Source organism: Nelumbo nucifera, chromosome 3, assembly GCF_055504915.1.
Source record: "Nelumbo nucifera cultivar China Antique chromosome 3, China Antique-T2T, whole genome shotgun sequence".
Taxonomy (NCBI): Eukaryota; Viridiplantae; Streptophyta; class Magnoliopsida; order Proteales; family Nelumbonaceae; genus Nelumbo; species Nelumbo nucifera.
Window position 1 is genome coordinate 101267992 of NC_142651.1, and position 127554 is coordinate 101395545.

General features: G+C 37.5%; 5 protein-coding genes, 2 non-coding genes and 2 pseudogenes across 20 annotated transcripts in view; 3 read left to right on the top strand and 6 right to left on the bottom strand.

Annotated features, from left to right (window-relative positions):
* LOC104599020 (cullin-1) overlaps positions 1–17647 on the bottom strand; it is a 25573-nt gene extending 7926 nt beyond the window's left edge. The window contains exons 1-11 of one of the 2 annotated variants that reach the window (XM_088902137.1): positions 17411–17632; positions 16760–16936; positions 16560–16659; positions 15730–16131; positions 1836–2021; positions 1593–1640; positions 1304–1507; positions 1126–1203; positions 888–977; positions 700–780; positions 545–607 (exon numbers count right to left, since the gene is read on the bottom strand). In XM_088902137.1, the coding sequence (XP_088758263.1) occupies positions 545–607; positions 700–780; positions 888–977; positions 1126–1203; positions 1304–1507; positions 1593–1640; positions 1836–1985 (714 nt within the window). In that variant the 5' untranslated portion in view covers positions 1986–2021; positions 15730–16131; positions 16560–16659; positions 16760–16936; positions 17411–17632. Of the gene's footprint in view, positions 1–544; positions 608–699; positions 781–887; positions 978–1125; positions 1204–1303; positions 1508–1592; positions 1641–1835; positions 2022–15729; positions 16132–16559; positions 16660–16759; positions 16937–17410 lie in introns of both variants that reach the window. The other variant, XM_010261385.3, reaches the window with a different exon arrangement.
* An 11835-nt stretch (positions 17648–29482) lies between these two features.
* Positions 29483–36302, bottom strand: LOC104599019 (kinetochore protein). 11 transcript variants are annotated; one of them, XR_016084741.1, is made up of 15 exons: positions 36171–36297; positions 35966–35996; positions 35798–35850; positions 35187–35226; positions 35002–35075; positions 34796–34909; positions 33615–33825; positions 32278–32609; positions 32078–32206; positions 31847–31983; positions 31645–31742; positions 31369–31460; positions 30047–30808; positions 29854–29950; positions 29483–29753 (listed from the first exon to the last, which is right to left on the bottom strand). XR_016084741.1 is itself a non-coding variant. In XM_019198008.2 (15 exons), the coding sequence occupies exons 1-14, from the start codon at positions 36192–36194 to the stop codon at positions 29881–29883; spliced, it is 1539 nt and encodes a 512-aa protein (XP_019053553.1). In that variant the 5' UTR covers positions 36195–36302; the 3' UTR covers positions 29483–29753; positions 29854–29880. The 11 variants fall into 11 exon arrangements, 6 of the variants coding, with proteins under 6 accessions (XP_019053553.1, XP_010259683.1, XP_010259682.1 ...); XR_016084742.1 differs by having other exon boundaries at positions 30672–30818; XM_019198008.2 differs by having other exon boundaries at positions 30672–30805; positions 36171–36302.
* A 4043-nt stretch (positions 36303–40345) lies between these two features.
* On the top strand, positions 40346–46587 carry LOC104599018 (uncharacterized). 2 transcript variants are annotated; one of them, XR_735457.3, is made up of 4 exons: positions 40346–40525; positions 43184–43244; positions 43918–44436; positions 45551–46587. XR_735457.3 is itself a non-coding variant. In XM_010261378.3 (3 exons), the coding sequence occupies exons 1-3, from the start codon at positions 40463–40465 to the stop codon at positions 44139–44141; spliced, it is 348 nt and encodes a 115-aa protein (XP_010259680.1). In that variant the 5' UTR covers positions 40346–40462; the 3' UTR covers positions 44142–44497. The 2 variants fall into 2 exon arrangements, 1 of the variants encoding a protein (XP_010259680.1); XM_010261378.3 differs by lacking the exon at positions 45551–46587 and having other exon boundaries at positions 43918–44497.
* Positions 46588–46772: 185 nt separating this feature from the next.
* LOC148801783 (uncharacterized) lies at positions 46773–50798 on the top strand. The gene is made up of 2 exons (XM_088902042.1): positions 46773–50138; positions 50222–50798. The coding sequence occupies exons 1-2, from the start codon at positions 49713–49715 to the stop codon at positions 50618–50620; spliced, it is 825 nt and encodes a 274-aa protein (XP_088758168.1). The 5' UTR covers positions 46773–49712; the 3' UTR covers positions 50621–50798.
* An 8420-nt stretch (positions 50799–59218) lies between these two features.
* Positions 59219–74440, top strand: LOC104599017 (cullin-1-like; annotated as a pseudogene). The gene is made up of 20 exons (XR_016083500.1): positions 59219–61129; positions 68170–68306; positions 68423–68531; positions 69646–69830; positions 69940–69986; positions 70074–70278; positions 70373–70450; positions 70533–70622; positions 70724–70803; positions 70969–71031; positions 71308–71343; positions 71602–71688; positions 71809–71961; positions 72035–72090; positions 72203–72323; positions 72458–72619; positions 72717–72860; positions 72954–73172; positions 73520–73687; positions 74111–74440. The product of XR_016083500.1 is annotated as a cullin-1-like (transcript).
* Positions 74441–83137: 8697 nt separating this feature from the next.
* On the bottom strand, positions 83138–84481 carry LOC104599016 (nuclear transcription factor Y subunit B-1 pseudogene; annotated as a pseudogene).
* Positions 84482–94072: 9591 nt separating this feature from the next.
* On the bottom strand, positions 94073–94146 carry TRNAT-AGU (transfer RNA threonine (anticodon AGU)). Its single transcript has one exon. It is a non-coding gene; the product is annotated as a tRNA-Thr (tRNA).
* A 68-nt stretch (positions 94147–94214) lies between these two features.
* Positions 94215–94296, bottom strand: TRNAS-GCU (transfer RNA serine (anticodon GCU)). Its single transcript has one exon. It is a non-coding gene; the product is annotated as a tRNA-Ser (tRNA).
* An 8063-nt stretch (positions 94297–102359) lies between these two features.
* Positions 102360–104002, bottom strand: LOC104599014 (acyltransferase GLAUCE-like). The gene is made up of 2 exons (XM_010261376.2): positions 103518–104002; positions 102360–103417 (listed from the first exon to the last, which is right to left on the bottom strand). Exons 1-2 carry the CDS (start codon positions 103968–103970, stop codon positions 102527–102529), a joined length of 1344 nt encoding a protein of 447 aa, XP_010259678.1. The 5' UTR covers positions 103971–104002; the 3' UTR covers positions 102360–102526.
* Positions 104003–127554: the final 23552 nt, after the last annotated feature.

Consider the following 127554-nt stretch of genomic DNA (forward strand, 5'->3'; position numbering starts at 1 on the left):
ATTTGCCCTAAGAGGTTCAGCAAACGGGTTAAGGAATCACACTCATACTCCCTTAGTCCCCTTCTAAAGCCTAAATTCCAGTTCACACCAGTTGGACACAGAGATCCTAACATGGATCTAGCTTTCCCCTTAAGGTTAGATAATGCAAAGAGATCAAGAAAATTATCTTTTAGTGGGGTTTCCCCTACCCACAGATCTTCCCAAAACAGAATTCTATTACCTTGTCCCACATCATACCGGATGGAATTGAGGAAAGTAGGGTAGATTTCATGAACTGCTGATTAATAAATTTCTTTCAATTATCAAAAAAAAAAAAAGAAGTAACCTTGAATGAATATTCTGATAGATCATCTAGCATGTGCCTAAGGCTCAGTTTGGAAAGAGTACAAATGCAAATATGTACAGTACAAATGTATACAAAATACAAGGCTTTGCACTCTAAATATTTGTATTTGTACTCCTTCCAAACTGAGCCTAATGAATTCTTACAATGTATATGCCAAATGTTAAATGTAAGATAAACTACAAAAGAAAACCTGAATACCTTTTTGTTACTTGCTGCATCTTCTGCTTGTTTCACCAAGGCAGTACCTTCAGCAGTAACATGCTGCAGCACAGCATAGTAAGAAAGCAAATAAACAGAAATTGATATGACACATTTAAGACTACCTCTGATTCAGAATAGCTAAATGCAAGCACCTGTTTAAAAATATTAGCAACTGGATCTAAACCACGAGGTATTCTGAAGAAGAGTCTATACATCCTTGACAGATCTTCCACCTAACACAATAAAGAAATTAAGGACAAGTATATTGAATTATAATGCATAGTCTCCAGATTACCAAAGCAATGAAGTATATGGCCAACACAATTAACCTAACAAGTACCTTATCATCCCTAAGCAAGGCATGGCATCCAGAATGTTCCTTCTCAAGTAACTGAGTTGCATATACAAATAATAACTCATGTTGCACTTTCTACAGAAAGAAAAAGTAACAAATAAGTCTCATAGGAGTTTAAATTCCCTCAAAGATGAATTTTCATCATATCCCGCAGAGATATTTATAGGTAAAACTACTAAAATAGTCCAACATTAAACCTCAGAGAAAAAACTCAGGAACAGACCTCCAACAACTTCTGTTCACTGCTAGAATGTAGGTAATGAGAAACCCGATCCTTCTCCCGTTTTAAGCATTCCTCAGCCTGAGAGTAAAACAGAAGTTCTTAAGCAAGATAAAAATTGGCGACATAAATAAATTTACATCCAATGACAAAGGGAAGACAGAAAGTCAGAAAGGATTACCTTTAGCATGTAATCTGGACAAGAATCCTCCAGAATCCAATTTGAAGCCTTACGAGAATAATAAGCAGCAGTGTCTTTAAGCATTGCTGCCTCAAAATCATTTTCATAACAATCCATTTGCCCCATTCCAATTTCAACAAAAATATCTATAATATTCTTCAACAAGGCTCGGTCAATTTGTTCTCCCTCTCGCTCTTGATCAATCTGGTACAGAAAATAATTAGTAAATCATCATATAGAAATAGAGGAAAAATATTTAATCAGTACACAACAACATAAAAACACATACCAGAGAGATTACAGCATCCCTCACTTTAACATTTATCTCCTGATACACCTGAAACAGAGATAAATGTGTATCTAAAACATTCAATATAATATACCTTTAAGTGAGGCAAGTATAAAAAACTAGCACAAAAGTGATTTGTACAATTTTTAACTCATATAGAAAAAAAATATATATCCTAAAGCAATTGAAATTAAAACAAATTGATATTAAGATTATGTGTGACAATATGAATTTGTTGCATACCAAATCACGAAAGCAAGTTAATCCAACTTCATTGAGTGGAGGAAGCGAACGCCGAGCAATGAAGTAGCGATCAAGATAGTGGAAGAAACGGGAAAGCCACCTCACCATAACTTTATGATTGGCCCACCTTTTTACAAGCTCTCTTAGCATAAACTCATCATGTTTCTCTCTCAAAGATGGCAAAACCTGGCAAAAATGTACAAAAAGCTCATAAGAATACGGATGTACATAACACAGGTAATCCCCTCTAAACTCTTAATGCTATCATTAATGAAATAAGAACAACAAATATAGATTCAAGGCAATAAAACAATTCAAGTTACAGAGAATGAGCAAGAGAAAACAATGGTACCTGCAGTAGATTAACAACACAGCATTGCAAGAGAAATACTAAAGAAAAAAATAGCCTCAAGCAATGTTAAATGCACCTATCCTTTGTCAGAATACAAGTTTAGGTTTTGACAGTAGAACATCCTTTTTTTGGAAGAAAAGAAAGGCATTGTTATATTACAAAAAGCTACCCATGCATTTCTAAAGAGATAAACTGTCTGTACAGGGAAAAACACCAATACATCCATTTTAATTTTGACAAAAATGCAAATGGTAAAGCTTTACATGAATCACAAGTTCATTTAAGTAAGATATTACATTAGTTGCAGTTGAACTTGCAAAACACTTGTAGATGTGTCACCAGATACTTAGTAGTTTAGACAAATATAAAGTTTGATCAACAAGGTAAACTGTTAAACAGTATGTGATAAATAAGGAACACATGTAATGTAAAGTGAACTTAAACAGACCCCATAAACTTCAGTATTGATGGCTCCAACTACTGGCCAAAAAATTGTTGAGTGAACTACCTAGCAATGGAAGCATGTTCTGGGTGGTGAAAAAAGGAGAATCATTGGTTCATATGTTTCAAAAAGTAATAAACTTAAAGATGCTCAACTCATAGTTTCATAACCACTAATCAACCCAGTTCCATGGCTTTGCTCAAATATTGTTTCAACCCTTTAAATGTTGATTTTCTGACTAGAAATCCCAAGCAATAATAATAGTTTCTTCACTCATTTCCTAAGCAATCAATGTTCTATTCAATTTGAATAGGACTTATCCATATTTTCCACATTGGAAATCATCATCATCATCTAAGCATATTCCCAACTATATGGGGTGCGAAACATGAATCCTGTCTTTTCCAATCCTTTCTGTTTCCTGTCATATCCAATATTAAATATGAGCACTTAAATCGTTTCTTACTACTTTGACCCATGTCCTTTTTGGTCTTCCACTAGCCCTTTAGCCCCTTTAACTTGTAACTGATTGCTTTTTCCACATTAGAAATATCATTTCTTAAAAAAAAAAACATATATTCTTCTTCTTCTTCTAATAACTAGACCACTCATTCTCAGCTTTGGTTGAGATTGCTAAAAACCTGTATTTACGGCTGCAAACAATATCCATTTGCCTGATTTCAAATCCAACCTGAATACAGCAATATGCATCTATTAACAAAGTCAGCTTGAATGCAGCTTTTATTTTTATTGTGTCCAAGATTTCCATTTCTGTCCTACTCTTATCCTTGAAGATCCCCCCGTTTCTTTCTTCCCAAATAGTCCATATCAAGACCACTCGCACAGATTTCCACATCATCTTCCCTCTTTTCTTATCCAACATTAACTTTTCTTGATCAGCACCTTGAGTTGAAATGACATCAATCCCAATGGAGTCCATCGTAACAATTTTTTTTATCTTGCGCAGGCATCAGGTTATCCTTGAAAATCCCCCCGTTTCTTTCTTCCCAAAAAGTCCATATCAAGACCACTCGCACAGATTTCCACATCATCTTCCCTCTTTTCTTATCCAACATTAACTTTTCTTGATCAGCACCTTGAGTTGAAATGGCATCAATCCCAATGGAGTCCATCGTAACAATTTTTTTTATCTTGCGCAGGCATCAGGTATTTCTCCTCCAACACTTTGAACATTTCCCTAGCAAAGTCTCCCCTCCTAACACAAGTAGACTGTAGACCTAGATCACACCCCCCTTTAAGAACACTATGAAGTTCTTATACTAAAAACAAATAAGTTGTTTTATCTCCCGCTACCATTGACCAAGTGTGATCTGATTTGCACGAATTTACATATTAAGTGTGGGAAACCAAAAAAAAAAAAAAATCAGCTGTATTATGGAAGATAAAATCTCAAATTAGATACAAATTCCCAAGAAACTTCTTATTGACAACTACAACGAAGGAATTCATCTTTTTTACCATATATCTGCAATTCATGGAAAATACTTAGATTGGGCATATCTTAAACTAAGTGGTATATTAATTCTGAGAAAGTGTAGATGAAATAAATGCAAAGATAGTATCCGTGCTACTAGAAATGTGCAAAAATACCTGAGTGTCAATAGCTTGATTTCTACAAATGATGATGAAAACGTGCATAATATGAATTCTCATGAATAGTTACATTCACTTAACTTTCTTCACCTCACAGACCATCAATCAAAGCTTAAAGTTGAGACACCAACAATGCTTTTACGAAATTTAAACCAATCGATTGCTTATGTAATGGAACTCGATTAATAGTTTAAAAGATGATAAATCATGTTATCAAAGTCAAAGTAATAATAGGGACTAAGATTGAAAATAATGTACTCATATCAAGATCATTATCTCTCCCTTTGACACTAAATTGTCATTTGTGATAAGAAAAAGACAATTTCCTTTGTGATTGGCTTTTGATATGAGCACCAATAAGAGTCGAGGACAAACATTGTAACATGTAGGTGTCTATTTGCCCAAGCCTGTATTCTCCCATAGACAACTATTTGTTGTTATATCCCACGTAACCTCTCCATCTAAATTGAAGATTTTAATTCAAAATAAAGACGGTCAACCAAATAACTTCACCCAAAACATTATTTACAATTTAAAATAATTATGAGAAATGAAGCCATCATTCTAGGATTTGAAAGAAGATTAGAGGAGACAATAACTTGCTTATTAGTTATGGAAATTTGTCTAAAAATGGGATTAAAATGGTTATTTGAATTCGTCTAAAAAAGTACCTAATGTAGCAAGATGCCATTACTTTTACTCCCCTTATTAGATAGTGTTGAAGTCATTTTTTTATTCAAATAATTTGTAATAAGTGGGCTAGCTAGTCTACTAGCCAAATCATTAAAATTATGAAAAAAAAGTATCTCATATGAGAGTCCCCCCTCTTAAGTGGGGAGTTCTCTCTCTTTAAGTGGGGAGTTCTCTCTCCTTAAGTGGGGAGTTCCCTCTCTTTAAGTGGGAAGGACAGGTGTCCTTCACCTAGGAGGAGAGGGTAGTTACATAACCACCCCACTCCCTATTTAAGCTCCTTAAGGGGAAGCTAGAAACATAGACACACAAAGAGACTCTTCGGAGAAAATTTTCACAAGAGATTCTTAGAAAGGCAAAGATAAGGAGAGAAGAAAAGAGAAGTGCTCAAGGGAAGGCAAGGAAGGAAAAGTCTCACTAATACAGGTAGAGAAAAGGAAAGTCCTCTCTGTGAATACTTCCTATTTATGTCTTCTGCTATGTATCCTTCTTTTTCTCCCTTTTGTTATTACTTTTGAGAAAGGAAAAAGAGGGAAATAAACCATCTACAATCAGGTGCCTTTACTTGGTTGATTATGGTCCCTCTTTCAAGACAAATTATGGTTCCCTTCAAATGAAAATGAAGAGTAGGGCGGAATGAACCATCTACAACCAGGTGCCTCTACTTTGTTGATTATGTTCCCTCTGTCAAGACAAAATTAGGGAGTAAACCATCTACAATCTAAATCTCAAAGGCTGATTATGGTTCCCTTCAAATGAAAATGAAGAATAGAGGGATGAAAAACGTCTACAATCAAATATTCAATTTGATTGACTACGGTTCCCTTTTTGTATGCAAAATTCCAAGGAGTAAGGCTGTCTACAATCAGAATTTCATCTGATTGACTACAACGTATTATGAAGAAAGGAGTGAGAAGGAAATTTTCTTTGTATTAAAGAAAAGAGAAATGTATTGCTCTATAGTTTCTCAATTGTAATTTATTTTTCTTTCTTCTCATTCTTGTACACCCGATGTAAAAGAAAAGCAAATGAAAAGTTCTTTTTAAGTATCCTATTGTTCTTTTCTTTTGTTCTATGCGTTCATTTCTCCAAGTCAGAATCAAAAGGTGTTCTCTACTTTCCTATGGGGATGTAATTAAGGGGAACAACACATATGATTCCCTGAATGGGCCTTATCAAAAATAATAAAAACTCAATCACTTGATTGAGTGAATTATGTTGCATGAGAATTTATTAAAATTTTCACACCAACAGAAAGATATCCAAGTATTCCAAGGCCTAGCACAATTTTTTTTTTTTGATAATTAGGCCTTGAAAATTGATAAGAAACCAGTTGACAACCATTTGACAATTGCCTTCTATCACCATCGCACTGTAGCCTGCTTCAGTCACCAACTTCAAACCTTGAGGTAGAGTCATTAGAGAATCTTCATCTTCTTATGGTCTTGCATGACTTACCACAATGTTTACCTCAAATTCTCTAAAAACTCACCTTAGACCCAATTGTCTCCAATTCTCAATTGACCCTTTGTTAAAATTTACTTTAATGCCCCTTATCATGTCCCTTGGATGATACTTGTCTCTTACGTGAGTTTATTATTATAAAGTCATGGTAAATAATGTTCCAAGTAAAGTCACAAATTGATAGCAACATATAGTTGTGCATAGAAGAATACAAACTAAGGCAAATAGATACCTACATGCTACAATGTTTGTCCTTAACTCTTATTGATGTCCATAGCAAAATCCAATCGCAAAGGAATTAAGGAATTCATCTTATAAACTATTAATTGAGTTCCACTATATAAGCCAATTGATTGATTTAAATTATTTAAAAAGCATTACTAGTGTCCCATCTTAAAAAGCATTTCTAGTGGCAGAGATACCATCTTCGGATTTATTTCATCATCTACAGTTTTCGAAGCTAATATACCACTATGTTGTAGATATGTCCAATCGAAGTATTTTTCCGTGAAATGTGGATATATATAGTACCAATAAAAAGTTCAATTCCTCCATTTGTAAGAACATAAACATCCACAAATCCAATTTAAACCACTACAAACTAAGACCAAGTCAACTTGGTTCAGTGACCAAACCTAGGTAAATAAGCCAAAACAAAGTGTAAATATCCCAAAGCATTAGGGCACAGGAGGACAACACTCCAAAATTAGGGCACTGCCTCTCCCTCTCCATCTGCCCCTCTCACCCCCTCTCCAACCTCAGATCTACCACTAGAACTATGATGGCCTGATCCCTCTCTAGGGTACATAGTGCAACCCTCCAGGGGGTCCAGCCGCTTCCCAACTTTTTTTTGAAAGTGAAAAAAAGTTGGCCTACATGTATGCAATCATGGAGAGAATATTTTCTGGTGGCAGTGTAACTAACTTTGGGAGGCTCTGAGTGTAAACAACTCTAGGAGGCTCTGCCGCGTGTCATGCTAGCCTCTCTGTCTTCTAGTGAAATGTTGTTTGGTGGTGGCCTGCTCCACTCCTATAGTTGGGTTCGGAGGGAGTGTTTGGGTCCCAACAATTCCTCCCCCCTTAGCATTGACCTTGCCCTCGAGGTCTAGGTTTGAAAACCTCTCATTCAGCCTCAGATAAGGTTCCCAAGTGGCATCATTTGGAGGAAGCCCAACCCATTCTACCTTGGCTTCTGACACAACCTGACCACCTCATCGAACCCAACAGAAATCCACAATTCTGATAGGTTTCGTGTCAATGTCCCCTTCTTCAGTGAATTGGGGTAAGTTGGGTGAGACAGGTGTATGATTTCCCACCTCCTTCTTAAGAAGTGAGATGTGAAACACTGGATGAAGCTTTGAGGTTGCAGGGAGGTCCAACCGATAAGCAACAAGGCCCACTCTCTCCAGAACCTTATAAGGCCCATAATACCTGGTGCTAGCTTGTGCCAAGCCCCTCTTACTACCGAGATCTGGTGGTAAGGTTGAAATTCTAATGGGCGGTGGTGAGTGTCATAGCAGGCCTTCATTCGTTGTTGGGCTTTTATCAAGTTGGACTTAAGCAATCTAAGAATCTCGTCTCTCGCAAGTAGATGGGTCTCTACTTCTGCCACCTTGGATGACCCATATTCATAAGGTAATATGAGAGGAGGTTCTCTGCCATATAGAGCTTTAAAGGGTGTCATTCCTGCAGCCGTCTGATAAGTCGAATTGTACCAGTATTCAGCCCACGGAAGCCAGTGAGCCCACTGTCGAGGCTTTTCCCCTATGAAACATCTAACATCTAAGGTAGGCTTTCAAGCAACGATTAAGAACTTCAGTTTGCCCATCAGTCTGCCGGTGATAACTCGTGGAGGGGTGTAGTTGGGTTCCTTGCAATCGAAAATATTCCTTCCAGAATGAACTCAGGAAGGCATGGTCCCGATCTAAGACAATGGATCTCAGGGTTCCATGCAGCTTGGCGACGTCCCAGATGAAGATGTCAGCCACCATTGCTGCGGTGTAAGGGTGAGGTAATGCAGAGAAATGGTTGTACTTGGTGAGACGGTCAAACACTACCATGATAACCTCCTTTCCTGCAGAACGAGGAAGACCCGTGATGAAGTCCATGGAAAGGTCTTCCCACACTTGATCTGGAATCTTGAGGGGTTGTAGAAGGCCAGCGGGAGACTGTGACGAGTATTTCTGCTGTTGACAAGTTTGGCATTCGAATACATAGTGCAATACATCCTTACGCATTCCTACCCAATGATAGTGGCTGTTGAGCCTCTTTAGGGTCCGTAGCACCCCTGAGTGCCCTCCCAAGGTGGAGTCATGAAACAACCTTAGCAGTTTAGCTTTGTGGGCCGAATTCTGGGCAACAACAAACCGACCCCTAAAGAAAAGATCAGGCCCCACAACTTGGTAACCAACAACTTGTGAAGGGTCTCGCCTCCACTTATCTCTAATGACCTGCAACTGCAGATCAGACCTGGCTTCTTGTCGTATAGCTTCGAACAAAGGGAAGTTGGGCTAAGAGCAGGTCAGATGGGCTAACTCTTCTACTCGTGAAAAGGCATCAGCTACTCTGTTTGCGGGCCCCGGCTTATATTCTATGAGGTAGTCAAAGCCCATCAGTTTACTAAGCCATTTTTTCTGCTCCGGGGTGTGCACCCTTTACTCTGCTATGTACTTCAAACTTCGTTGGTCTATCCTAATAACACAATGGCGTCCCAATAGGTATGTACGCCACTTTTGCACGGCCATTACCACAGCCATCATTTCTTTGACATAAGTGGACTGACTTTGGTGAGCTGCTGAGAGAGCCTTGTTGAAATAAGCAATGGGCTGCCCCTTCTGCATCAAGACGGCCCCTACTCCTACACCCAACGCATCACATTCTAATTCAAAGGGCTGAGAGAAGTTTGGAAAAGTGAGGACTGGAGGGCTAGAAACCGTTGTCTTCAAGTCTTCAAAAGCCCGTTGAGCTTTATCATTCCAACTGAAGGAATCCTTCTTTAATAGAGGCGTTAGAGGGGCGGCCATAAGCCCATACCCCTTAATGAAGCGCCTATAATACCCGGTAAGCCCAAGAAAGCCCCGCAGAGCCTTTACAATAGTGGGCTTGGGCGACTTCTGGATAACGTCTACCTTTTCTGGATCTTCCATGACCCAACCTGCTGCAACCACATGGCCTAAGTATTGAATTTGTCCTTGTCCAAAGGAACACTTTGTCATTTTGGCATGTAACTGGTGCCCCCTTAGAGTTGAGAGGGTGATTTTCAGATGTTCCATATGCGTGTCCCAATCCCTGCTGTACACCAGAATATCATCAAAAAATACCATAATAAATCACCTTAGGAATGGCCTGAAGATGTCATTCATGAGGGCCTGGAAGGTAGAGGGGGCGTTGGTAAGTCCAAAAGGCATAACCAAAAACTCATAATGGCCATCATGGGTCCTAAAGACCATCTTGTCCATCACGGTAATTTGATTCAAGGTCCGGTATTCTACACAAAACGCCAACTACCATCCTTCTTCTTCACTAAGAGTACAAGAGATGAAAAGGGGCTGGTGCTGGTCTGTATATGCCCTTTTTCCAATAGTTCTCTCACTGCCTTCTCAATTTCCAGCTTCTGAAAGTAAGGGTATCTATATGGCCTCACATTGGCTAGTTTAGAACCGGGTACGAGAGGTATCTGATGATCATGAGCCCGGGGAGGAGGTAATTGGTTCGGCTCCTTGAATACATCGCCAAACTGATCGAGTATCGATTTTAAGGCCTCGTGTTGGGTTTTTGTGGGGTGAACACAGCCCTGGTTGTCTAGAATTGGGACTGTGGGCCGAATGCCTAAGTGCATAAATATGGGTTGGCCAGCATCCTTGGAGGCCCGTATCATAGAAGCTAAAGTGTCACCTTGTGGACTAGGGGGCCGCACCCCTTGTAAATGACAAGTCTGGCCATCCTAGTGAAAATCCATTGTCATTTTGGCCCAATCACATAGAGCAGGGCCTAGGCCACGCAACCAATGAATCCCCAAAATAATATCAACCCCCGAGAAATCCAATGGGTGGAGATCCACCACAAAATTATGGCCCCGTATGAGGATTTTTTTCTTCTTACATACACCATTACACGACATCTGACTCCCATTAGCCACATGGATTGAAAAGAGAGGAGTGGATTGACTCCCATTACCTAGCTACTTAGCCAAACGGCAAGTGATGAAATTCAGGGTAGAGCCACTGTCAATCAAAATCATCACGATCCGGCCCACCAATCTTCCTTCTACGCGCATGGACTGAAGAGAGTTGAGGCCCATGAGGGCGTGTTAGGAGATCTCGGCCCCATCAGGTTCTGGTCCGTCTGGAATCAGTTCACAGTCATTTAAGTGCTCTAGGTCTGTCTCTTCCGGCTCTTCCTCTGTCTGTAGGAGAAACACCCGCTGGACCTGGCACTTATGGCCCGGTCCAAACTTATCATTGCAGTTATAACAAAGGCCTTTCTCGCGTCTGGCTTGCATCTCAGCCCATGAGAGACGTTTGAAGGGCATAGTGGGCCGGTGCAATATGGGCTTCTAATGATCCCCAACCGGTTTCATGGGTTGTTGATCAACCCATGAAGGAGTCCTCAAATTCGGGTAGGTCGGTTTGCTAGCTCTACGAAGGTTGTCGATTCTTTCTTCTTGTAGGCAGCCAATCCCACCGCAGCCATGACGGTCGTCGGACGAAGAGCCCTCACCTCCAGATGGATATCCTCTCTGAAACCTCCCACAAAACATCCTACTAAGGCCTTCTCCGGCCAGCAGTGTACCCTGGTCGCCATTCGCTCGAACTCGAGCTGGTACTCTACTACCGTTCCAGTCTGCTTTAACCGAGTGATAAGTTCGTCGTAGTCCACAAACGTCGTCGTCCCAAAGCGGATGCACAAGGCTTCAATGAACTCCGCCCAAGTTACCTGGGAATGATTATGGCGATACCATTGGAGCCATAGAATCGCATCTCCTTCTAGATGAATGGAGGTGATGGAGACATGCTGGTGTGTGGGAGTTTCGTGGTATTCGAAATATCTTTCTGCTCGAAAGATCTAGGGAATGGGATCTCCACCGAAATAGTTGGGAAAGTTGATCTTAGTGATTTTTCCGGTGGGGTAATACCCTATTCTTTGGCTACTGGAAGCAGAGGCTTCCACTCCTGCTGGGCGACTGGTCTCGCTGGACTGTTGCTGAGAGGTGAAGCTGGAGACGACCACTTTGAGTTCCTTGAATTCGTTCAACACCTGGTGGAATCCAACCTCAAGCTAGTCGACCCTATCATCCACGGTAGTGGAACGTGTCTGTGGCATCGTGAAGCCTGGGATTTGGATAGCCTAGCTCTGATTCCAATCTGATAAGTTACCGCTCACCTCGAAAGACCCTTCAAGGGTGGCTTAACCTCCTGAAACAGAAGATGGGGGGAAAAGAGAGGGGAAAGGTAGGAAGAAAATGACTCAGAGAGAGATGAAAGAGATATTCATTCACGCCACTTATTACATGATCAGGGCCTTATATAGCTGGCCTACATGTATGCAATCATGGAGAGAATATTTTCTGGTGGCAGTGTAACTAACTCTGGGAGGCTCTGTCGCATGTCATGCTAGCCTCTCTGTCTTCTAGTGAAATGTTGTTTGGTGGTGGCCTGCTCCACTCCTATAGTTGGGTTCGGAGGGAGTGTTTGGGTCCCAACAGATTTTAAATGAGTTGTTCTACCACCTAGTAACAAAAGAGCAAAAATCCTTGAGGAAGCACCGAAGCAACTGAGAGAAAAATTTTATTGTTTAGTTTTTTTTTATTAGCAACAATTTTATTGTTAGTTTTAAACCTTGCAATAATGCAATTAGAGTTTTCCACAAAAATGTTTTCCTTGTTCCACAACTACCATAGACAAAGATAAAACCACCCTTGCCCCACTATTTTTTCCAATTAACATTTTTTGCCTCAATTCCCAATTTTTAGCACTTTTTATAAATAAAAATTAAAACTGAAATAAAAAAATATAAGGTAAACATAAAATGATACATATATTAGATGTAGATTATAATTATACACTACACTCAATTTTTAAAACACTTGTTTATATATATGCATATAACCTAAAAACCAGAAAAATGAACGGATTAACTAACTGATTCGCTTTGGCACTTTACAAAAACCGAAAGGACTAGTTCAATTTCAAACATGTGCCCACAATTTGGTTAATCAAACCATGAGCACTATTATTTAGAACCAACTGGTAGCCCCAAATATGTAAACAAAAGATTACCAATTTGACATCCCAATGACCAAGGAAACTCTTTAAGAAGCTCAAATGGTTAACAACCACCGTCATTACACTATTACTGAAATTATCCTTTATACCAGAAAAAACACTTTACCTTAGAAAATGGAGATGAAAAGGAACTAACTCTCCTTCATGAATCCCCAATTTGCATGATCATAAGCCTTAAAAAGGATGAAAAAAATTCTACCAATGAGCCATTTACCAAAATCAACACGGATACTGAAAATACACAAGAAAAAAACCTAACTACTCCACCCTTTCCCAAAGCCCATCAAACCAACTACCCCTTCATGAATTGCCATTCTGCATGATCTTATAAACCTTTTCCATATCAATATTGCAATTTGCAAATCAATCCTAAAATGTTGGCTATAAGTCTTGGATCCACTAATATATTAGTAACCAAAACTCCATCCAAAATTTGTCTTCCCCCCACCAATGCCATTTAAGTTAGACCAATCACATCATGTAAAACAGTTACAGCCTTTTGGAGAGAATTTTGCAATAATATCTTAGAAACATGAGATGAAGCTGACAAAGATTCAAGTCTTTTAATTCTATGGCCCCTTCTTTTTCGAAACTAAGGTGATGAATGTAGCAGTTGTACCCATTTACAGTTCAGCATCTTTAGAAAACCTTGGATGAAACCAACATAATATCTCCTTTAACCAACCCTTCTTTCAACTATAATGTCGTAGACTTCATTTTCAATTATCAAAAAAAAAACTATAATGCCATAGACTTTGCCCCCAGCATGCTTCATCCCTATGGGTTGTCAATGACACTTCATTCGTCTTCTCCTCTCAATAGTTACCCATCTAGGAAACCTATCCTCCTATTCCAACTGCTCCAAGTATGCTAATTTCTGAAGACTCCCACCTCTTTTTTGTAAACAGAAGCATTCCCAAAATCTCTTCATTACAGCTCTTTAGGAATTCTTTGAGTACAAAGTAGAAAATGAAGGTTGTTAATAAATTTATTAAGATGCCTTAAGAACTTTCCCAAGATTTTTTTTCTTTTCTCACTAATATTCTGACAAACCAAACACAGCCTAAGGGGCTTCAATTTCTTTACCATGGAAAAATCTGCCACCAATCTCAGCCACATTGTTTCTTCCACCAATTTTTGTCATCATTAACATATTTTATTGATTTTATTTGAAAAAGGAAACATACCATTAAATTCCCAAGATAAATAAATGTAGAGACCATACTATTCAGTTCCTTTGAAAGATTACAAATTATGATGAATCCCCAACCCTGGCATGCACCAACCTCATTTTTGTCACCACAGTCAAACTATGCTATCAGCTAAAGCTTTTACCAATTTTGGGACCGACCTGAATGAGCAGTTCAGACGGATTAGATGCCATAAATATTTACTTCCCTAATCCCCAACCCTGGCATGCCCCTATCTAAATCTTTATCACCATAGTCTTGCTATACTATCAGCTGAAGCATTTACAATTTTGGGACCTACCTGAATAAGCAGTTCAGAATAGATGCCATAAACTTTTACTTCCCTAATCCCCAACCCTGGCATGCCCCTATCTAAATCTTTATCACCATAGTCTTGCTATACTATCAGCTGAAGCATTTACAATTTTGGGACCTACCTGAATAAGCAGTTCAGAATAGATGCCATAAACTTTTACTTCCCTAATCCCCAACCCTGGCATGCCCCTATCTAAATCTTTATCACCATAGTCTTGCTATACTATCAGCTGAAGCATTTACAATTTTGGGACCTACCTGAATAAGCAGTTCAGAATAGATGCCATAAACTTTTACTTTCCTTATCAGATATCCAAATGTCCAAGGGCCTTACACATTTGATAGAAACCAGCTGCCTGCCAATACACAACCACCTTCTATCACCATCCCACTCCAGCTTGCATCAATTACTAACTTCAAACCTTGATGTAGAGCCATCGGAGAATTTTCAACTCCTGATGGTCCTGCATGACTTACCACAATGTTCAACTCAAAGTCTCTAAAAACTCACCTCAGACCTAATTGTTCCCAATTGTCAATTGAACTTTTGTCAAACTTTACTTTTAGTCCCCTCCCCCCCCCCCCAGTCAGGTGCCTCACAAATTATGGATAATACATGCCTTTATGTGAGTTTATTATCAATTTAAACCAAACCAAAAGACTGTATCACCAACATAGGTGGAGCCCCCTAGTTGCTCAGAAGGCATTCAATCAAGACAAAAACAAATCTGAATTTCTTGCTTAACGTGGATCATTCTTCAATACTCTCCAGCACCTATTTTATGGCTTTTTACTGTTGCCTTAAAAATTTCCCCTCTTCTATTTTATTCATTAGAAGAAGAATACCAAAAGTGTTTTATGAAAGACTTTCAACATGCATATGTTAGAATCAAAAGTCGTATTATGCTTCCTCTCTGTTATGCTAACAACACAAATGAAACAAATTTAATCCCTTAATTTATTGAAAATCCATCGATACCATGGATCTCAAATAAAGGTATGGTGGTGTTTCACATTACCACTAGGTTTTGTTGCTTTTGTTTAGCACAAATAATCAAAAGCTTATAATAGGATATTGCTTTACATTGCAGATTACCAAGCTTTTGTTATGTTTTTTACTCTGTTTTGACGAAATAGGCCAAAAGCCTTAACTTCATTGATCGAAGATCTCTAAACAGCATGTTTACCAGATGAAATAATAATTAGATTTGGATCTTTTTTTAAGATTTATGGGGAAGGAGAATTTATACTTGGCCTAAATCATGCATTGTTTTTCCAGTATTAGTAGTAATAGAGGTAGTATCATAATAAGTTCGGTTTGTATTTAGTTCATTTAGATTTTAAACAAAGTTTTATTTAATGAACCATAGCTTATCTTAACCTTCTCAAGCATATTTTCACAATACAAATACAATAGAATACAATATGTGGTATACTGATATCCTAATATAGGATCATTGCACGAAAACTGGTAGCAATATCTAAACCATCCCCAAATGCTTTGATTTAAATATTTTACCTTTTTTCATGGATAAATATTTTACCTATTATCCATGAAGTCACCATCAATTTCCACTGACCAATGGATCTCCGGTAGAAATTTGATGCTATCCACTTTCCGGCTTTAAACAGAGAGAGATTTTCTTAGGTTTTGTTCCTTGACTTCCATATCCGCGTAATTTCTTTCCTACATTTAAAAACTCTGAAACCCGTTTGATGAAGAAGCCAGTATAATGTTACCAGCAAGCTATTGATACCTCAAGGATCTCTTGCATTCTTCCCGAATATAATGGAGACAAATAGTACAATATTTAATGAAGATAACCAACCCCCCAAGTGTACCAGAAGACCATCCAAGAAGTAAGATAACCATCCCTATATCTCTCAATTCTCTTCCAGCACTTTTGCAATGAATGAAAAAGATAACTGATGTGTTCCCTGCATCCCTGCACATCAAACCCCCATTCAAAGGATTTTGATGTCTCATCAATAAAAACCATGACATTCTGATGGTTGATCTCCAAACAACCAAAACTGATATTAACAAAAGAAAGTTCACATCTAAGGGCCACTGTTTGGTGCAATTGCTAAAATTTGTGCTAACAAGAATGAGAATCAGCAGAGTGGATTTTTTACAATGCACTCAAAAATGAGTAGGGCAGTATGTGAGAAGGTAGGCGTCTCAGAAATAAGTAGGATGAAGTTCAGAGATGATATTAAAAATTTAAGTTGAATGATAGAACAATCAATAAATACATAAGGCCAAAAGGAATAGATTGGCTCTACAAATACGACCAAATGTTATAGATCAAACTATAAAGATCAACCATGTCAGTGAAGGCTTGATTTCTGAAAATATTTGCAATTTCCTCACCGTTGAAATGATGTAGTCTTCAAAGGACTCTCGGTATTTATCATATAGCTGTTGAGAGTAATCATGAGGAGGTTTTTGAGTACACATATTGTAGATGGTTCTGTCCTTAAAGTTAAGGAAGCACAAATGCATCAAAGGAGCGCCATAGAAACCCAAAGATATAAAGCATTAAAACGAAATAAACAAAACAAAAAGGATACGTGTAGAGCATCATATAATCCTCCGAGCTAAATTGCGTTTCAGGAAGCCCTTCTAGAATGTTTTTGAGTTTTGTGATCCCCTTCTGCATGAACTCCCATCCTTGGTCTAAGTCAATAATCTTCCGCTCAGCCATTGTCATATCGCCACCCTCTAAATTTAGTTCTCCAGTTTAAATTCTGCAAAGTGTAATTGCCAAGCATCACAATTCCGAATATAATGATTAATAAAAGATCCTAACAACTAAAACCTACTACTAATCCAATTGCACAAGCAAAAAGCTAGGAAAATCCCCAAATCCAATTTCGTTTAATACTTGCCAGTTTACTAAGTTCTACCTAGAAATAATCAGAACAACACGATGCCCTGATCAAAAGCCTCTGACGATCCAGAGGAAACCCCTAATCCATCCTTAAATTAAGGGAAAAACCCAGAATATGTCACTGTATTGAAATCGCGAACGACGAATAGTAAAGCCAGGGGAATAAGAAATGATCAAAAAAAAAACACAGGAAAGAAATAAAAAAATAAAATAAAATCTATTAGAGCTGGATAAAGAAATAACGAAACGAACAGTTGCAAAATAGAAAAAGGAAGAAAGATCGAAAAAATAGATAAAAGTATTGAAAACCTGATATAGGGATTGAAAATACCTGAATTGAATCAAGCACGAACCCTAACCCTAGAAAGCAAGCCCTAGAGGGAGGGAAGGGCGGTGGAGTAGTGCGACAGAGAAGCCGCTTTGAAACGATTGAGATGGTGAGAGACCTCCGACAAAGCGCATTCAAGGAAGGGGAAGCCAAAAGTCGGTCTCTCTCTCTCTCTCTCTCTCTCTCTCTCCAATATTTTTTCTCTCTCCCCCACACCCCCTATTTTCTGTTCATATATCTGGAACAGTCATTAAAATTAATTTTGATTATTTATCGGATTCAAATAGCTCAATTTTTTTATATCTATTAATTGTTCTATAATCCAAGAAACAAGAAAATTTAATCTCGAACTAAAATTATTTTTATTAGTTCTTTTATAACTGGACCGGGTTTGACAGCCGGGTCATTTCCAAATCCAAACCGACTTGAAATCTTCTACTGTTGTTGCTGTAAAAACCCCCTTGGAAAATCAATCAAATCATGCTTCTTTTTCACCTTGAATATGCTGTAAATGATCGGGTCGAGTCTTATCCATGGATTCAGATAGGATACGGGACGGGTTGATTTTGGATAAATAAAATTTTGATTAAAATATTATAAATTATTAATAAATAAATTGAATTTGATTTTGGTATTGTATATTAGGCTACGTTTGATTGCAAAGCAAATCGAGTGCAAAATTTGTACTTGGTTCAGTTTTGCTTTCCTTTGCTTCTCCAAAAAAAATATGAAATTTTGCATCACCTCTTACCTTGGTTCTTTCTCATATAAAGTGGAACCATTATCATCTTATATCCTATCTTATTTCTGGACAAATAAATCTCGTATTAGCTCCATTCTCTTCCATTTTAAAATGCAAGTTAAGAGCTTTTTGGAGATAAAAATGTTTGACTCTAAAAGGGATAGTGGAGAAAACTATCGATAAAGCGAGAGGTTGGAAAAGAAATCTATCAAGTTAGGGGAAAGTTAGGCTCAATTTGGAAGTAGTACAAATGCAAATATCTATAGTTTAAATACATATAAAATAATACAAAATATAAGGTTTTGCACTCTATACAATAGGGGATAACCCATTCCCAAGTGCAGGATTCGATCCCAAATCTCCACTACCTTACCAACCAATCGGTTGACACCTTTAAGTGTTTTCTGGTTCTATAAAAAACTCTTTGGTTGGTAAAGGTGTCAACCGATTGGTTGGTAAGGTAGTGTTTTTTTTTGTATCAGCCTATTCAACGAGCCACAGAAAACTCCAAAAGGAAGTTTTGTTGGAGAAATGGGCTTTCTAGGTTCTGGTTCTATCAAAAGAAAGAAATCAGTTGTTACAGCTCTCTCAGCTTTCTGGTTCTATCAAAAAAACTTCATCAGCAAATTGTATGCAGAAATGGGCTTCAGAGATCTATCCATCTTCAGTGAAGCTTTGTTGGTTAAGGTAGTTTAGATATTATTGCAGAATTTGGTGATGTGGGCTAAAATCCTTAAGGTTGTGTTTGGAATCACCGATGACATTTTACACTGAACCGTGAAAGTGAATGTTGTTTTTTGAAAAATGCGATGGGTGAAGAGTGTAAAGTTTTACATCAATAATCGATGTAAAACTTTACGTTTGATAGGTTTTACATCAATTATCGATGTAAAACTCCACTCCATCCAAGCATACGCAAAACTGAACCTGAAATTTTATGTCAACCACGATTACACTCTCCTTTCAAACCCAGACAAAATCGAACTGGTGTAAACTTTTACACCGATTCCAAAAGCAGCCTAAACATAGATACTTTCTGAGATTGGATATTTCTACAAGCTCAAGTTGGCCATAATCCCTGTTGGTGTGGGAAAGTATTTTGACAAGTATGGTGCAAGGATTTAATTTGGCAAATTGGAAATGGTGAAAATATTTAATTGGTAGGATGCTTGGGTTTTGGGGCTTCCAAATGGTAAGGTTCAATGAGGTCGCCCTCAAGAAGTTTAGGAAGTGCCCGTGAGGAACCTTATTCTTGTGGACCTCAAGAGGTGGAATCATGCTTGAGTATTTTCCCTATTCTACCAAGAAGAGGCTAAAGTAATTCTGTCAATTCCCTGAGTAATTCCGATGCAAAAGATACTCCCATCATTTGGGTACTGCTTGAGTTGATCCCCTCAGTTGGAATAAGATTTGGCCGATCCAAGCATTGTTAAAGGTTCAACGTTTCATCTGGAGACTCTCCAAGTGGTGGCTACGGTTAAGGATCCTAATTTGTTCCAACCAGCTCCTTTTGAAGATATATGCTCTGTGAGGCAAGGCTTTTGATGTTTTTCTTTCAGTCATGTTGTAAGTACATGGAATTAGGCACCATAGAAACTACGTTGAAGGGCATTCGAACGCATAACCACAGCGTGCTCACATCACAACATAAGCCTAAAACCCCATAGCGCAATTGAGGCTCAGTTTGGAAGGAGTACAAATACAAATATGTATAGTACAAAACTTTGTATTTTGTATTATTTTGCATGTATTTGTATTGTATATATTTGTATTTGTACTCTTCTCAAACTAAGTCTCCATAATGCAACGACCCTTGAATCACAACAAACACTCTACAATATGCAACAATAAATCTATCATTGCAGCGCACTATATTCTAAGAGCCATTTACCATCTTTCACGTAAGCCTCATTGTTGCCTTACCTTACCTTTCCCACCAAGGTTCAAAGTATTGACACGTATCAGCCCATATTGGCCGATACGTATTAGGGGTGTCAACGATATTCGAATATCCAATTTCGAATTCAGTATTTGGCATAATCGAATTGAATTTGGATAATTCAAATATCTAATTGGTCGAATTCAGATATGACCTGATTTGATTTGATAAATATCCGAATTCAACCAATTATTTAATTCTTATATATAATATAAAATATTTTATATACTTTATATATAATAATTAAGTTATATAAATAACTTATATATTTATATACTTTACAACAATAAAATATTTATTTTATATATTTATTAATTATCTAAAATAATTAATTAATCGAATCCGAATTGAATCGAATCGAATATTCAAATATACAATCGGATTCGAATTCAGATATTAATTTTCAATTTCCACCGAATATCGAATTTTCTAATCGAATTCGAATTCGAATTCAAATATTGCCTGGTCCGATTCGAATTTAATCCATTTGAACCCCTAATACGTATAGTTCCGGAACCCCTAATATAGGGGCGTATCAGGGGTCTGACTGGTTCAAGGGGTGGAGGAACCCTAAATCGGCCCTCCTAAACTGGTTTCAGAAAAAAAAATAAAAAAATAAAACCAGTAGCAATTCACCAGATCCCACACATGTCAGTCGAATAACCAATGGTTTGACCCATGTGCTGGATTCAAAGAGCCTTGGCCCTATAATTGTTTTCACTCAAATATTGCCTGGATTCACTCATGATGGTCGAAATTTGTATCATCCTTGATTTTTGATCTTTAAATGAAGTTCAAGTTTTAAACAAAACAAAAAAAAATCATTTTACTTCTCACAAACAAGAATCCGACTTCAGTCAATGCAAGTCCCGTTCGCACACGAGAGGAGAGTAAACGACGTTTAGCTCTCACATCAACCCTTGTTCATTCTCTTCCTCTCCTACCGGCGGCCGCAAAGCACATCACTGACAATTGTTAACATTTGCGACCAACAAAAAACTATCAAGTATTGATTCTTTCCTTCTTCTTTTTTCTTTCCCAAATCACTCTCCACACACATACAAAACATTGTTCACTCTCTCCCTATCCAACCAGCAACCGATCATTGTCTCCTACCTGATATAGAATTTATACTAGCAAATACAACATTTATGTACTTCATGCCTGATGTTATATTTTCACATTTCCATCTTATGATTGAGTTAAAATTTCAAAAGCAAAAAAAAAAAAAAAAAAAACTCTTGTTGCATGAAATAAACTTCAGAATTGAAACGACTTCGGAGAAAAACAGCTCTTGAGTGTTAACAGTCGCTGGTTATGCACATCATTGCCGCTGGTAGGAGAGGGAGAGAAGGAACAGGAGTTGTTGGAAGGAAACTGGATCTGCTCCTCACACAGGGCGCCTCACACGCACACCCTACCATGTATTGGGAATATCTCCCATAATTATAAGTTATTATTCAGGGGAGATGTTCCCAATGCACGGTGGGTGTGCATGTGAGGCGCCCCTATGTGAGAAGCAGATCCTGTTCCTATTTTAAGAGCTAAATGCCTTTTACTCTCCTCTCACATGCATTGCACGCATGGAAGGACGCGTGGCACATCCTCATGATGGTGTGCAAACAAGGCTTGCACGGACTGAAGTTGGATTCGACAAACAAATAAAACAAGACTGAATTTGGAAGAAGTACAAATGCAAATATGTAGAGTGCAAAACCTTATATTTTGTATGTATATACACTACACATATTTGCATTTGTACTCTTTCCAAATTGAAGCCAAAGTCAAGTTTAGAGCAAAAGTAAAACAGAATTTATACTTAGCCCTTTTGTACTCCCATCCATTTACACCAATGAAAATGACCAGGTTCAGCCTTATGAACAAACGGAAATGAAAAATAACTTCTATGAGACTTGAATCCTTGTTTTTTTTTCTGAATTTGCAATGTTAAAACCAAATTTTTAATGTTTTATGCACATATAAGTATATCCGTTTAAAAATTATAAGATATTATAAGTATATATGTTTAAATATTATAAGATTGGATCATGTTAGATAAAAATGTACACTGTTTGCAGCCCTTGAAGCAACGGCTCCAAGTTTTATTCCACTCACAAACCCCCATGCCTAGGGTTTGTTTGATCCGATTTGAATTTGGATAATTGGATAGATTTTTCTATTTGATTCAAACCCAATTAACCATATGAATAAAGGAAGGAATTCTAGAAATCCAGAAAATGGAAATTATTACCTCAAACACATTAATATTAATCTCTCTCTCTCCATCTATCTATCTTGTATATGAGTGGTAAAAAGTGTAAAGAAAAGAAAATAAATGTAGACAAAGAAAATAAATCATATGATGTTAAGATGTAAAGCAAAGACAAGCATTAACATTATATATACAATACATACATACATATATAATAGTGGTATATCCAAATTCAATCTAATTATTGACTATTAATAGCCCTAATTGAAACCCCAACTACTTATAAACCAAGGTTTGAAATATCCAAATTCGTTTTCTTTGAGCTTTCTTTTGTTCAGCTTACACCAAGGCTGTGTTTGATTTTAAGGAAAAAGTAGGGAAAGGCAACCTTTTTCCTTCCTTTCCCTACCTTTTCCTTCAAACCAAACACAGTGACTCACTTTAAATGACACAATGTTCTATGTTGTGCTGTAAAGTATACATGAAAAAAAAACTCTTATTTTTTATAGCATTGATTATAAAAAAAAATATAAATAAAGGGATTGCAGTGAAAACATGCAAGTACAAATTTATGCTTTATTTGTGAAAAAAAAAAGAGGAGACATTTTCTTTTGGATCTGAACCAACCACATAAACGGTGAGCCTACCTAATGATTCTAGAATACGATAGTTTGGATTGATTGGATGTCTAAAAGCATCAAGGCTGTGTCCATCAATATGTGTGGTTATGTTATTCAAAGCAAAAACAATTGTCATGTCAATCAATATGTATGTATGCCTTTGGCTATTTACTTTGGCAATCAAATTGATAGAGATTTCACTTCTTTACAAATGCAAAATTCAAACTATTATAAACATGATTTTGCCCTGGCAAAAGGTTCTGATGGAAATTGCATTTAGAGGAAGTGTTATAGTGACATGAGCAACAGATGGGCAGTAATGGGGTAATGGGCAGTGGCACTATCAGTTCTCTTTAATGGAGCTTCATTTGGTTTTCAGATACAGTGTTTTTAAAACCGGACCAGAGTGGACGGTTGGACCAGGAATCGGTCACCTATCAGTTTTGTTTTACCCCAAAACCATCTATTGGCCAAAAAATGTTGATTTAGTCAATAAATCATTAATTTGTGCGGTCAAACCATCAAACTGGACAATAGTTTTTTGTCATTTTTTATTTTTTTGTCAGAATGAGTCATTCGTTCCGACCATGTTCCCTGTCCGGTCTAGTTTTAAAAACTTTGTTCAGGCAAACCAAATAAAAAAAAAAAGATTCATAAGAAAGATGAGCATGATTTCAATTGAATATATAAGGCCATTGCCCAATGTTGATTCCAACGATGTAGGGCCTTTGGGAGGGGTGGATTAGATTAGAAACTATTCATTCCTCTTTAATAGAGCTCCATTTAGTTTTCAGGTGAACCTCCTTGAATCAAACAATGAAGCTTGTAAGAAAGATTAAGCATGGTTTCAATTGAAATAAAAATGCTAAAAAAGGGCCATTACCCGATCTTTGTTCCAACTTCCAACAATATACGGTCTTTGGGAGGGGTGGATTAGATAAAAATATAATCGTTCCTCTTTAATGGAGCTCCATTTATTTATTTATTTTGGTAGAAATGGAGCTCCATTTAATTTTCAGGTGAATCTCCTTGAAATAAACAATGAAGCTTGTAAGTAGGGGTGGCTATAAGCCAAGATTCTCACGAGCTATTCGAGCTTGGCTCGGCTCAGTTTAAATCAAGTTCGAGCCTGATATATAGGCTTGTTTGCTAATCGGTATGAGCTCGAGCTTAGTGAAATCCACCTCATGAGACTCGCGAGCCTAGTATAATAAATAAATAATTTTTATTATATACATGCATATACATATAAATATATATAATAATTTTTATTATATATATAACATTTTTATTTTTTATATATAATAGTAAATAATTTTTATATTTCTTATTTTTTTGTATGTAAAAAATAAAAATATTTTTATATATAATTTTTACTTTTTAGAAAAAAACTTGACTTATAGTCAAGCTCGAGCCGAGCCGAGCCGAGTTCAAACTTCCAAGCTTTGAAACGAGCCAAGCTCAAACACAAGTTTAACACAGTTTCAGCGAGCCGAACTCAAATAACCAAATATTCAGCTTTGCTTGACTCGAATCCACCCCCTACTTGTAAGAAAGATTAAGCCGGATTTTAATTGAAATAAAAATATTAAAAAAAGGCCATTACCCAATCATTTTTCCAACAATATATGGTCTTTGGGAGGGGTGAATTAGATTAAAATCTAATCGTTCCTCATTAATGGAACTCCATTATTTATTTATTTTGGTAAAAATGGAGCAACATTTAATTTTCAGGTGATCCTCTTTGAAATAAACACTGAAGCTTGTAAGATAGATTAATCATGGCTTCAGTTGAATACAAAAATGGGTCATTAGTCATTACCCAATGTTTGTGACTTTGTTCCAACCACCTAGGGTCTTTGGGAGGGGTGGATTAGAAGAAAAATTAATCATTCCTCTTTCGTGGAGAACCATTTTTCAGGTGAACCTGAAAATAAACACCAAGCTTGAAAGAAAGATTAAGATGGTTTCAATTGAATATTGAATATAAAAAGGGCCATTACCCAATATTTGTTCCAAACCATATACGGTCTTTTGCGAGGGCCTGAGGGTGGACTAGATGAAAAACTAAGCTTATTTGTCATATTTTGCAAAAAGGAGTGTAGATCTGCTGACCACAAAACACTGCACACACCACTTTATAGCTGCACATCAGAAAGATCTCTTGTATAATTTACTATTTATTGTTGTCATTCATTGGGAGATGTTTCCGTGCAAGGCTGTGGGCGAGGCATGCACTTGCAAAAAAAAAAAAAAACAAACAAGTGTGATTAGACTATTGGAGTGCTTATGGGTTACAATAGAAGCATAAACTTGTACAAAAAAGATTTACAGAAAGATGTTATAAAAAAAAGGCAAGCTTAAAAATCCTAGGAAGATAGACCAATCTATTATATTATGCTAGTAACATAATAGATTTACACTACCACATGGTGATAAAATAAGTGATACAAATGTGAATACTAAGATGGATGAATAGAAAAACTAGAAAGGATATGAGTAGGAATGAAGGCATCTATATATTCAGTAAGTGATAAAATGAGAGAGAATAGATTAAGATGGTTTTGTTACATGTATAAAAGACCACCAACAACTCCTGTTAAAAGTGATATGTGCTAAGTAAAGAGGCTAGAAGAGCTACGGGGTAAAAGTAGTAAGAGATGGCTTAAATATTAATAATTTAACAACAAATATGACTTTAAATAGAAGATATCGGTAAAACATGATTCATGTAACAGAGTTCATATGGTTGCGATAAGACATAGATGATGATGATGACATGACATGAAACTTTATATTTCATATTACCATATGGCACGGAACCACAAGTCCAAAGGACAAATCTTTATTGGAAGCGGATTTGCTACTTACAAACAATAACAATAATAGATTTATACCATTACCATCTATCCACAGTATGACAATACTTAGCAAGATGCATGTATTCACATTAAGGTTTAAAAAAAATCTCAAATGTTGTGGACATGAGGCACAATAACTATAATACTTACTACAAACCAATGTTTACATAGTCCTAAAACATCTGACAGTCAAGGCTGGTGGAATATCAACCACCCTCAGCCAACCATGAACGTGAGTTGTATAGGTTTCCCTGTCTTTCCCTTCTTTTCCTTACCTTTTCCTTCAAACCAAACATAGCTTAGAGAAAATGAGATTTTGACAAATACTAAGGGGGTTATTTTATTAAGGATGTGACTCCATCGACCCAGTTTGAAGTGCTTCGGTTAGTGCAATGCCCGTTCCAATAGCCTTTATAGCTTTCCATTGGGAATATCTCCATATGTACGTATTTATTTTATGGAGAGATACTCCTAATGCAAGGTTGCAAGAAGCTGTTGAACGATGTGAGCATAGACTTGCACCAACTGAAGCCGGTCTCATTTCAAGTTAGGCTTCATTGTTGGACGTGCTGCTCGTAGCATTAGAGTCTAGAGACAAGGTTCATTATTCTTCTGTTGTGCAGAAGCATAGTTGGTTTTCATTCATTATCTATTGAAAGGGTGAGCCATTAAGGCCCCTTGCTTTTTGGTAAGTTATTTGTCCAGGTAAATACACTTACATAGGTAAGTATTTCCCAAGTAAATAAGACAATGACCATTTTAGCCATGAAAGTCCATTACTAAAAAGAGCAATTTTGTCCCATCCATGTGTTAACAACTTTCCTCCAAGCGGAAAATATGAAAAGGAAAAAATAAAACGGTTGTGATCTCTAATCTCAATATTTTGAACTTTTTTATCAATTAATGCAAATTATCAAGTTTTTATTTTGGCTCAATTTGGAAAGAGTACACAAATATGTAAATTACAAATACTTACAAAATACAAGGTTTGCATGTTGAAGCGAGTAGCGATATGCCCTCAATCTGAATCCTACAACCAATGGCATAGCCTACACCAATGGATAAACATGTCCATTAGGCCGTGTTTGGTTGCAGTGCAATTTTACACAAATGCATGGGAGTGCAAATGAAAAAAATGCAAATTCTCACTTAATTTTGCTTTGGGTTTTACTTTATTCTGCTTATGTCTTAATTTATTTTATTTGTATTGCAATCAAACAAAATAAGCTAAAATTTGAAACAAAAATGTCAGAATTTACACTCAAATAATTTGCACTGCCATAGTTTTGCATCAATGCATTACAACCAAATACAGCTTTAGACGGCATTCAGTAAATTTGAAGTTCAAAGTCTAAAAAGCAAAAACACCTATGAAAAAACTATGAAATATTCAGTGACAATTTTGCTTTTCCACTTTTGCAAGCATCTGAATGCAATGGAGTTTTTCGGTAATGTGAATGTTGTAATGTCTGAAAACTCTGTATTTTACAAATTTACCCCTCAAAGTTGTTATTTAAATAAAAATAAATGAATATAATTAAAATACACATTAAAAGAGTAATAAAAAGGATTCATATTATAAAACATTTAATAAATAATATTATTAAAAAATATAAAATAAAATAATATTAATAATATCATAATACTAATAAAAAATAATGTAAGATATAAAATTTGCCTTTATTATTTAAAAAGTGTAAAATATCAAAAATTTCTTTGCCAATAAATAAAAAATATTAAATATAAGGATAATTAAAATATTCAACGATTTTAATAAAATAATTAAACACCATAAAATAAATACAAAAAGTTATTAAATGGTTAACCAATAAATGAAAATGATGAAAAAATTTTAAAAAGCATCAAATTATTAATAAAAACATCATCTTAATTTTTTATAGAAAATATTAGAATTATAAAGAAAGAGAAAAAGGAGAAAAATATAAATAAAAAAGGTTAAAATGGAGTTTAAGGTTGCAACAAAAAATGGAGTTTTAACGGAGTGAAGAAGGAAAAGAGGGTTGGGGGTCAATCATTTTTTCTTAATATTTGATAGAGGCACACATAAGAGAACTTTTTCTCTCAAAAAAATCTATTGCTTTTGTTTTTGAGGGGACACATCTACTCTGCTTCGCAAGTAGCAATGGTAAGAACAGTGCCACTGCTCCTCCTTCCCTTCCCATCTCTCCATTTGTTTTACCTGATTCTCGTTCTCATTCTCATTCTCTCTCATCCTCTTGTTTTTATTTGATTATTTTTTTTTAACTTTCTCCATCCTTGTTACAAAGAACAAAGACAATCGGCAATCCTGATCCGTCACTCCACTATTCATCACAGTGAAGAAGTAGAAGAGGAGAGATGGGAGAATAAAAACAATCGACAATCCTAGTTCGGCGATCCTCCATAGGACGATCGGGATCTCTATTATGCTCTTACAGAGGATAGTTGGCAATCCTATGTCGCCGATGAATAGAGGAGGAGAAGAAGATGGAAGAACAGTTGGCGATTCCTGTTAAGTTGTTACAAAGGGCAATCGACAATCCTTGTTACAAAAGAAGACGATGGAGGGAGGAACAAAGGAGAAAGGGAGGAGGGAAGAGGAGAAAGAAAATATAAATGGGTATTTTGGAGAACAAAATATAGTCCGCTACCTCTGAGCATGTTCGGAGGTAGCAGACCCGCTGAACAATTCAAAGGAATTTTCAGATTTCAGATTATGAGTTAGGAGGTGCTGTCGAACGACCCCAAAGCATCGAAAAGTAAAAATTTTGGTGTTTGGAGGTTGATTCAATGCTACCAAACACCACCTTAGGCTAAGTTTAGAAGGAATACAAATATTAATATGTACAGTGCAAATACATACAAAATATAAGGTTTTGCACTCTACATATTTATGTTTAATGCAGTATTATTCTTATTTATTATTTATATATCTTTTTGTGTGATTTTCTTTTTTGTTACTAAACAAACTATTGCCATGTAAACCCCACTTGCTTGGCATAGTCAATAGGCTGGCTAGATGGTTGAAAATTTCTGGGCACTTAATCCTACCTAGTGGCCACTTATACTTAACACAACGGGCAGAACATCTCCAAATGATGCTAAATCCAAGCTGATCTCGTAACCGTTGGACTCCCCAACAAGAATATTTTTCTAACGTTAATGAGAGCCCACACATACAAATAGGGCCTCTCCAGACACCATGGCAAATGTTTTGCCACTTCATACTCTTTTATCTTTGTTGTATCAGGGACTATCATTGCACTCTACATATTTGTACTCTTTCCAAGCTGAGCTATGGAAAAAAAAAGTGACTAGAATAAAGGATTTTCTCTTGTCGTAAGATTGAGTGTTGTTGGAACTTGGAAGCTTGAAGATGATGTAATGAACACGTGGAGTTTTTTTTTTTTTTTAAAAGCAGGCATCTTGGAACCATTTGAATCAACAAACTGGGTCCTAGCCATCTTGGGGTTCATTGAAAATGAATGAGCCAGAACAGACTTCACCTGATGTGAACTGCTTGTGGAAACAACAGCTTCTGCCTGGCGATTTAGGTGGGCTTTGGGTATATAGAATAGTCCAGATTATTGATGGACTGCATGTAAGACCAGGCTGTTGGGACAAGGATTTGGAACAACTGAGAAGCTGCGCATCACAAAAAGTTTCCATTAACTCCTCCAGTGAAAAACTTTCAAACAAAATGAACCAACACAGTCAAAATTTTCATTACAAAAAATCAAACTCACGGACAACAATGTGAACAATCAAAATTTAAGTAGACATGCATTGAGATCCTAGAAAGGAATTTTCTTTTTCTTCTAAAAGAGCAATAGAAAGAACTGAAGTAAAAGGAGTTTCTCAATTTACAAGCAGATAGATATCAAAATAGGTGGTATATCCTGCCTCCTGCAGACACAATTGCGACTTTCACTTGGTTGCAGAAAGTAGTTAGAATCTGAAAATGTGTTCAAACTGCATGTTAAGAAGAGCCAATGGTGAGAGATGCAGTGGAGTAGAATTACTGCAAACAGCATGCTGAAAAGTTAATAGCACAGTAGCGAATGAAGCTTACATGCTCTCTTGGCAAAGGAATTTGGACTCACGTCTCAATCTGGGAGAAATATGTACACAAAATTATGCTACCACTCCCTGTAGACTTTACCTCTTTCCTGCTCAAAAGGTTCAGAACAATACTTGTTTAGATTTTTAGTGTTCTTTCAAGATTATACCATAAACATCTAGCTTGATTGTAATTGGCAATTCACCAAACTTGAGGCAATATTTTGCTTGAGCTACAGTAGTTCAGTAGCACCTTTATCACCAATCACACCATAATTGTAAAACAAGGAAAGACCCCACCAAATCTAACTGGTAAGCTGATAATGATCTCCTTGATTGTCAGGTGGCTTCCAGACGAAATCTGCATAAAGACAGATTTAATTGCATGTCCCGACAGATTTGCTGCTTGAATGACCTAGGATTTATCCCAATTGACCTAAGTAGATTGGACTTAATTTGCTTTAAATATTTGTCATGTACTGAATCTACTGACATACTTGATCATCAATGGGTAATCTGGTATAGTTACAGGTTGAACAGGATTTGTTCAGCACCCATTTTGGTCAAATGTCTACTAATTTACCATGAACACAAAACTCTGAGATGTACTTCCAGTGATTCCTGTGGTACAGTTGTGCTGAAGTGCAATACCAACCAAACGGAGGTCTATTAAAAATGGTTTTCTCTACGTCTTGGAAGAGGAACAAAATCAATGGAGGCATGGACTGAATATAATGTCTCATCAAACTACAGTGTAAGAATATTTCCCTTCTATCAATACTTAAAGAGTGAAGGTCCATGAAAGAAGGGTGGCAGTTCTATAATTTATACCATGGAGGGTGAATGCGTATCAAGTTTCCCACTTCAAGCTCCACATTTCCACAAAATTTTGAACTGAAGATAATGGTCTTTTCCCCATCTCCTTTGCCCTTAATCCCTTGGAGGTTCTGTGCACATTGCAAGCTCTGCTGAAACAAGCTAAAGCTAATCATTAGATTCAATCATCCTACCCACAATACAATTATGTGTATCCAATTATAGCTGACCAGCTACAAATGTAGGCAAATGATTCATAAATAGTAGCAGCTACTATGGCTTATGGAATATTTCATTATAGCTGTTAGGGGTGCAACTTGGGTGGGATCAGGTTGAACATTTGTTAAAATGTGAAGGGACCTGGGCCTGGTGATGTAAATTGTTCAAATCTAAAGGTGCAACTTGAGCAGGATCGGGTTGGGCTTTTGCCAAAATCTGAATGGGCCTGAGCCCAAAGCAGTGTAAAATGCTAACTTGGGCCAACCCAAGTTGCACCCCTATTCAAATCGGGTACCCAACTTGTGCCCCTAATAGATGTTATATAATTGTGCCAATTGACATTGATTAGCCACCGAAAATGGGTCTTGTTTATGCAGTATAAAACAACAGGCATGCCATTATTCGACCCTTAATGTCTTATCTACTACTCTTATAACCAAGATAAAGCAAGATTGAATGCCTCAGCATTCATAATGTCAAAAAATATACACACCTTAGTGTTTTCACCAACAGTACACTGACAAACTGTCAACTTTGCATCCAAGTATCTTGACAATATTTTAACATCAATGCATCCCACTGCATCTGAAGAAACAAGGGGAAGTCATCATAAACATCAAGTGCATGAATACATGTATGATGTATGCCAAACAAAGTTTCTGCTTTGTTTTCCTTATATGAAGTTCTTTTCGTGCTTCCAACTAAAAACCATGTATATATAACAACATATTAAAATTAAAATAGAGGGGACAAAGAAGAGTAGAATTACCATGTGAATTAGCTGATGTCTGCACCTGCTTCAAGAATTCCATATGTCTTTCCTTTTCGGCCTGCATGACTTGCTGCAGCCTTCCATAATATCCAGTTCTGCACATTTGGCAGGCATATAAGTGCATTGGAATTAGAAATTTTCCTTTTCCTTGCAATTAGCTAACAGTATCTACTGTAGGTGATAGGTCAATTGTGCTCACCCTATCTTTTTAGATGTCACATAGAAGCTCCCCCCTTCAGTTGCAGCTGAAGCAATCAAAGCTTCCTGGAATCTATCAGCCATTGTTTGCCCTTTAATTTCTACAGTTGTCAGTTTTAGTTGATTTTGATCATTGGCCTGAATTAGAGGATTTACAGTCTGTATTAATGAAGCATTAAGCAATGATAGGAGACAAATTCAAAGATCAAAAATAAAAATCACAAAGGGACACCTCATCCTCGCTTGATGTTTCACTAATAATGAGCTCATGGAGTTCTTCATTCTGAAGGATTCGATCACCCAGGTGAGATATATTTCTCTTTGCACCAGGCCATAACTTTCTTCCTTTTGTTTTACTATTCTGCACCAAACAACCAAATCAGACAGAGAACTACACAGGTATCAAATAATTGGTCAGGGAATAACACAAACCATCTTATAGGTCCGTTTCAGTTCACAATTTTGGCCCTGAAAGCCATTCAGAAACTCAGTCATTGAATGCTCCAAATTCCCATGTCCAGGAGTGACTCTTTCAACAGATCCCAGATGAAGGTCAGATTGTGTCTCTTTTTCTTCCTGCAAACCTTCAAGAAGCTCAGTCATCGAATGTCCCATAACTTTATGCTCAAGATTTCCCAATCCCTCGTACAGTTTAGGAACACTGGATGATTTATTATCCTCATCCTTCATCATCAACAATGGGGGTGTCGCTTCCTTGTGTAACCAGTGGCGAATGGAGAACCTGGGCTTCACTTTGCTTCTACCTACATTAGATAATTTCATTGATCTTTGTGTAAAACGCCCATACATATTTATAGACTCTAGACTCATAAGAATCCTAGGATTCAAACTGTTAGACTCATAAGAATCCTGCCATGATTCAAAAACAAAAGCCTACTATCCTATTTCAATGCAAAGAAGACTCAATAACTCTTATACTACTTATTCAATGCCCTTGAAACTTTAAACATGACCAAACCATAACTAAACAAATCAGACCATATCATTGGACCCCACAGAAAATTTGTAAAATGACAAAAATATCCCTTATGTCCAAAAATAAAAAAAAAAATACATAAAATTTCAGAAACTCCAATTTTTTGCTCAGCTCCTGCATCACATAATTAAAACTTTCTTTCCTGATTTACACAGACTGACAGAAGATCATGACATTTGTTTACCACTTCATGATATGTGTGTATGTCTATGTGTCTATAATACACACCCATGTTTGCTACATACTCCAAAACCCATAACTCCTAAGTAAAAGGTCTACAGATATTTTGATGAAGACCACTTTGATGTGTAAAACTTTTCATAGTACAGAATTCATATCCATGGGAAACTATTTTGGTGCATATGGATAATATTTGGGATACCATTTTGAGAAAAAAGCATATGGGCATGTCGATAAATCCATCTATTGATGCAAAACATAAACATGTTTAGACTTTTTAGAGCTGGAGATCATAAGAAAATACTACATGTAAATAGAAAAGAAATTATCCAGGAAAAAGGTGTAAAAATAGCAAGAAGCCAAAGGAAACCAATTTTAAAGTAGAACCTTTGAAGGAAATTATGAAACAAATAGGAGGCTAAAAGGCCAAAAGCATAGTTAAATTTCAAACCAGAGGAAATAGGAACAGCCTCTTCATTGTCTCCTTGAAATAAGGTGGATGGTAGACCTAAAAGGCTCCAATTGATAACACATAGCAAGTGGAATGAAGGACAAGATCCTTGTATCATCCGTAATAGGATAGGAAGAATACCTTTCCAGATTTTCCTGGTCTCAGAATTTGCAGTATGGAAAGAATAATTGCCATCCTCTTTATGTGAAAATAGAAATTTATTAGCTTCTTTAAGAACTGCAGACTGTATGCATGATTCATTTTTGTTCTCGTTCTCAAGAATATGGAGATGATCTTTCTGAAACTTGTTTGCTCCAGAGATCACAGAAAACTTTGAGACCATGTTGTAATCCTTCTCCAACAAATCACAGGAGTTGTATTAGTATCCTGCAAATTAGATTATATAGTTGCACAGAATATTTCCAACCTAAACCATACATTATGGGCAGATCTAGCATACAGGCACTATCCATAAGGTGCAAAAGTTCAACCTTGCCCATGTCACCTTCAACATATGACAGTGCATCGGCAGCACAAAGTTAAAAGAGGAGAAAAGCCTTAAGTTTTTCTCCATAAAATTCATGACAAGATCTGTCCTTTAAATCAATGAATGAACATAGAGTCCTTACTAATCTACGGCACCAGTAAGAAGAAGCGGCCTATTACAAGTTGATGGGGATGGAAGAACTAGGGGTGGGCCAAAAAGGACATTTTTTTTTCTTTTTTTGATGAATAAGGACATGGATTGAAGTAGTGACAAATGATTTAAGGGCCCACAATTTAACAATGGATGGATGGAATGGAAAACAGGACTCCTGTAGCCAACCCCATAAAGTTGGCACAAGGATTTGATGATGATGATGATGATTGCCAAATAATACCAAAACGAACACAGATAAATATTGGTAATTATAGTGTTTGAAAATAAAGAGAACATCACAATTAACAAAGATTTCTTCCAGTTCTGAGGCTTTTAAGCCTCTAGTTCCTCTCTTTTTCTTCATAAGAAGAAAAAAGATAGAGGTCCTCTGAAAGTTTTTTGTGTAATGAACACTAAAGAGCGTAATTATATAGCACCACATTATTTGAAGCTCAGTGCACAATAAACACATAAACACAACATAATTATAAGAGAATGAATGGCATAGGCAGAAAATTCCAAAAATAATAGAGTTCCATAACATTCTAATGAATAAGGCTTCCCTAACAACAAATTCCAAGTTTCTATTTCCATAGTTCCAGGTTTAAATATATACCTAGCATGGATAACCAAAAAGACTAATCTATAGAGCATGAAGACTAAGTCTCATCCTAACACCTACCTCATCATCAGAGATCCTTTCCTCATCATAAGACTTGTGTGCGAATGCATTCTCCCCTTTGCCATCATGGAGACCAGGCAATTCAGACTCCTCAAAAGAGGCACCCATATGCTTCTGAGCATGGTAATTTAATAATGTTGTCATACATAAATGCTTAGAAAAGATTAGATGGTTCACAAATAAAACCAGATTCAAGTAAAACATGCCTGAAATGACCTCCAACTCTTTTCCCTTCCAAAACCCAATTCATCAATGCCCACTCCAGGAGGACGTTCACATTCTGTAAAGTGTAAACCAGAAGAATTCAATTGTGATAAATTAGCTATCGTTACTGAAACTACACAAATCTATAATAAAATCAGCAGCATAAGAATGGAACCATCAACTATACCTTTAAGTGTCTCAAGTTGTGATAGAACTGGTAGTTGATCCTATACAAGTAAAACATCAGAATTCAGAACTATAATTTGCATTTTACCTTAAAAAATACTTAATTGAAAAATGTAGTTAAAATAAAGTTGCATGTTTTCTTTTGAAAAAAGGTTATTTCTGTGATAACACAGGTTCTAGTCTGAGAGCGGCAATTCTGTGAAAAAAAAAATGTCAAAGGTTAGGTCCCTATACAGTCTACCCCTCCTCAGACCCCGGATTGCGGGGACCATCATTTGGACATGGCCCTTCTGTTCTATACACGAATAAAATGGAACTAATCATATAGGTTTGTCTTCAAATTCTCCACCCCAATAAAATCTAGAGTTTTCTAAATTATTACGTCGTTAGTCTAATGCCCAGTTCAGTACCCAGCAGAACAATTAGAGTTCTATCTTCTAAGTAATTAACATAAATCAAAACTATAACCCAGTACGTAGGCGACTAAATCTTGAACCTGGTTTTCTCAGTACTATATAATCTAATTAATAACACAAATTCTAGAAACTATCAGGAAAAAAGGGGTGGACCATAGAGACTGAATCGACAAATCATTCAATAATTGTGAATAACCTTCGTCCTTTCAGGTCTACATAAGGACTTTTCGTCCTCAGGGTCTTCGCCATCTGCCAAATAACAAACAAACAAAATATTAATCCATACGAATTCATCCTGAATATCACCATTCCATTTTTCGTTTGTCAGATTTCGAGATCACCGAAAATGCCATGGTAAAAGCACCTGAGATGCTTTGATCCGAATCTTCATTTTCCTGCAAACACAGCCGAACAAATTCGACAAGGAAAACATCCAAATGAGAAGTTAAGCATCAAAACACACACACACATAAATCTAGTTGACAAGTATGCCGGTGAGATGGAAATTGAGCGGAAGAAAAAGAAGGGAGAAGGAAGTAAGGGGGATGCGGTCCTGAAGTGAGCTATACCGAGAAACAGTTTTGCCGCCACATTTGGTCTGCAGTCTGCACTAATCTTGTTACTGGTTTTCATTCCCACGTTGTCTGGGAAAATTGGGTTGATCATCGATAGACGATAGCTATAGTAAACAAGACTCAGTTGGTATCCGTTGGTTTGCAAGAGAATTTTTTGGGTAAATTACAAATTAACACCTTTTCTTTTGAGTAGTGACATTTAACTCCTAAAGTTTGCAAGAAAGACACTCTTAATCTTTGAGATTTCAATATTTTCTTCAACGCTGTTGGAAACAACGGAAATAAGTGTGAATGCAAATATAAACTATAAAATAGTTTATATAAATTGTAAAATTGGGTTAGTTTTGCACCAACAGTTTTACCTTCTTACTAAACAGGTTTTCGGTTGTAATGGATGCAAATATAAATTCCAATAAAGCATATAGTTTTTTTATCAAACACTAGGTCTGATTTTTTTGGGGCTAGACATGGGATTTTCTCAAAAAGACCTAGCCTAAGCTTGAGTGTGACTTGATAATGTTTTATATACAAAATATTTTTATACATATTTTTTATTCTTTGTTCATTTTCTATTTTTCTCAAACCATAGTAAGATCTTTTTAGTATTTTTGGGTTTTAAAGTAGTTTAATATAAGTAAATTAATTTTATTGTTGAATAAAAACAACAAAATCTTCTTACCCAATTTATATTAATATAGAGGCAAAGCTGACACAAACCCTACCAATCCGACCATGAAGGGGGGCCGTAGTATGTAAAATAAAGCAGTGAAGAAATTCTCATTTTTCTCATTTTTTATTTTTTATTCCATGTCATTTTTTAAAGAACCAATGATATGCTCTCATTCCTCATGAAAATTTATCTAAAATCTCTCATCTCCTAAAATTTATCCTAAACTACCTCCCCCACTTTCTCCTAAATTATCTCCAATTTCTATTTATCTCTAAACTTATCTCTAATTTACTATAGCATTTCTCTCCAAATTATCTCTAATTCTTATTTATTCTCTTTGCCACTTTTTATCTATATCTATGTAAAGAAAGTTTACATTATAAAATTTTTCTCAAAATTATCTCTAATAAACTTTAAAATAATTATTAAAAACATAAAAAAATAACTATAATAGTTTTAATAATATCCATATTATAAATAGTTTTATATTTCTACTAAATTCATCATAGAATTATGTACTAACAATATAAATTATGATTTTCCAGATTATTCAAATTAAATTTTATTAAAATAATAGAAATTTAACATTAAAAAATAAAATATTATTTTAATATTTCAATAACTAAATATCTTAAATAATAAAATACTAAAAATAGCAAAATAATTAAATAAAAATAATAATTGTTTAAATATTTCAATAACTAAATATCTTAAATTCAAACAGTGAGTATTTTTAAATATTTTATATATTATTTAAATATTTAAATAACTAAATATTATAAATAACGAAATATTTAACATAACTATATTTTAAATAGTTAAAATAATGAAGTTATCAATAAAATAAAAAAATCTCAAGATAAAAAATCACAACATAATATTCAAATTAATATTTATATAAAATTAATAATGAAATTATGTAATAATAGTATAAACTTCAAAATATTTATTCAAAACACAAAAAATAGTTACAATAGATTTAATAATATTCATATTATTGATAGATTTATAGTTGTACAAAATTCATCACGAAATTATGTACTAACAGTATAAATTATCATTTTTCAGATTATTCAAATTAAATGTTATTCAAATAATAGAAATTTAACATTAAAAAATAAAATACTATTTCAATATTTCAATAACTACATATCTTAAATAACAAAATACAAAAAATATCTAAATAATTATATAAAAAAAATACTTAATTGTTTAAATATTTCAATAACTAAGTATCTTAAATCCAAACAATGTGTATTTTTAAATAATTTATATATTATTTAAATTTTTAAATAATTAAACATTTTAAATAACAAAATATTTAACATAACTATATTTTAAATAGTTAAAATAACGAAATTGTGCAATAAAATAGAAAAATCTTAAAATAAAAAAAAATCTTAACATAATATTCAAATTAATAATAATTTAATATTTTTACAAAATTAATAATGAAATCATGTAATAATAGAATAAATTATAATTTTATAGATTGTTAAATTCAATAAATAATTAAAATTATAGAATTTAGATAAGGATATTATTTAAATAACTAAATAATATTTTAAATAATCAATTTCACATACATCAATTAATAATTCTTGAAAAATAACTTTCAAAAGAATAATAATCATTAATAATGATTTTAAAATCTTAATCTATATTTATTATATATTTAATATACTAAAATTATTAATTATTGTATTTTTAGCAATTATTTATAGTTTTTATTATAAATATATTTTCAATAATTATGTATAAATCTACATTTGTTTTGTTGTTTAACAAAAAAAATTTAATAATTATTGAATATTAAACTACTATTATTTAACTTTTTAAATTTAATTTATTATATGTATTGTATTTATTGTATTTTTGTTGTACTTTATTCATTGATATTTATTAAAGATTAAACTATTATTTGAGATTACAATATTTTTTTACTAGCTTAATATATTTTTTAGTATTTTTTGTGCTTTTGTATTTATTTTATTTTTATTAGTTATTTATGATAATATATTTTCAATAATTGTGTATTTTCGTCATAAAGTTTAATAATTATTGGAGATTAAACTATTTTTATTTATTAGAGATTAAAATATTAATTTATATGAAATTAGGGGTGTTGATCACGGCCTGGTTTAATTCGATTTAGGCTATTTGTCCAACCAAATCGACATGGTCAGGTTGGAGAGTTGGTTACTCGAAATCTACTAACCATTAGTAAAACCAACTAAATCAGGTTGTATTGGTTTGGGTTGATTTTTGGTTTGCTCAATTGGTTTTAAATAATTAAAATAAAGAAATTATGTAATAAACTAAAAAAAATATGAAAAGTAGAAAAATAATTATAACATAATATTATAATTAATAATAATTTAATATTTTTACATAATATTGTAAATAACTAATTTTACTTATATCAAGTAATAAATTGAGAAAATAACTTTCAAAACAATTAATATTTATTACTAATAATCTTCAATTCTTAATGAAAGATTGATTAAATCCATTGCAAATTATAAGTGATGTTTTAGTAAAATGCTAGCTATAGGGTATGTTTTAGTAAATCCATGAAACTATAAAGGGTACTTTACTAAATGACCATTTCTATTATTTAGCTTTCACTTAATAAATCCCATGCATCACACAAGTCCCCACTAGTTATATTATTATGTCATACATTGTGGGTTATTAAGTAGGTTCTCAAACATTTAAAGCAAGGTTCAAAGTATTAATGCATATCGGCCAGTATCGGGAGCACCCCGATATGCCCCTACAGAGGGTGTATTGGGGTTCTGACAAGTTCAGGGGGTGGAGGAGCCTTAAACCGGCCCTTGAACCGGTTTTGAAAAAAATTAAAAAAAAAGTAAAAAAGGACCGATACTCCCCTACCGATGCATCATGCATATCAATATTTAGAACCTTGATTTAAACTACTTTTTTTTGTCGAGAGAATTCAGGGTATTTTAAGTAATTATTTTAAGCATATATTGACGGTATGAGCATCTACATTCTACAATCTTATATTCAAATAAAAACCGATTGGAGTTAAATCATATCCAAATGTGTGAATCCATATCATATACAAATACAAGCGGGTCGAAAATATGGATCACAATCGAATCTGAATCGAGATGAACGAATACCCTCCCCACCCCATTCGGGGCAAATCCCCACGGGGATCGGGGAAATGGAGAAAATTGCCATCCCTATAGGCTCAAATTGAAAAGAGTACAAGTATAAATATATACAATACAAATAAATACAAAATATAAGGTTTTGCACTATACATATTTGTATTTGGTCAAAAAGTTAATTATCAAAAGCACAAAATTGTATCCAAAAAATAGGTACAATAATGCTCTTTTTATAGATTATAAAAATGTCTAAGAATGATTATTTTTTTACATATCAAATAAACGCTCACAAACACACGAACCGGGGCACATAAATACTCCGGTTCGGCGTTTGTATGGCAAACAAACGGAGCCATAGTTCCACTCCAAATTTCCCATTTTTTATCGAAGAAAAAAAATAATAATAAAAAACCATATAACTTGAATCAAGGGTAACTGGTAAGGTATAGAAGGAATCGGGAGTAAGGAGTAAGAACATGGCTTCCTCGATGTGCCTCTGCATTTCTGCTCCTCTCCGTGCTTCACAAACAATAAATCAGGTATGAAATAGAAACGGAAGAGCTATTCTCGTAAACCATGTTGTTTTGAATTTTTGAATGCTATCTCCTCTCATCTTTGCCGCCAAGGCATTACCAGAATGACCACTATCTGCGGTTTTTCATCTAATTCCATACCTGAAATCTGATATTATATGCCTGGTCTTCGAGTGCTCAAATGGACTGTGAGCTTTTACCAGGGCGATTTGCTCTGTATGTCGGACTTGAGCCTACTGGGTTTCTCGTACAGTGATTTAGCTGATGGTTTGTTGCATTTAGAATGGTCAATATTACTTGAAAATATGATATTTGAGTGAAGTAGTTCCGGAAATTGTTTGATTCAGGATAACTGGTTCTGGGTTTGCTGATGATATCCTGTCTCTGTAATTTAGTATCTAGCAACACTGTATGCCCACCCATGGGTAGTTCTACCCGGAACCGAATGAAACCGACCTCGAACTGGCCTTAGAACCGACTCTGGCCAATTTGATACAGGATAGGGTATGGTTACAAATTCTTGGGCCGGTTCTAGAGTCTAAGGGTTTACCCACCCGATGAACTGGCCTTGAAATAAATCACAAAATAAGGATGTGAAAGATTTAAACATAAACAACTCATGGTTAAAAAGGCCATGGTCTCACTTGACCATTGAGTTAAGTGATTTGATCATTTGTTTTCATTTTAATATTTGAATGTGTATAAAAATAATGTAAAAGTTAATATTTACAAAATTTAAATTATAATGATAAGTTTTGAGCAATACATTAATATATCATGATAATCTATATATTAAATTACTCAATTTCAACAATAAAAACAATGTAAGTTTTAAACTATATATTATATTTATTGAAAGTCAAGTTTTTATAAGAATATATTTATTTATTTTTTTTAAGGGGGACGGTAAAGAAAAAACAGGTTCCACGGGAAGACCCTGGAACCAACACTGGAACCGCTAAGGCCAGAACCGACCTTCACAGGGTAGGTTCCGGTTCCAAAATCCTGGAACCGACCTCTACAGGGTAGGTTCCAGGTTCTGCTATGGAACCGAACTGAACTGAGCAACTCGGCGTATTTTAACCTGGGTTGTGTTCTTATAGCTCAGCTATAAATGGTTGATTGTTAACAGTTTTTTATCAATAAAGCAAATGAAAACCTAGATGGCACGGTAATACCATATTTGGCATGGCATTACCCATTCTACAATTGTAGTCAGCAAAAAAATACATATATATTTTAGTTGCTATATTTGCCCATTACTTATCTTAAGCTAATATGTATTACTGTTCTTACACCACATTACACGATCTCTGTTATAGTAGGGAACTTGATTATGATGCATGCATCTCTGATTAGGTAAACCTTCAATGGGTAAAGAAGTTTGTTCAAGTGGAGAACCCATCGAATTATGAATTATCTTAGTTTCAACTTTCAAACACATTAAAGTATCCTAATTTAATCTCTGGTCTTGGTTTAAGTGAGAATACCTCCTGTTACTCTTGTTGTTAGTGAAAGAAGTATTGAGTAACCCAACTTCAAGACTCCTTTCTTAAGTTGGTTATTTCAAGATATGGAGATATTCCTATTCATCAAAAAAAAAAAATCAGAAAAAGATATGGAGACATTCCTAATTTGAATTTTGAGCTTGGTTTTCTTGAGGTACAGTACTTAACGTTTCTCTAAGTGAAACAAGTATAGACTAACCCTGCTTCAGTGCTCATTTATTCACTAGTTAACTAGTTCTTTGATTTTGATGTTAACATTTGTTTACAATGACTACGGCTTTTGAATGCCTCTGCTGGTATGGAGTCCTAAAGCTCATAATTCCTGAAAAGTACATTATTTTGGGAATCATTGTATGTTAGACCGATGCAAAACTGCATAGTGACTGAAATGTGCTTCAAATAACCATGATTATTCAGTCAAACGCAACTCATCTATATGCTTCATGTCTAATAGACTTTCTTCTGGGTGGACTGATTTTGTCCTTCATCTTTTTTTCTATCCCTTCTCCACAATGGTGTGGTGTGGTTATGTTTAATTACTTTTGACTAGGTTGGCATATTAGGCTCAGTTTGGAAGGAGTACAAATACAAATATGCAGAGTACAAAACCTTGTATTTTGTATGTATTTGCACTGTACATATTTGTTTTTTTGAGAAAAGGGTAATGTATTAGAGAAGCAAAAGATTTACAAACCCTGCTCAGAAAAAAATTGAAGCAGGGAAGAGAAAAGCAAAAGCTGATTACATGTCTGAACTAGATACAAAAAGATTTCTGTGATAAAAAAAAAGAACTAAAAGGAATATCCTTTAGCTGTTTATGCATTGCAGACCAAGAATAGATTCTTCCCCAAGTAGACCAAACTACTGCTGCCGGGACCACTTCCCATAAAATTTTCCCTCTCTTGGACAGACTCTAAAGTTGCCAACACTGTACATATTTGTATCTGTACTCTTACCAAACCGAGCCTTAGTATTTCAAGGATTGCTAAATGCATATCTGCAGCTTGCTACATGTAATTTCATAGTTCAACCTTACGCTTTCATAATGTCTTATTGGATGATTGCATGCATTTCTTATTTGATGTTTACACGATCAAATTGTTCTCTACATAGTTTTCTGTTGACCTTACAATTTGATGGGACTGACTCCCAACAGGAAACATGCTCGAAGAAATCAGTTTTGGTCAGCTTATCAAACCATACAACCACTAGGGCAGGTTCCTTCTTGACTCTTCTATTGTTGCTAACCTTTTAGTTCAGCAAAAATATTCCCATTATTTGGACTGTTTTACTCAGGTTAGTCCTTGTTGTAATTTGAAAATTTACTCCTTTCTATATTTTTAGGTAAGGTTACAGGAATGGTCTCCTAGTCTGATCCCTTTGCAGAAATATATCATCATGATTAAATGTTAAGACTGTTTTCCTCCCAATGTTCCTATTCTGGTGTTGAACTTGGAAATGTATTTAAGAAGCAAAGCAATAATTTCTTGCTTTGTTTGTCTTTTCTCCTAATTTCTTTTTCATTATTTTTTATTTCTTCAAAACATATTAGCAACTTTATTTAAGTAATTTTAAGCCAAAGAGATTAGATATAGATGCCTATCTCTTGAGAAGTTGCTTGTCTGAACAATTAATGTTAAGTGTAGTCTTGGTTGGTTCCTTGAGAATGGATTTACTGGATTGTTCTTGCATGTGGGAAACTGCAACTGTCCTCAAGAAGCAGCTTTGCAGTGTCATCTAGTCCTGCCTTCAATCTTCAACTTAAATTATTTGGTGCTATGTATTGTCTTTTCGAAGTTGATTTACTGACAGAATGCATATATTCATGGTCAATTCCCTCTAGGTTCTTCCATGTACAAATACATTAACAAATTCACTGTACACTTGCAGGAATCAAGCTTCTTGTTCCTGGCTGCTTGAGAATAAGCAGCATCACTGTGGATTGTGGTCATTGTGGCCTTTTGGTGGCATCCAGTAGACATATTCTTGGATCTATTTCTAGTCATTCAAATGTTGACTATAGTACCTACACAGTCATGTACGGGTACTGGGTGGGACCTGATGTTGAAGATGGTTGGGGCTATGTAGAGGCTTTCGTGGATCAAATCATATGATGATTGATTTTTTCTTGAATTATGTTGCATGGTTTATTTTTCCCTTCTTCACCTTGGAAAAGGTTCCAAATAGGGATGATCTTAACTTAACTGCAGTCAAGATTCAAGAGTGCAGCCAGTGGATGTTGATGTTGTGTTACTCTAGGAAAGAAAATGTTGGGGAAGAACTTGGTTGTATTGAAAGAGCTGCTGAAGATCATCTTTCCTTGGTGAATCAGCATAAACTGCCTCTAAAACAGATGTGGAGTGGATCAGGATCCTAAAAGTAAATTCATAACGGCATGCCTCTCTTCTGGTGCGTGGTCCTTTTTGTAGAACTTGTTTATTTACTTATTTACAGTAGGCGGCCTCAATAATTAGAATCTTGTAAATCGGTAACTCCAGTAGTCTGATAGAATCTGAAAACCGACTTATTTAAAATATTACTATTTTCTTGTACCTCCTTTTTTAAAATATTACTACTGTAAGGGGTTTAGTTGGTGAGGTTTGGGGCGTTTTGGCCTGGGCCAGGTTTTGTTTTTACTTTTGTTGGGTCTTCGTTAGGAGTTTCTTTTCCCTCAGGTGATTGCTTATCACCTTTTCCTGTACCTCCTTTTTTTGTTTAATAAAATTTTTTCTTTATCTTCAAAAAAATATTACTATTTTCTAATATTTACCAAACAAGCAAAATTTGAGTTTTTTTTTTGCATATTATGGCCTTATGGGATGTAGTTTATACGGTTACATGTAGGCACATGAATGCACAACACGTATACACATAATAGCACTGATTTAAATAAAACCAATAGATGATTTCTGGTTATCAGAATTCGTACAATTTCTTTCTTTAATTTGTTTGATTTTGATGGTCATGTATATAAATATAAATATATGTACATAAATGTATCCATAGTTAGATATTGCATTAATGTGTTATGTGAGTAATGAAGATACACGTATGATTATGCAAAACTCAATAAAGAAGCAACAGTAAGCTGTCCAATGTTCATGCAAGAGATGTACAAAAATACTCAGTTTGGTAATCAGATATACTAGAAGGCCAGAGCTAAAAGCGTTCATTTCTTGGGATATATCCTCTTGCATGACAATCAGATACAGGATTGGCAATGGAATAAAGGAGTTCCCACTATGTTAAAAAATTTTGCCTTTCTAATCTTGTAAGATGGGGTCTCTCATACTTGATGTCTGATAATTAAATCCATCATTTTCCCCTCTCTCTCAAAAAAATAAATAAATAAATCCATTATTTTTGGAAATATTTTTTCAAAAAACTTCAAAGTTTGATTTTAGCCAACTTATAGTTCCACATTGTATTGTACATATAAATATATGTTATTAGAGGCAATTTAGTAGGCATTGATTGGGTTGATTATTAGATCCCTGCCAACTTTTGAATGCTGATATCACAGGTTTCATCATGTCTGCAATGACTTGAAGTCTCCTGCTATATCCTTTGCGAAGTCTGCAACGACTTGTTGCCTTCAAAGTTCATGCTTACATAAATTTTTCAGCAGATACATGTTTAAGACAGTTATATAAAGAAAGCTGAAATGAAGCCCTTGTATGTACATCTAATGATTGGTGGTTATTCTCACCTATGTATGTCAGAAGTTTCTCAACAGATGTCTTGCACATAACAAACAGAAACAGGAAAAACACATTTGGTAAGGTTGGTCCTGAAGTTAAAATGGTTCCAGTTTGGTGGAAGTCGCCTGGTTCATGTTACAAAGTTCTCTATTTCAAGTGTTTTTTGCAACATGCTGGGTGCCTTATCCTTGGGTTCTTTACTGAAATTATATAATTCTTAAGTTCATTGCATTCATTTAAGACTCCTTAGAAGGAAGCTTTTCTAAGAGCTGCTCTCCATGTTAATGGCAAAGCCAGAAAGACATGGAGGAAGAGAGAAAATAATGGCATCTGGAAAAACTAATGTAGGAAGGATCAAGTAACGTGAGAATTGAGATTGATAATAATTTCACCCGATGGGACTTCAAATGTGTGTAAATCTAAAATCTCGATGCTATGGAACGCAATTCAGAACAAGGCATTGTGCTTTGTTTGTTTGCAATGCAATTTCACTTGCACTAGTACAAATACATGAAAGTGCAAAATGAGAAAAATGTTAATTCTGGTCCACTTATTGCTTTGGGTTTTACTTTAATCAGCTTCAGGTTTTATTTTACTTCATCTACAATGCAAACAAACAAAACAAGGCAAAACCTGAAAAGAAAATGAATCAGAATCTGCATTAACATTATTTGCACTCCCATGCTTTTGCATCAATGCAGATGAAATAGTACTGCAAACAAACAAGGCCTTAGGTAGGGGTGCAACTTGGGTCAGGTAGGATAGACATTTGCAAAATTTTCAATGAGCCTGAGCTTGATTTGGTTGATATTCTTCGAATCAGGAAACTCCAAGGTTTAAAGTGTGAATATATTCAAAAATTGAGTATTGCCTAATCACTTACATAGTTTTTTTGTTTTTTTGTCTCAAAATTTGCAAATTATTAGCATTAACTCTAAGGTTCTGTTCACTTTTTGGGAGGTTATTTATTCAAGTAAGTGTTTCCTGTGAAATACTTATTCAGGTAAATGCATTTATCCATGTTCTTTTATTTTCTAGGGAAATAAGATAATTATTGTTTTAGCCATACAAAATCATTATTGAAAGGGACAAATTTGCCCCATCAAAGTGTTGGCAATTCCCCCACCACCAGGTGGGAAAGTTAATTATCCACCTTCGGGATGGATATCACTTTCTATGGACCCCACATAAATCTGAAAAAATGAACATGGCTATTTTGGTAAATAGGAATCAAAATCCTCTTGACTAATTTTCCCTCTCAAAATCCATAAAATGAATAGGCCCTAAGTATTGCAAAATATATTTTGCATTGATACTTTGTGGTATTTTGAACTTGCACTGCAATAGGGTAGGGAATATCTAGTAATAGCCATATGCTTCTTGGAATATATAGATGGAAAGGGAATAAAATCCAACTTTTTCCTTAAAATTGTGTGCAATAAATCTAGAAATTGTTTATTTTCGTGACATATTACTTGATGGTGTGCAATCCGGCCAGTCCTATCTGTCAACGACCTTGCCTCTGAACGGAGCTACAGGGAACTTGAAACGGAGAAGATGAGGAAACTCCGGGGGGAACCCGGTGTGATTGCTCCGAAGCTCAAGTTAGAATTCTCTCAAAGGCAAGATAAAACTAGATGGTGCAAAGTTCACATACCTTGTTCTTGGGGGGTAGGGAGCCTTTTATAACCACCTCGTGCACTCACTTCTAAGCTTCTATCAGAACGGGTATGATTATCTCTGAGCTCCTGCCAATTCGGGTGTCATCCCTTCTGCTGGATAGAACCGCCACTGCTCTCTTTGTCGGAGTCGTCTTTGTGGCTGGCGATGACGGTGGCAAGTGGCCGTTGAAGTGCGGCTGTCAAGCATCAGATCCCAAGTTACTCAGGTGCGTCGCCCTTGGATACGGGCCTCCTCGGTGTCAGGTATGGTACGTTTGTTCAGTTTGGCGTCCTGGAGGCAAAGTGCTGGAGTGGTGAGCGAGGTGAAGTTTTGAGTTCGAATAAGGGAGTGACCCGAACTGCCATGGGATGGGCCAGTTCGGGTTGTTGCCTTGTGTGAGGCTCGGGGCCTAAGGGAGAGTTCGGGCCCCTAGTAGGGAGTTCGGACTGCTGGTTCGTTTCTTTTTGTCCAAGTCACTTCTCTTTTTGTCCAAGTTGCTTCTCTTTTTGTTTAAGTCACTTCCTTTTTTCTTTGTGAGTTTCGGGAATATCCCCATTCATAGGTCCGAGATCCACATCTATGAATTGAAAGGTCCGAATGATCAACTCTGCAATCAGTTGTTAGAATCAATAGGTGTTCAAATCGTTCATTTGAATAAATTGAAACCCTTCTTATTGGATGATCATGATACTTCCCAAAAATCGGTGCTCGCGCTTTGGGCGTGCTGTTGTGTTGAGTTGTTGCCTTTGCCACGTGTTGAGTGATTACGAGGTCGGGCCAAATCTTCCTTCATCAATTGCCCCCACTCCTCGTTCAAGGGACTTGCCTTGGCGCGAGGAGTTCGCGAGGTGGCAGGTGGATTTGTCCCGTACTTCGAACTGGTTTTGACTGATAGTGTGAGGTGCTCGTCTGGATTTTTCCGGGTTTTCTCGAGCGCCAAAGAGACGAAAAATGCGCCAATCTGCCTGAAAATGCTGACAGACGTGGTGGCGCGCGCTTATCTCAAATTTCAAAAAAGCGCGCCGCTGGGAGACGTGACATCGGGTCTTTTCAAACTTGAAAAGACGCGCCGCTGCTGCCTTTAATGCGAGGAGACGTGCGCTGACTTTTTGTCAGTTTCAGAAAGATGTGCGCCAGCGTTCTGTCAGTTTCAGAAAGACGTGTGCCAATCATTTCTCGGTCTTAGTGGACATGTGGTCAGCGTGACTGCGGGCCGTCGGATTGGCTTTGATCTGAGCTGTTGTTTCTCGGTTACTATGAGTATAAATAGTGAGGGACCCCAGTCGTTTTGTCACTTCTGCGCTTTGCTTCTTGAGCTCGCGTCCAAGCTTTTAGTTCGCACTCAAGATCTTTAGCTCGTGTTCAAGTTTCCACAGTCCGTTCAAGCCTTTTTCCGGGTGAGTACTTTCTTGTAATCCATTTTCTCTTCCCGATGTCTAGCTCGGATAGCTCAGGCAGTTCTTCAAGGGGGTCCGATGCAGGTTCTACAAACCGGGTTGCATCCCCCGATGGTTCTAGCGAACCTGAGGTAGAACTTGAGGAAGAGTTCGAGCCCGTAGGCCGAGTCGCCTCGGGAGGTTTGGCGTCCACCTCTCGTCGAGGTCGGATGTTAGACAAGTTTGGGCCCTCGACCATGACGCCCGAGGGGCTTCAATCCCTTATTACTCAGTTTAACCTGCCTGGTGAGTACGCCTACTTCATACCTTCGGGCAGTTTCCCTTGGGAGCACGGTCCTGACGAGATCATGATATTCCGGGAGCAGCTCGCCGTGGGCTTGTGCCTGCCTTTCCACCCTCTCCTTGTCGAGGTCATGAACCACTTCGGCGTTACTGTCGTCCAGCTTCACCCGAACTCCATTCGTAACATGGTGGGGACAATCTCCCTATTTTGCGAATAAGGCTTTCCTTTAGACTTGGAGATCTTCTCTTCCATCTTAATGCTCAAGAAGCAAGCGGGTCCCCATCCCGGGCGTAGGCAGGCGTATTACATGTCTCATCGCCCGGGTTTTAAGCTTTTACATGAACTTCCCAACAAGGTCCCGGCGTGGAAGCGGGACTACTTCGGGGTGCGAAGTGTACTAGGGTGGCCGTTTCAGACCGGGTGGGGGATGGCCGCCCCTAACTCCGGTGTTACGCTTGACAAAGAGACGGTGAAGGGCCTCCGGCAATGGGTGCGGCTTGGGCTAAAGTGCCATCAGTATCTGACGGAGGCCAAGCTCATTGCGACCGGCCTGAGTTCGGGTAGGTTTCTTACTTAGAGGTTCTGTTTTGCTCTGTTTCTTTTGTTTTTTCTGATGCCGAACTCTTTTTTTTTGCAGGTGTGATGGACTCAGAAAGGACTCGTGGTGGGCACTTGTTTCAAGGCATGAAGAGGAGGAAACGAGTCGCCAAACGAACTCGTGCCGAGCTGCCCCGGGATGCGAAGCCCGAGGTACCAGACTACCCGTCAGAGGATCCGCCCAGGGAGCCCGAGATGGCTCCTCCAATGCAAGAAGCGGCAGGGGCCCCTTATGCTGAGACTACTTACACGGGGGCTCCCACCTACTCTGGTGCTCCTGCTTACTTTGGGTCTGCTTATACACGAGCTGGGCCCTCAGGCTCGGGGGCCCTAGGGGAATTCAGGAGTGTACTGTCGCCGAACCACGCTCTTCAGAAGAGTAGGGAGGCCATTTTCCCCGAGGAGGTCGCGGCGTGGACTGATCTCCCTTTGCACCAGGTGGCCTGTCGTGCTGTCACTCATGCCATAGTGGTAAGTCTGATTTTTTATCGAGCTTTTTGCTTTTATCCCTCTTGCTGTCGTTCTTTTGATCACTTGTTCTTTCCTTTTGGTAGGTGAACTCTTCTATCCATGCCTTGGCGGCCCAAGTGGAAAGGAGCTCGAGGCAGGCGAGAGCTGCCGAAGAGGCTCTCCGTGCTGCCGAGACGACTTCCCGAACTGCTGAGGCGACTGCTCGCGCTGCCGAGGAGGCTGCTCGCGTTGCACAGATCAGGCAGGCGAGGTCTCAGAGAGATGTCGAGGCCATGGGAGTAGTGGTGAAGCACATGGCGGACCTGAGCCTGGATCTGCAACATCAGGTTGAGTACCTTCAGGAGGACATTAGGGAGAGGACGCAGATCTTTTCTCAAGGCATCGAAGATGCCAAGAAGAATGTCGTCGATGAGTACATCGCCTCGCCGCGCTTTGATGACCTGATGGTGGACTCGTACAGAAGGGGTTTTAAACTGAGCTAATGGATGATCCGGAATACGTACCCCGAGCTCGATATCAGTGCCATATCCACTTCGCGCATAACTCAGGAGATGGCTAATGCTGCTGATGGTGAGCCAGATTCTGAGGGCGAGGCAGGGCCTTCGGGTATCGTTGAAGTGCCTTCCGATAATGAAGAAGTAGCTCCGGGCCTGTGAATTTTTTTTTGTTCAAAATGTACACTCCCTTATTTAGAAATGGAATGACTTTTCTTTTAGTTAAGTGTTTGTTGTTCTTTCTCCCGAACTGACCGTATTTGCCGAACTGACCATACGTCCGATCTGTTTCTTGCCTGGGTTACTGCACTAGCACGGCCTGTTTTGGTGTCAATACTTAGTCTCTGAGATGCCGATGTCCCTATTAGCTCGTTGTCTCCGCTTCGCCTTTGGCTGACACATTTCTTTGCTTGCTTATGCCGAGGTTCCTTCGTTAGCTCGACATCTTAGCCCTTAGGCTTTGGTAGCGATTTTGTCTACTTCGCTTGGTGGTCTATAGGTAGTATCACCTTAAGTTGACAATGTTCCACGCTCGAGGTACTTGCTTACCCTCTAAGGTTTCGAGCTCGTATGCCCCCCCGAGTGCTTTCTTTACTCTGTAGGGCCCTTCCCAATTTGGTCCAAGTTTGCCCACGCCGGGTTCGGGTACCATGATCTTACGAAAAACTAGGTCGCCGATGCGGAAGCTCTGCTTCTTTACTCTGGCATTGTAGTACGGAGCTACTTTTTGCTGATAGGCCACTGTCCGGATGTGCGCGAAGTCTCTTACCTCATCCAGTAGGTCGAGGTTGGTACGTAACTCGTCTCCGTTTGTCTGATCGTCATATGCTTCTAGTCGCAGTGTAGGTATTTCGATTTCCGCCGGGATTACAGCTTCGGTGTCGTAGGTGAGGTTAAAGGGGGTCTCTCCCGTGGCGGTTTTTTCCGTAGTTCGGTGAGCCCATAGAACACTTGGTAGCTCTTCCGCCCACAACCCTTTAGCTCAGTCTAGTCGTGCTTTCAGTCCGCGGAGGATGGCTCTATTCATTACTTCTGTCTGACTGTTTGCCTGCGGGTGTGCGACCGATGTGAACTTCGAACGAATTCCCATATCTTGGCACCATTCTTGGAACTTGATATCCTCAAACTGTTTGCCGTTGTCGGAGATCAGTACCCGAGGTAGCCCGAAGCGACATACTATGTTCCTCAAAAAGAAGTTCTGTATGTTTCGGGCTGTGACCGTTGCCAGAGGTTCAGCTTCTATTCACTTTGTGAAGTAATCTACTGCCACCACTAGGAACTTTCTCCCACCTGTTGCTGGCGGGAAAGGCCCCAGGAGGTCAATGCCCCATTGCGCGAAGGGCCATGGACTGGTGAGGTACTTGAGGTCGGTAGCAGGTTGATGGTGGATTTTGGCATGCTTCTGACACTTGTCGCATTTCCTGACGAGCTCGACTGCCTCTACCTTCATCGTTGGCCAGTAGTATCCTTGTCGAAGTGCCTTTTGGGCGAGGCTCTGCCCCCCAGGTGTCTGTCGCACAGACCTTCATGGGTGTTGCGTAGTACGATCTCGGCTTCGGCAGGTCGCAAGCAACGCAGGTAGGGGAGCGTGGAAGACCGTCGGTACAACCGTTCGTCTATTATGACGTATTTGGCTGCTTGGCGCTGCACCCTCTTGGCTGCATTGCGGTCCGCAGGGAGGGTTCCATCTAGCAAGAAGCTCACGAGTGGGTCGATCCAGCTCGGCTCTGCTTCAAGGATGGAAGCGACCTCCTCTGCCCCACCGAGAATGCTAGGCCGAGGTAAGTCCTCTATGTACACGATTCTCATGGTGTTGTGACTCGTGCTGGCTAACTGGGACAGGGCGTCAGCCTCAGTGTTCTCTGACCTCAGGATTTGTCTGATGAAGTGTGACTGGAAGTTGAGCAGAGCCTCCTTTACTTTTGCCAAGTATGCAATCTTAGTGAGCTCGCGTGCTTCGTATTCGCCCGTAACCTGGTTGACCACGAGCTGGGAATCACTGCAGATAACTATGTGCTTTGCTCTTAGTGCCTCGTACTCCGCCTCGTTGTTGGATGCCACGAACTCAAAGCGTAGTGCGTATTCCAATTTCGGGCAACCTGGGCCGCGTAGGACTGTTCCAGCCCCGCTGCATTGCTGGTTCAAGGAGCCATCTACGTGAAGGATCCAGGACTCCTCATCCCAGTTCACGTTTGGCCTAACCAGGAGAGATGCCACACTGGCTGATACTTCACGGGGTTCAGACTCTATTGGCTTGAGAGCTCCGGGCTCACCCGAACTAGGGATCTCGAGCTCAACCAGCCCAGGGGCTTCGAGGCTGAACGTGCACTTGGCGATAAAATCTGCTAGGGCTTGGGCCTTAATAGCAGTTCGTGGCTTATACTGGAGGTCGTACTCGCTAATCTCAATGACCCACTTCGTTAGCCGACCGGAAACCTCGGGCTTAAGTAAGACTTGCCTCAGATGTTTGTCGGTCAAGACCACAACAGTGTGAGCCTGGAAATACGGGAGAAGTTTCCGAGCTGCAATTACCAATGCATACGCTAGCTTTTCTATTTGCGAGTATCTCGCCTCTGCTCCCTGCAGAATTTTACTAACATAATAGGTGGGCCGCTAGACCCGATCTACTTCTTTTATTAGTACCGAACTGACCACCTCGTCACTTACCGAGAGGTACAGTTCTAAGGCCTCGCCCTCCTCGGGCCTGGCCAAGGTTGGCACAGTAGCGAGGTAGCTCTTTAGCTCGTCGAACGCGAGCTGGCAGTCTTGGGTCCATTCGAACCCTTTGCCTTTGATTGCCTTAAAGAAAGGCAGACAGCGGCCTGCCGATTTGGACATGAAACGGCTTAGGGCGGCTATGCGGCCGTTTAGCCTCTGAACTTCTTTTACTTTTCGGGGTGGTCTCATATCTAGGATGGCCTTTATCTTGTTCGGGTTGGCCTCAATACCGCGCCGGTTGACAATGTACCCTAGGAACTTACCCGAGGTGACACCGAAGACACATTTGTTGGGGTTTAGTTTCATGCTAAATTGACGCAGAATTTGGAAAATAGAATCTAAGTCTTGTATTAATTCCTGTGAGAACTACGTCTTGACGACCATGTCGTCTACATAACATTTTATTTCCGTGCCAATTAAGAGCCGAAACAGCTTATTTACAAGTCTTTGGAAGGTCGCCCCAACATTCTTCAGTCCGAAGGGCATGACCTTGTAACAATACAGGCTGAACTCGGTTATGAAGCTGGTTTTTTCCTCATCGGACTGGTCCATCCTAATTTGGTTGTAGCCTGAGTAGGTGTCCAAGAAGCTTAGCAACTCATGTCTCAAGGTCGCGTCCACTAGGCGGTCAATTTTGGGCAAGCTCGGTTCAGGTCGGTGTAGTCAATGCACATGCACCACTTGCCGTTTGCCTTTTTCACTAGTACTGGGTTGGCTATCCAGCTCGGGTAATGAACTTCCCTTATGAAGTCTGCTGCGAGGAGCTTTTCGACCTCCTCGTCGACCGCTCTCCAGCGCTCTGGGGCTAAGTTGCGTTTCTTCTGTCTAATGGGTCTGACTACAGGGTTAGTGTTAAGTTTGTGAGTTATAAGGCCAGGGTCAATACCGGGCATATCGGCCGCGGACCATGCAAAAATATCTAAGTTTTGAAGTAAGAAACTCACCAGTTCGGTTCGTAGAGGCTCCTTGACGGAAGCACCGATCTGTAGCGTCCGAGTCGGATCCGTAGCCGAAGTCGGGATTGCGACCGTTTCCTCTGTGGGCGAAGCTCTTTCTTCGCCCTGCTCCATAGGCCGCTCCAGCTCGAGGTCGTCGGCCGCCTTGGTTTTTCCCTTCAGGGCGGCAACATAACACTTGCGGGACTCAAGCTGGTCGCCCCGCGCTACCCCCACACCGAAGTCTATAGGGAACTTCATTGCCAGATAGTAGGTGGAGACCACTGCCCGCAGAATATGCGTAATTGGCCGCCCTATTATGGCATTGTATGGGGAAGGGGTCGCGACCACCAGGAAATCATGGTTGAGTCTGACCGCGCAAGGCCATGTGCCGATTTCCACAGGTACTGTTATCGTCCCGAGGGGCCTGACTTCCTCTCCACTGAAGCCCACCAGAGGAGTGTTTGTGGGCTTCAGCTCGCTTCTCTGCAGCTGTAGCTGGTCAAATGCCGACTTGAAGAGGATGTCCACCGAACTACCTGAATCTACAAGTACGCGCCTGACTTCGAAGTCGCTGATCCTTAGTTTTATGACAAGCACGTCATCGTGGGGATAATGGACACCTCGCGCATCGTCTTCCGTGAAGAAGATCGGTTCTTCTGTCTTTGGCCTCTTTGGAGGGTTCTGTTCTTCTCGGGCTGCCTCGCGATCTGACGTTCGGGCTGCCGCCGAAGTACACCCTGCTACCACCGAACCTCCCACTATCACATGGATGGTTCCCCGAACTGGCCTCTCTTCCGGAGGCTGTCGTTGCAACGCTTCGGCTGGTCTGCTGCTGGATTCGGGGGCATCCTTTCCGTGCTCCCCTTACCGACCTGCCTTATTGTTACTATTATTATTATGCTGTACAAAATTTCTCAAGTATCCGCGACGAATGAGTCCCTCTATCTCGTCACGGAGATTATTACACTATTCGGTACTATAACCGTGATCTCTATGAAAACTACAATACAAATTTTTATTTCTTTCGTTTGGATTCCCCTTTAGGCGAGGTGGCCACTTCACGTATGGGGCGTCTTTGATCGTCATCAAGATCTCGGTCCGCCTCGTGTTTAACGGTGTGTAATCCGTCTGAACTGCTAAGGGAGCTCGGGACGGCTGGCTTGGCTTCGCCTCCTGGGCCAGGTTTCTTCTGTCACCTTGGTTGGAGGGCTCACCTTCTCTTTTCCTTTTCTCGACCCTTCCTTCAGTCCTTTGGTTGATCTCTTCCTTTGTTCTCATGAACTTGTCTGCGAGCTTGAGGAATTCGGCCATGGTCGCGGGCTGGCTGGCTACCATGTGCCATTTGAACTCCTTGTGCGTTACTCATCTCTTGGCCGCCGCGAGCTGTACCGCGGGGTCTAACCGCGGTATCTGCAAGCACGCTTCATTGAACCGCTTGATGTAGCCCCGGATGGATTCTCCTTCTCTCTGGACTACTCCGAAGATGCTTTCCTCGGTTCTGGGGCACCGCTTGCTGGTAACGAAATGTGCGGTGAAGATCTACACAAACTGGGTCCAGCTTCTTATTGACCTGGGGGCTAGGTTCCTGTACCAAGTGCAGGCCACCCCCTGAAGGTGGTAGTGAAGGCCACGCACATGCACGATTCACTGGCCCTGGTGAGGTGCATTTGAGACTGGAAAGCATCGACGTTGTCGTTGGGGCCAAAGGACCCATCATACTTGTCCAAAGGTGGGAGCTTGAAGTCTCTAGGCATGGGGACTGCCAGGAGTTCTGATGCGAGGGGGGAAGGAACTGAGAGAATTGGGGCAGCTTTTACCTCGTCCGAGCTCGTCTCTTCCTTACCTCTGAGCTCGGGCAGGACACGGGTGGTAGTTCGACAACTTCGCCGGCGCCTTCGTTGTTGAGTGGGCCTGGTACTGGCGCTGCTGGCCTCTGTGTTGCCGAGCTCGATGGGCCCGGAATGTTGGTAGTCTGCTGCTAGGGCGCTGAATCGGTTCTCTATGAGCGGGAACTCAGGCTTGGAGCGTCGAGGTGCTAACTTTGCGGGCGAGGTTCCCGACCGGCCTGCGAGCTACGAGGCGGGGGTGGTTTTCCTTTCCCTTTGGCCTGGGGATGAGGCCTGGCTGTTAGGGGGGTTCTGGAGTTGGGAGGCTTCTCCTCGGTGAGGGCGTCCACCCTGAAGGGAGGCCTTAACCGGCTTCGGAGCAGGGTGCCGAGGTGGAAGCAGTGACTGGTTCAGGGGTAGTTGGGGGAACTGCTGCTGATAGTGATGTTGAGCGAGGTGGTGTAGTACTTGGTGCTGCTGGAGTTGATGCTGCTGGAATTGTTGCAGTTGGGCTTGCATTGCCCTAATGCATTGCATCAGGTCGTCAAACTGGTTCTGGCGGGTCGCCAGGGGGACAACAGTTGGTTCAGCAAAAGTTGTTTCGACAGGGAGTGGAAGAGGGACGTTCATGGCAGGAAGGTCAAACTGGTTCTGGCGGGTCGTCAAACTGATGCTGCTGGAATTGCTACATTTGAGCACCATTGCTTGTGGTGCATTCAAGCTGGGAATCCCATCCACCGGGAGGGGGATGGTGAACTGTCTGATGCACACCACGGGGACTTGGAGTTGTTCCCCGGTGGTGTTCGTCTCTGTGCCACATCCGGCATTGCTGGAAGAAGCCATGAGTGTTAGGGTTTTTGGGAAAGGAAGAGGTTATGAGAGTTTTAGAGGGAGGCTTTTAGAAGCTTTTCCCACAGACGGCGCCAATTGATGGTGCGCAATCTGGCCGGTCCTAGCTGTCAACGACCTTGCCTCTGAATGGAGCTACAGAAAACCTGAAATGGAGAAGATGAGGAAACTCCGGGGGGAACTCGGTGTGATTGCTCCGAAGCTCAAGTTAGAATTCTCTCAAAGGCAAGATAAAACCAGATGGCACAAAGTTCACATACCTTGTTCTTGGGGGGTAGGGAGTCTTTTATAACCACCTCGCGCACTCACTTTTAAGCTTCTGTCAGAATAGGTATGATTATCTCTGAGCTCCTGCCAGTTCGGGTGTCATCCCCTTTGCTGGACAGAACCGCCACTGCTCTCTTTGTCGGAGTCGTCTCTGCGGTTGGCGATGACGGTGGCAGGTGGCCGTTGAAGTGCGCTGTCAAGCGTCAGATCCCAAGTTACTCAGGTGCGCCGCCCTTGGATACGAGCCTCCTCGGTGTCAGGTATGGTACGTTTGTTCAGTTTGGCGTCCTAGAGGCAAAGTGTTGAAGTGGTGAGCGAGGTGAAGTCTTGAGTTCGGATAGGGGAGTGACCTGAACTGCCATGGGACGAGCCAGTTCGGGTTGTTGCCTTGTGTGAGGCTCGGAGCCTAAGGGAGAGTTCGGGCTCCTTGTAGGGAGTTCGGGCCCCTAGTAGGGAGTTCGGACCGCTGGTTCCTCCCTTCGGTGCTCGCGCTTTGGGCATGCTATTGTGCCGAGTTGTTGCCTTTGCCACGTGTTGAGTGATTACGAGGTCGGGCCAAATCTTCCTTCATCACTACTCAACTGTAAGGATTACCACTGATCATCTGGTTGGTCGAGTCTAGAATAGCCTCTGTCATGCCTTGGCCCATACTCCGTTAGATCTTACAGAACCGATGGGTATTAATAGGCTTCTGATCTGGATATATGTATAACTGACCCAGGCGCAACCACACTGCATGAGGAGAACATTGAGGCAATGGTGGAAAAAATGAACAGAAAACGTTTAGGCCTGATTTGTTTTCAGTGCAATTTTATTGTATTGGTGCAAAACTATGGAAGTGCAGTTAAGTATGATGCAAATTTTGGTTTATTTTGATTTTAGTTTTTACCTAATTTTGATTGCTTATAGTGCATATGTAAGTAACATAAAACCTGAAGTAAAAATCAAAGCAAAATTGAATCAGAATTTGCACTCTCATGAATTTGTACTAAAATGTATATAAAATATGTAGAATGCAAACTCAGTTTAGAAAGAATATAAATACAAATATATACTGTACAAATGTATACAAAATAATATAAAATATAAGGTTTTGCACTTTATTTGTATTTGTATTAAGGTTCAGTTTGGAAAGAGTACAAATTCATGAGAGTGCAACACCCTACATGAGAGTTGGTGGTGTACTCTTAAGAGACTCCTGATCATTACCACTCTGCATGTTTGCTTTTGTATTCCTTCCAAATTGAACCAAAATATTTGTAGTTGTACTCTTTTCAAACTGAGCCAAAGGTCTAAGGAGTCTCTTAAGAGTGGTGTTTGTGCTTTAGTGTTGGGTCCGGTCTTTGCTTTGTTGGGTTGTTGTTGTTTGCTCTTTAAGCCTTGTTCGTTTATTGGTATGTGATGCTACCTTGGCAAGTGATTCTTAAGCAAAAGTTGCCCAAGTAACTTTCAGTGCTAATGTTCAGTCGTGTTTCCACTTGGATAAAGAGGGAGGCAGCCAGGCAGGATCCCATTATAATGACACAAAAATGCAAGGACCCAACTTACCCCTTATGAGATAACGACAAACAAACAGGGCCTAAGAGAAAGTCCGTTTTACAAAAATAAAAAAAAAAGAAAAATTTAACCCTATTTTATGTGTTGGTTTCGAGTTTAGTTGGATACTTGGATTTAGGCCTGGATTCCATATTTGGCCCCACCCAATGATTAGGATTAATTAGGTATTTGGAAATTCACACAAATTTATTGAAAAGCATTAAAATCTGAATTTTATTGTTTGCATATAATTGATAATAAAACTAATGGATTTTCTTCTTTACTCCTATAAATTTCAATGAAAAATGACACCGCATCAGCATAACATTGAAATCCGTTTTTAACTACCTACTCCAGGTGTTAGGTTATACTTTTTTTTTTTTTTCTGAAAAATGTACTCTCAGACCATACCTTGAAAATTGAGAAAGGTGTAATTTGAGAAAGGTCTTTTTTGGTATTTTTTACTTTTTTTCTTGTCATTAGTAACAGTATGCTGATATGGCATTAAAAAACACCTATGTGGCAGCAACCAAAAATAATTCCAAACCAAAAAAATGATTTTTGAGAAAATGACAGATCACTGCAGTACTGTTTTCTCAAGAAAACACCTCTCATGAAATGGCATTAGTTCATAGCCAATATTTATTATTATTTTTTAAATAATGGCATTCCAGATCTCCTACCCACAAGCATTCCTTTGGGTAGGGATGTGGGAAAAGTTTGTCGGTAACAGATCCGAGCCAAGAACCCAATAATGCTCCTGGTGTGAGCTGGTTTTCTTCTCTTAGTCCTTTCTTTTCTTCCCTCTTGTTGTTCGCATTTGTATAGGTTGGTTTGTGTCTTCCTGCAGGTCCCTGCATCTGGCATCTCTTGAGAAAAAGGAGATGGGGGAAGAATTCTCGATGGAAGACAAGTGCAAGAAATGTCTCTATGGAAAAATCTTAACAGACAAAGCTCTAAATCTGAATGGGGTAATGGCTAGATTATCGAACATGTGGCTGAAGAAGACTAAAGGATATGAAGTCAAAAAACTCAGAGGTGAGGGTTTTTTTGTTTATATTCAAAAGAGAAAAAGACATTAAAAGAGTGTTAAAATATTTGCCATGGCTTGTCTTTGGGTATCGTCTCTTGTTGAAGCATTGGGGTCCGGATCTTAGCACTTCAAGACTGATGTTTGAAGATTTGAATATCACCATTTGAATCCTAGATGTCCCAGTTGAACAGATGACGAGTAAAGGATCTTAACACTTCAAGACTGATGTTTGAAGATTAGAGTCAAGATCAACATGAATGAACCTCTTGAGAAGGGAGTAAAGGAGAAGAAGCAAAATGGTGAAGAAGTTTGGTACCCTTTTCAATATGAATGACTCCCCATGTTCTGCTATGGTTGTGGGAGGATAGGACATTGTGAATCAACATGTAAATTCACAAAGAGAAAGGATGCAGTGGAGGTACTTACAAGAAGATTGGCGGATCAGTCGATGGGGAGGGATAGGATGCCCACAGAGTATGGAGACTGGCTAAGAGCAAAGGACGACCTAGAAGAATAGAAATACATAAATGCTGGGGCAAGGAAGCAGAGTAGAGAAATTGTAAATACTAAAAGAGACAAGTAAAAAAAAAAGTTGTTTCTAGTTCCAGTGATTTTGAAGAGATACAACAAAAATCAAACTCTGAAGATGGCATTAGGAGTGCTGAAGGTTGTAGTAAGTTGGCTCCCCTATTGACTACTAGTAGTTTCCTCTCCTCGGAAGAACAACATGGTGAGTTCCGTTTGCACCAGGTGCAAGAGTTTAACTGGAATTTGAACTTTTTCTTGTCGTCGGCTTCCTTACTCCGGCATGGGTTTAAATTCCATGACAATCCTAACACTGATGAAGGTAAGAAGAGGTGGAGGGGCTCGAGTATTGCCAATCTCAGTAGTGTGAATGAGGTTAGAGGGGACAGATCGCTGAAATCTCTTCAAAAAGGGAAAGTCTCAAATGTTGTAATTGATATTTTGGAAGATATGGAGAAGATTGTTGATGTGGAAGCAACTCAGTTACTCAGTTGCTGAAAAGTGGTCTCGAGATTTGTGAAGGAAAAGACGGGTCTATTGACCACGAAAGCTCCCAAAGAAAGGAATCTCATCCTCCCTCGACAAAAGGTAAGAAAAGAAGAAAACCGGGTCAGGCTGAGAATTTTGCGGATTCAGATCCGAAGCTGGGTGACATCACAAGGAAGAATGTAAACATAAAAAAAAAAAGAAGTTCGAAGATGCAGTCATTTACATAGAGGTGATGAGGAACTTCCAAGGGGACATTGAAATGTGCGAGAAGAAAAATGATGATGACAACACCTTGATCTTTCAACTCCCGGACAAGGTACCTCTTATGTTTCCCCATCCAAGAAAAATTATAAACTCGTTCTCAAAAAGATTTCAAAAGAGACTCTCTCTTGGAACCTATAAGTTGGATAGGAAGGTTTTGGATTAGAGGAAAAAAATTCACTCTACACATGAATCCAGGCTGAGGGATCTTAAAATACCAAAACCTACTGTCCAAAATGCAACTAGAGAGAGCAACGAAATTTCAAAACATCCCATAAAACATGGGACCCAAGTGGGAAAAATTTCTTTGAACCGAGTAGTAAAGAGATAGAAGCAATTTATGCTAAATATGAGACCAATACTCCTTGATTTGGGTCTAGATTTTAATTTAATAAAAAGACCTAGAGATGGGGTATCCTTTCCTTATACCTTGATTGCAGTGGCAAAGCAGCTAGTTTGGGGAAGGAAATGGCCACGTAATTTACCTGCTATAAATAAGCCAAGGAATGGTGATTTTAAGTCTAAGCAATGGAAATTAGCTTTATGGTTGCTTCTGGTTCTTTTCTCATCAAGGAAAAGTTTATCCAATCACAGGTTTTTGGGGATGATAAGCTCTGTTAGGCGGATCTGTTTACCTCTATGTCCTCTAAGTAGTAAGCTGTGCAAGTTTGTTAGGGTTGTTCAAACTGGGGAAAATAATAAATGGGCTCTGGTGGCTGTTCAAACTGGGGAAAATAATAAGTTTGTTAGGGTTGTTCAAACTTAGTCTCCAAAAATTGCCTTCTTAATTGAAACTAAATGCTCTTTATTAGAATGCACAAATAAATTAAAGTCCATAAGGGATTGGAAAAGATGAGGTATTGATCCTATAGGTAGGGCTGAGGATTAGCTATGTTTTGGGAGCAAGACCTGAATCTGAGTATTAAAAAACTTATTCAGTATTTCATCCATACTGAGATCAAGGACAATGATAACAACTTCTGGGCCCACACTTTTGTGTATGGAGAGACAAATAGGAAAAAAAGAAATCATTTCCTGGCGGAATGGGATGCCTTAGCCTCCTCTATTTCCAACCCTTGGATCTTAGTGGGGGATTTCAATACGTTGTTTATTAAGGAGGATAATGAAGGTGGCAAAGAGTGCAGGAGATGGGAATTGAATAGAAATAGGGCTTTCTTAAGAAAGTGGGATCTTAAAGTGGTTACGAGTTTTGGTCCAAAGTTCACGTGGTGTAACAAAAGGGAGGGGAAAGATGCAATATAGGAGGTTTTGGATAGAGCAGTTTGCAATCAACAATGGAGTCAAGTTTTCAGTCAGGCGTGTGTTTTCCATTTAATAAGTGGGGGATCTGACCATTTACCATTTGCTCTAGAAACCCATCAATTTGAGAAAGGTAAAAAGATGCCATTCAGATTTGAGGAAATGTGGGTTGACTATTAAGATTGCCAAAAAATAATTGAAGATACTTTGCATAAAGAAGTGAGAGGTAATTCTCACACAAACTTCAAAAACAAGGAATCCAACTCAGAGGAGTGTTAAAGAAATTGAATAGGGAAATCTTTGGAAAGATACAAGAAAAAAATCCAAAAAGTAAAGGATAAACTTCAAGTGGATCTGTGGAAATCTAGGGATGAAAGGAACCAAAAGAGGATAGAAGAGGTAGGGAAAGACGTAAATGGTTGGTTAAAAAGGGAGGAAACCCATTGGGCTCAAAAATTGAGGTGTAAGTGGCTAAGATGGAGTGATAAAAAATACAAAGTTTTTCCACTAGAAAAGACAAAGTAGAAGGTACAGAAATAGGATCCTAAAAATAAAGGATATGGATGGGATTTGGGTTGTAGGGAAGAAAGAGATTGAAAAAGCTTTTGTTAACTACTATCAAACCCTTTTCAAATCCTCAAACCCATCCAACATTGAAGAAGCAATCAGCCACATCCCAAGTGTCATCTTGGTGGATGACAACTCAACATTGAAAGAGATGATCACAGGTAGATTGAACAACCACTAAAACAGATGAGCTCTCACAAAGTCCATGGACCTGATGGTTATCCTATTTTTTTCTATCAAAAGTATTGGAATATTATAGGAGAAGATGTCATAAATGTAGTTAAAAGTTTTTTCCAAGATAACCTAATCAGATAAGATCTGAACCAAACTTTTATTACCCTTGTTCCTAAGGTTAAATATCCTGAGGACATCAGCCACTTTAGACCCATCGGCCTTTGTAATACCTCCTACAAGATAATTGCAAAAGTACTAGCAAATCGACTAAGGAGGTTTTTGGAGACAAGCTAAAAAATGTCTCGTAGAAATTAAATTAGATATGAGCAAAGCCTATGACAAGGTGGAATGGCAATTCTTTCGAAGGGCAATGGAAAAATTGGGCTTTGGGCAGAAATGGGTAGATTGGATAATGAATTGTGTAACATCAACATCTTATCAAATTCTAATTAATGGATCCCAAAGTATGAAAGTGTGGCTTGAGAGAGGTCTTAGGTAGGGTGATCCCATATCTCCATGTTTATTTTTGTTGTTCTCTGATGTTTTCTACTCTCTCCTAAATAAATCAGTGTCAAATGGTAGCACCTCTGGTGTTAAGTTAAATCAACAAAGTCCCGCAATTTCTCATTTGTTTTTTGCTGATGATAGCTACATCTTTACCTAAGATGATTTGGAAGAGGGTCACAAAATTTTGGATATCATCAGACTGTATGAACAAGCATAAGGTCAAAAGGTGAATATTGAAAAATCTGAAGTCAAATTTAGTTCAAATATCCACCCAAAAATCCAAAAGTTAGTTGCTAGAAGTCTCCGACTAAGAAGGGTGGAAAAGCCCTCTATATACCTTGGCCATCACCCTTAGATAGTAGGTCCAAAAAAGAAGGTTTTAACTTCTTGGTGAATAGGGTTGAGGACAAAACAAAAAGCTGGCGAAGCAAATTCCTCTCTCATGCGGGGAAGGAAGTCATGATCAAAGCAGTGGTTACTACTATCCCCTCCTACTGTATGTCATGTTTTTCTATTCCAAAAACAATCTGTGATAAACTAAAAAAAGACTCATAGTTAATTCTGGTGGGGTAAAACTAAAAAAAGTAACAAAATTCATTGGGTCAATTGGAACCATAACTGTAAAAATAAGTTGGATGGGGGTTGTGGTTTCAGGGATCCTGAGATGTTTAACAAGGCTCTTCTAGTAAAATTAGCTTGGAGGATTGCTTCTGGGGAAGACAGTTTGTGGGCCAATGTAATTAGAGTAAAGTATGTGATGAATAAAAACTTTCTGAGTGCAAATTTTTCTAGCAGTGGGTTCTGGGGGTGGAGAAGTATCTTGGATGGGAGAGAAATTCTTAGACAAGGTGCTTGTTGGAGCATAGGTTCTAGTGAAAATGTCAAGATTTGGGATGACCCTTGGATCCCTGATCTACAAGGATACAAAATTTATGGGTCTAGACCAAGGCCTCAAAACATTGTGTTTGTAAAAGATTTCATGCTCCCAAATGACAGAAAGTGGAATGAAAACCTAGTAAGAAGTTTCCTTCCATCAGTGGCTGAAAAAATACTGAGTATAAATCTCCCTTTCTTTGAGTGGCCAGATAGGCTGGTTTGGCTTCCTTCTAGAAATGGCAAGTTTAATGTAAAATCGACCTATTTTAAGGCAAAAAACTTAAATAACCCCCTTATTCTGGAGATAGATGGTATAGGGCAAGAAGATGAAAGGGGCCTATGGTCAGCTATTTGGTCATTACAGGTAGAACCAAAGATCAAAGCATTTGTATGGAAATGTTGTCACAATGGAGTGGCAATTGCTCAGAATCTGGTTAATAGAAAGGTTTCCTCATATCCAATTTGCAAGGTTTGTGGTTATGAGAATGAAACAATCATGCATGATCTGTTTAGGTGTGACCATGCTAGAAGTGTTTGGTTTGGGAGTGGCATTGGGCTTAGAATTGATGAGCTAAACTTAAATTCTAGTTTTAAAGAGTGGCTAAAAAATTGGGTATTAATGTGTAGAAGGCCTGAACACAAAGGAAACAATTTACTTCCCTTCTCAGTAAGACTGTTGTGGGGTAAACAGTGCTATTTTTGAAAATGAGGCCCTTAACCCAACTTTTGTGAACATAAAGGAAACAATATCAGCAATGAAGAATCTGAGCCAAGCAATGATAAAGTCAAAACAAAATCAACACCCTTCTAGTGCCCCATAGGTCCCTTCCCCGTTTTGGACAAAGCCGACTCATCCTTTATGAAGATAAACGTGGACGACTCTTTTGTGGTTAGTACTGGTATTGCTAGTAATGGGTTAGTGGCTCGTGATGCAGAAGGAAGATGCCAAGCCCTCTGTTTTGGTAGATGTCAGGCTAGCTCAACTAGCCAAGCTGAAGCTCTAGCTATCCTAAAAGCACTCAAAGTCGCTACTCAAAAAAATTACAGGAAGTTTTTAATAGAAAGTGATTGCAAAAACCTTATTAATAGTACTTCTTGCCAAGGCTCAAATTGCTCTTTTGGAACTTACTTTGTGATTCGGGATATTTTAAAGTTGGCAAGTTTCTTCCAATGTTTGTTTTGTTTTGTCCTCATATCAGCAAACAAGGTAGCTCATCTAGCAACAGTTCATGGTTGGTTTGAATCCGGTTTGTTAATGAACACATTTCCAAGCTGGGCGATGGAAGCGTTAGAGGAAGATGACATGATTGTCTCTTAATGTTTTGTGTTTTCTTTATTCTGTTTTTTTCTCTTTCTAGGGTCTGTAGTAAGTAGTTAGTTTTGTTGTTTTAGTATCTTTATTTTCTTGGTTATGTTGTATTGATCCTGCTTGTTCTCTTTTATCTTCAATGGAAACTTTCTTCTGTTCACAAAAAAAAAGAAAAGAAAAAATATCCGAGCCAAATTATTAATGGATCCTAGACGGATATGGTTAATGGGTCCAAAAGTGGATATGCCTAGGAACTAATAATTGGGGAGTCTAGAGGCCCGTTTGGAGGGCCTTTTTGGGAAGATCTTCTGGTAGCTCTGACAGTTAAAAGATGCATTGAGCTTTTGCATGAAGATCTAAGTAACCTGAAACACATTTGGCAGATGTGCGTCTTTCCGTGTGAGAATAAATGGCAAAATACACGAAAAACTTCATTTGGAGCTTCCCGAAATCGGCCCAAAATGGGCTTTTTATGTCTTTTCGACGCTCTGTCTTTTGACGGATAGATCTTCTGTGTGCCAAACAGAAATAGACCGAAAATTGATCTTCTCAACTTGTAAAAAATCAAAAAACTACGTGAAAAGACACGCCAAACAGGCTCTACATCTTCTCTTCACATGGCACTCCTCACACCAACCTTACAGTACGTCTCAGCTGCATATTGGAAAGATTTGTATTGTTATTGATGGGGGAGATGTTCCCAACAGACAATGGGATGTGCTGTGAGGTCGGTGTGAAGGGAACAAATTCCGATTCATAATTGGGCTGGAATCTGGACTTAGGTACCTTTCAACTTTAGAAATTATAAAATTAATAAAACTTATATAAGAATAAAAAAAAAAATCTCAGTTTGGAAGGAGTACAAATTGTATTATTTGTATTTTCGAACTGAGCCAAAAAAAAAAACAGAAAGACAAACAGAAAAAATAACCGTGGTCTTTAGCAAGCTTGGCGCCGGGACAGCGGAGATTTGCCTTTAGAATTGGAGGCTTGGACAGATATCTCACCTTGTAGTGGCATGAATCTTATCTGATACCGATTGGACTGATATATCTAGGATAGGACCGGGTATACCCTCCATTAATCAGTATTCAAAATTACAATGGTACCCTTTACGTTGAAACATAGAGAGAGAGAGAGGGAGAGAGACATAAAACAACGGATAAAGAAGTGAGTCGTTTCATACTAGGGAATAGAGTGAAACGAACGTGGACTAGCAATCCTTGTCTTTCTCCTTTTCCTGCTATTCTTTGTCTTCTCTTCCGAAGCTCTTCTACTAATACCCTAACCTCCTCCAGTCCTCCTTCTCTCTTCTCTCTCTCTCTGATCAACGTCGTTTTTTTTGTTAATTAGCGTGAAAATAGTTGCAGAAACATAAGTTGATATATCTCTCTCTTTTCTTTCACGGTAATCGATCGATGTTCTTTTTGTTGAAATAATAATATTTGGTTTCTGATTGCTCTTGTTCATGTAATATATATTTTCTTCATGTTTCTTTTTATTTGGAGTTTGTGTTGCTTGGAACAAGTCTTAGATCGTTTGGTTGACAGAATTTGTGTGAGTTCTTGAATCTCGATACAGTAACACCAAAGAAAAAGAAAAAGAATCTTGATATAGTAATTTTCTTTCTTTCTTCTTCTTCTTCTTCCTGCAGTTTGTCATTTGAAAAAAGCCACAGTATTTCCACCTTTTGATTAGATAACGGTAATAGTTGTCAACCTTACTTATCTCTTTCATGATTTCGAATGGAATTTTTCCTGAGTGCTGGCTGGCAGAAACTATTTAGTTTTTTTTTTTTGTATGTGTGTGTGTTACAGTTGGGGATTCGATTTGGCGTCAATAAATAAATGGGCTGCAGGGATGAGAACCAGTTAGAGCATTCTTTGTGTTCATAATTTTTAAATAAATTACTATTTGTTGCTTTGGTGATCCCTCTGCTTGTCTCCCTTTGATCTTATAACTTGACTATGTCAATTATATGATAAAAAGATGCAGTCTGTCTAGTAGCAAACATTTTCTGTGGTATAATTTGGTTTCCCAGACAAGCACAGACAAGTTCACTCATTGAAAATTTCCCCAGTTTCATCTTGTGAATTGCCTACGCAGTAGACATAAGAAAGCCTCTTGGTTCATCTTATTTGCTTCAGAATGAACCCTATTGTTTGAGTTCCTAGGTGTACATATATAGAAACTGCAATTAATGTCCATCCAGTATGAGATAAATTTCCATCTCAAAATTTTCTTTTTATAGTTTCTATCTTCTGGCTATTTGTAATGAAATAAAGAAATAACAGATAGCTCTGTTAATTGTATTATCCTTGTGGGTTAATTGGTTGACTTCATTGAAGATGATTCTAGTAGCTAGGATTCTATTGCAAGCACTAATCATGGTTCTTGATTAGTGAGAGGAGATGGCAAAGACTGTTGATTTGGAGAAGGGTTGGGAAGAGATGAAGAAAGGGATGGCCAAACTTAAGGCCACTCTCGAGGGTCAATCTGATTCTCCATTCGATTCTGAAGAATCCGTAAAGCTGTACACGTATCCTTTCATGATTTGTTGTTAATTATTGTTTTCTTTCTTAATTAGGATGCTTAGTGATGATGGCCATAGAAGATTTTTATTGTGTGAAATATCCTTTACTTGTTAAACTACAGAACCGTTTTTAATTTGTGTACCCAAAACCGAAAGTCCGATCATACTGAATATGCCGCAGAGCTGTACAAAAGATACCGTTCAGCCATAAATGAGTACATCAATGAGACGGTGAGACAACATTTTTCTTTATTATAAACTCAATTCTTTGTGATCTTTTTCCTTGCATAGCTTGTCTGTTTTCAGAGATTCAAGAGGACTAGGGGCTCACGGTTCGGTTTTTTTGAAAACCGGTAACCGAAACCGAATGGAAACTGATCGGTTAACAGTTGGTTTTTTATTTATTTATAATATATATATATATATAATTTATAATAAAATACTATAAATATATATAATATTATATTTTAAATAATAAATAATATATTATATATTATAAATATATATTTATATATAATGTATATTTATTAATTTATAATTTATAGAAAATATAAAATATATATAAATATATGTATACTGGTCAATTTGATTAATTGTTGGTTTTCTATTTTGGTTAATCGAAACCAAATCGATACATTTGTTTTTTTTTTTTTTAAATACTGAACTGGAACCAAACCAATCGATTTGGTTAACCGAATTTTCAGTTAGGTTTCAGTCAGTTTGGTTTTTTTATTTTTTTTGCTCACCCCTAAAGAGGAGGAAGGTATTAGCTTTGAGGAATGTCATAGCTTTGAAAATTTTGATGTCTTTCTTTTGAGATTGTTGATAAACCTGCTCCATGGGAATCTTCATAGGCTTTTTTTTTCCAGCTAGATATATAATTTCCTTTTTAAACTGTCAAGTTTTAAAAGTAATAAACGTTGAAGTGTTTTAATTAAATAGTAGCAATTAAACTTCATCTAATGAGGAGAAAAATAAAACACAGAGATGAATTGATAAACAATACAAAAGGATTGAAAATTTATAATCTAAAAATTATCACCCAAGTTCCAACTCTGTTGGTCTTCTGATTTCCTAATCTAAAAAGCTTGTTTCATCATTGTCACTGAATTTCAAATTATGCCTTGCTGTGTCCTTTCTTTCCTTTGTCTTAGCATCTTAATTGGCATATTTTATCTCCTGTTTCATATGTTTTGTATGACTCTTAGTTTACACTGCTTACACCATTTTTCTGTTGAAAAATTTTTTTTTTAACATTTCTGTTGAATCAGATCACAAAATAGTCCATTCATGGAATTAAACTACTGAATTGCCTTTTAATTTCCTTCTTTCCTCCCATAAATAGGTGTTGCCCTCTTTAAGAAAGAAACATGGCATATTTTTTCTGAGAGAACTTCAGAAAGGTGGTCAAATCACAACATTATGGTCAGATGGCTCTCTAAGTTCTTCAGTTATCTTGATCGCTACTATGTTGTGAAGCAATCTCTCCCTAACCTTGCTGAAGCTGGAAAAGCATGCTTCCATGATCTTGTAAGTAAATCCTGTAACTTCATATGTCTCTTTCATGGGCACATACAGCACTTACGAACAAGTCCTCTTATGCTCCTCAGAGTTATAACATGTTTCTTGTTGATTTCAGGTATACAATGAGATGAAAGATAGAGCGAAAGATGAAATAAATTTTTTTAGTAGGTTCTATCTCAATTGGGGATATAACAGTTTTAAATTCAACTTTTGTATTAGCTAATTGAAACCAATTTTCTTTTCATTTCAGATTGAACAAGAGCGGGAAGGTGGGCAGATTGATCGAGATTTAGTTAGAAGTGTTGTATCTATGTTCAGAGATGTAGGGGTTTCAGGGATTGAACTATATGAGAATGACTTTGAAGTATACATGCTTGAAAATACATCTGTTTACTATGCTAGAAAAGCTTTGGACCATATCTTGGTGGATTCTTGCCCAGATTATATGTTGATGGTTGGTATTTGTTCTATCTCAATGATCTAGTGAAAAATAAAATCTGTAGGGTCAGCTGCAAAAATGTTAATAATTTCATTATGATATTTTTCAGGTGGAACAATGCTTGAAAACTGAGAAAGAGAGAGTTTCTCATTACCTATGTCCAAGCACTGAACCAAAGTTGTTAGAGGTATTTATGTAGTCTTTACTTTGATCTTTGGAAAGAGATGACATGCCACTGTAACCTTATCCAATGTAATTTGCCTAACCAGAAAACACAACATGAACTTTTGTTTGTACATGCAAACCAACTCCTTGAAAAGGAAAGCTCTGGATTGAGTAGACTACTTGAAGATGGTCAGGTCTGTATCAGTATATCAGTGTCATCTTGTAATTGGTGCAAATAAAAGTGAAGTCTTTCTCTTTCTGTTGAAATTGATTGACCTATTTTTATTTGATATAGGTGAAGGATCTGTCAAGGATATATAAATTCTTTCGAGAATCACCAATGGACTAGAGTCAGTATCCACAATATTTAGAGAGGTGGGTACGAGTTTCACAAATGGTGATTTGATCATTTCCCTTATTTTGAAAAACCAGGAAAATCCCTAGTGAAAAGACAAGCAAACTGCTAGAAAATCAATACACAAGGATGTGTTTGTCTTTAGAACATGTAGTAGCAACTTTAATGTGTCCTATGTGCTGCAGCATGTAACTTCCATTGGTCAAGCCTTGGTTAGAAATGCAGCAGATGAAGCAAGCCACAAAAAGGTAGGACAGTTACTCTCCTTTTCATAGTTTTTATTGTAAAATCATTTACTAATTTGGAAATTGGGTTATTTCAGTTTCAATTTTGTGTTGTATGAAATATAAGACATCAAGGCCATATTCTTCTATTCTTTAACTTGGTGGACATGTGATCAATCTATGTTTTATCTAATGTGGAATGCTTATATATATAATATCTGCATAGATTTTTTGTTGTACTTTGCAAAATCCATCCATAATGCATGCCAAAGTTGCTGATCTGAGCATTTTTTTCTACAGGTGGAGAGTAAAGACATTGTTGGTTTCCCAGAGCAGGTAATGAATTCAGTGAAATCTCCAGTATTTCCACAAATCTCCTGATAATTCCTTAGATTTTCACTACCTAATAAATTAACTCTTCTTGAAATAAATTAGATGTTGCTGTACCTATTAAATTAAATGTAATCATCTCTCACATGGGATTGCTTTATATAACTAGATTAGATGTTGTTGTACCATGTACCAACTAAAGAAAAGAAACCTTGCAGTGGTCTCATCACCATAGTAATTTATGCTTTCCTTTATGATCGTCAGGTTTTTCTTAGGAAAGTGATTGATCTACACGACAAGTACTTATCCTATGTCAATGGCTGCTTTATGAATAATTTAATCTTTCAGAAGGTTGGTTTTCTACGTAGTTTTCCTTGGATCACATTCTTTGATCTATATTCCTTTGTTGGTTTTTATGCATCAAGTTTCAATTAGTTGAAGTTGATGCTCATTGGCTGTTTTGAATTGAAGGCACTTGACGAAGCTTTTGAGGTTTTCTGCAACAAGCAAATTGCAGGAGTCTCCAGTGCAGAAATATTTGCAACATTCTGTGACCGTATCCTCAAAAAAGATGGTGGAAGTGAGAAGCTAACAGATGAAGCCATTGAAGAGACACTTGATAAGGTCTAATTTGGTTTGTAATGTATCTTCTTTCATGAAGTTAGTTTTAATTCTTCAAAACAGTTTTACTCTACAGATTGTAAAATTGATTGTACATCTCCATGAGAAGGATCTTTTTGCTGAGTTCTGCAGGTAGAACTTTCTTTTGGAAATTACTCTTCCATGTTGTAATCAATCCCCAGATCATCCAGTGTTAGATGGTTCACATCTATCACAGAATCTATCTTATTGGACTTTGTTGCAGGAAAAAGCTTTCCCGTAGGCTCCTTTCTGATAGGAGTGTTAACGAGGAACATGAAATGTCTCTGTTATCTAAACTCAAGCAGCAATTTGGTGGTCAGTTCACATCAAAGATGGAGGGAATGGTTTGTTAAACTACTTTAGAGCCTACTTTTTTTTTTTTTTTTTATTCTAATTGCTTTGTCCTTTTGGCAGAAGCCAAAGTATAATGGAACCAATCATTTGAGCTTTTTTCTTGATATTCTTGATGCACAATCAGGTCGAAGATTTGATCTTAGGAAGGGAAAAGCAAGTTGAATTTGGGAATTATTTAAGGGACAACCCACATGAAAATAGAGGAACAGACATGTCAGTTACAGTCCTAACTACTGGATTCTGGCCCACATACAAATCCTCCGAACTGAATGTTCCTACAGAATTGGTAATTATGGAACATACAGTTTAATCACATTAATTTCTTGGAATGACCTATTCTTTCAGAGTGTTTGATAGTTCTCATCACTCTTCTCACCTTGCAGATTAGATGTATTGAAGTTTTTAGTAGATTCTATACTTCAAATACCAGGAACCGAAAGCTGACTTGGATGTTTCAATTTGGTTACTGTAACCTGATTGGGAGATTCAAACCAAAGCCTATTGAGCTGCAGCTTTCAACCCATCAGGTTTGTCTTAGGTTGAACCATTTATTAGTTTATTTAATTGGGAGTATATGCAAAGATGTTCAGCTAGACTTTGCCTTTTGATTTAATACACAGGCTGCAACATTGTTGCTTTTCAACACATCAGAGAGGCTCAGTTTTTCAGAGATCATGTCACAGTTGAACCTGCCCTCTGAGGAAGTTAAGAAACCGCTACATTCACTATCATGTTCAAATTACAAAGTTTTGATTAAAGAACCAGATAATAAGGCTATCTCTTCAAGTGATGTATTTGAATTTAACTCTATGTTCACTGATAAGATGAGGAGAATCAAGGTATGAAACCTTTTCTTTCCCCTCCAAAAAGTAAACATTCATTTTCTGTCTATTTCTGTATTTATTTTTGCAGTTTGGCAAAGCTTTGGTTCATGACTGAACTTGCCAACAAACCCAGTGCATATTTTGATCCAACTAATATACTGGACCTGGTTTCTTCACCCAGTGATTTGGACTGATAATTTAACAACTCAAACTGAACCAACCAGGCTCAACCCATTACCACCCTTGCCTTTTTCTTTCCTTCTTGCTTTAGGCTTCCAACTTTTTAATTTTTTTATTCTTATGTCCAAACTCAAACTGGTTGGGTTCTTGGTGATGATGATCCATTTATATCAATCATACAGATTCCACTTCCTCACACAGAAGAGAAGAAAAAGGTGACTGTAGATGTTGACAGGAGCAGGCCATTTGCAATTGATGCTGCAGTAGTGCGTATCATGAAGAGCAGGAAGGCCTTGGGCTACCAACAGCTTCTTATGGAGTGTGTGGAGCAGCTGAACCGTATTTTCAAGGTACTAAGTCATCAACTGCTTTCAATGTAGCTTCTCCTACCCTCTTTCTTTCTGAAATCAAGGTTTTGGCTTGAAGAATTCCAAAAACCGTTTGGAAACAAGGGTTTCAAAACCGACCCGGAACCAGAACCAATACTGTCACCGGTTCAACCATCAGGTTCGAGCGGACGGCCAATTCCAACTTAAAAAATAAAAGATAATTAAAATAAAAACCGGCAAATAATCAGTGGGTCACTGACCAATTCAATGGTTTTTTGGCCACAGACTAGACTTAGGGTAAGATGGAACCGATTGCTTGGACGGCTTCCAGGCCAAACGGTCTGACTGGCCGTTTGAAAACACTGGTTCATTCTATCATTTCCGTTACTAATGTAATGAAACCCTGTAACTGATTTATGTTCATGGGCAACCTTTAATTTGCAGCCGGATGTCAGATTGATTAAGAAACGGATTGAAGATCTTATTCACCGAGATTACCTGGAAAGGGACGAGGATGATGTATCTATGTTTAGGTACAAGGCATGATTCGACACTTCTTTTGAACTACAACAACAAAAAGACAACTCATCTACAGGGGGTGTACTCTGAATCAGTGGCCACTGATTCATGGCGATAGAGATTATTACTATTCAGTTCTAGTTTTTTTTTTTTTACTTCTCTGTTTAATCTTCAAAGTGGGGTTTACCAACTCATGTCAAATTTGAGACAATGTTGTACGCTTGTGCATTAATTAAATTAATTCTTTTTGTTTGATGCCTGAGGATATTTGTTTTGTTCTCTCTTTAATTTCCAATTTTCTTCTCATCTGTTTTGTGATTCCATATTTCCCATTTCTCGAGGTTTAATGGATCTGATCCAGTTAGACCCGATTATAATTGACAGGTTACTTTTAACCTGTAATCTGACAACAAATCCGTTTATTTGTCAAGGGTGAGTTTAGAAGAGTACAAATACACATGTAGTTATTTACTGTGCAAAATCTTATATAATATATTTCTAAATCTTGTATCTGTACTGTATATATTTGTATTTACACTCTTCTCAAATTGAGCCTAACGCTGTGTTTGGGTATTGTGTAATTTTATTTGCATTAGCACAAATGCATAAATGTAAAAAATGCAAATTCTTTTTTAATTTTGTTTTGAATTTTACTTTGTTCTACTTCATGTATTAATTTACTTCATTTGTATTGCAATCAAATAAAATAAGTTAAAATTTGAAACAAAAATAGGTCAGAATTTACATTCAAATCATTTGCACGGCCATGGTTTTACACCAGTACAAATTTATTTGCATTGCAACCAAACACAACCTAAGGCTCAGATTGGAAAAAGTACAGATACAAATATGTAGAGTGCAAAACTTTGTATTTTGTATGTATTTGCCTCTAAAGAGTACAAAAACATATATATACAGTACAAATATATACAAAATACAAAGTTTTGCACTTTATATATTTGTATTTGTACTCTTTCGAAAATGAGCCTAAATGATATATTTGGACGTTATAATACGATAACATTACAAATACATCATTAGAAAAGTAGATATTAGATCAGTAATATCTTTGCAATATGGCAACATATATACATATTTGTATATACAATTACATAGTTTGGATCTTAATTGATTTGGGATAACTAAAACCGATCTTGACCCGATTATAATTGAGACACATGGCGCAGACCCAAACCCTAAATTGGTGGTTGTTAGATAATGAAAACATATTCAAGAACCTCACCTGACAGTTTGAATAATTCCTTATCATGTATGACATCAGAGCCTTCTTAACCAAGTGGTCTAGTATTCAATTTTCATTACCCCTTTATTGTACACTTGCATTCAGTTTGTGACAATTCTTCCATTAATACTATCAAAAAGGTCATTCATTACATGTGTAGTCTCATAATATGCATGAGTATTAGTTATTCCAAATTTAAACATGTCAACTGAACACTCCCTCTCATCTATATCTATAACAGAAAGAGGAGTGTGTAGGAGTCTAGGGGTCTCTCACACAAGCCTCCCACATAGCCCTCTGGTCTCTCATCTCACACATGTGAAATATTTATTTTTTTAATTTAGAAAATATAAATATAAAGAATAGACATATCTCATCAATTCCTCTGATTATTAAAACATGTTTTTATGAAATCCTGCATATATTCCTGAAATATGTCCTTATCTCTCCTCTATTCACCTCTCTAAGGTTACTGTCTAATTATCCCAAATTAATGCATTTCCTAAAACACATCCCTTCCCCCCCACACCCCCTTCTCTTTCCAGATTGGCTTCAGTCAGTGCAAGTCTATGCTCACACTGTTCATGTAGCCTCTTACAACCTTACATTGGAAATATCTCTCCATGAAATAAAATACAGAAGTAAAGAGATATTTTCAATGCAAGGCTGTAAAGCCTGTTTGAACGGACCTTGCATTGACTAAAGCTGAACTCTTCTATTTCTCACTCTAGTCTCCACATCTCATGTCTCTCTACTCACATAATAGCTTTCCTCCAAAATGTCTCCTTATCTCTCCTTAATTAACCCAATATGTTTGCCCTGTGACTATTTTAGCCTAACTCTCTCTCTCTCTCAAAAAAAAAAAGGTATATGCATAAACTTTCTTAGGAATTCTGAAATTCAACGTTCATTAATTAGTGACAATCTTCTATACCATTCGATATGTACACATAAATTAGAATTTTGTGCTTTGATCAATATGCATGTTGCATTAACATTCTCCAAAGTAAAATATATAAATTTTCAATGCATAGAAGTATCGATTTTGGCATAACCATGACTACACAGTTGATGTTTCAGCGCAGTTATTAGGGGATGACTTACATAACTGGGTCAATTTTTATCAGAATTTCTATCTTTAGAGCATAATTAACACTGCTAGGGATGCCCTCATGTAACTGGGTCAAATTCACCTCGACATGCATGGATGGTTTTCCGAACCTTGATAAAAAAAAATCTCTCTAACAATTAATTATAGGACCCACTTTATCTATATATCTTAGAGCGATGGAAGTCAAGCCATTCAAAATGATGGATATCTCTTAAGGTGAAGTTTTAAATTTCTACAGTAGATATTGTTGAGATATACATGAGTTGTTCATGTTCATTTGTGTGAGTATGGGAAGCATGTTTAACATTAAGACATAGACCTTTGGGGGCCAAAGCTTAACCTAAAACTAAATCCATTCCCAAGTTTATCAAGTCAAGCTTATTAGCTCAAGCTGAAGATATGATTGGTTAGTTATGTGTGAAATTTAACCTTTTATCAAATTAAACCCATGCAATACTAACATATCTTTCTCTCTCTCTCTCTCTCTCTCTATATATATATATATATATAACAAGGCAAAATTGAAACCCTTATAGGTCTTCATCATGGTTTTCGAACCACCGTTGACCCGGATGGTTAGACCGTTCGGCCCGAGAACTGTTCAAGCAATCGGTTACGTTTTACCCCAAACTCGGTCTTTGGTCAAAAATCGTTGAACAAGTCAACAACCTATTGACCCAGGTGGTCGAACTGCCGATATGTTGACCCGTTCAACAGTTTTAGCCATTTTTATTTTTAATTATTTTTTTTATTTTTTGTCAGAACGGGCCATCTGTTCAAATTAGACGATCGAACTGTCGACCCGGAAATGGGTGGCTAGAACGGTTTCATTTCTAGGTTGTTTTTTAAAACCATGGTCTTTATTGTCTCTCATAAATTCCATATTTACTCTCTAATAACACCATTCTTCTCTCTCTCTCCCCCCTAGTAGTCAATATTTATAACATATCCCTCCCCATTAAATCCCTCTTTTCCTCTTAAATCTCTTCTAATCCCTTTTGACTCTATCTAATAAAACAGGGGCATTAATTAGATGGATCGGGTTAGGTTAAGGGCCAAACTAAATATGAACCCTAGCTTTAATTCAAACTAATGTCAATACCTAAACTTGCCCACCAATATATGTAATGAACCAATTTTCTTCTTATATAAAAGTCTAAAAAAACCATTTTTCCTTTCCATGGATTATTATGTTTTTCTCTATCTTTTTGTTAATTTAATGTAGATTTGTTTCATGGATTCTTCTAGTTCAACAATAAAAATCACTTAACATGAGCCTTTGGTTATCTTTGTCAATTCAATTTTGAAATTATTTTTTAAATTGGTTATTGATCTCATGTTAAACACATTTTTTGACTGCTTAAAAAGGAATAAGTTTGAAGTTCAATAATTAAAAAGGAAAAAAAATTATTTTCTACTATTTTATATGTAAAGAACTATAAATATATAAAAACTTTGGTGCATCATTGTTATTTCATTTTCCCTTAAAAATGCATTTTTAAAAAATAGTCCGTGCATCACATGGGTCACCGCTAGTATAATAGAAATATCAATATGTAGAGGCCATGGGTCTCTCACCACAGGCCTCACACAGAGTCGTCTCCCCTTTTATTATTCTTCACACATGTGAAATATTGAAAATCCTCTTATGTCTCCTTATAAAACTCTCTTATGTTTCTCTATTAAAATTTATCATTACTCTAGATCTTCTCTAATAAAAATGTTCTTAATCCCCCCCTCACCCTTCAATAGTCAATGTTTGTAACATCTCCCTTCCCCCATTAAATCTCTTATTTCTTTTTAAATGTCGGGTTGGGTGTGGTTAAGGGCCAACCCTAGATCACCCTTGAACGTGAACCTTAGCTTGGAACCAAATTGACATCAAAACCTAAATTTTTCAACCTAAACCTATCCAAATTTCTATTCAAATCCTTGCATGGGTTTGCTTGCTAATATTGTTTGAAACTACTATCAATATATGTGGATGAATTTCTCCGAAGTTTCACTATATTTTCAAGACAGAGTATTTATTCTCATTCTCATGATCCTAAACCCTAGCTAATTCGGTCCTGATGATGGGGAGAAAAATTAAAATAATGCCCAAGTTTGTTGGTTGGTGTGGTTCAACGCCTTAACTGATATAGCAGCGACTTGTGCAAGCATTATTCATAGCATTCTTCTTTTATACTTTCATTTGTTATAACATAGATGGTGTTTGGAAGTGTGGGCGTTTTTTGAAACCGATTTTCAAAAAAAAAAAAGCGCCCACACATGCTAAACCCATTTTTCACAAATAAACACCTTCATATGTTTGGTAGTGTTTTTGCCACGTAGGCATTAAGCAACACTAATGCTGTTTGGTAAAGTGATTTCCATCACCGTTTTTCATATATGTGCACACATTACTCCGTAAGATGGATACACATGTAAAGTACTTTCATAAAAGTACTTTCGTAAAAGTACTTTTATAAAAATGCTTTCATAAAAGTACTTAGAAAAGTTGAATGTCAAATACAAATAACTGCCTATTTGAATAAGCACTTATTTTTAACTTAAACACTCCCAAACATGGCCTAAGAAAAACAACACAACCCATTAATTAATTAAACTCTGTCCTGGAATTTTATGTATGTAATTTTCTAATCCTCACCAAGTGTTGTGAATACGCTAATTTAGCAAACCTTATGCATCAACCTAGCTAACTAGTGAAACACCCATGTACTGTACACTTTCCTCTCTTTTTGTGGCCAACCCCTACCTAATAGATCAGTTGGACCTATGCAAATAAAAAATAAGAAAGATATATAATAACTTCTTCAAATAAAAGATAATAAAATGTCAGAAAAGGATTATAATATTAACTATACGGTCTGATCTTGTAGTTTCTGAAATTGATACAGTAATAATTTCTGGCTCTAACCTTATCTCTATTTAAATCCCAAGATAACCTTATCTCTAATGTTACTAAACTATTGAAATCAACCCGATCCTGACAACAAATGTATGGTTTCAATTGTTAAAAGAAAAAATATATATAGATAAGATTATTTCTTTTTACGTGGCCTCTTGGTGTCATATATGAACTAGGGGCCAAACAGCCTTTAGAACTCTATAGCAATTTCATTGAATTACATGGTGTGCCCCAATTTTTTTACTAAACACTTATATTCCCCCCTAAAACTTATACACGTTTAAATTTCTGAGTTAATAGTTTCTGCATAGTGACCATCCTAAGCTATAGTTTATTAAAATATATGTTCTTGGGAAGAAAGAATTTGCATTTTAAGTAATTTATAGGATTAACTTATGCTACTTATAAACCTTGAAATATTATGAGAAGCACCTAGTCTATTTCAGACAATTGGTTGATTATCTTTCAGAACTCAAACCTTGTATCTTGTAGCTAGAGACCACATGTATATGGAATCCATGACACAAGAAACCAGATTTATTGGATACCTCTAGCCATCAAATAAATGGATCATTTTCTGAAAATATCCTGTTTTCTAACTGTTCAAATTATCTTATTCAACTGGGTATTAATTATTTTTCTTTTCAAATTGAAAACTTCAGTATATTGAATGCAAACTGAAGACTTTGCATCAGTAGAAGTTCTCATATATAGTTTTTTTATAATATTATTAGTATATAAAATATAGTAGTCCAGTTACCTAATGTGTGCCCAAATAATAAGTTTTCAATTTTATTTTTTTCAAAAATGCATGAAATGAATTATTTAAGATAATATTTTATTATGCTTAATTTATTAGATAAAAATTCTAATGACTGAGAAGAGTATAAGAGTATCTTTGCCCACTATCTCCCTACTCCTAAATTGGTTGGAAGAAGGTGGCCACTATTAGCACAAAAGAAAAGAGAAACAATTACTGTTCACTTCCCACAACTATCTAGCTATCTCACAATTAATAGGTGTAATTAAGCTTCATCCTCACTTAGCAATCTACTTGAAGCTTGGTTTTTAGTCCTGATGGTTCTTTTAGTCTGAAGGCATGTTGCAGTGCTTCAACAAAAAAGAAATAAGTCAGTCATGGATTCAAAGGACAAAATAAACAAGAGTTTGTCGATTGAACTACTACATTTTTTTATTCTTTAATTTTTTCTTTATGTATAAAAAAAACTATATACAAATTTTATTATATGCTTATTCACAATTTTAGATACTATCATATCTGTAATAGACAAACTAGAGGACAAAATAACAAGAGTTTGTCTGTTGAACTACATAGGGATTCAGAGGACAAACTAGAGGGGAACACTTTGGGTTGGTAGTGTCAACTTTCTCAGCTTCCACCATAGTTCCATTTGTGAGGGATTATATATATGTATGTCCAAGTGATTAATGATTTTGGCATTCTAATTAACAAATAACAATATTGGCTACTTAATTAATGATTAATTGGATTTACATTATGAGGCTTCTTGAATGAAAAATTGAATTTTCTTTCAGCAGTTCTAGAGAGTTGCATTGAGGTTAATTAAAGCTGGTTTTTCTTAAGAACTGTTTAGATTAAATTCTGTAGCAAGAATTTGATCTAAATTCTTGGTTATTTCCCTTCATGTAGGTGAATGCATTCATTGTTCAAGTCCCTAATTAGATACAGGCATGCACCAAACCCTAGAGCCTTACTAGAAAGCAGAAATCATGGTGCTGAACATGGTCTGATACATGCCAAACAGGCTGACATTGTGCTATATATATATGTATGCATCATGAGCCTTCAATCTCTCTATGCATTGATGTAATCGTTTGCACATGGCATATGTGCAAATGTGTCAACATTCTGCTGGTTAAACCTATTCACAGGCCAGGCTTGGGGCCTGACTTTACACTATATTGGGCTTGGGCTTCAGGCCGGAACCATTCAAAATTTGGCAAAAGCCAAGAATGAGCCCGGCCCATGAACAGGTCTACTGCTGGTACAGTGTGTGGCTGGAAAAAGACACACTATGCATAAGAAGAAAATGCGCCGCATGTCAACCACGACCTGACACGTTTCATTGCACCAAGCTGCAATATGTCACATGGAGAACTCCTAAGCCACATGCTCTGTCATGGCAAAGAGTTTGCTGCAAAGAGGGGGATAGTGAGTGTGGCTTCACCATTAATAATATAGGTATATACAGGCATTCACATTTTTCTAAGTGACACTTGCTGGACAAACCGTGCAATGCCAACTATGGGCACCAATCAGCATCCCATACTATGAGCCCATAGGGTGTCTTCCATGAAGAAGAGAGCTCCCCTAGTACAACGCTGGGACCTTACCTCCACAAAATATAATTATCCTTAAAAGAAGAAGCTAGACCTGTACATAGTACGACATTGAAGTATAATTGGTCCAGTTTCTGTTGCTCCTCTTTAATTTGGTCCTTTTGTGCAGTATCCTATCTAATAATAATTTCTATGTTTCATCTTTGAGGGTGGTCCTAGATCTCACTAGCTCCTATTCTTTTACTTTTCAAATTTCAATTGTTGTTAGACTGTAAACACTAAGTTCATCTTCATCACCTTGGAGATAAACTCATCATCAAAGAGTAGGAAGAAGAAAAAAAAAATTGGGTCTTCAAGTATTGAGGCAAATTAAAACAGCAAAATTTATGGGAGAAGATCAAACTGTGTATCTAAATTAAAATCCATGATGGTTACCTCTAAAGGCTGATTTTTCTCTGTTTAATTAGGTCAGTTATTATGAAATATATAGCCCCATTTTAACTATGGATAGTGTAATAAAGATGAACGTGCCATAAAAAACAAATGTTCTTTTCTTTTTAACTTCATCTCTTTTGCTTATAATAATGGACACAGCTGTGCCTTTACAATTCTTCCCTTTTAGCAAAAACAAGGGGCGCACAAATCGCTGGCCTTCTCTTTTATTTCAAAAAGGAACCAACCCTTAACCTAATACGTGTGTGTGAGAATGAGAGAGAGAGAGACCTAGAACCACTAATCTTCTCTCTGATCAATCTCTTAGCTTTTCCTCAAAAACTCCAATTAGCTCGACAATCCAGTCATCCTCACTTGTGGGAAGATAACCCAATCCATTTGAATATAGTAATTGTCAACATGCTCGAGATTTGATGGGTTTTTATAGGACAAATCATGTTATGTTGAGGCACGTAGCACTGGTCCCGGGATGACTACTTGGAGGAAACCCTAACCCCTATTCCCTACAGCCTATAGGAACATGTAGCCTTGGCCAACTTTGACTATTCTACATCTACATAAATACTGGTTAATACTTACTTCACATATTCAGATTTTGAACCCACATAATTAACCCTAGATATTAATTAAATGCACAACCTAGCATTTCTTTGGGTGATAAATGAGTTAATTATAAGGTCACTGATAGCTAGACATCTCGTTTGGTTGCCAGTTTGGAGTTTCAAATTTGAAGAGAATATAAGAGAAATGAGGGAAAAATATACCAGAGGATGAGACATTGTTGAACAAAAATGGAGAGAGAATGCTCAAATTTCATATGAAATTAATGTAATCATCATAATAAACCAGTACAGAATTAATACACTACAATCAATTAATTGGCTGTGATCCTAAAAGAAAGCTAAAGCAAAACCCTATGTCTAGCAATAAAACTAATCATAGAGTCTTATATCCTCAACACAAACGTGTAGGTTGTGGAGACTGACCTAATTAACTAACAATTCTCCATTCTACTTCCAGTAGTTGAAGATGGGAATTTATAATCCGCTTCATCACCAAAATTTCGATCAACATTCAAATCAAGGTAAAGAGATCATCAGCTTCTGAAATAATGTTGTACAACCCCTTTAGCAAGATCAACTAAATTAATCAAAACCTTAATTAATTTTCATACTACAATTCACAAAGACAAAACCCAGAGACACAACACAACAAGATGGTTAGCATAAAACCATCCACAATTATCACTCTAACAACTAGTAAACCAATTAATGATCAAACCCAGGATACCTAACCTTGTACAGAAATACAAATTAGCAGCTAGTAGATAGATGTCACAGTACTTCTTAGCTTCTTCATTTCTTCTTCCCAAGATGTTAAAATGGATGTGAGGCAGATCTAATATTACTCTTATCAATCACATTGAACCTCAAAGGAGTAGAAGAGAAAGGTTTCTGATTGCTGGTCTGATGATCACTCGCAAAGATGGATGCTACTACTTGTTTATTTTCCATGCTGCCACCCTTGTTTTGATTATTAGCTGCTCTCTCTCCTTCTAACTCCCTATATCTATGCAAATACCTTTTCAAGGGCTCGGCATAATCATCAAAGCCTAGTGTGCCGAGAGCCCAACAAATGTCATCTCCATTCACAGTCTTCCGCTTTTCCTTGTGACACTTGTCAGATGCCTCCCCAGTGACAAAGCTAATGAACTCAGACACACATTCCTGCATGGTTTCTTTTGCCTCTTTGGAGATCTTGGCGTTGAGTGGCAGGATTTGCTTCATGATCCGCCCCACGTTGGCAATTGGCAACAGCCGATCTTGCTCTTTAATGCTCCCATCGTCGCCTGCTGCTGAGGCTGAGGCGCCACGGATCGCAGAGGCTCCACCACCTGCAGTACTCTTGTACTTATTATTGCCTTCCCAATCTGGGCTACGGCTTCCAATGTTATCAACCATCTCTAGAGATAGATCAAACTTGATGCTTTCAAACATAGACACGTTGCTTCTTCTTCTCCTCCTCCTCCTCCCCCTAAGCTCTCATCTATATGAAGGAATATAGTCCATATATATATATAAGCTTCTCATATATACATATGTACATGGTAAAGTTTGTAGGTCATGACTCATTGACTCAGACTAAGAGGCAAGAGCTAGTACTCTTTCTTGTTGAGAATTTTGGGTTTGGTGGGTTGGAGTTCGGCTTCATCCAGTGCAAGCCCGTCTGTGCTCACTAGTCTCTTGCAATCTTGCATTGGAAATATCTTCCCATAAATATTAAGGCTTTATGCAATAAAATTAGCTAAGCCCATTCCCCGAGGAGCTAAAAATATTGAGGTAGTTTTGGAGCAAATTAATTAAAGTTTTGATCTGAACAGTGAAAGGCTCCAAGGACAAAGAGAAACCCAATTTGATCAAAATGTTCACATTTCTAATTAATGGTCCCCCTCTCCATGTAATTAGTCGTTCATCTTTTATGCTCCCAATAAGCCTTAACAATGTAGGAAATGAATAAATAAGCAAAGAACTAACGGACTAGGTGTGTGCACGTGTGCTTGTGGCATTGTGAATCCAACCAAACAATACCTAAACAAATGTTGATTATTGCATAAAGAAACCCTGGTGTTGGATTACCTACTGCTTAGGTCTTCATCACAGGGGGTGTCTCCCAATCAAATCACACACTTCAAACGGGAAGATGTCACTCAATACGACGGCAGAACTTCTCTCATCTGTCTTGGGTTTAATTTATATAAGTTTCTTAAGCTTGTGATCTTGTCCCGGAACTCCGGATTCCTAAAATGAAAACTAGATCCTATACTACTAGACTCTAAAAACCTAGCTAGTAATTGATTGTGACCTTGTATACATTATATGTTGTCTGTACATGGGTAATCATTTTGATTGTGGATAGATGATCTATGGATTAACCATGCTGCCATTCTATGGGCTTAACAATTCTTATCCCCACTGTACAATTGGGTAGGTGTCAGTTTTGAATTGATGTTAATTTATGGGTGGGTATTGATATTTTAAGGTGGGGGTGTTTGTTATTTGAATTGTACAAGATTGTAATGGAATTCAGAATTCTGCAATTGACTGCAATATATTTTTTCGAATAATTTATTGTCAACATATGTAAAGTTTAACTAATGCATTCACCATGATTGATTATATTAAATCCAGCATCAATCCACGGTCAGGATTTGCTCCACCTATACGGTGAAGCTAAGATTTCTAGGGATGAACTGAACTATAAAAACCTCTATTTTTTAATGTATTTTTTGTGTTTAATAAAATAAGATGTACTTGTCATCATGTTTAACCAATCACGTCTTTTAGTACACAAAATGCAGCGGATGTACCATGGATATTATTATGCCATATATTTAAGGAAGATATTAAAACAATATGTCAAGGAATTTTGATCAATCAATGTTCATTAAGTGCCTTGATTTATTGACTTTTAATTTCCCTAAAGTAGTTAACTGAATAGAGTGATAACCACTAAAACTTTGGGAGCATATTTAGACAAATAAATAAATAAATAAGAACAGATGGATGGAAGGATACATATATAGTCATTTAATCAGATCCCTAATTTGGCATGACAAGTGTTTGCCAAATATTCATAACCACATGAAAGTATGCTTTGAGGCTTGTGATTATGGTGATTAGCTTTACATAGGCTTGAATGACATGAGCATCCATTATAAAACTTAAGTGGTAGGTCTACAACATGGATGTCTCGGTTTTTATTTATTTTCAAAATTGTCGCATCAGTAAAAATAAATTTGAAACATGTTCTATTTGAGAAGAAAACAAGTTAGTTTTGCTTTAAAAATCTATTAGGCTGTGTTTGGTTTCATTGTAATTTTATTTGCATTAGTAGAAATGCATGGGAATGCAAATTTTCGTTTAATTTTGTTTTGGGTTTTACTTTATTTTGCTTCATATTTTAAATTACTCCATTTGTATTGCAATCAAACAAAATAAGCGAAAATTTGAAACAAAAAATGTCAGAATTTATACTGCCATAATTTTGCACCAGTGCAAATTTATTTGCATTGCAACCAAACATAGCCTTATTGTTTTTTAAACCATCACAATGATGCCATGATAGTTAATTTTTAAAATAAAAACAGGTTATTTTAAACATTACATGGGTTTATCGGATGAAAACATGTTTTTTCAAACAAAAATTTCAAAACATTTTTTGCTTTAAGAATCTTTCTTTTTAAACAGCCAGATGCTTCTGATTTGTTTTTGAATTCACACAAGGAAAAGAAATTCAAATTGGAGAACACCCACAAAATGGATCAAGCATCTCTCAGTCTCAGAAGAGGACATTCCCAATTCCACCCATGTGAAGGAATGAGGTAGACAGCCATTTCAGACCGTTGATGAGATAAGGGTCGCCCTAAATTAGCTTCCATCTAGTGTCTTAGAGTCTTAGTACTTGTCGGTTCTTTGCCCTCATCCTGCATTGATCCTCCATTCCATTCCAAATAATGTAATCCTTGTAGTACTAAATTTTGGATTAAGAAAAGAAATACTGAGAAGAAAGGGCCCATATCTTTAGGCTCGAATTTTCATTATGATAAAGGTCGTGTGCCGAGCATGTGGTGGAGTTCTTTTTGGCCGCCTCCAAAGCTGAAGTATGGATATTTCTAGAGCTCCAGTTGTTTGGTAAACAAATAATCAAATCAATGGATGACGTTGGATATTTCTAAAGCTCATATGTCCTTTTGCTATATGACTCATCTAGCAAACCCATTCACATATTATAGTACTGTTTGGAATGGTTAGCCTTTATATTTGTATTTTTTTAAAGGGTTCGACTATGATACCAAAAAGATATGATATGGGAAAAACTTATAACCAATCAATCAGTATTAGTATTATAAAAGAAGTGACCAATCTGGTGGTATTCATCAAATTCATTGGGTGTTTTGATTGGTCAAATCTCATCCATCAAATTCACGAAACTTCGTTAATTAGGGATCTTATTACCAAGTTTACTATTTTTTTCTTTTCTTTCTTTTTAAGCCAGCCAAGTTCACTAAATTAAAATGCTCATAATTAATTTGGTGTGGAAGTAGGTAATTCAATATCTTAAACCCATTTAAATATGTCGAATCCGTCCACAGCTTATAATTCGATCATTTGTAGATCGATGGAGAGAGTTCTGTCAAATTTTCAATGAAAATTTACCAAATATTAAAGTTGCATTTATTAAGAGCAATCTTCCTATATTATTGCTTCCAAAGTAATTGCTTTGAGAGATAGAACATGACTGGATACAAGCTACAATCTCATTGCTTTTATAAACAGATAGCTTTGCCCCTTTAATTTATTTCAAACAATGTCTAAGAAAGTGGTTTAATTGAGAAATTATTGGCTCCTACCTGCTTAAAGGAATTGTGTCCAATCAAATGGTGCAGTTTTAGTTAAAATTTAGGGTTTACAGATTTAAGGGTTTAGAGTTCAGGTTTCTAAATTTAAGTTTTAGGGTTAAAGTTTATAAGTTTAGGGTTTAGGATTTTCATATAAAAATCATGCATCAAAAAGTGTTGAACTAAAGAATGTTGGGGTCTATGAAACAGGGTGAAATTATCCATTTTTCAGACAGTGGTTTTGCATTCTTTCTTGTTTTACCCTTAAAAGCAATTAATTTAAGTTACTGTAACCCTTTAGAAGCAATGGCAATCCTGGCTTGAGTCTGAGACTGCATTAGCACATGGAGCAGATCTAAGCTATTTGTTGGTAAAAGGGAAATTAATTAAAAAACTTTGAAGATAGTTAATTATGTGCATTAATCTTCTTAGGCTAGCTTCAAGGAGAATGCAAACTCGAAACACATATAATGCACATAGGGTGCCATTCTCTAAACGATAATCAGATTATTGGGTTTTTGGGCCTTTTGGCATTAGTTCATATATGGATTTGCAGCAAAACATATATGGTGCTGAAATGCACACCATGATTGGCTGAGATAGCATCATTGAGAAATTCTGATGATCAACATCAGTAGGTGTACGATTGGCCAATATGTATCGTATCGGAGGCTTCCTGATACGCCCTTATAGGGGATGTTTCAGGTTAGACAGTAGTGGTACAGGGGGTAGACCGGTTTTAAATCGAACCCTCCGAACCATATTCCAAAAAAACATAAAAATAGAGAAAAAAACACCGATAGAGGCCGATACATCCACATTTGCCCTTGTTCAAGATGTTGCCAACTGAGCCTCCCTCTCCAATGTACAAGCTTTATATTCCATCTATCAAGGAAAAATCTATGATACCATAAAGGATTTTTAACCAATCAAAACCACCCCATGAATTTTGATGAAAATCCACTAAATTGGTTATCATTTCTATGATGATAGTTGATTGGTAAAAAGATTTTCTGGTATCATGTATTTCTGGTCGACATCAGAGTCAAACCCTAATATCTATTATTTAGTCTTTTTTTTTTCAAAAACCAACAAAGGACTAACGTGTCGTTTGGCAAGTCTTTTTTGAAATAAGTTCGGATCTTTTTTGAAATAAGTCCGTTTGATTAGAGACACATCTTTCTATGTAAAAACGAGACAAAAAAAGGCGAAAAGATCCATTTCTAGCTTCCCAAAATAAGTTTGAATCGAGCTTCTTGTGTCTTTTGGGACACATTCTTTCGGTGGCTAGAACTTCCCCCAATTAAACGGAAAAAGACAAAACGGGGCTGCTGGGCTTCTAAACAGCCAACAGCCAAAGCGAAAATGCATGCCAAACGCGGCCTAAGTTGACTGAAATATAAGTAAACTCTTCAGTTAACTTTCTGCAAGTGGCTATAGTATGTATGACAAATTCGCCGGGGAAGGGAGCTGGTCCATGTACAAAATTGATTGAAATACAAGCAAAATTTCTGCAGAAGTTCCATTCGCGGAACCTTCATTCCGGTCATATAACCGAGATTCCTTGGACCCCCCATTCATACAAAACAAGTTTCAATTGCTAAAACGCATATATATTATAATCCAGATGCAAGGTGAGGTGGGTTAACCCGGTTGGCTACATACATAAACAAATGGGTCACCATTGTCCTAACCAATAGTTGCGTAAATACCTCAGGATTCCTCTTTACTTATTCTCCCACCAAGAGCTCATAGGAATATGTCCCCTTGGCCCCTTTCTAGGGAAAGAAATCTATCAAAGCTCTCTACATGTATCTATATGTTCAAGTTGCAAAAGACCATTTTCGTTCCTGCTCAACCAACCAATGATGAGACACTGAGACCACCTCCTTTCTTTTCTAGAACATATGCATATACAGTACTGATACACAAGTAGTGATGATTTAGTGCGTTAAGACGGGTTGTGGGGAACCCCAAGTCTGTGGTGTCAACACTCAACACTGCCAATAAGCTTTTACCAACCAAGCAAGTTGAGAATTGAGACTTCTCTGCAAGTTAAAACATGGCGTGTGGTCCATAATAAGCATCATCATCCAAGTAAACAAATGAAGCTTATCTCTAGACGTCTGGCTACAAAAGTATTAAACAAAGAGGAGGAAAAAAGAAAAACTAAGGAAAAACATACTTGTGGGTCTCCTAAACTTGCTTTTTAGCTTATGCTCGTACCCTTCTTTTTTCCATACTCCAGTACAAAATGTACAATCATTATTGTATAAAAAACTAGAGAAGCACTTTTCCCCATTGACCCATCTAGGGTTTGGACTTTATTAGGGGAATCCAACACAATCAAGGGATTAAAGAAATCTGTCAAGTGGTGTGGGCACTAAATTCGTGAAAGGAACTTGTAAAAACCCTAGAAGTGGAAAGTCTTTTGAGGATCCTAAGAAGACGTAACATTCCACACCTCTCCCCTTCTTTAGAGGCCATGGCCAGCCTAGTAGCCCACCCACTTTGCTAAGATTCCTCCCATCCTCTTTGTACAAGTGGTGTGGGCACTATATTGAGAGAATAGGGCTTGGACCAATGCTACAAACTCTAACTAAAGTAACAGATTGATTGCCTTTTCAATTCTTAGTGCTTTGTTTTAACATATTTTAAGGTTTTTCTCTTTAAGCCCACATAGTAGGCTCCGACCATTGCTTGCCTCCTTTGGAATGCATTTCCCTCTGTTGTTCAAATGTTATTGAACTCTTCAATTTTTCTATGTTTTGATTAGTACTTTTTTTTTGTTAGATTAATTGTACTATCACTATGATTTCAGTCAAATATTATGGCCTCACCTTAGTATGGAATAATTAACAAATAATATGCCAAGAAAATGAATTTGGCAAAATTGTGTATGCTTAGATGGATGAATGAAAAAACTACAACGGATAGGATCAGAAATGGAAGTCACTCGTAGAGATTTAGTAATATCTCCAATAGATGGTTTAATGAGATGGCTTGGTCTTGTGCATAGAACACCGCCAATGACACCTGTTCATAAAAAGAAGTGATTTGTTACAAGTTGAAGGAGGCTAGAAGGGTGAGGGATAGACCAAAAAAAACATGGGTAGAAGTAATAAGAAATGATTTTTAAGTGTCAATAGTTTAGCAATGGATATTGGCACTAAACAGAATGGACTATCAAAACAAGATTCATGTAGTCAACCACGTATGATTGAGATAAGGCTTAGATGATGATGATGACGACTAAGGCCTCATAGGTTTACCTATTGACTTGTTCACCCCTTATGGTTTGGGGTTATGCTCCATTTGGATATGCTTTCACTTTTTTTCTTGAGCTTTGGGCTATAAAAAATAAAATTGTGGTTGAATGTGTTGTACGTGTTTTGAGCATTTGGCATGAGTTCGTTTTTTGGAGGGTTATAAATTCTTCTACCTCATAAATTTTTATAGCTCTGTATTAGCTAAGAACATAAATAGGTGAAGGAATCTATCACAATAAAAGGGGTATTGTAGCATTAAAAAAAAACTCCAAAGGCATATATAATGCTTTAAGTGTCCAGCACATGGTAAGAGTTCCTTTAAAACAATATAAACTAAAGCCAAAACGCATTTAATCCCACATTGAGTCATTGTGCTTTTAGGCCTTGAAAACATAAATCTTGAATCTTATCCGCATGCAAGTTATGCAACCCCATGGGATTGGTAGCACGTCCCCATATCCATAACCCCCCAACCCTGGAGACAACAAGATTTGATCCCAAGTTTATGCTACAATTAGTTGATCGTTATAGTTCATTTTGATTTTTCTACATTTACAATTTTTTGCCAGGCCCTACATTTGCAATTTTTTATAGGGCATAAGACTTAATCAAACCTAGAATTTTTATAAATCTATGCTATATATAAAAGTGTGAATGCAATGTGAAACATTTTTTGGATTAAAATTACATTCTACTTTTTTTGTTTGAGAAAGGGTATAAAAATCATTTTATTATAGCTTTAATGCCAATTTTAATGGCTATTCAAATGCTCGTAATTGTGTATTTAGTCCATCTCTAATATGGTAAGGTTGAAAATGTAACTTCAATTATTACTTCCCACCTTATTTAATCCCCTTTCATAAAGTTTTATACTAAAATTATTAACCCCCATTTTCTCTTATTAAATTAGATCTATGTCAATATTTTCAACAACATAAACCCATATGTTTTAAAATTGACTCAAAAACAAAACCATTTTTAATCTAAGTGGTGGCTAAGAAATTTAACCATCAGAATCAAATTGACCAACCTACAAAGTCGTAGTTAGGTAATAAAATTTTTAAATAGAAATAAATATAGAAACTTACAAAAAATGTAGAAAAAAATAAGCATTTATGATATTTTTATTAATAAAATTAAAAAAAAATAAGTGTAATAAACAATAATTATTTTTATTAGTAATGAAAATGAAATGCACAATTTAGAATTGACCAAAAATAAAATTATTTTACTATTTGGCAAAGATCAATAGTTCAAATTTTGGGTCAAACATGTTAACCTATAAAGTCATAAATAAATAATAAAAGTTAATAAAATATAAAATACATAATTTTTTCAAAAGAAAACATTTAGGCACATGTATAATATTATATATTTGTCATATTAAACAAAAGGTAAGTGTGACATATTATAATTATTTTTACACACAAAAATACAAAAAAGTTATAAAAAAAAGTGAGCACATCTATAATTCTATATTTACACTATTATTAAAAATATGAATAAGATTGTGGAACTTTCTTTTGACTAAAATATTCATTTTTGAATTTAGTCCCTATTTAATTATAAGGTTTAAATTATAAATTGAACTACTACTTTTCACTCCATTAAATTCCCTCTATTTAAATTTTATATTTTTTTATAAGTGAACAAAAAAGAAAGATACACCAAAAAGATTAAATATTACAAAAAGAATAATCTAACAAAGTAAGATAAAGTTTATAGAAGAATTTGGATACATTATTACTATCTAGAATTACCATGTGCACACCTACTAGTGAACTTAAGCATACCATGAGTTTTCAAATAGACTTAAATATAACTTATGGCCTGACCCTATTAATCTTAAGCATAGCCTCATTTCTTCTCTCATCTCATGAACTTCTTTTAATATTCTAAAAATCTTATTTTAAACTCAAGGTTTGTTTAAATTGTTTATCCTTTCTGCTCAGTTTGGAAGGAATACAAATGCAAATATATACAGTGCAAATACATATAAAATAAGCTATTTGATCATATGCAAGCTATGAAATGACTGCTTTCATTGAGATTTGAACTCAAGACCTCCCACTTACTAAAGTGGTGCTCTAACCAACTAAGCTATGAAAGCTATTTGTTTACCATTATTCTTTAACACAATGATAGCATCCACTCTATATTTTCATTTATTTCATTGGAAAGAACAAAAGAGGGGAGGAATGTAAAAAAGTCTTTTACAACCACAAGGTATATTGAAAAACATAGGGTATGTGTTTAAAGTCAATTTATGAAAACTCAAGGCTTGTTTAAATTGCTTATCCTTTCTGCTTAGTTTGGAAGGAGTACAAATGCAAATATGTACAGTGCAAATACATATAAAATAATACAAAATACAAGATTTTGTACTGTACATATTTGTATTTGTACTCCTTCCAAACTGAGTCTTCTACAAGTTTGTTTATTTGTTTATTTTAATCGGGGTAAAACACATTTATTCACACCTCTTAAAGGTATGATATCACGATGTAAAGCAAGTTGAAAAAGGTTCTAAGGAAAAACAATATAATTTAACTATAAAAATGAGGTTAATGTTGATATATTGAAAGGCAAAAGTAATACTTTCATTATGAAGGTTAATTTCATAAAGAGTCCTAATAATGTGTGAAATGAATAGTGTGATTCACATGCTAGCGTTATCCTTGAAATAAATGGCTTGAATCTGCTATCCATAATCTCTTCCCACATCTCTACTTATGATACATTACAGCTGTGAATTAGGAATATCTCTGTTGTTATTTATGGAGAGATGTTCATGATACCCATGGTGGTGTTCTAAGTACTTTGAGAGTAGTACATCTCACAAAGTTCTAAAAATTGGACCGGACACAACTATTTTGAGAACAGGTTCCTAGGTGGAATGGTTCAACCATCCAATTTGGATGAATAACCTGTTTTGACTTAAAAAATAAATAAAAAATAAAAAAATTAGCTATAACCAAGATATAAATTTGAATTACAGTGTGAATGAATTAAATAAAAACAAATGTCGATTGCTTTCATTGAGATTCGAACTAAAGACCTCCCGCGTACTAAACGAGTGCTCTAACCAACTTAGCTATGAAAGCTATTAAATTATATACAAGTCGCAAAATATAAATTTGAATTACAGTGTGAATGAATTAAATAAAAACAAATATCGATTGCTTTCATTGAGATTCGAACTCAAGACCTCCCGCTTACTAAACGGGTGCTCTAACCAACTGAGCTATGAAAGCTGTTCGTATAAAAATATCCCGAGAGCTATAAATAAAATAATACCATCAATGGATCGTCGAAAAATAAACGTCGCCTGAGAGATTCGAACTCTCGCGGGGAAACCCCATGTACTTAGCAGGCACACGCCTTAACCACTCGGCCAAAGCGACTTTGATATATCTCACTTAAATTTTATATCAATATTAAAACGGTGAAAAAGTCTGTCTAAACTAAGAATGACAACGGGACAGGGAAACCCTATCCCGGTCCTCGCTAATAGGGACAATGTTATCCCCATTGCCCATGATTTTTTTGTAATGCTAAATATTTTGTTTTTATTTTAAAAATAAAATAATTAAAATTTATAATCCTATTAGAAAATATTCAACCACATTTTAAAATAATATTAATATATAGATATATGTGTATATATAACATATGCATACATATATATTAGTGGGGATCTCACGGGGTGGGGAATGATCTCCCCGTCCTCGCTAACAGGGATGAAAATTTCCCCATCTCCACCCCCATTCGGGGTGGATCCCCATGGGGATCGAGAAAATTGGAAAAATTGCCATCCCTAATCTAAACTAATTCAGGTTTCCAACAAACCTCCCAACAGCTATTGCAACCATACATCAAAAACACCTCTCGTGAATGACAAAGGAGATGTTCCCAATGAGTTTGGCTTCGGTCAAAGCAAAGCTTGTTCGAACAACCTTTACAGCCTTGTATTGGGAATATCTCCCTACTTATGTGCTTTACTTCATGGGTAGATATCCCCAATGCAAGGTTCCAAGAGGCTATTGGAACAATATGAGCATGGGCTTGCTCTGACTGAAGCCAAACTCGTTCCCAATGTGCAACTTCATGGACTGTTGGGATAGTATTGGGAGCATTTTGTTGGTAGAAAGTCACATCTCCATCTATCTTGGATACAAGGGAACAAAATAGTTTTTTACTTTTGGCATCACCTCCCACCTCCCAGCATTCCTACTAAGGTTAATCCATCGAATATCTCAAAAGGTGCATCATCCATTAGTAGATAAACCCCACTTGATAAGCAGCATTGCATTTGCACGATAAGCTCCTAGCATTGAACTTCACTGTCTAAAGTTAGAACTCAACCTGGGAGTAGACCTGTTCATGGGCCGGGCAGCTCGACGGGCCGGCCCAGCCTGGCCCCTGAGCGGGCTTGAACAAGTATATGGGCCCACGGGCTTAACCTTGGGCGAAAAAGCCCCGCCCGCAATAAATTCGAGCCGGGATCAGGATTTGCCAAAATAGCCCAGCCCGGCCCGACCTATACTTAAACCTAAATAAAACCCCTAGTCGAGACATCTATGTCTCTTCCCATTCTTTTTTTCAGCCGACCCTTCATCTCCAATCTCCAGTTCTCCACATCCTCCACAGTGCACTGTTCTCATCCTCACACTCTCAGGCAGCCACAACCGGCGAGGCGGCGAACGTTCACCGGCGCAACAACTCCGGCGGCGGCGGCGAGCTCTCTCTCTCTCTTTCTCAGACGCGAACTGATCAAGTGATCATTGTCAAAATCGCAGGTCAAGCTTGCAGCTCACAGACCACAGTCACCGATTCACCGCGAACTCTCCGACGAATACAATCACCGGCGGCGGCGGTGAGTCCTCTTTAGTGTTTACTGTTTTTATAACAATTGGTCCTACTGTTTCTGAAACAAGGCAGAACCGCAGAAGTGGCTTGTTTCTTCTCTATGTCTAGAAACAATTAATATACAGAAATAACCAAATAATATTAAACAACAAAATAAGAGAAATGTTGTAACTTGTAAGCCATAAAAGAGGGATGAGGTGAGAAGTGAGAACTGAGAACTTGTTAGTGCTTGAAGCAGAAACGTCAAGAGACTCAGCCACTCAGGACACGGTGGAGATGATGTCATGATAAACCCCACTCGGTTCGAGTGGCAGCACTTGGGAGAGTTGGTGGCTTGTATTGGGTTCACGTCCGATACATGGAGATTTCGACCTGTTTACCCCACTCCAAACCGATCATCCCTCTGTTTTCTTTCTTGATGGTGCTTACTCATATTGCTTTTACAGATTTCAGCAATAATACCCATTGAATGAATGCGACTTGTGTTGATATTTTTACTTTTACAACAAAACACCTTCTCTCGAAATTCTACAACTTTGCTTCCTCTTGTCAATTTTCCCTCTTTGAGGGGGCTAAGCTAACCAGGGATCTCATAATTAGTCCCCTCTCCCGAAAAAAAAAAAAAAAAAAAAAACAGAAATACATGGCTTTCTGCTGTAACCAACTGACAAATGATGCTTAGCCATGTCTCAGGCAGAAGAAGCTTTAGGACCCAGTTCAGTCTTTGGAACACAGGAAGGAGAGAAAAACATTAACTACACTGACCCAATAAGGTAAAAGGGAGTCCATACTAAGGAAAGAAGAAGAAGAAGGGCTGAACAGAAGCAGAGACAATAGAACTGTCATGTGCACTGATTAGCTTTATTCATGTTTTCTATTTAAATAAAAAAAAATATGGGCTTGTGGGTGTGTGGTAGGTAGCCAATTGGTCACTTGTAAAAGTTTGTGTGCTTTGGTCCACAAATCTATGGGCCCAAAACTGTTCTTCACCCCCCATTAACCTAATGGGGCATGGACATGATTGGTCTTTTTCACAGAAGGGCATATATCTATATTGTTGTCCTTAAGAGCTGAATTGTTTGGATTAATTAGACTAAGACTATGAACCACGTTAGAGTTCACAGTTAGAAGCAGGACAGCATATAGAGCATCTTCTACACCCGTTTAATTTGACCTATCCCATTCCCATGTTTGTCCCGACTCCCGACCCTCTACAGGGCACGGTCCAAATAGGGAGACTAGACCAGCCCAAAAGAAAAAGAACATTTGAGTTATGGGTACGGATGAATTTTGACATTTTTTTCCTGCATTTCATAGTTTGGAAAGATCAACATTTAGCATAGAAGGCATATGCGAGAAAGAGGACTGTGACACAAAGATTGAAAAGATTTTGACAATGTAAATAAATTCAGAATTTATATTGAATTTATATTCTTTTTTAATGTAAATAAATTCTGATTTATATTGATTATTGAATTCAGAATTTATATTGAATTTATATTCTTTTTAATGTAAATAAATTCTTATTTATATTGATTATTGAATTCAGAATTTATATTGAATTTATATTCTTTTTTAATGTAAATAAATTCTGATTTATATTGATTATTGAATTCAGAATTTATATTGAATTTATATTCTTTTTTAATGTAAATAAATTCTGATTTATATTGATTATTGAATTCAGAATTTATATTGAATTTATATTCTTTTTTAATGTAAATAAATTCTGACTTATATTGATTATTGAATTTAGAATTTATATTGAATTTATATTCTTTTTTAATGTAAATAAATTCTGATTTATATTGATTATTGAATTCAGAATTTATATTCTTTTTTAATGTAAATAAATTCTGATTTATATTGATTATTGAATTTAGAATTTATATTGAATTTATATTCTTTTTTAATGTAAATAAATTCTGATTTATATTGATTATTGAATTCAGAATTTATATTGAATTTATATATATTTTTTAATGTAAATAAATTCTGATTTATATTGATTATTGAATTCAGAATTTATATTATTTTTTAATGTAAATAAATTCTGATTTATATTGATTATTGAATTCAGAATTTATATTGGATAATCTGCAATTGGTTTTTTTTGCAGATTCAAAAATTATATTCTTTTTTAATGTAAACAAATTGTAGAAATTTCTTTTAGTTTTTTATTTAATATATGCTTGTCTTATTGATAAAATTAGAATTCATTATGCAGGTTATTTCATATTTAATAATTACTGTCATGTCAATGGCAAGTGAAAATGCGACTGCTGGAGTAGATATAGTTGATGATGACTATCAAGAGTTTGACCAGACTTCCACTAAGAAAAGATTGACATCTAAGGTGTGGGAAGAAATGGAAAAAATTAATTCGGAGAAGGCACGATGTAAGCACTGCATGAAAATATTACAAGGTAAGTCAAATAAGGGAACTACTCACTTGAAGCATCATTTAGAGCGTTGCCCTAGACGTAGAATTCAGGATATTAGACGGTACAAAGTAACTACTCAATCAAACACTGATGGGAGTACTTCTTTGAAAAACTACAAGTTTGATCAACAAGAGTCTCGTAGGGCATTATCAATTTTTCTTGTATGTGGAAAACACCCTTTTACTATTATTGAAGAACCTGGTTTTAGATTCTTTGTTCAATCTATAAATCCTGAATTTAAAAATGTGAGTAGGCATACTGCTAAAAGAAATATCATGTCTAGTTATGTGAAAGAGAGAGAGAGTGTGTGAAAAGTGATTTGTCTAATACACTTGGTCGGATTTGTTTAACTTCCAATAATTGGAGATTTGAGCACACTAATGATGAATTCATGTGTATAACTGCTCATTGCATTGACAACAATTGGAAGTTACAGAAAAGAATTATTCGCTTTAAAGCTTTGGCACCTCCTTTTGATGGACTGTCTTTAGCAGATGAGGTGGCCATGTGCTTAAGCGAATGGAATATTGATCAGAAAATTTTTAGCATCACATTAGATAATGTTATTTACAATGATGTGATGGCTAACTTTTTGAAATTGAGATCTTCAATACATAAATCTTTGGTGTGTGGTGGTGATTTTTTCAAAGTTCATTGTTATAGCCATATTTTGAATCTTATTGTGCAAGCTGGTTTGAATATTGTTGATGATGTTGTTTGTAAGATTCGGGATGGTGTGAAAAATATAAAGAAATCAGCTGCCCGAAAGCATAGATTTTATGAACTTGCTGAAAAAAGTTTTCACTTAAACACAACTAGAAGATTGAGGTTAGATATTTGTGTGAGATGGAATTCAACTTATTTGATGCTTGAACATGCCATTTATTATAAGCAAGTCTTACAACATTGGGGGCAAAGGATAATATTTTTAAAATGTTTATGCTTTCGGAAGAAGAATGGGGAAAAGTGGATAAGCTCCACAAGTTCTTAAAGGTTTTTTATGATGTTATTTGCATGTTTTCTACCACTAAGTACCCTACTTCAAACATTTACTTCAAGAGAGTGTGGATGATTCATAGACATTTGATGTTAGTAAGTAAGGAACCTCAGAATTTTATGACTAACATGGTTAGAAAAATGAAGGAGAAATTTGATAAATATTGGGCTGAATATAGTATGATTTTGTCTTGTGCTGCTGTGTTGGATCCTCGTTGCAAGATTAGGTTAGTGGAGTATTGTTTTGATAAACTTTATGGGGATGAAGCTGAGGAGCATGTTAATGCTATAACTAAAACTCTCCATGATTTGTTTAATGAATATAAAGAAAATTTTTCCTCCACCTCCTTTGTTGGATCTTCTAGTCAATTTGACATGAGTGAGATAAATGATGATGGTGATGGGTTTGAGGATTATGAGCAATTTTTGAATTCAAAAAGAAATATTCAAAGTGAAAAAACTCAATTAGACCTTTACTTAGAGAAACAAAACCTTGATATCAAAGCAGATGCTGATGTTTTGGAGTATTGGAATAAGAGTTCACTTAGGTATCCTGAATTGGCATCAATGGCTCGAGATATTTTGGCCATTCCTATTTCCACAGTTGCATCCGAATCTGCATTTAGCATTGGAAAGAAGGTGATCAATCCTTGGAGAAGTTCACTTAAGTCCAAGACAATTCAAGCTTTGGTTTGTCTTGAAGATTGGTTTCGTGCACAAGGCATTGTATTAGGTAATTTTTTTTATTTATTGTTTATTAAAATATATGATTCATTGAATTTTTTCTAATAGATTTTCCAATTGTATGTAGGGGATCAAGCTTGTTAGGGGCTTCTTCAGGATCAAGCTTGTTAGAAGAGGATGGAGAATCAAATAGTAGTGATGATGATGATGAAAATGTTGAACTTGATGATATGTTTTAGGTATTATAATAACATATATTTCCATTATTTATTTATCATTTGGCATAATAACAAATTACATATGTGACATGGGTACTGAATTTATCTCTTATTTTCTTTTGTAGGATGGCTTGGAATTTGGAAGTTGGAATGTTCAATCTTGTTGGTGAATTCAAGAATGAATGGAGATGGCTAGAAGCCTAGAACATGTTTTATTTGATATGGCCATATGGGCAATGAAGTCTTTTATTTTATTTTTTAGAATGGTTTGGAACTTGAGAGTTGGAATATTCCATCTTATTGGTGAATTCAAGAATGGATGAAGAATATGTTTTATGGATTTTGTTTGTTTTATTCAGATTATTTTTTTATGACTTTGGAGGAATATGAACTTGAAGTTATATGAATTTAGTTTTAGTGTGTGATGCTATTTGTAGGAATATGAACCTATATGTTTTGCTCTTATGTGTTTTATTTCAGGTTTGACTTAGTTGTATAGAAACAACCAAACAACAGGGAATATATTAAACAACCTTAAAGAAGGTTGTTGATTGAATTGATTCACTTGATTGTAAGAAAAAAAGAATGAATATCCGAATAAATTTTTTGATTTAAGAATGTAAAACTGTGTCTATTTAAATAGGGGAAAATATCTGAATTAAAATAGATAATGTAGGAAAAAAATTTAAATTTCTTTTATTAGGTCGGCCCCGGGCTCGGGCTCGGGCTCGGGCTTCGGGCTTTTTGTCAGGGCCGGGCTTGGGCCCAAGTTCTAGGCCCGTTGGTCAGGCTCGGGCCTATCATTTTTTCATTAATGAAGACTAAAAGCCCGGCCCGACCCGGCCCATGAACAGGTCTACCTGGGAGTGCAAAGTCACCTCCTTCAATGATCGATGTATTTCAATCTCGAGGCATGATTCGATCAGTCTGGATCAGGTAGGCATGCACAAGATTGTAATAAAGCACATTAAATGAGCACTTAGAAAATTTTTTGACACCATGTCCCTTAAAACACCTCTGACCTATCCTTGAAAAGAATTAAAAACTACTTTTGACTGTCATAATATATATCAAGTGCTCATTAAATGTGCTTAATATATTGTTTCTAGGAGATCTAGTCCATGATTTGATAGCTTAGATGAGTGGAGTCAGATATTTTCTTTTGAAGAGGCTAAGTTAAACAAGAAAATGAAATAGGGAGTAGAAGATGTAGGGCTTCAAGAGAAATGAGGTGGAGAGATTTGGGTCTATTACAGATCTTTTTAAAAAAAAATAAACAATTTTTTTTTATTATTATTTTGGGAGTTGGAGGAGAACTAGAGATTCCTTTTTGGTATTTAACACAACACGATAATTACTCTTAAAGGTGGTAATAGCGGGACTCGAATCTGCACATACCAGGATGGGACTACCCAGCTAAAGTACCAATTGGCCACCACTCAGTTGGTATTTAACACAACACGATAATTACTAACTTTTTAACCCAACCTCCACTTGGTTTTGGCTACAAGTATTGATAGAAACAAAACAAAACAAAAAAGCCGAGGCAGACCTTGAGGATCATTACATGTATGGCCAGGCCTATCAATGGGATGGGCAAGGCCCATCGGTTTTAATTTGGGTCTGAAATTCAATATGATAGGATTAGAATATATTGGTTCAAATTTGGTTTAGTTTTATTAAGACTAGTATAAGAGCACATGCCACTGTTACCCACAAACTGTTCCTACATCAATTTGTACCCACAAAACACTACTACGGTTATTGGAAAACATGAATAACAAGCAAGATATTCCCAATGAACAACTATAATGTCCCATGGGTATGGATGCAGGAACAGCTTGTGGATAGCCCACGGTATATGAATACTCATCATCATAGTCTAAGCTATGCCTCAATTATATGAGATTGGTGACATGCTTCCTTTACCATTATTCCAATATTGCATTTACTGTCATATCTATTGTTAAATTATGGCCCCTTAAATCATTTCTGTTTAAATATATTGTTCATGCAGAAACATAGCTATGTTTGGTTTGAAGGAAAAGGTAGGGAAAGGAAGGAAAAGGTTAAGAAACCTATGAAAGAAGCATACCCTCCATCTGCATGCTTGAAAGAATAGAAACTTTCACTATATTATAGGTAACGTGGCTTTGTTATCCACCATTGAAAGGAGCATTTCCTCAATTAAAGCTAAATCATATTAAGATATTTTGAGTAGAGATAGCCAAGAGTATGCTAATCATAATTCAGTCTTGTGGGAGTATCAAAAAAAAGGAAAAAAACAAAAGAAAAGAAAAGCCTGAATAATAACAGGGTCAGTTAATGGGTCTGTTGTTCATGGATCCTAATAGTTTCTGGATGGTGACCACTGACCAGTCTTCTGACAACTTTTTCTCCTTTCAGGAGAAGAGCCCCACGTCTCATATCTCATAGACGTGAAGCATGAATCTCTGCATCTTCTCTTTCTCAAGGCCCATCCAGACATTGATCCCTCCCCCATTTCCCATGAAATCAGAAAGCAACAGCACAAACTCATCAGTCCCACTCACAATCGGCCCACAATGAATGAGTTTTCCACAGCCGAAGTTGAGATCATGGAAAGGCAGTTTCCACCAAGCTGACAAATAGAAATTTCCGTTTATGGTTGCAGGAACCCCTTTATGGATCTCTAACCAGTCTATCACTGACCTTACGTAGTCATCTGACACTCTGTCCATTGCTCCCTTCACCAGCTCCACACAGAAGGAGAGTGGCTTCTCAGCCAGATCCACCACCTTTGCATTGGCAAAAGCTGTGACAACAGCATTTCCTGTGAACCCATGTGGTAAAGGGGGAGATATCTTGGACCTTATGTCCACTGCAAATAGAATGGTTGAAGTCTCATCTGGGTCATCAAACACTGCTTTGGATCTTGCTCTCCATAGGTGAGCTACAATGGCTTCAAAGTTTGAACACTTGACCATGGCCTTGCCTTTGAGGATGCTGAGCATGCTAGAGGTAAAACAGAAGAGCTTGTGACTGTACTTGCTGGAGAACTGTAACAGTCGGGTGGGTTGGTTGGGAGAGGAGAATGAGGAAGTTACTGAAGCTATCTCTAATTTCTCTGTGTACTCAGTATGTGGGTATTTGATCTGAGGTGGGTTTCTTGCTTTCAGGCATGTTCTGTCGTTGTAGATGGCTTGGGTATTCAGGCCTTCCCCGCTGCAAATGGAGGCAAGGTTCTGAAACATTTCACCAGCTGATTTCCCATCAAGTACACTGTGGTTTGTCATGAACCCAATTGAGAAACCTCCACATTCGAACCTTGTGACCTGCAAAACATTGGACAAACACAGCATATTTCACAGAATCAGAGCTTTTTTTCATGGAGATATTCTGCTTTTGAATTGATAGGTTTATGAGCATAGTTGCCTGAATTGTGAATATTGGTTTTTCTGATAGGCTTAGAGAGCGATCAGGTCGATGAATGAGATGATGGAAGGTTGAGTTGGGAAGGGATAAATTTCCGAGTTCCTGCAATGTTAGCCTTGATTTTGCACTCACAAAGGGGACCCCAGCATTGCTGCAGACAAGCTCCAACCTTTTGGTTTCAAGGTTGAAGTTAAGCCTGCCAGCCATGAAATAGTAAGGAATGAGAAGCACCTCAGACACTGATTTCTTCATTCTTTCTGATATATCTAGCGTCCATGAAGTCTTGCATGGAGGAACTTCAAAGAAGAAGACTGTCTCAACAGGAAACGCCACTGCTTGATCAATGTTAGACAGGAAAACTTTCTCTACTGGGGTTGGATTTTTGGGAGAAAACAGTGTTACTGGTTCTTCCTTCACTACATCTTGGTTTGATATGGACACGACGACCTCCATGGACACAGAAACCGCAGCAGGTTGTAACAATATTCTGGATTGATACTTGAACGATCGAATGCATGTGAATCTTCTTCTATATAAATATATATAACCAAATGGATATCTATTGTGTGTAGGGCCAGAGATTAGAATTAATGATGGGCATGAAGAGCATGAGAAGGATTTTCTCGCTCACAAGTCTATATTGATTATCGATTGGTCAAAGAAGTGTTCTTTATTGAATAATGATGCAAGCTCCCCATTCATGCATCTTAAGATGTGGACACGACATTGGCATTTCCTTCATTTATATAGTCATAGACTATAGATTTCCAAGAACATGTATGTAAAGACCTCTCTAGAGAGATGCATATATATATATATATATATATATATATATATATATTAAGGATGCTACCAAACAATTGTATATGTTTTTAACAATATAGTATTGATCTATATATATATACACTAATTTTATTAGTGAATGGACCATAGTTGAATTAAAATCTAAATTCTTCAAATATAGATTTTAGGATTTAGGGTTTAAACTTTAAAACCAGCCTGACCCATGTCCATCAAGTTTATACCCTGCTTTATTAGATAGAGCCAAAATATTTTAAGAGTGTTAGAGAGATTTAAGAGGAAATTAGAGATTTAATGGAGGAGGGAATATGTAACAAACATTGACAATTGGAGAGAGAGAGATTGATTGATTGATTGATTGTTGTAGAGAGTAATAATGGATTTTATAGAGGGTTTTATTTGAGTAATGATGGATTTTGTAGAAACAATTACAACCTAAGAGGGTTTTTATTTTGACTTATTGTATTTTTGATAATTTAATTTAATTAGAGTTCAACTATGGTCCATTCAATAACATTAGTTGCACATTATATTTAGATCTCAACCAATGACATTAAAATTTTCTTACTTTTCATTGGTTCATATTTTACAAAAGTGTATTTTTACGTTCAGTAAGGTGCACTTACCATCACATTAATTCAATCAATCACATCTTTTGTTACACGGTGCAATGGATGCATCATAGAATTTGATTATTAAAAAACTAATCACTTGTGTGAGAAATGAGAAGAGGACGAGGAGGTCCATATGAGCTTTGTGGTGAGAGGAGCCTTAACTTCTCTTCTTTCCTTTTTTTATTTTAGATAGATTACCTTGGTTTGATTTAGCCATTGGTGTCACCACAAAAAATTGAATACCTCACCCCCTTAAATTATAAATAACCTGCCATATGGACACTTCATTTAACCAAATGGACATTACTAGAAGACTCTAGGTACCCTAAAACCCTTGCCTATTAAAATTTGCCCTAAAATATCTTCGTTTACCCCTCAATCAAAGCAAGATTCTTTTTCAGCTCTTCTCATCGATCAAGAGTCATCATCTCATGAATCCCCTAAATACAAGATTCTTTAGACCCATTGGACCCCACCAACAAGTCCAAGACCCATGAAAACCCCACCCTACCAAATTTCACCTAAAAACTCCTTCTCTAACATTCAAATCGGGCAAGATTCCTTTTCGCAAGTTGTCCTTGTTATGCACAACTTTCCTATGGTCTGGCACTAACATGATAACCCTTCCAGAGGTAATCTTGGCCACACAAATCTGCCAACCCTTAGATGAGAATATTTCATTCTTGTAGCTTTTAATAGAATATCCCTTGAGAACCCTTGAAATATCCAAAATTAAACCCTCACCTTTACTCTTACCTAGAATACCCCTGAATTCACCCTATTTGGACTAGTTTATCCTTGAGAACCCTCAAAAGATCCAAAATACCATTCACCCTTCTTCCAAAATACCCCTCATTTTCCCTCTCCCCAAAATACTCATATTCTTATCACCTTTGAACACTTCTACCTCCAAAAATTCCAAAACATCTAAACTATCCTCAGTCCCCCTTTATCCCAAAATGCCCTTGCTTATCAAATTCTTGGACTCTCATACCCTTATATCTTTTCTAAATACCCAAACTACCCCTACAATAAGCCAATAATTAGGGAGGGGAGGGGAAACCCATAATGAGGAGAACCTTGGGAACCGAGCTGTCTAACTTCTCTCAAAAAACTACTCTCAAGACATTATTCTTGCCACCCGACAGGATTTCTTGATATATTTTGAGGTTTCAATTAATTTATTTCCTTTTTCCCCCTTTCATCATTTTTTGTATTTCATTCTTCCTTTTTCTTACTTCATTTTTGAAAGGGAAGAAAGAGAGTTTCAAGGCAGAAAAAAAGCATCATTGCTAGTCAGGAGCATACTTAAATAAGGGTCTACACCATCACCTCTCCTCGAACCTACATTTGCTAGCCCCTCTTTCTCTAGTGTTTATCCCCTATGTGGTCAATTCTAATGACACCAAAGGATTGAACTGAAATCAATCCAAGACCATAGTATCTCCCACCTCCCTCCAGTTGTAGTAGCAATTATTTAGGATCCAAGCAAAATAGAGATTCGAGATGCATAATATCTTATTTTCTTAAAAAAAAAAAAAATGCATAATATCTCTACAATCTACTTCAAACACAAGCATTGGTAATCTTTTCCCATGTTGGATTTTGGTTTTATTCCATGCCATGTTTAAGACGTGATGTCTGGTTAGTGTCTTTGACTTTTGTATCTCCCCATTCATTAGCATGAACTCGTTCCAAGAGAGGTTAGAAGGGAGAACCCCATTAAATCCACCCTCATTGGTGACCAATTAGAAGGGAGAGATGCATTGAGCAAAATGGTGATTACCAAGTCTCTCTCACTCTCTACATGTTCGGTTAAGTTTTTGTTCATTGTTGGGTTGCCTTTTATGATTATTAAGTAAGGTGAAAATGGAGGGATGGAGAGTCCATCTAAAGCTCTATACCATTTTCATCTCAAGTAGGAGTTGGTTCCAAGAAAGGTGTGAAGGGGGCACCCCAATATCACCAACTTTGTTGGATTCCAACCTGAAGCACTTCTATGATTTAAGGGTTCTTTTATTGGATGTAAAGCTCTCATGGAGATTCATCTTTACTCTGTTCTCATATCTTTTTTTTTTTCTTTTTTTGCAAGAGAGGTTAGTTATGTCGTTAAGGATTCATCAGGTATGAGATAGGGGTGCCTCACCCCTTCCCTCTCTTAGGCCAAGAATCCCAGAGTCTAGATTTGAGCAGCCCAGGTTTTTGGAGTCACTATGGAGAAATTTCAAAAGAAAATTATACAATTTTTAGGGAGGGACTCACCACCATGAGTTCATGGTGAGTGGCAACTCCAAGAGGCTTCTAGCCAAATTTTCAGCTTCACATAAGGCAACTCCACTGGGGTTGAGCCAAAGTGAGCCCTTGAAAGGCAAGGGCTCTCTCTCTCTCTCTCTCGCACCGAAGGATTTTCTTAGAGATTTCACAACTCTTGACTTTGTTTCAAGTACCTGCTCTTGTTTAATTCTATTTGAATGTGTCCTATTTGTATCACTAAAACTTGGTGAATGTTTTGTTATCTGTATGGGCTTTGTGATTTATAGGTTATCTCAAGATTGTTTATTATTAGGCAATTTTGATTTTGGATTTAATAGCAAGATGAGCCTTGTTATCTTTAAATTCTTTATTGTTCTATTTTAGGAAAAAAAGAGAAAAAAAAAAAAAAAAGAGAAGGATGGCTAAAATTTAGTTTTTTTTTTCATATGAAACCTAGAACAACTAATCTCAAACCCATTTTTAAATCTAGAACAAGTTACAAGGTGCAAACCCTGTTACAAGTCTAATCTCAAGTTTGACAGGTTTTCAAAGGTTTAAGTTTTGTTTTAGAGAGTGGTATCTTCTATTTGAAAGTTTATTGTTTTTATTTCAGCTTCCAACAAGGAGGATGGTTGGCTTTGTTTTTTCTTTTCCGTACTAAATTACAATTGGTAAAGAGTCCTACATTTTGATGCTTGAACAAGTTTCATGTTTTAGTTTGTAATTTCCTTGTCACTATAGTTGAGCTGTGTTTTTTGACCATTATGTCTGTCTCCCAAAATAAATTGATTGGTTCTCTACTTTTATTGAAGCAAGTCATGATAAAAAAAAAGAGGAAAAAAGAAGAAAATGGCATGCAAAGTAATGTGTTTTTTCTATATACAATTTCCTCTATTTTGTGCTCAAATAAATGCAGCTCTAGCCTTAACAACTAATTGATTGTTGTTATAATTGCATGAAAAACCAAATTTTGCTTTGACATAAGTTTAGCCTCATAATGCATTGGCTCTCATAGTATTGAACCTTAAGCTCCAATATAATTGTGTCTTAAAGCTGCTTGTGGTTTGAAATCTCACTTTTCCATATCACAATTTTGTTTCAGCTATGCACATTTACAAGGTTTTATTAATCATGTTTTGCAATTGAAGTTGAATGTCAACATGTATGGTCTCTGAAATCTTTTGTTTATGGTGGTCTTCATCTTGAAGGTTGGAGACTGTGGCTTCAATTAATTGAAGGTGCTTTCTTTTAAATGGGACTAAGGAATTCTTTAGCTTGTATCCTCTGAATCGTGTGTATGTGCAATTTCACCCTTTGTTATTGAAGTATAAACTTATGTCTTGAAAATGGTGGAAATGACTACTTTTGCAAGTCCTGGTTGGTTTTAAAGCAAAGAAGGGGAGTAAAGAAGGGGCTTTAAAGTCATCTTAGTCAAGCTTGAGTTGTGCTTTTGTTGTTTTTGAGCAGCAAAATCTCTTATAGGAAAGGGTGGAAAAGAAGGACAACTAAAGAAGACATTCTAACCCTCAAGTTTGATATCAACTAGTAGCCCTTGGAATTGGCTTTGGTGTTCCTTTAGGACCCATATGCAGCATGATAATCCTCAAACTCAATTCAAGCTTGAACCTCTGTGATTTAGGACTATAAAAAGTGGCCGATGCTCAGCTTTAATCTCAGGTCTTGCTATTGGTGCCTAGCTAAAGGTGTCTATGTTAAAATCATGTTTGTTGAAGAAAACTTTAGACCTTAATGGTACCTAAGCTGCTTTAGGACTGATGAAGTGTTAGGAAAGAGAGGAAAGGTGCAGGCTCTTGGTTTCACAACAAAGGGGTAGGCTAGAGGTTTTGAGTTCTTTTCCCAATGATTGAAGTCTTGAACTTAACCCAAGATTGTTGGTAGCACTAGGTTTCAGAAGGCTAGCTAGCTACCCACATCAATGTCTCAAGTGATTTCAGACCTCTGTTGGGGAAAGGAGAATCTAGAATCAGGTCAAGAGACTTGGTTTATTTGTTTTAAAAGGCTAGTAAACTGCTAAGATTTGGTTGTTACCAAAAGTAAACAAACAAAGGACAAAGGAACAGAAAAAACTAGCAAGTCTAAGGTGGTGCTTGCCTTGTTTATTGATCTTGGGATCTGTGCATAGTGATCTTTGTTTGTATTTAATTTTTGGGAACAGTAATAACTTGGAGCTGAGAAGTTGGTATAGTTGTACAATGGATGGTAGTTCATTTGACCTTGGATTTTGGTTAAACTTGTATCGGACACATTATATGTGTTTCTCAGCTAAACTTTTTGCCTAACCTTTTATGTTGTGTTGAAGGGTAAATTTATTGCCATCGACTCACTTGGATCTTGGCTAAACTTGTTTTGTCCACACCCTGCCTCATATCATGACATTTTCTATGTTTGCCCAACTTAACTTTCTGTGTTGTACCGAACAATAAGTTTATTGTCATCGACCTACTGGTTAATCCCATTTCCATCTATGTCAAAGTTTAATTTGGCATGTTTTATTTATATGTTGAAGCTTGTTGCAAATTTCTTTCATACCTCAACCTTTGATTCTTGGAGTTAGTCTTTTGATCATTCATCTAAAAGTTTTTCACTTTATTCCTTATCAAATACTCATGGGCTCTGCATTATTTTTCAAAAAATATCTTCGTTCTCTATTCATGGAAGTAAATTTTACATAATCATTGTTATGCTCATTTCCTTTGTCACCAATAGATAAATCACCATGTTGTCTTAATTATATTTTGCTTGCTTGGTGCTCACCTTACACACCCATTTACATTATCTTCCAACAGATTTTTTCTCTTGCCAAACAAGGAAAATAACCCAAAAATGAAAGCTTTTTTTTTGAAATATGCTTTCCATTCATGTTGTGATTCATTGTGCTTGATATTGTGTAAGTTCAAACTACAACTAGGATGCACTCCCCCAATTGGGTTATGAAATAAAGCAAGAACTAGTTGCATTACTCAAGCATGGCCACCTAGAAATCAATTAGGGTGTATGCAATAGTTCTAGGATTTGAAACTTCAAACATGTGTCCATGTTATGCATAATTTGTTTGCCAAACTTATTTGCTTTCGCATGATTGCTCACAATGTCATACACTTACTTGCATTAGATATAGCAACCCATCAACCAAATAGGTGAAGGCCAATAGATGTGTAGTCACTAGGACACTTGGGAATCCAAGGTCCTTTTGGCCCATTTGATGCCTTCAAACCGATCACCAACCTGAGAAGCCCATCCGTCCATGGGTGGAGGTTTGAAGGTCAGCAAACTGAACCGACCGAAATCGAACCAAAAGATCAGTTAATTGAACCAGTCGGTTCGGTGTTTTTAAAAAATCGAAGACACTAGTTCGGTTTCGATTAACCAATATAAAAAACTGGCAATTAACCGAACCGACTAATACACATATATTTCTATACATTTGAAGGGAAGGGAGATCCATCATATGGATGGTCGAACCATGCAGGGTGGCTAGGTGAAATTTCAAAAATTTTCTTTCTCCCTTACAAGAATCATATTCACAGTTTTAGAAAAACTACATTTTTCAATAGTCGTTCTTGATCCAAACTGGACCAGATCTGAAACCAAAATAAGAGAGAGCAATACTTGATACGGAATCCACAAACGTAGCTCCCAAAGTAGGTGTTCACGCCCAACAAGGGTACCAAATCCTGCCTCCACTAAAGATGGCGCAACTTGAGATGAAGTAGGATCAGCAATGCAGTCCTTCAACAAGAACTGCAATCCTTCAGCAAGGATCAAGCAAGGGAAGTGAGCATGAATTCAGATCTGATTTTTCTTACAAAAATCATAATCAAGATCCAATCTTGATCAGTCCAAGAATGGAGATCGAATAGGGTATATGGCAGCAAGAGCAGAAGGAGAGGGAGAACTGAAAGCAGTGTGTAACATTTTTGAAGTTCACCCTTTAAATAGGTCTTAAAGAGCTTATCTCCTAATTTGATTAGGAGATTCCTAATCCAAATCTTTATTTAGATCTGAACTCTTTAAATGGATAATACTTATCCTCTTATCCTTATCTGTTGATCCAAACCCATATCTAAACCCAGATTCGCCCATATTGATTAATCATATTAATCTTGGGCCTTAGGCCCATTAAGTAAGTGGGCTCATTTTCCCTTTTAATTGCTAACTAACTTAGCTCTCTTTGTATGGCGTGGGACCCTACATTGATCTTCACAAAAACCATATGGGTTCAGCCTAGCCTCTGTTACAAGGCCTGGCCAAATTCATTACTGAACACAGTGAACCCTAAGTCCATCAGCATGGGCTCTTAATGGGCCCAACATTTATACTAAATGGTCCTTAAGTCCAGCTACCTTATGAAGGCCTAAGGACTATGGTATTAAGTGAGATTAGCCCATCAGGTATAAAAGCCTTAAATAGTTTTACACTTAACCTCTCAGCCCATAATGATCAAACACTGCCCGACATGAGAGGACATCTCCCTTGGTTGCAAGGTACAATGTCACACTCTCTACTTAGATGGATCATTGGAATTAAAACCTTTGCAAACCTTTTTCATAAACACACACACACACACACACATATATATATATATATATTGCAAAACAAATCTCAAGCAAGTTTGAAATCAACTACCAAGTGCAATCCCCGATCATTCACTCTGTCTGACAAAGGGGCTGATTCTGTCACTATGATCACCTACTCAGGTGAATTCTCAAACTGCCCCAACATACCCAGGTTTTGACCCCCAAAGGATCTCATTGATTAGCATATCAAAGACAGTCCAATTCGACACCTAGTGCAATACCATAATCGAGTCTAGGGGTTAGGTGTAACTTTCCAATTTTGTTCATCAATCTCCAAGGTCCAGGGCATAACTAGAAAATGGTTTGGGTTCAGTGTTTCAAGTAAACACACACTATATGTGCTTCGGTTCTCACCCCGGCAGCTGAGACAAGCTACCCCAACTAGCTTGGCAGCACATTAGTGTCAGCCTTGGCTGGATAAACCTCCCCAGGTCTATCAAATGGCTAAGAACATTCTAAACTAACATGAGTCTCATAAGTGTCCAGTTTAAGGGTACTTACGCAGAAACATACAAGATATAACATGAATCAATTATGTACTTTTATTCATTTACAATAAATGTCAAATGTACATCAATCTGATTGGAGTTAAGGGCATACACTGTCTAACAATATTTTATATATATTTATGTATATTATATATATTTATTATTTATTATTTATTATTTAAAATATAATATTTTATATATGTTTATAATTTTTTATTATATATTATATATTTTTATAATATATATTATAAAAATTAAGAAAACGAAAAAGCGATGAACCAAACCAGTCAATCGATTAACCGATAAGTTTCGATTTGGTTTCAGTTACCAGTTTTCCAAAAACTGGTACTACCAGTTCGGCTACAAAAAATGCCCCACGGTTCGGTTAACCGAACTGTGAGCACCCCTAACAATGGGTCACCTTGTCTAAAACCCTCTTCTAAATGAAATAAGTCAAAGGAAACCCATTCATTTTGAGAGAGAAAGAGGGGTAGAGATAGATTGATGTACAAGTTTACACTAGTGCTCTAGAAACTCCATAAGTCGCAAAACTTGTAAGATGCAGGCTCTACTAATCTTGTTGCAAGAATTTTACATGTTTAACTTCATAGCCATCCATCGCATACCTTTTATGTGCTTTTACCAAAAAAAGTTGCCTTGCATACACTTGACTGGTATTGTCAAACATTAACTAGACTGGATGGTAGAACTGTTTGAACCAAGAATTGACATCTTAAACAGTTTTAGGGAGGTCGGATATGCTCACAACAAAAAATTGTTCCAACACATTCCAACATGATTTGTGTCCACACATCATAGACATGGTGGTCCCAGCCTCATGGTGAAATGTGTGGACAAATCATGTTGGCACTATGTTGGTACAATTTTTGTTGTAAGCAGATCCCACTCCCCATAAGATTGTCTAGTTAGTAGAAATGTTAACTTGATCTAATCTACCTCAAATACATGTGTAAATCTGTGTTTCAACTTACAACTTACAATATTTTATTTATCTTTTCTAATCATATGCTTCCCTCAAAACCTTGTAGGGACAAGGCTCTTGGTTGGGTCTCATGTGCATAGGGTGCAATTCTGGTTGGCTTGAGTTAGTAGTTAGTATTTTGCACTATTTTGGGCTTGGACCCATTCACATTTTGACAAAGCCCAACTTGAACCTACCCAAGTTGCACCCCTATATGTGCATTAGACCTGTTCATGGGCCGGGTTGAGCCAGGCTTTGCCTTCTTTATTAACAAAATACATTCAGGCCTGAGCTCGACCCTACTATAAAGCCTGTTTTTTACTCAATAAAATTGATTTATTTATATTAAATGACCTTGGAACCCATAGTTTTGAAAGATCTCGTTATAGAGCTAGAAAAGAGGAGAATAACATTATATATATATATATAACATGTTTTTATTATATCAAATATTATTGGGCTTGGGCTTTGGGTAGGACTACCCAACCCATGAATAGGTCTAACCTGCACACTTCTACGTGAATATGAGGTTAGAGAACCATCAAGGTAATTGAACCTCATTTTGCACGGTAGAATAAAAATGTTGTTGCTTAGCAGCTATTCAATGTTTAGGCTATTTTTAGTTTTAGAGCAAATAAGAGAGAACAAAAAAAAAATCAAGGGAAAGTTATTAAGGTTGTGTTTGGTTGTGGTGTATATTTCATTTGCACTGGTGCAAATGCATGAGAGTATAGGTTGAGTTTAAATTTTTCTAAATTTTGATTTACTTTTCCTTCAAATGTGATATTATCTTGTTTGTTTGTGAAAAGTAAAATGGTGTGGTCTTTCGTTTGCACTTTATATGAGAGATAATTGAAGGAGGACTAAAGTGGTGCAAAAAATATATCATTTTAAGGTATTAAATTTATACCTCTAGTGAGTGAAAATGAAATAAAAAGTACAAATTTTGTAATGGGTAAAATGCAAATTATAATTAGAAATAAATAAATGCAAAACTGAACTAGGTGCAAAATTTATATCTGGTTCAGATTTGCACCACAACCAATCATAGCCCAACGAAGTTCAAAACCACTCAAATATTAATGAAGGCTTCACTCTTTTGCATTGTGGGAAGTTCAAAACCACTCAAATAGAGGAAAAAATGATTGGTGCAAGAGGACACGGTTACCATAGGATTGAGAATAACCCTTGGATCTACAATTGCAAGGATATACACGATCATCCATGAATTATAGTGAGGAAATATCTTTAATTAACTTAATATTAGGTTTTCCATAAGTTATTTTTTTGGGTTGTGCTACTACATACTCGGACTTTTCTGGCAAATAATGAAATAGCCGAATTCCTACATGTTCAAAGTTGGAATATAGGGGGTGTACTTTTTCTAGATTTTGAGAGGGGGAGGGGGAGTTGGTGGATGGGATTTTGATTCTCATTGACCAAGAATCCCATGTTCTTTTTTCAGATTTATGTGGGGATCAGTGAAAGTTTATCTTCCTGGGTACCACTTACACGTAAGTGGTACCCATCTCCTAAGTGGATAAATAACTTTCCCACCTGAGGGGAAAATTGCCAACACTTGAATGGGACAAAAATGCCCCTTTTAATAATGGATTTTTATGGCTAAAATGGTCATTGCTTTATTTATATGGGAAATAAAGATCACCCCAGTTAGACATTGGAGTACAAAGTTATGGCATCCAAAAGTTTGCATATAGATTTATTGTGCAACTCGTGATCAGATCATTAGATTGAATGGGTCAATGGTCCAATTGTCAGGATCAAATGAGTTTTGACCAAGTCAATGGTTTTTGACTAATTCACAGGTTTTAGTAGAACTGGACCTAGTACAATGGTCAGGTGATGGTTCAAATAATTTAATTGTCAAATCAAAGATGGATTGAAAATTTACTATTTTATACTAAAATAAATGGAATATATAGGGGTGTTTGGTCAGTTCGGTTTGGTTTCATTTGTTTGGCCAATTGAACCAACTTGGTTGGGTTGGGAAATTTGACATCCAAAACTAACCAACCACTAGTAAAATTGACCCAACTATGAAGAACCAATTTGGGTTAATTTATCGGCTTGGTCTATTAGTTCAAAAGACAACCCAAAAGTGATTTTCACTATGTTTTTAATATATATAAAAATCTTATATTGAATAGTTCTAACATGAAGGAAGTAAGTTTATTTGAGTCATAATTGGGCTCCAAAGTTTATAATGGGCTCTTGGCCTAAGAACATTCTAGATGGGATGGGTTAGGCCATATTTGGTTCAATTCTCATTATTTCTCATTCTTACCCAAGATGAAATTATAAAATGGACAAGAATGGGTAAAAATAGGTAGAATGAGAAAATATTACTATGAACCAAACACTTTTTTCCTAAAAATGAATTATTTTCAAATTGAAAGTGTCATATGTAAAAGTACTTTTATAAAAATACTTTTATAAAACTACTTTCATAAAAGTGTTTTCATAAAAGTACTTTTATAAAAGTACTTCCATAGAAGTGTTTTTCTAAAAGTGATTTTATAAAAGTAATTTAAGTACTTTTGTAAAAATGCTTTTATAAAAGTACTTTCATAAAAGTACTTCTCTTTTATGGAAGTACTTTCATAAAAAGTGCTTTTACAAAAATTATTTCATGAAAGTACTTTTATAAAAGTGCTTTCGTCAAAGTGATTTCATAAAGTTGTGTCGTGTAAAATTACTTTTATAAATGCGCTTTTACAAAAATTATTTCATGAAAGTACTTTTATAAAAGTGCTTTCGTCAAAGTGCTTTCATAAAGTTGTTTCGTATAAAATTACTTTTATAAAAGTGTTTTTATAAAAGTACTTCCATGGTAGTCCGCTAATAAACATATATGGTAGTAGTTTTGTAGGCAAAGTTTCCTCAAAGAATGAAAATGAGCAAGATGGGGCATTTCATGATGTAGGTTACCTCAATTTTTTGTGCTATGGGCATATTTTTTCATTATAAAAAGAATGTGGCCCATGGCAAAAATTTTGTAATCAACACTTTAATGTTATTCATTCTTGCTCATTCTTTCCCTAAATGAACAAGAATTAAAAGAATAGGGCATAGAGCAATGAACCAAACATGGCATTAATTGCTTAATTCCGATTTCTAGCCAAAGTTGTGATCCTTGAGGGAAGCCTTCCCTATAGCCTGTCGATAGGGCTGCATATTATCGATATAAATCTATTAAGCTGAAATGTGTACCTAAGAGGGCTTAAGGATGAGGGAAATAGAATCTAACAGTATTTTTTGCCTTTTTTTCATAGAGATTACAGAAATGTCACTCTCTACCAATTCTCTCTCTCTCTCTTTTGCTTTTTTTCTTTCAAATTACAAGAACGCCACACTTTTTCTCTCCAATTGAGGAAGACCTCAGCTCAACATCTTGACTACTAGGGGACCTACAATCAAAGGTAGTCGAGTTCGAGCTGAGCTGATCTCGAACTTCTGAGCTCAAGCTCAAGTCTCTAATTTGAATCAAGTTGGAGCTAGATGACACCTCGACCACTAAGGGAGACCTCGGCTCGGCACCTCGGTCACTGAGGGAGATCTTGGCTCAGCACCTCGACAACTGAGGGAGACCTCAGCTCAACACCTTGTCAACTAAGGGAGACCTTAGCTCGACACCTCGCCTGCTAGGGAAACCTTAGCTTGACACTTCAGCAGTTGAGGGAGACCTCAGTTTGGCACCTCGACAATTGAGGGAGACCTCAGCTCGGCACCTCGACTGCTTGAGAGACCTGCAATCAAAGGTAGCCGAGCTCGAACTTCCAAGCTTTTGACTCGAGTCGAGCTCGAGCTCAAGCTCAAGTCTCTAATTCGAATCAAGCTCAAGCCTGATAGTTTATGAGCGAGCCCTAGCAACGCAGGGTCCCCTCCGCTAGTATTACAATATTAAGTTGATCTTGGATATCCATTTAGGCATAATCGGATATGAAAATATAATCCATTAGTAGTTGGATTGGAATTGGACATTGTTTGATTTTATCCATTGGGATCCATATTCAGATCAAATATCTAGGATATGCATACAAATAGAATTCAAACGTATCTGAAAATTATGTGTGTGTGTGTATTAATACGATTGGGATGCTCTCTCCGTGCAGCAAATGGAATCTACTCGTGCGAGTAGATTCCCCACGTGAGAGCACCCTTATCCTATTAATTACAATAACTGTAATTACTGTCATTTAAATTACTATTATTATTATAACAGTTATTAATTGCTGTTATAATTATTATAGTAATTTAATAAATATATAATTAGTGATTATAATTAATAATTACTGTTATTAAAAATATTGTTAATAACTAGATATTTACTTTAAAATTATAAATATCGCTATTAAAAAAATACTGTTATAAATTACTGATTATTACAGTAATTTAATAAATATATAATTAGTTATTTTAATTAATAATTACTATTATTATAAATATTGTTAATAAATAGATATTTACTTTAATAAATAGATATTTATAGAAATTACTATTATTATTATCATAACAGTTATTAATTACTATTATAAATAGCAGTAATTTTAATATATATATATATATAATTAGTAATTATAATTAATAATTACTGTTATTATAAATATTGTTAATAACTAGATATTTACTTATGTTATTATTACAGTAATTTAATAAATATATAAATAGTGATTACAATTAATAATTACTGTTATTAAAACTATTGTTAATTTAAAATAAAATTATAAATATTTTTATTAATAAATACAATTAATAAAATTAGTAATTATCGTTATATTAAAATAATTAAAAATGTTATTAAAAGTATTCTTATTGATTATTTAATAAAATATTATAATTACTATTTCTAATAAATACTGCTAATTTAATTTAATTTTGGTAATTATTAATTTAATGAATATTGTTAATAAATCATGTTCATAAATTTAATATTTATTTTATATTAAAAATGACTAAATAATATTATTAAAACTATCATTAATGATTATTTAATTAAATAGTATAATTACTTACTACGGATCGACCATCTAGTTCGAACGGATGGCCCGTTTTGACAACAAAAATTACAAGCAAAAAATTATGGAACCATTCTAGCCATTGGTTTTTGGATCGACGGTTCGATCGTCCGATTTGAACGAACAACCCATTTTGACAACGACGAAAATTATAGGCAAAAAATTGAGTGTGAGAGATCCATTAAGCAGTACCATACGTGTTATGTCATTCGAGCATGTGACTCATATGACTTGAAAATGGAACCATTCTGGCCATCGGTTTTCGGGTTGACAATTCGACCGTCTGGTTTTAATGGATGGCCCATTCTGACAACAAAAATTAAAAAAAAAATAGAAAAACGGCCCAAAACCATTGAATGGGTTAATGGGTTAACAGTTTGACCATTTGGGTCAATGGGTCGTTGACTGATTCAACAGTTTTTGTCTAGGGACCGGGATTGGGGTAAAATGAAACTGGTTGCCTGGACGGTACCCAATTTGAAAAAAAAAATGGACAACCCGTTCTGACAAAATAAATTACAGGAAAAAAATTGAGTGTCTAAGGTCCATTAAGTAGTACCATATGTGTTATGTCATTCGAGTGTGTGACTGATACGACCTGAAGATGGAACCGTTATGGCCACCAGTTTTCGGGTCGACAGTTCGACTGTTCGGTTCGAAAGGATGGCCTGTTCTGACAACAAAAATAAAAAAAAACGACCAAAAACCATTAGACAGGTCAATGGTTCGACCGCTGGGTCAATGAGTTATTAACCGATTCAACGATTTTTTGCTAGGGGCCGAGATTATGATAAAGCCGAACCGGTTGCTTGGATGGTTCCAAATGAAAAAAAAATAAAAAAAGGCCAAAAGCCATTGAATAGGTCGATGGTTCGACCACTTGAGTCAATGGATCGTTGACCGATTCAATAGTTTTTGGCCAAAGACCGGGTCAACAGATCAACGGGTCAACGGTTCCTTTCTAGCCCCTGCGAAGCAGGGTCCCTCCACTAGTATCTATTTATTTAAATAACAACTTAAAGCTTAAATTTTGATAATATAACCTTAATAGAAATGATAATGAAATACTAAATAGTTTTTTTTTGTAAAAAACTATTAAATTAGTTAAATGCTAATACTTAAATATTTTAATTAATATTATCTATATATTATATTTGAAATTCACCACTTCAAATATAAAACGTTATAGAAATTATAAAAAATTAAGAAAACCTTATATATATATATATAAATGGGTGCTCTTTGCATCCAGGAAATGGAATTTACTCGTGCAAGTAGATCCCACGTGCAAGCACCTATTTCCTATAGATAATAATAATCTTAATTACTGTAATAATAATTATTGATTATTACATTAATTTAATAAATATAATTAATAATTATTGTTATATATTTTCAATAGCTAGATATTTACATCAATTTTACTTTAAATTAAAATTATAAATATTGTTATTAAAAAATACTATTAATTAATTTAGTAATCCAGTTTTAGTAATAATAATAATAAGACAGGTCAGCAAGGGAAGCATGGAAGGGATGCCCCCGAATCCAGCAGCAGGCCAGCCGAACCGTCGCAAAGACAGCCTCCGGAAGAGAGGCCAGTTCAGGGAACCATCCACGTGATAGTGGGAGGTTCGGTGGTAGCAGGTTGTACTTCGGCAATGGCCCGGCGTCAGTTCGCGAAGCTGCCCGAGAAGTACAGAACCCTCCAAAGAGGCCGAAGACGGAAGAACCGATTTTCTTCACGGAAGATGATGCGCGAGGGGTCCACTACCCCCATGATGATGCGCTTGTCATAAAACTAAGGATCAGCGACTTCGAGGTCAGGCGCGTACTTTTGGATTCAGGCAGCTCGGCGGACATTCTCTTCAAATCGGCGTTTGACCAGCTTCAGTTGCAGAGAAGCGAGTTGAAGCCCGCGAACACTCCTCTAGTGGGCTTCAGCGAAGAGGAAGTCAGACCCCTCGGGAAAATAACAGTATCTGTGCAAGTCGGCACATGGCCTTGTGCGGTCAGACTCAACCACGATTTCCTGGTGGTCACGACCCCCTCCCCATACAATGCCATAATAGGGCGGCCAATCACGCATGTCCTACGGGCAGTGGTCTCCACCTACTATTTGGCAATGAAGTTCCCTACAGACTTCGGTGTGGGGGTGGCGCGGGGCGACCAGCTTGAGTCCTGCAAGTGTTATGTTGCCGCCCTGAAGGGAAAAACCAAGGCGGCCGACGACCTCGAACTGGAATGGCCTACGGAGCAGGGCGAGGAACGAGCTTCGCCCACAGAGGAAACGGTCGCAATTCCAACTTCGGCTACGGACCCGGCTCGAACGCTACAGATCGGTACTTCCGTCAAAGAACCTCTACGAACCAAACTGTCAGACCCATTAGACAGAAGAAACGCAACTTAGCCCCGGAGCGCTGGAGGGCGGTCGACGAGGAGGTCAAAAAAGGTAGTCAACCCAGTGCTGGTGAAAAAGGTAAACGGCAAGTGGCGCATGTGCGTCGACTACACCGACCTGAACCAAGCTTGCCCAAAAGACTGCTTCCCCCTCCCCAGAATTGACCGCCTAGTGGACGCGACCTCGGGACATGAGTTGTTAAGCTTCTTGGACGCCTACTCGGGCAACAACCAAATCAGGATGGACCAGTCCGATGAGGAAAAAACTAGCTTCATAACCAAGTTCGGCCTATACTGCTACAGGGTCATGCCCTTCGGACTGAAGAATGATGGGGCGACCTTCCAAAGACTTGTGAATAAGCTGTTTCGGCCCTTAATTGGCACGAAAATAGAATGTTATGTAGACGACATGGTCGTCAAGACATAGTTTTCACAGGAATTAATACAAAACTTAGATTCTGTCTTCCAAATTCTGCGTCAATTTAGCATGAAACTGAACCCAAACAGTGTGTCTTCGGTGTCACCTCGGGTAAAGTTCCTAGGGTACATTGTCGACCGGCGCAATATTGAGGCCAACCCGGACAAGATAAAGGCCATCCTAGATATGAGACCACCCCGAAAAGTAAAAGAGGTTTAGAGGCTAAACGGCCGCATAGTCGCTCTGAGCCGCTTCATGTCCAAATCGGCAGACCGCTGTCAGCCTTTCTTTAGGCAATGTCTTAGAACTGTACCTCTCGGCAAGCGACGAGGTGGTCAGTTCGGTACTAATAAAAGAAGTAGATCGGGTCCAACGACCCATCTATTATGTTAGTAAAATTCTGCAGGGAGCAGAGACGAGATACCCGCAGATAGAAAAGCTAGCATACGCACTGGTAATTGCAGTTCAAAAACTCCGCCCATATTTCCAGGCTCACACTGTCATCGTCTTGACTGACAAACCTCTGAGGCAAGTCTTACTCAAGCCTGAGGTTTCCGGTCGACTGACGAAGTGGGCCATCGAGCTCAGCGAGTACGACCTCCAGTATAAGCCACAAACTGCTATTAAGGCCCAAGCTTTAGCAGATTTTATCGCAGAGTGCACGTTCAGCCTCGAAGTCCCTAGGCCGGTTGAGCCCGAGATCCCCAGTTCGGGTGAGCTCGAAGCTCCCAGGCCAATAGAGTCCAAACCCCGTGAAGTAGCAGCCAGGGTGGCATCTCTCCTAGTTAGGCCAAACACGAACTAGGATGAGGAACCCTGGATCCTTCACGTAGATGGCTCCTTGAACCAATAGGGCAGCGGGGCTGGAATAGTCCTGCGCGTCCCGGGTGGCACGAAATTGGAATATGCACTACGCTTTGAGTTCGCAGCATCCAACAACGAGCCGGAGTATAAGGCATTGATAGCCGGGCTGAACCTAGCGCAAAAGGTAAGAGCAAAACATATAGTTATCTGCAGCGATTCCCAGCTTGTGGTCAACCAAGTTACGAGCGAATACAAAGCACGCGAGCTCACTATGATCGCCTACTTGGCAAAAGTAAATGAGGCTCTGATCAACTTCCAATCACACTTCATCAGGCAAATCCCGAGGTCAGAGAACACTGAGGCCGATGCCCTGTCCTGGTTAGCCAGCACGAGTCACAACACCATGAGAACCGTGTACATAGAGGACTTACCTCGGCATAGCATTCTCGGTGGGGCAGAGGAGGTCGCTCCCGTCCTTGAAGCAGAGCCGAGTTGGATCGACCCACTCGCGAGCTTCTTGCTAGATGGAACACTCCCTACGGACTGCAATGCAGCCAGGAGGGTGTAGCGCCAGACAGCCAAATACGTCATAATAGACGAACGGCTGTACCGACGGTCCTACACGCTCCCCTACCTACGTTGCTTGCGACCTGCTGAAGCCGAGCTCGTACTCCCTGACACTCATGAAGGTCTGTGCGGCGGACACTTGGGGGGCAGAGCCCTCGCCCAAAAGGCACTTTGACAAGGGTATTACTAGCCAACGATGAAGGCAGAGGCCGTCGAGCTCGTCAGAAAATGCGACAACTGTCAAAAGGATGCCAATATCTACCATCAGCATGCCGCCTACCTCAAGTACCTCACCAGTCCATGGCCCTTTGCGCAATGGGGCATCGACCTCCTTGGGCCATTCCCGCCAGCAACAGGTGGGAGGAAGTTCCTAGTGGTGGCGATAGATTACTTCACAAAGTGGATAGAAGCTGAACTTCTGGCAACAGTTACAACCCGAAACGTACAAAACTTCTTTTGCAGGAACATAGTATGTCGCTTTGGGTTACCTCGGGTACAGATCTCCGACAATGGCAAACAGTTCGAGGATATCAAGTTTCAGGAATGGTGCCAAGATATGGGAATTCGGCAGAACTTCACATCGGCCACACACCCGCAGGCAAACGGTCAGATAGAAGTAATGAACAAAGCTATCATCCGCGGACTGAAAGCGCGATTAGACTGAGCTAAAAAGTTGTGGGAGTACGAGCTTCCAAGTGTTCAATGGGCTCACCGAACCACGGAAAAAACCGCCATAGGAGAAACCCCCCTTAACCATACCTACGGCACTGAAGCAGTAATCCCGACGGAGATCGAAATACCTACACTACGAATAGAAGCATATAACAATCAGACAAACGGAGATGAGTTACGTACCAACCTTGACCTACTGGACGAGGTAAGAGACCTCGCGTACATCCGGACCGCAGCCTACCAGCAAAGAGTAGCTCGGTATTACAACGCCAGAGTAAAGAAGCGGAACTTCGGCTGGCGACCTGGTTCTCCGTAAGATCATGGAACCCGAGCCCGGCGTGGGCAAACTTGGACCAAATTGGGAAGGGCCATACCGAGTAAAGAGAGCGCTCGGGGGGGCATACGAGCTCGAAACTTTAGAGGGCAAACAAGTACCCCGAGTGTGGAACGTCGTTAACTTGAGACGATACTATCTATAGATCAACAAGCGAAGTGGACTAAGTCACTACCAGAGCCTTAAGGCTAGAATGACGAGTTAACAAGGACCTCGGCATAGGCAAGCGAGGGCAAAACAGGCCGCACGAGTGCAGTAACCCGGGCAAAACAGATCGGGCATATGGCTAGTTCGGCAAATACGGTTAGTTCGGGAGAGAGAGCGACCAACACTTAACCCAAAGAAAGTCATTCCATTGCAAAATAAGGGAGTGTACATTTCCAAAATATATATATACAATATCGAGCTCACAGGCCCGGAGGTACTTCTTCACCATCAGAAAGCACTTCAATGATACCCGAAGGTCCTGCCTCATCCTCAGAGTCCGGTTCACCTTCTGCAGCGTTGGCCATCTCCTGAGTAATGCGCGAAGTGGTTATAGCGCTAATATTGAGCTCGGGGTACGTATTCCGGATCATCCACCAGATTAGTTTAAAGCCCATTCTGTACGAGCCCACCATCAGGTCATCAAAACGCGACGAGGCGATATATTCATCGACGACCTTCTTCTTGGCATCCTCGATACCTTGAGAAAATATCTATGTCCTCTCCCTAATATCCTTTTGAAGGTATTCAACCTGATGCTGCAAATCCAGCCTCAGGTCCGCCATATGCTTCACCACAACTTCCATGGCCTCGGTATCTCTCTGGGACCTCGCCAGCCTAGCCTGTGCAGCGCGAGAAGCCGCCTCAGCAGCTCAAGAAACCTTCTTGGCAGCACGGGAAGCCTCTTCGGCAGCTCGCGCCTGCCTCGAGCTTCTTTCCACTTGGGCCGCCAGGGCATGGATAGAAGAATTCACCTACCAAAAGGAAAAATAACAAATGATCAAAAGAGCGATAGCAAGAAGGATAAAAGCAAAGAGCCCAACAAGAAATCGCTGACTTACCACCATGGCATGAGTGGCAGCACGACAAGCTACCTGGTTCAAAGGAAGCTCGGTCCATGTCGCGACCTCCTCAGGATAAATGGCCTTCCTACTCTTCTGAAGAGCGTGGTTCGGCGACAACACGCTCCTGAACTCGCCTTGGGCTCCCGAGCCTGAAGGCCCAGCTCGCGTATAAGCAGACTCAGAGTAAGCGGGAGCCCCCATGTAAGTAACATCGGCATAAGGGGCCCCTACCGCTTCTTGTACTGGAGGGGCCATCTCGGGCTCCCTGGGCGGATCCACTGACGGATAGTCTGGCACCTCGGGGCAGCTCCGCACGAGTTCGTTTGGCGACTCACTTCCTCCTCTTCATGACGTGAAACATGTTCCCACCACGAGTCTTCTCTGAGTCCATCACACCTACAAAAAGTGCTTGGCATCAAGAAAATGAAAGAACAGAGCAAAACAAAAGACAAGCCTCTGAGTAAGGAACCTACCTGAACTCAGACCGGCCTCGATGAGCTTGGCCTCCATCAGATAATGGTGGCATTTTAGCCCAAGTTGTGCCCATTCCCGGAGGCCCTTCGCCGTCTCCTTATCAAGCGTAACACCGGCATCAGGGGCAGCCATCCCCCACCCGGTTTGGAACGGCCACCCCAATGCACTTCGCACCCCGAAGTAGTCTCGTTTCCACGCCATGACCTTGTTGGGAAGATCGTGTAAAAGCTTAAAACTCGGGCAAGGGGATAGGTAATACGCCCGCCTACGCCCGGGAAGGGGATCCGCTTGCTTCTTAATCATTAGAATGGAAGAGAAGATCTCCAGGTCTAAAGGCAAGATCTGTTCGCAAAATAGGGAGATTGTCCCCACCAACGAGCTGCTCCCGGAATATCACGATTTCATCAGGACCGTGTTCCCAAGGGAAACTGCCCGAGGGTATAAAGTAGGTGTACTCCTTAGGCAAGTTGAACTGGGTAATAAGGGAGTGAAGCCCCGCAGGCATCATGGTCGAGGTCCCAAACTTGTCTAACGTTCGACCTCGACGAAAGGAGGACGCCAAACTACCCGAGGCGACTCGGCCTATGGGTTCAAACTCTTCCTCGAGCTCTACCTCGGGTTCACTAGGACTGTCGGGGGATGCAGCTTGGTTCGTAGAACCTGCATCTGACCCCCTTGAAGAACTGTCTAAGCTATTCGAGCTAGACATCAGGAGGAGAAGGATTCCAGGAAAGTACTCATCCGGAAAAAGCAAACGGACTACGAGAACTTGAACGCGAGCTGAAACTTGGATGCGAGCTCAAGAAGCAAAACGCAGGAGAATGACAAAGCGACTGGGGTCCCCCACTATTTATACCCACAGTAACCGAAAATCAACGGTTCTGATCAAAGCAAATCCAATGGCTCGCAGTCACGCTGACCGCACGTCTCCTGAGACCGAGATGTGACTGGCCGCACGTCTTTTGAAACTGAAAGAGCGCCAGCGCACGTCTCCTCGCATTAAAGGCGGCAGCGACGCGTTTTTTCAAATTCGAAAAGGCGCCCGCTGTCATGTCTCCCAACGGCGCGTTTTTTAAATTTTGAATTAAACGCGCGCTATCACGTCTGTTGGCATTTATAGACGGATTGACGCGTTTCCCGACTTTTTGGTGCTCGAGAAGCCCAGAAAAATCCTGACGAACGCGCACTTCGCGCTATCAGTCAAACCAGTTCGAAGTACGGGTCAAATCCACCCGCCACCTCGCGAACTCCCCGCGCCAGGGCAAGTCTCTTTGCACGAGGAGTGGGGGGCAATTGATGAAGGAAGATTTGGCCCGACCTCGTAACCACTCAACACGTGGAAAGGCAGCAACTCGGCACAACAATACGCCCAAGGCGCGAGCTCCGAAAAGAGGAACCCGCAGTTCGAACTCCCCACAAGGAGCCCGAGCCTTACAAACACAAAGGGCAACAACCCGAACTGGCTCTCCCCATGGCAGTTCGGACCACACCTCTATCCGAACTCAAGACTTCACCTCGCACACCACTCCAGCACTTCACCTCCAGGACGCCGAACTGAATAACCGCACCGTACCTGACACCGAAGGAGTCAGTATCCGGGGGCGGCGCACCTGACTGACTTGAGATCTGACGCTTGACAGCCGCACTTCAACGGCCACCTGCCATCGCCATCTCCAGTTACAGAGACGGCTCCGACAAAGAGAGCAATGGCGGTTCTGGCAGAAGCGCAGAGGTAATCATACCCGACCTGACAGAAGCTTAGGAGTGAGTGCGCGAAGTGGTTATAAAAGGCTCTCTACCCCCCAAGAACGAGGTATGTTAACTTTGCGCCATCTGGTTTTATCTTGCCTTTGAGGAAATACTAACTTGAGCTTCAGAGCATTCTCACCGGGTTCTTCCCTGGAGATTACTCGCTTTCTCCCCCGTTTCAGGCACCTTGTGCTCTAGCCCGAGGCAAGATCGTTGACAGCTAGGACCGGCCAGATTGCGCACCATCACTGACTATTACTGATAAATATTGTTAATTTAATTTAATTTTGGTAATTATTAATTTAATGAATATTGTTAATAAATCATATTCATAAATTTAATAACTATTGTTATATTAAAGATAACTAAATAATATTATTAAAACTATAATTAATGATTATTTAATTAAATAGTATAATTACTTACTATTATTGATAAATGTTGTTAATAACATTTTGACAACCGATAGTTCCACCGTCCGATTCAAACGGATGTCCCATTCTGACAACAAAAATTACAAGCAAAAAATTACGAAACCATTATGGTCACCGATTTTCGGGTCAACGGTTCGAATGGACAGTTTGTTCTGACAACAAAAATTATAGGAAAAAAATTGAGTTTGTGAGGTCCATTAAGTAGTATCATACGTGTTATGTCATTCGAGCGTGTGACTCATACGACCAAAAAACGGAACCGTTTTGACCATCGATTTTTGGATCGACGGTTTAACCGTTCGGTTCGAATGGACAGTTTTATCGTTCGGTTCAAACGGACGACCCATTATGATAATAAAAATTG

Bases quoted from the DNA above. Each gene is read 5' to 3' on its own strand.
- LOC104599019 (XM_010261381.3), bottom strand. From the start codon at position 36,194: ATGTGGCGGCAAAACTGTTTCTCG. The intron at 35,227-35,797 runs GTTATTCACAAT...TTACTTGTATAG, and splicing joins GTAGACCTGAAAGGACGAAG to GATCAACTACCAGTTCTATC. The intron at 30,809-31,368 runs GTGTGTATATTT...AGCTTGTTTCAG, and splicing joins CTGTTGGTGAAAACACTAAG to CAGAGCTTGCAATGTGCACA.
- LOC104599018 (XM_010261378.3), top strand. From the start codon at position 40,463: ATGGCTTCCTCGATGTGCCTCTGCATTTCTGCTCCTCTCCGTGCTTCA. The intron at 40,526-43,183 runs GTATGAAATAGA...GACTCCCAACAG, and splicing joins CTTCACAAACAATAAATCAG to GAAACATGCTCGAAGAAATC. The intron at 43,245-43,917 runs GTTCCTTCTTGA...GTACACTTGCAG, and splicing joins CCATACAACCACTAGGGCAG to GAATCAAGCTTCTTGTTCCT.
- LOC148801783 (XM_088902042.1), top strand. From the start codon at position 49,713: ATGGACTCAGAAAGGACTCGTGGTGGGCACTTGTTTCAAGGCATGAAG. The intron at 50,139-50,221 runs GTAAGTCTGATT...TCCTTTTGGTAG, and splicing joins CTGTCACTCATGCCATAGTG to GTGAACTCTTCTATCCATGC.
- LOC104599014 (XM_010261376.2), bottom strand. From the start codon at position 103,970: ATGGAGGTCGTCGTGTCCATATCAAACCAAGATGTAGTGAAGGAAGAA. The intron at 103,418-103,517 runs GCAACTATGCTC...AATGTTTTGCAG, and splicing joins AACCAATATTCACAATTCAG to GTCACAAGGTTCGAATGTGG.